Source organism: Ictidomys tridecemlineatus, chromosome 4, assembly GCF_052094955.1.
Source record: "Ictidomys tridecemlineatus isolate mIctTri1 chromosome 4, mIctTri1.hap1, whole genome shotgun sequence".
NCBI classification, from domain to species: Eukaryota; Metazoa; Chordata; class Mammalia; order Rodentia; family Sciuridae; genus Ictidomys; species Ictidomys tridecemlineatus.
The window spans coordinates 189,035,184-189,179,362 of record NC_135480.1 but is presented as its reverse complement, the minus strand read 5'-3'; the positions used below and the strand labels follow the sequence as shown (position 1 = coordinate 189,179,362).

At 39.6% G+C, this 144,179-nt stretch overlaps 1 protein-coding gene and 2 long non-coding RNA genes across 4 annotated transcripts; 1 reads left to right on the top strand and 2 right to left on the bottom strand.

Annotated features, from left to right (window-relative positions):
* Positions 1-50,339: 50,339 nt before the first annotated feature.
* Positions 50,340-56,459, bottom strand: LOC144377331 (uncharacterized). Its single transcript, XR_013438226.1, has 2 exons — positions 52,267-56,459; positions 50,340-50,729 (listed from the first exon to the last, which is right to left on the bottom strand). It is a non-coding gene; the product is annotated as an uncharacterized LOC144377331 (long non-coding RNA).
* A 16,491-nt stretch (positions 56,460-72,950) lies between these two features.
* Ugcg (UDP-glucose ceramide glucosyltransferase) lies at positions 72,951-110,982 on the bottom strand. Of its 2 annotated transcripts, none has more exons than XM_078047954.1 (9): positions 110,951-110,982; positions 90,530-90,671; positions 83,334-83,436; positions 82,189-82,290; positions 80,573-80,685; positions 77,869-78,047; positions 76,838-76,924; positions 75,953-76,142; positions 72,951-75,480 (listed from the first exon to the last, which is right to left on the bottom strand). In XM_078047954.1, exons 1-9 carry the CDS (start codon positions 110,965-110,967, stop codon positions 75,310-75,312), a joined length of 1,104 nt encoding a protein of 367 aa, XP_077904080.1. In that variant the 5' UTR covers positions 110,968-110,982; the 3' UTR covers positions 72,951-75,309. The 2 variants fall into 2 exon arrangements, with proteins under 2 accessions (XP_077904080.1, XP_005329766.1); XM_005329709.4 differs by lacking the exon at positions 110,951-110,982 and adding an exon at positions 110,035-110,596.
* A 106-nt stretch (positions 110,983-111,088) lies between these two features.
* Positions 111,089-134,280, top strand: LOC144377330 (uncharacterized). Its single transcript, XR_013438225.1, has 2 exons — positions 111,089-111,398; positions 133,231-134,280. It is a non-coding gene; the product is annotated as an uncharacterized LOC144377330 (long non-coding RNA).
* The last annotated feature ends 9,899 nt before the right edge of the window (positions 134,281-144,179 follow it).

Here is a 144,179-nt window from a genome sequence, read left to right as displayed (position 1 = left end):
CACTGTACCACTGAACCACAACCTCAACCCATGTCATTTGTTAAATAAGAAAGCATAGAGTTTTGCCTTAATATAATTAAGAGAATTTTTCACAGTATTTAAAATGAATTTATATCATACTTATTTATAAGATGTGGGCCTAACATAAAGCTATTTTAATATTAAAATTGTTGGGCTGGGGATGTGGCTCAAGCGGTAGCGCGCTCGCCTGGCTGCGTGCGGCCTGGGTTCGATCCTCAGCACCACATACCAACAAAGATGTTGTGTCCGCCGAGAACTAAAAATAAATAAATAATTTTTTTTTTTTTAAAAAAAGATTCTCTCTCTAAAAAAAATTAAAATTGTTTTTCTATTATACACCATTCAAAAAAATATGACTTTTTATTCCTAAGAAATGAGAAAAATATGAGTAATGCATTAAATACATTTTATAACTAAGTACCTATGAATGTAAAGCTATATATATGTATATGACTACATATATGGGTCTAAAAAAGATACTTTCTACTGAAAGTCACTTTTGAATATATAGTTTGTTTGAAAAAGAGAAGAGAAAGGGATAGAAAAATTCTTAGTTTATGTCACAAAACTACTGTCCCACACAGATCTGCTGCTTCTGTTCCACCAACTTCAGGAGGTTGAACCATATGGGCAAGCAGGCAGAATGTTCCAGAGTCAGGAAATCGTAACTATCCTTTGCACATCTTGAGACCAAACAGTAGTCTGATGTACAGGCCAGGCTGTCAGTGGTGGCGTGGAAACTGTCAACATCTCTCACCACGCTCTCGTCACTCCCAGATTAACTTTATTTCCCCAGCCTCTGGGTCCTACACTTTGGGGGTTGACTTCTTGCTTCCATTTGCCTAATTAGGTAGCCGGCCACTCCTAAGAGCAGTCACCATGCAGGTGGCTAGTCTATCCCTTCACCCACATTTCTTTTTTAAAATTTTATTTCTAATTGACAAATTAAAAAAATATATATATGTATATTTATAGGTTACAATAATATATATAAATATGTATAAATATATATTTGTAGGACACAATGTGATATTTTGATATATGTATACATTAAAGAATGATCAAATCAGCTAATTAACGTATCTGTCTTCCAATATACTTATCATTTCATTGTGATGAGAACATTTAAAATCCACTTTTTTAAGTTTGAAATATGTATCACTATTGTCACCGAGCTGTGCAGTAGATCACTAGAACTTATTCCTCCTGACACTTTGTATCCCCTTCCCTTTCCCTATCAACCTCAAACCCCAATCCCACTGTTCTAACAGCCTCTGTAACCCACAGATCTGTCAGGTGTTTGGTGCGAAAGAGGAAACAGGTGCCATTTTGATCTAGATTCTGCGGGATAGAGAACATTCATTTCACTTCCTCTCTCTCTCTCTCTCTCTCTCTCTCTCTCTCTCTCTCTCTCTTTAAACTGGGATTGAACTTGGGTGGGCTTTACCACTGAGCTATATTTCCAGTCCATTTTAATTTTTTAATTTTGAGACAGGGTCTTGCTAAGTGGCTTAGGACCTTGCTAAATTGCCAAGGCTGGCCTCTAACTTGTGATTCTCTTGCCTCAGCCTCCCAAGTTGCTGGTATTGCAGGTGTGCAACACTGTACTCAGCCTCCTCTGATTTCTTGAGAGAGCCTTCTCATGCCACTATTACCAATCATGCCTCGACTTTTGCATGGCAGGTCATAAGATTTCTCTATGGGTTCAGTGACCCTTAAGACGTTAATTTTCCAATCAGAAATATGAAAAGGTTACTCAAGCTCCTAAGGTCTTAGAAATATGCTTCTTTCAAAAGTGAGCAGTGCTGTTTACAACCTTGCTAGAAGGTTCATCTCTTCTAATCACAACCTCACTGCATGTATCGTGTTTGTCTGTTGGTGACAAATCATGAATGTGTCAATTTTACAGTTGTTGAGGGTATAGTAAAGAGGAAATAGGTAGGCTAGTTAATATATATATATATATATATATATATATATATATATATATATATATATTATATTTGTGTGTGTGTGTGTGTGTGTGTGTGTTTAAAGATGGGTCTCTGTGTTGCCATGTTGCCAGGCTGGCCTCAAATCACTGGGCTCAAATGATCCTTCTGCTCAGCTTCCTGAGTAGCTGGGATTACAGGTGTGTGCCACTGTGCTTGGTTTATACTTAATATCTAATAGACATTTGAATTGTAAAACAGGCCACATATCTGGTATACAAAAAATTAGTGACAGTTATAAAATCTAAAGCCATGAACATAGTCAAAGAGTTTTGGAGGTGTTGAAGTTTCAAAATCTTTTAATAACAGAATCATTTAAGTTATGCCCCTGCCTCTCAAAAAAAGAGACAATATTGAAAGTAGGACGCTCAAAGGTGTCACAGTGATGGGTTTTTGAAAACAATATTTTTCACACCAAGACTCCTTTCAGGAGCGCTGTTTTGTGGTTGGAAGGTGTCCCTTAAGAGTGCCTGAGCTGGAAACTTGGTTTGCAGTGTGGTAAAGTGGGAGAAGGTGAAACCTTTTGGAGGTGGGGCCTAGTAATTAGGATAATGAGGGCACAACCCTCAGAATGGATTAATGCTGGTCTCTTAAAGTGAATTAGCTCTTACTAGAGCAGGTTGTCATAAAAGTAGGCCACCCAATATATTTGGCATCTTCTGTGCACTGCTATTTCACTTCCTGTGACACAGCCAAGGAGGACCTTACCAGAGGCTCAAATAGACAAGGCTGCCCAATTTTGGATTTTCAGACTCCAAAATTGTGAGCTAAATAAATCTTGTTTTCTTTATCAAGTACCCAGCCTCTAGTATTTTGTTATAGCCACAGAAAATAGGCAATAGGTGATAGCTACCTTATAAACACTAGAAATTAACAATAAAAATTAAACTACCCCAAAGACACAGAGGAAACATTAATACAAGCATAAAATTAATTGTATATAATTTGAAAGCCTGTTTTAAAATGCTTCCAAATTCCAAATTGATCCATTATACAGATGTTCAGTTTAAGCTTAACATTAAAAAGTATACGAAATACTCTGCCTATTTGTCAATTCATGTCAACATTAATTTATAATGTAGCATTTACCACAACAGTACCAAGAGGTTAAAGGAACCAACTTCCTATCAAAATCGAGGCAAGTGGTTTGAGAGCTAGTGAAACAATTTATCGCAGAACTTATTTACCAGAAAGAAACTGTTTTCTCATTCTACCATACCCATACTTCCTCATAGTCCTAAGGAAAATATGACAAATCCACCTTCTTCTAATTAAAGAGTATTTAACACATTTAGCAATTAAGAGTATTTCTTTCTTTGTTTTCTTGTCATCCTCCCACCATAGCTTTTGAAAGGTGTAGTTGACGAATCAAATTATGTATATTTATGGTGTACAACTTTTGATATGTGTATACTTATGTTTTGATACATGTACAGTGTAAATAAAATAATAAAATAAATCTAACTAAAATATCCATCACTTTAAATATTTCTTTTTTGTGTGTGATGAGAATGGGCAAAGTTTACTCTCACAGAAGTTTTCAAGTGCTCAATATATTATTATATATGCCGTAAAATGAACCTCAGAACTTAGTCAATTTGTCTAGCTGAAACTTTGTTCCTTTTGGCCAACATTCCCTTTCTTGTCCTCTACTTTGTTTTAGCAGAATAAATCAGTTTCGCCAAACTAAGATTCAAGCTTTTTCTAAGTTCAACTTGATTTTCTAGAACTACAAGATACATGTTGCCATTCAATGACAACTGTCCAATTTCCCAAGTTTGAAATATGAAATATACAGAGGACACGGTTTCTAAAATGTATGTGATCATTTTAAGTCTACGAAGAAAGTGCCCGTCAGGAATTACATTCAAGAGGGCAAGTTTAGGAATATATGTTACTTAGATATTGCTATTTAGAAGACTAAACAACTCTTGTACAACTCTCATGGTACAAAAAAAAAAAAAAAAAAAGAAGGAAGAAAATCAATCTCTTAAAGAAAATCCATCTTTTTGTCAATTTATCTTTAGTAACTTGAATCTATCTTTAGTAACTTTAATGTCTTTACTGTTCAATACAATGAAGCAAAACTTTTGATGTACATTTCTTTCTGCTTCTTATGAACTTCTTTTCAGTCTATATTTGAGGCAGGTAAAATTTATAATAGGTTTCCATATTTCAAGAGAAGAAGACACTTGAAACCATCTATGAAAGGTACCAAGACTCTGCATTGTCCTCATCCTTCCTCTGTGCTAGAACCGTCCTGAGTTCATTCTACTTATAGAGGGACAGCTATGTTAGCAGTAGGACAGTTCCCTGAGCACTTTCAAAGTGCTCCCTTGGCACGTGGATGAAACTAAGTCCTGGAACCTCCTTCCATGTTGGAAGGAGACAAGGATGAATACTTACAGCCCACATAGCCTCTGGCATTGGAGATAAGGCTTTAGGGAGGAGGTATGTGTTCCTTGATAGCACATATTTTTCTTCTCAGTACCTTTATTTTTTTCTTCCTTCCTTCCTTCTTTTTTTTTTCTTTTTATACCAGGAATTGAACCCAGAGCCTAATACATCCTGGGCAAGTGCTCTATCTCTGAACTATATCCTCAGCCCTTCTCTGTGCTTTTAAGGGCAGTGAAAGATAAGATTGACAACGTGGATGAACCCAGAGGACACGATGCTAAGTGAAGGAAGCCAGACACAGAAAGACAAATGCTGCATTATCTCACTTACACGTAGAATCTTAAAAAGTCAGCATCAAAAACAGAGTAGAATGGTGCTTTCCAGGGGTGATAATGGAAGGTATAAATAAGGAGATGTTGGTCAAGCAGTATACGCTTTTCGTTATAAGATGAGTAAATTCTGGATCTCTCATGTACAGTATGGTGATGATAACTAATAATTCAAATTTGCTAGGAGTAGATCTTAAGTATTTTTATTGCATACCCCAAATGGTAAGTGTATGAAGTGATGGATGTTAACTAGTTTGATTGTGGTAATCACTTTATAATATATGCACATATCAAAACATGTTGAATATATATAATTTTTGTCAGTTATACCTCAATAAAGCTGGGTGGAAAAAATACTAAGATCAATTCATGTTAGAGCAAGCAAAGTTGCTATAATAGCCCCCACATTGCATGCTCTATTTGAAAGAGAAAAAATGGGCTGAGGGTGGGGCTCAGTGGTAGAGGATTGGTCTACTTGTGCTAAGGGCCTGGGTTGGATCCCCAGAATTGGGGAAAAAAATTGCTGAAGGAGAAACAACATCCAGGTATCCTGGCATAGCAAGCACTGCTCAAATCCATTCAGTTTTTGACTGTGTGCCAGAGTATTTAGTAGTAGCATTTAAAATAAATGGAGCCAGGTGAGGTGGCACACACCTGTAATCCCAGTGGCTCTGGAGGCTGGGAGGATTTGGAGTTCAAAGTCAACCTTGGCAAAAAGCGAGGCATTAAGCAACTCAGTGAGACCCTATCTCTAAATAAAATACAAAATAGGACTGGGGATGTGGCTCAGTGGTCCAGAGCCTCTGAGTTCAATACCTGGTACCCCAACATAGATATATAGAGATAAATAAATATAACGAATGAGATCTTATCTTTATCTATCTTTCTGATAACCATGATACATATACAATGTAAAATAATTAAATCCAACTAAAATATCCATCGCTTCAAATATTTCTATTTTTTTATGATGAGATAGGAATGAGATAGGAATTTTCTGTGAGCTAGACAATTTTTGCCATTCATATCATAATGGAAACGAACTTTGTTTTGGTTTCCATTTTGGTTAAAAATGTTTTTTTTAAAACTCATCTAATTTATCAGTGCAACATCTTGCACCCAAGAGCTTAATTGTGAAAGCCGAATCTTAATTTCAACACCAGCAGCTGATATGTGTCATTATCTGATAACCGTAAATTTGTTACATTTATTGATGCGTTACTGATTTCAGATCACCACTCGTAAAATGCATTTGTCCTTGTAAACCTTGATAGTCGTCATTATAAATTTGTTACCAGGATTTTGTTACTGGAGCTGCCTTCTGATGATTGGCTTATGATAGTGGCCACTCAGTGCCCTGCTGTCCTTGGTCTTTGGGACAAATGATATTTTGCATGGAAAATAGTCGGCTTCTCTTGTAATTTTTTCTTTTTTTTTTTTTTTTTTTTTTTTTTTTTTTTTTTTTTTTTTTTTTTTTTTTAGAATTTTAACATTTATTTATTTTTTCTTAATTCTCGGCGGACACAACATCATTGTTGGTATGTGGTGCTGCTGGGGATCGAACCCGGGCCGCACGCATGCTAGGCGAGCGCGCTACCGCTTGAGCCACATCCCCAGCCCTCTTGTAATTTTTTCAATTACTCATTCAGAAGTAGTTAGTTTTCCCAGAGAAATATATGATTTCAAGCACAAAATGTAGCATGACAGAAGCACAGTGGTGACAGCTTGAGGTAGGTGGCTCTCTTCTGGGTCACAGTCCTCAAGTGCCTTGAGCCCTCTTGACCGGCACATGTTCCCTACTCATCCTGCTCCCACCTGGCTCAGCAGGTGAGGCCACATCATTTCTGGCTTCTGCTGGGTCTCCAACTAACCCGGGGGGACCCTCCAGATGGAGAATTCTTCACCTGAAGCACATAGCATCCGGCACAGAGCCTGTTGTCCCTGACAAGCCTGAGTCCAGACCAAATTATTTTTAAAAATCAAAATACATACTGTCTAAAGAGATCTAACCAAACACCTCTATAAGAAATTAAAAAAACAGAAGGGAGAACAAAAACAAAAAAGTTCCATTGTAAATGGAAATTAAACAGGGAAGGCAATATTACACTTACAGAGCCACAATTTCAATGGGAGATTTAACACACCGCTATCAGTTCATGGCAAAATAAACTATAAAAAGTAAAAGGAAGATTCTTTTATTTGATATCTAGTGAGCATGTACTATGGACAGGAATGTTCCAGACACTAGAGGTACACTTATATAGAGAACAGGTACTTACATACAGGTGCATCTATATACAGAACAGATTAAAAGGCATCAAACAAAGAAATACAAAAGGTGATGAATTTTTAAGAGTAATAATTAGCACAGGATTAGTACATATGGAGTGCCAAGGGCATGGCAGGACTAAATAACTTAGTCTTGGAGTCTAAAAAAGTTTACTTAGAGTAGATTTTAAACTGACACCTAAAGGCTGAGGTTGAGGAGGAGATAACTAGATAAAGATGGGGTAGAAGAGGGGTGAGAATGTGTAAATGCCTGGAGAGGAAAGATAAGATAGTGTGAATTCAAGAAATGAAAAATTTTCCATGGGCCTAAAGTGTCGAGCAAAAAGTTGTGGGGTGAGAGATGAGGATAGATGAGTGGAGAGAGGGTCATAAAAGGACTTGTGAATGTTGTTATGATCTTCCTAAGTGTAATAGGGAGCCCTGTAAAAGTTTCAAAAATAAGGAGAAACATAAAGTTTTAAAGGGATAGCTCTTTTAAAGGGATCGCTCTTTCAATTACATAGAGAATGGAGGAGACCTTGAAAGTACCATGGCAACCTGTCAGGAGGCTTAGACAGAAGTCCAGGAGAGAAAAAAACTGTGACTTATAGGCAATGACAGTGGTGAAGGAGAGAAGTAACTACACTTGGGCGTTATCTATAAGGTAGAATGGATAAGACTTGGTAATGAATTGTGTGGGTGAAGGTGGCGGATGGTATTTCCACAGATGGTCACAATGTTTTCCATCTATATCTAGAGAACGGAGGCTTTTTCCACCTCCCACCTCTGCATGGGCCCCAAGACTACTCTGAATAATAGAATATGGAAGAAGCCACACTGGGCCAATTCCAGTAGTAGTACGCAACTGGCCTGGAGTCTTCCACTTTCTCTCTCAGAACCCTGCCTCCATTTAAGAAACGTGACTACCCTGAGAAGGTTAAGCCATGTGGAGAGACCCTGGAAGATGGGAAGCCATGTGAAGGTAAAGAGATCAAGGAGAACAGAGTGTCAGACGTGTGACTGAAAAAGACATCTTGAAAGTGGATCCTCTGACCTCAGATGCATAGCTGATGCCACACAGAGACAAGCTGCCTAGCCGGATCCTTCATGAGTTCTTGATCCACAAAACCAGGAGCAAAATAGGTGGTGGCTTATATACATTTTGGAATAATTTGTGAGGTAGTGATAAGCAGAACAGTGACTGGGAGAGAGACATGTAAGAGTACCGCCATGTTAGCTTTCTGTTACTATAATAAGGGGAAAATGTTTGTTCTATCTTCCAGTGTGGGTGGTTCCTATCCATGATCAATTGGCCCATTGTTCTTAGGCCATTTAAAATGTAAGACTGAAAATGATATGCTTATCAGGAGCCGACAGATGTGGTAGAGCAAAACCCCTCACCTCATGGCTGGGGAAGTGAAAGAGAAAGAGAGAAAGAGGAAGAGACAAGGGTCCCATAACTATCCTTGAAGGCATTCCCCAAAGACCTAAAGACCTCCCACCAGGCCCCACCCAAGCCTTTAACACATGGGCCTTTGGGGCATATTTAAGATTAAAATGACAGAAGTCAGGGTTATGGTTTCTATGGCAGTGCCTTTTTCTGGAATAGAAGATGGTTGAAAAGATGAGAAGTTCAGTTGAGTTTAATTCATCCATGAAAAACCTTTGTGTAGTTTCTAGTAGGCATCTAGGTGGATGGTCTAGTAGGCAGAGGAAAATCAGATCAAGATGGAATCCCAAGAGAAGCAACATTTAGGGGACCTCTCCCCTAAAGGAAGAACTTGTTAAGAAGGCCATGAAGGAGAAGCCAGACCCCACAAGAGTGCAGAGATTCAGAAACCGAGGGCAGAAAAGAATCTCAAGAAAGAGAAGAGAGTGAAGAACGTCCAGGGCTGCTGAGAGATCCAGTCTTTCATGGTCCCCTGTGTACCCCCTGGATTAGCAACTGCAAGGGAAACTTGAGGGAGGGACGGGAGGGAGAAGGCAAAGTCTAGACTGACAAGAACTTGGAAGGAGGAGAGAACACAAACAAGGGAGAGTGGACAACATTCAACATGGGTCTGACTATAGCAAAGCAGGAAAAATGTGGCTGTATCTTAATCCTCTTTAAGATAGACCAAGGGTGACGGAGTGTTGCTTTTTCTTAGGATGAGGAAGACAAACATTTTTTTTCTTAAAAAAAAAAAAAATTACCAGGATAGTCTTTTCTGTTACAGATGTTCAACTGTCTTCTGGCTTCTTCCATTGCTGTAGGAGGTACTAGTGTCCCCGAGTCTGGGCCTTCCATGGTGGCAGTCATTTTACCTCTTCCTCAGTCTCCCATACAGGATCCCCACCTTTCTCCTTTCTCTAATGGCAGTTTCATCTCCTCTACTGATTTTACATTAAAAAAAAAAAAAAGGTATTGCCAACATCTGAATCTTTGGTGGTTTCTTCTACAATTCTCTTTGCTGTTGTTGGTTTAGACCTCCTTAAAAAAAACATTTGGGTTTACTATTATTTTAGTGGGTTTTTTTTTTTTTGGCTTTTTTTTTATTTAAGGAAGAGAGGTACTTATATGCGTGCCATCTGCCTTGTTTAGTTGGATTCCCTTGTCCAAGAAATATTCATAGCACCACTTATTTGCAGAAAGAAAATGATCATATACTCCCCAGAGCAAAGTCTTCTAGGCCAAATTATCTGACAGTGATGGGAAAGGAGAGGTGAAAATAGGAGTGTGAGATATGCTGGGTTTTGCCACTTGGGCTTAACAGGCCCAGCTGTGGGTTGAAATAAGGTGCTGTGGTTTGGGTCTGAACCAGGGTTTCCTTTTCCTTATAGTCATTTGGTACTGGCAGCTGTGAAATGGCAACTATCAAATGTGAGGGACAGTTGGTGGCAACAAGAAAGCAGGCCTAAGCCAGGCGTCCTTCCTCCATAGCCCTTCATCTTCCTGAACTGGAGTGCCTGGTGAAAATACTCATAACAGCACTGTTTATAATAGCCAAAGAGGACACAATCCAAATATCCATCAATGGGTGATATAAAAAAGTATTCCACATAATGGAATACTACTAGAAAACTGAAAAAATATTTGGTTTTATAGCATGGCATGGGGAGACGGTGGAGGTTCAGGAAGGGGGCATGGGTGAGAAAGGTGAGCACACAATGGGAAAGCTCAGGGGTGCATTTTATCTCTACCATTCCCCTGTCTCTGATGAAAATAAACCAAATAGGTACAGATGGTCCTGGGCACATGCAAATATCCTCAACATCATTACTCATTAAAGAAATGCAAATCAAAATCACAATCAGAGACCACTTCATTCCCACTGGGATGGTGATAATAAATGTGACAGATAAGAACAAGTGTTAGACTGTAAAGAAATTAGGACTCTCGGGGAGCAGTGTAGCACACCTATACTCCCTGCAGCTTGGGAAGCTGAGGTAAGAAAACTGCAAGTTCCAGGCCAGCCTAAGCAATTTGGTTGAACCCTGTCTTAAAATAAAAAAGGACTTGGGGATTTGACTCAATGGTAAAGTACTTCTGGATTCAATCCTCAGTACCCCTCCCCCCCCAAAAAAAAGGGGGAAAAAAACCCCTCATCTGTTGCTGGTAGGAATGGTGCAGCCACTTTAGAACATACTTTTTCAGTTTCTCAAAATGTTTAATATATAATTACCATATAGCCCAGTTCCCCTGCAAAAAGTACACATCCTAATTCCCAGATCCCATGAATATTTTTTCTTACATGGAATAGGGGATATCACAGATATGATTAATTTAAGATTTTTGAGACAAGGAGATTATTCTAGATCACTGTAATCTCATGGATCCTTATATACAAACTGAGGTGGAAGCAGAGATAAGGCAGCAGAAGCCAAGGCTGGGAATGATGTGGCCATGAACTAAGGAATGTTGGCAGATGGACAAGACAAGGAATGTACTCTCCCATGAAGTCTCATGAAAGGACAGAGTTCTGCTAATGCCTTGATTTTAATCTGTAAGACCCATTTTGACTTTTGATCTCCAAAACCAAGATGATTTCACATTATTTTCAGCCATTAAGTTTGTGATAATTTGTTGTAGCAGCAACAGGAAACTCATACCCACAATTCCATTCCAAGGTGACTACACAGGAAAAATAAAACCACATATCTATACAAAAAAAATGCATATGAAAATACTCTTAGCAGCCTTATTCACAACAGTCAAAGAAGACACAGTCCAATTGTTCATCAGTTGGTGATATAAAAAAAAAAAAGCTTTATAGACTTACAATGGAACACTACTTGACAATAGAAACATAAAGTAGAACTGGTGGTTGCCAGGGGCTGGGAGAAAGAGAGATGGGAAGTTATTTAATTGATAATGTCTCCATTTTATAAGATAAAGATGGTCCTGGTAATGGATGGCAATAAAGATTGCCCAACATTGTGAATGTATTTAATATTGTGTGGATTTCACTTCAATTGAAAAATAAAATGAAGTCCTGATATAAATGCTACAACCTGGACAAACCTCAAAAATATGCTCATGAAAGAAACCAGACACAAAAAGCAACACATGCTATAAGATGGCATTTGTATGAAATGCCCAGAGAATGCAAATCTTAGATTGGTGGTTACTTAGGGCTGGAGGGAAAGAGAATGAGAGACTGTATGTACACCAGGTTTCATTTTGGGGTGTTGCGTGTGTTTTAAAATTAGGTTATGATCACTGCACAACTCTGTAAATATATTAAAATCATGAATCTTAAATAGATGAATTTTATGGTATATACATTAAACTCAAGCTGTTAACTACAGTTTTTTTTAAAGCGTTAGGGTAGTATTCTTCTGATCCTTAAGGATGTGCACATTTCCACTCATAATTTTCTGAGAGATCTAAAGGACATTGTCTTGACCTTTGTCTCATAGCAACCTCATAGAGTTCTCTCAGCACAAACTCCAGCCAGTCTGGCATTCTTAGATCCTTGGAGAGAGGAGAGAAGTGGTTCATTTATGCTTGTTGAAGAGGTAGAGTTTCAAAGAAGACTGACCTAAGAACATAAAGGAGAAAAATAAAAGCATAAATAGAATTTGGGGTAGAGGGAGATGCCTGTTGTTGTTTAGGCAAGAGATGAGCAATATCTACCCTTTATTTACAGTAAAGAGTTAAATGTCTAACTTTGGGAACAAGTTTGTAAAAAAAAAATATTTTGAAGCAAATAACAGTAGTAGAGTTCATCTTTGGGCAAAATTTTTAAAAAGTCAAGAAAACCGGGATGATATTTTTGTGTGTACTCATGCACATGTATGCTGACTTATACTGGTCAAAAAGAAAGTAAACAATGTCTAACCTTGAACCCAAAACAATATGTATTTGATCAAAGTCTCTCTTTGATGTGCAATGAATATCTTCCAGAGAGGGATAGAAATTGGGGAATTTGCTAGAAGTCTCAAGAGATGGGAGGTTATTGTTTTACAGCCTTCACACTTCAAAGGTGACCTGAGGTTTGAAAATCATAAATCTTAAGTTTGAGATGTGAGACAATTGTTTGTAGAGGAAGTAAACTCTCTGACATTTCCTAACACTTAGTTTGAATCAAGTGGTTCTGTCTTAAAATGGTTTGCTTGAGGAATTCATTTCCTTTTATATTATTCTAGAAGAGATTTAACCCAAGTCAGCTATGGACACTAAAGGCTTGATGGGAAACTATTGGCCCTTCTTTTATTGGTTTTTCTATGCTTTTCTGTGGGGGGTGGGCATTAGGGAGGAAGAGCTGTGCATGAGACGGGTTGTACACTGGTAAGTGGTGAATGAATTCTTGTGAGCCCTGATAGCCAGCGGACAGGAAGCACAAGCAGTCCCCTTGCCAAGCCTTTGTAGCTGTGACAGCCCGTGGCCAAATGCTGGGTAGTAGCAAAGGCCATTGCTTTTCTCTCAGACTGTCTCACTGCTGCAATGAGGTTTTTCTCTCTGACATAGAGCCACATGAGTTAATCTGGCCCCCTGTACTATATACCCATCTGTCACAAGCCCTCCATGGGCTGTGTGTGGACTGTGTTGCACATAGCAACCTCGTGAAGGGATAAGTCTGGCATTGGGAACTCCCTGGGGCACCCCCACAGGGATTGACCACCTGATGCAGGTGAACTTCCCCCTCAAGCTCTGCCAAAGATCCCGCACAGCACCTGAGATGGGTGTGACCTGTCAAGATGTCAATCAACCTACTGACTGCAAGACATCAGGAAGCAAGAGTCCACCCTTGAAACCTTATCCCTGCTTTTGATGTACCCCCTTAAATAAACCACTGTAGCCATCTTCCTTTTGTCTAGTTCCAGAACCCATGTGGACTAGATCAGGGGCTCTGCTTTTGTAAATATATTTCTGACTATCTGTGTTTTGTTATTCACTAATTAGTTTAGACTTTGTTTTAGGGTAGCTTACATCCTCCTGGGCAGGAATAAGGACCCCCGCAATGAGATGCTGGCTGTGGCCCCTGTTATTCATGCTCAACAGGCCTGCCCATGTGGAGGTCTGGGATTAGCCACCAGGGGTGGGTTCCATATTCTGAGCCAGAGAAAAGCTCACAGCTGGAGGATGACTTCTGCAACAAGTATCTGACGTGGAGAGGGCTGCTGCTGGGAACTGGCTGGCCTCGTCCTGTAGGAGTAGATGGCTAACATGCTGTCTTCCCCTTGGACCCTCCTTGCTCTGGCTGAAGACATCCACTCTTCACAAATTCTTGGGGTTCTAACTCGTGACCCTAGTAAGTCCTAGGTGACAACGTGGGGCAATGTGGCGAGGAGTATGGGATCAGAGGGGATGCTGAAGAAGGATATGGAGGGAATGAGGAGTCACAAAGAACCTATGGGGGGTGGAGGTGTCACAGCACAGCCTATCTTTCCCTTTTCTTGTGGTGCAATCCCTCCACTATGCCCAGCACCACCAAGGACACAATTACTCTTTGGATGGTGAGGGACCCTTTCTTGGTAGGCGTGCTCCTGGTTCACAGCCCCATTTTAAAGGTATTAATACAGATTTCTTGAATCTTTTCATCCAAACTTTCCTTGCTGGGCTTTACTTCCGGTTTGCAGGGGCTCCAGTTCTCTAGCCTGGTTCCATATGGTGACTTACAGGTCCTCCCAGGGAGTATGTGCACCCAGCCCCTCCTAGTCCATCTCTCTAGTCTACCCTCGGTCTCCTCGTAACCAACCAACTCAACCTTTACCTCCCTGTTCTGTCATGAGAAAGTGAGTTATTCTCCCTGAATCTGGCCTCCTATTTCTCTTAGGATCAAATCCTAACTATATGAATAGCCAAGATATTTAAATAATTAATATCTAACATTTATTGAACTCTGTTGAGTACTGCTTTAGGCCCTCTATAAGGAGTGATTCATTTCACCCTAACAACATGAACACACCATATTTCACTGATTCTAAAACATAAGCTACTTTTCACATTTTAAACATCTCTAAACCTAATACATCTTAGGAATATGGCAGTTAGTTCAAAGGACAGCCTTTTTTTCCCTCAGCAGTACATAAATAATGCTGTATTTTACATTGACAGAGCCTCAGATTAGATGAAATATGGTACTGGAAATAATCCAAATAGCTCAATGTGTTACCTTTGGGAATCCCAGTATGGGAACCACTAAATTAAGAGAATCTCTAATGTTTTGTTATAGGCTTCTTTATGTTTTAAGATAATATCAACAGGAATAAACATTCACTCTAGTACTCTGTCCCCACCCTATTCTTCCCGTGGAGAACACTGGGCTTTCCCTCTGGAGAGGGACAAACTCTCTGGCAACCCTCACTTTGCTATCAATAGCTACTGGGGGACTGGCAGTTAACTTCACAGATTGTGTAGCAGAAAGAGAGGGGGGATCCTGGAGAAAGATTTGTTTACTCATTTCATGAGCCCTTCTGGCAATCTTTGAAAGGCTCTGTTCCACAAAATCTTGTCAGTAATTGTAAATTAAATCCTTTCTAATATAATAGAGATGCAAATTAAAGATTTGGTTTCCTCAGAAAAATCCTTTTAGCTGTGGACCTTCATTGTTGGAATGTAAGTTTGCACCTACCTGGGGCTGGGATTTATAGATATTGGCTGTATTCTTCCACAATTCCTGCAATGGGGATAGTGGGTAGAATGAGGTTTTCAGGGCTCCAGGTATAGAGCTAGCAAAAGTGGAAAGAAAGCCAAGAATGCAGGAGAATTGTCACAGGCCCCAGCCTCAGATAACAGGGACCTCATGTAGCTCAGACTGGGGCCAAGTCTTGGTAGAGGAAGATGACGAATCTGACATTGCCCCTCACGTAATACTGTAATCCTTGACTGGTGTTGGGCACCTCTTCAGGTTACTGAGCTCTGTGGTGGTTCCTTCAAGTTGTTGGTCTAGGGTGGCAGCTGAGTGTGAGCCTTACTTCTCCCTTCACAGAGTGGCCTTAGTAGCCCAGGAAAATGAAACTGATGAGTTCTTTGTAAAATATATCCCTGAGTTCTTTCTAGTACATAATTCAAGGTCATGGTATTCATTCTCTTGGCCAAAGAGCTGTGACCTCATGACAAGGAGCTGACTATTCTTCCCCTAGCCTGACCCACAGCTTGTGACAGTGACCATCTTATGCTGGTTGAGGCCACGTACTATGCAGCTTAATGCTCAGGAAACTAAGGAGTCTTGAGCAGTATCTTGCCCAATCAGTAGAAGTACTGTCCTTCTTTCATCTTATCTGCTAAGTGTGAAATGAGGATGGGGTCCACACCACCCACCTGGAGGCTTAATGCACATTTGCCCCAGAATTTCTCTAGGAGAATTGGGGGGTTTTAGTGGGGTAGGTAGTTACTGTCTTTTGCTTTGAACCAGATTTCTGGGCTCAGAGTCAGGCTGTATTCTTAGCTAGCTGTATAATCTTGGGCAATCTTGCTTAATCTCTGTGCCTATTTCTTTATCTGTATAATCTTGCTTAATCTCTGTGCCTATTTCCTTATCTGTAAAGTTATGATGAGAATAATTCCCACCTTTATAGATTTACTCAAAATTGCTAGAATAAGTAGAATATATAAAACTATAAAAATAAATTTAATAATGTCCTCAGTTGCAGTTATATCATGGCCACCAGAGGGTGCTGTTAGCCTTAGGGGTAGATGGTACCATTGGCAGAGGGCCAGTATCTTGGGACCGAGGGACCCAGCACTGAAAAGGTCTCTTCTCTTCCCCTCAATGGAGCAAGGAGTAATTTGTAATTGGTAGAGAATAATTGCCCAAATCCCTGGAAAAGAGCAATATGAAGCCCAGCCACAGAAAGACCCAGCAAGCCAGAGCTGTCATGTCAAGCATGGACAGAAGCTTGGCACAAGGACACCTGCCTGGCCTTGACTTTAGAGAGAATAGCATGCATTTATCTCAGGCTGTGCTCTTAGCAGCCAGCCAGAGAATGGGAGTTAGCAGGAAGAACCTGGGGCTTCAGTGTGAGAAGAGAGAACCATGATTTGAATCCTGCTTGGGGGAGCTTGGGAAGCCAAGATGAGCCTAAACATCAAGCTCATGGGGTTGAGCCAAGAATTGGAAGTGGATGCCAGCAGTCTGGAGGCGAGAGCAGAGGCAGTATGGGAGCAATTAGGTGTAGGAGGGATGTCTGAAAAAAATGTAGGAAGTAGTATTTTATAAGAAGACAGTACCCAAGGACCTGTATAGAAAGAGAGCTCTTAAGGCCACCAAGTTGCTCTCCCCTGCTCTCCGTCCTCCACATGTGTGACCATTGTGAATATTGGCAGCTTAGTGGGCCCACATCAATTATCTCTCTCTGGGGAAAGTGGCTCCATAGGCTGAGGAGGCCTGAGTAATGTGCCTGTCCTCTTCCATGTCATCCTCTGTACCATTTGCAGGAGGCTGTCTGATTCTCTGAGATGTTTCTGTGACTTTGACAGCCGGTGACTCGCATGTCAGTGGATTCCATTAATGTATGTCTCCTCTTTCTTCATGCTTCTTTCTCCATGGCTTTTACCTACAAAAAGAGGGGAGGACAACCCTCTTTCTGAAATGTTCAGCATCCCGGCTAGACATTAAAGGCTTCAGTCAGCATGGTAATGGTAATTTATCCAGAAAACAATAGGGGTTTTGCTCTGTCTTATTTATTTTCCTCTCCCATCCCTACCCCCAAAAGGTAGTGAGGATTTTAGACTTCTTTGGCCTCTGCTTTGAGTTTGTATTTGTGTGGTAGGGCCCAAAGTGGAGGATGCAGTAGAAAATTTCCCCCAGAACTTGGAAACATAAGCCCATCATAGGGAGCTGGGTCCTTGAGGAGAGAGATTTTTGAGCATGTCTGGGAAATATATTTGGTACTCTGTGTGGAGAAAATGGCCTCAGGCAGCTGCTCTATGGCCTATAATTCTCTCTCCCTCCCTCCTCCTCCCTTCCTCCTTCCTCCTCTCTCCCTCCCTTCCTCCCTCCCTCCCTCCCTTCCACCCTTCCTTCCTTCTTTCCTTCTTTTCTCTTTCTCTCTTTCTCTCTTTCTGTTTTTTTCTCTCTCTTTCTCCCCCACATCTCTCTGAGAGACAACCCTGAGCCTCTGGGGTGACAACAGGTAAGAGACAAGAAGATTAACCTCTTGAACTATCGTGGCTCCTGCCTGGCCTGCTTGTGCCCTGAGGTCTCAGGACTTCTGCAGAATCCTTGTGTGTGTGCAAGAATGTGTAAGACGATGTTGAAACAACAAGACATCTGAATTATAAACAAGATTGACTATTCCCCCCACCAAGTGCCCAAAGTGATCTTTTTGGAGAAATAAACAAATGGGGCCTGTCTCACCTCTAATACAGTGCAGTAAAACTCGCATCATTTGCACTGGTTTCTCAAAATCCCCTACATACAGGAGGGAACTTTGAGGTCTGACTTGCAAGGCTCTAGAAGTTTCCCACTGCCCCTAAAGGCTCCCCTATCACCTTACCTGTGTCTCATACTTTTTTATCATTAGCAAGATTCTTGTACTTGAGGTACCTTAGCAAGTGGAAACTTTAACCCCCACTACTTGACTGGTACGGCAGCGGGCTCCTGGGCCAGGAGCAGCCCTAATTGGGCAAATTTGATCTGTGTGGTTTCTACTCTGTGTTTGGTAAAATGGCTCCGCCAGGGGCCAGTTCTCCCAAATACTAATTACTCCTTGGCTCAGGTGTCCCTCCAGCGCACCGTGTGGTGGCACACATACCCCCTTCGGGGGGCCTCTGTTTCCCCTGCTGCCCCAAGGTCTTCTGGTTTGATGGAAGCTGCTTCTGACCTTTGTTGATCCACAGCAGCAAAAGAGGGTGCAAACACAGGGGATCAAAGTGTCCTTCAACCCGCCCTCACCCCCCATTTAGGAGGGTTAGGGAACTCTCAGATTTTCTCTTTTCAATTTCTTGGATAGGATACCCCTTTTTCAGGAAGTGGAATTGTGGAATTCCATCAGTCTTTTCTCAATCCAAACTGCAGGCCAAAAATCTCTGCCTCCATCCCAACTCTTGCCCTTCTCTCGTCCTCCACATTCAGTCCATGGGTAAGGTGGGCCAGTTCTGTCTTCGTAAGGCATCTCAAGCCACATTGGACATATTTTACTTCTGTAAACAGTAAAAACAAATCCATGTTTATAAGAGAGTGCACGGGCCGGGGCAGTTTGTCAGCAGTTTTCCTGTGAAGGACGGCTGAAGAACAGAGGAAGTGGAGGTTAAAGGTTTGACTGGGTGGGAATAAGATCTTCAGGTCTCAGATTTTTGAAGAGGGTGACAAAAACTGAGTTTTAAAAGGCACTGTGTTTTCGGCTCATACTCTGCCAGAAGAAAAAAGCTTCTGAGAATTGGTATGTGTAGTCTGAGTGCATAAGCACAACCCAGTTTTAGATCAAAGGTTTGGTGCAGTTAGATCAGCGGTTATACAGGCCCATGAGCTGCACGGCGGAGTCCGCCAGGTGGTACTCATCTCAGCTGGCCTGGGGGTTTTCTGGGGGCAGAGTGGCTCAGGTAGTGCAAACTGAGGCCGCCCTGGGTCAGGAAAGTGGTGGATGTTCTTTGATCTGTAGCTCAGTGGTTGGTCTTTTTCAGGGTGGGGACACTTTTTAGTCAAGGCCCAGGAGAAGGCTTTTCCAGAGTAAAAAGTGGGGGTGGTGGGGGGCAGGGGAGACACAGGGTGAAGACAAGAATTCACTGTCTCTACCAGATCATGAGCCCCAGGGAGCTGGTTAGAGGCTGGCTCTCTTGAGGAGTTTGCCAAAAGGATTTTCTTTCTGATCTGAAAACTCAGATGCATGTGTGTGTGTGTGTGTGTGTGTTTTCTGTTTTTTTGGAAGAGCTGAGGATTGAACCCAGGGCCTCACATATGCTAGGCAAGTGCTTAACTACTTGCCTCTTATTTTTATTTCTATTTTGAGCCAGGGTCTTGCTAAGTTGCCCAGGCTGGCCTTGAACTTGGGATCCTCCTGCCTTAGCCTCCTGAGTAGCTGGAGTCCAGGTGTGCACTGCTGCATTCAGCTATGCCTTAGTGTTATAAGTGCCAGATGCCAGATTCTCATTGAAATCAACTTATTCCCTGCCAGCCTAGAACTGAGGGGACCAGAGAGCTGCCCTCCTAGAGAGGGCTTGCTCGTGGTTAGGCCCCAAGGAAATCCTTGTATAGACCCCTGGCCTTCCTCAGGCCCTGAGTTTTATGAGAAGATGTGGAAATGGCAATAGGAGTGGGGGGCTTTGGAGTTTCATTTTCTGCATTCAAATCTCAGCTCTACTACTTATTGGTTGGGGGACCTTGGGCAACTCACCTTTCTAAGCCTGCTTTTTCATTTGAAAGATGAAAGAAACATATTGCATACTTTATTATGAGCAGCAAATGAGTTAGTAAAGATACTAAAACGCCTGGTCAAACAAAGTAAACGCACAGAGTGTTTTAGTTATACTATCATCTCCACAAGGTGGTAGGTAAAGCAGAGCACCCATGTGTGTTGGGCTGGCACAACCCTGGGTCCTGAATAACAAGTGAGAGGGAAGAATCCCACCATGACGCATCAGTGCACACAACAGTGAAGTACATTCCCTGTACCCTCATCCCAAGTAGGACACCATTATGGTGGTAGCAATTGTGACCATTAGAGGGGTCAGGACTAAAGAAGGAGCAGCATCCTCATAGCCCAACATTGCTCAGATTCTGCTCCTGTTTCAGCCTTCAGGGCTCCCCAGATTCTCTCCCCACCAGTAACAGGGAAGCATAGATTCCCAAAAGGATCATGGTAAACATCAACCTCAGGAAGTTGACAGAGGCTGCCTAGAATTAGCTTTTGCTCAAAGCCAATCACAGGGTAGGAGGAAAGAGAAGAAGTAGCAATTTTCTCTCTGACACTTGGGGCTAGGCCCCCACTACCTAAAGGGGCTTTAGGGTTCATCTTTGTGGAACAGATGGGCTGGGGTTGGGAGGGGAAAAGATACAGGCTGTACATCTGGGCTCACAGAGCTGTGACACCTCAGAAAGGAAGGAAGCATTTGTTTGGGGCTTAGCCTCCTGAACTGCCCACTTTGCAAAGAAAATAAGCAAGAAGAGAAACCCAACAGAGAAGTAGAGGAGGAAGGTCACATTGATGGTTGGTGATGCTGTTGGTTTTCTACCACCAGGGAGAATAACCAGCTGCATTTATTGTGCATTGGCCTTTTGATAACCTTAGAGCAGGCCCCATCTCTTCACTTGCTCACAAATGTGGCAAGAGCCTGTCAAAGATCAGTTCCTAGTTAGAAGTAGAACTTGGGAGCACGCCTCTCACCAGAGCTGTCTCCAGGAGGAGAATTCCAGCAGGCGCTCTCCTGCTCAGCCCTCTCTGTCTCAGGACAGAGAGCAAGTGGTGGCTTTCCAGCTGGTACCAATGTCCCTACTCTCCCGATGCTGTGGGCATCTTTGTCCTCCTTACTTCTCCAACACCACCAGCTCTGGGCTGAGATGACTCTTCCCACGCAGAGCCTGACCATGGTGGAGAGGGATGTCTTGCCACTTCCTCCTCAGAAGGCCAGCGGGCAGGCTCGCTTCCCTTCAGTGACTTTATTGCTACTCAAGAAAGAGAAACAGGATCACGACACTAGCACATCTAGTGCTAGTTTAACAGGGCTGCAAATGAGTGAGCCAGGCATTAGGAAGAGGTTAGGAGGCAGATGCAGGGGAGGTGACCATTAGAGGGTCAGGACTAAAGAAAGGTAAGGGAGCTGGTTATGTGCCAGGAAGTCAAGGGTTAGTGATGGGTACAGCAATGACACCAGTGTGTCGTGAGTGTCATTGTGTCTGTGCCAGACAGCAAGCTGAGCACGTTACATACACAGTCTTCTAGTAAGTAAAGGGCAGTCAGGACAGTTGTTCTTAAGCAAACCTCCCTATTCTAAATCCTAGCCAAAATTTTAGGCCAAGCTCAGCCAGTCTGCCCCCCTTTTCAGGCTCTCTTTAGCATCTACATCCTGCATTGGATAAGAGGAGATGAAAGCAGTTTTACAGCCCCTCCCCCAACCCTTCCACCAAGCAGACAATTTGCATCTCTGAGCAACTCACCTGCTTTACTTAACCTTTGTGCATTCCAGGAATGATCCTTGCTGGGCATCATATTTTAAAGGGACTTGGTTTCAAGAGCCTCAGAGCCAGGCTGGCAGTGTGAAGGAGCATGGGTGAAGAAAGCTCACCTAGTCGGAGCTAGAGGGTGCTTGTCCTTGCACACATGAAACCCGATTGCCAGATCTTCTGTTCTTTTTTTTTTTTTTTTTTGAAGGAAATCAGAAATCTATATTAGAATATGAAATCTCAAAATCTTTTAATGTTAACAATAAACATAAAAATCAAAACAAGCACTTTCTTTTAGGGACTTCAATTATGCACCTCAAATGAAACACATCCAGCTTCCCATCTGCCACTGTGTCTTTGCAACATCTCACCAAGATCAAAGTCGAATTCAGAGTCCTTGGCATACCTTTCTGATACAGGTTAAATGCTTCCAACTGAGATGGGAACACCCTGAGCATCATGTGACCACCACTCTTCGCAAACCACTAAAGCCATGGCACCATCTCATTCATCTCTGGACTGAGGGCTAAGAAAAGAGAGGGAATGGGAGTATGCTACAGATATCTCATTTATTCCTCATGGCTATGCAGAGTACGCATTTTCCCTCTTTTGCAGAAGGGAAACCCTGTCTAAAGTCATCCAGAGTGAGAACCCACTGGAAGGGGATTGTACTCTTTCTGTGTATCCTGCGGAACTGACTAGAGGGATATCTGAGTCCACGGCTTTCTGAGGGGAGGACGACAGCCAGCATCTCAATAAGGGGTTCTTGTTTCTGTGCAGGAGAATCCAAACCACCCTATAACTTATAATCTCAGATAATTAATAAATAACAAAACCAGATACTCAGAAATATATTTATATAATATGAAGTCCCTGATAGATCTAGTCTATGGGTTCTGGAACTAGACAAAAGAAAAATGGCTCTGGTGGTTTATTTAAGGGGATACCTCAAAGGCAGGGACAAGGTTTTAAGGGCAAAGTCTTGCTTCCTGATGTCTTGAAGTCAGCAGGTTGATTGACATCTTTGCAGGTCATACCCATCTTCCCATGCCGTGGGCATCTTTGTCCTCCTTACTTCTCCAACACCACCAGCTCTGGGCTGAGATAACTCTTCCCACGCAGAGCCTGACCATGGTGGAGAGGGATGCACCTAGAGTTGCATAGGACCCATTGACCAGAACTGTTCATTTCATCCCATTTATAACCACACACCTGGGATACTGTATAAAAAAAAGAACAAAATATTGTACACACTTCAGCATGGATGAAACTCAGAAGCATTATGCTAAGTAGAAAAAGTCAGACTTGTGGAATGATTCCCTTGATATTAAATGTCCAAAAATAAGTGAATCTGTAGAGATAAAGTAGATTAGTGGATGCCTGGGGTTGAGGGTAAGGTGGGGACTGACTGTAAATGAGTATGAGGGACCTTCCTGGGGTGATGGGATTGATTTTGAAACTGGATTGTGGTGTTGGCTGCACAACTGGGTGAAATTTCTAAAGTCCATTTCATTGTGTGCTTAAAATGAATGAAATGTATGGGATCTAAACTTGTTTAAACACATGCACACATACAGTTCTTGGGGCCTGAGGAAAGCCAGAAACATAGCACCTTTTTTATACAAAGCCAAAGAAGAAATTAGCCAGAGCACAGGTCGGATCTGCTTTCTAGAAGTACAATTTTCTCATGAAACTTGATAGGACAGTTGCGAAGTTCTCATCCACAGAGTTACACAGCGATGTGAGGCGAAGAAGTGGGAAGGCATGTGGTTTGGTTCCACTCTGTGTCTACAGGTGGGACAGCGGGAAGGAAGCTGACCCAAGCTCAGACTGATATGGGGACAGCTTCTCCAGGAGTGGATCTTACCGGAACCCCTCCCTGGGCCCTTGGGTCCACTGCTGCCTTTGGTGGTGCTTTTTATAGAGGAAAGGGTTGAGATGTTACTGTGGTCAGAACAATGGCTCAGTGAGGCAGGCAGAGGTGACTTGGGGAATACAAGAGTAAAATCTGTCCTTGGAAGAGAGAGATAAGGAAGTCAAGTACCTACAGTCAGATGCCTGCGAAGTGACCTCACAGCTGTGCGAGGCTGAGCCTTCCTTCAGGCTTGGATGATAGTAGAAAGCAGCGGTCATGGAGATCATCCCTGAACAACACAACTCTGCCTCCTGATTTAGTTAAGAGCGCTCGGAGAAAATTCACCTGGTTTCATGGCCTCGCTCCACCATTTTACCATTTCCTCAGAAAAGCTTTACTGAGCATCTGTGTGGGGCCAGGACACACAAGTAAAGACAAAGGTCCCTGACCTAATGGGACTTGCATCCTCTGCAGAGGGGAAGACCGTCAATAAACAAATAATCAAAAAAGCAAAAAGGGGCTGGGATTGTGGCTCAGCGGTGGAGCGCTCGCCTAGCATAGGCAGAACCCGGGTTCCATCCTCAGCACCGCATAAAAATAAAAAAAAAAAAAAAAAAAAAAAAAGGAAAATGTATTAGAGGGGGATAGATGAATCCTATTGGGGAGGAGAGCTAAGAGGCAGCAGGAATGCAGGGGTGGGAGCAATTTCTTTAGATGACGCTCAGCATTTGAACCCAGGGAAGGAGGTGAGAGTGAGCCAGGTGGCTATCTGAGGGACAGCAGTCCAAGGAGAAATAAGCGAGGGGGAATTTTGCCCAGTGTGTTCAAGGGACAAGGAGGAGGCCAGAGTGGCTAGAGCTGAGCAAGCCAGGGGAGAGTGTGTGGGGGCCAAGAGGTGCCCTTGGTTTATATTCTGAGAGAAATGGACAGCACTGAGGGATTAGCTTAGGGGAGACGTGCACTGGTCTAAGTTGAGAACTCCAGATTGCTCTTTCAGAAGGACTGCTGAGGGCAACAGTAGAAGCTGGGAGACTGGTTAGCAGGCCACTGAAGTAATTCAAGTGAGAGTTGATGAGACTGGGACCTGAGTGGCGGCGGGTGGTGAAGAGAAATAGTTTCTAGATGGCTCGTCTCCAATTAACTTACTAGGAAGTCAAGTGACCTTGATCATGTCTCCTAATCTCTCTAAACCTTAGTTTGGTTGTCTGTAAAACAGTGGTAATAGAACCTATCGGAGAGGATTACAGGGAGAATGAAATGAGATCATGCAAATAAAGCCCTTCGCATGAGCTCTGATAGACGGGAGCTTACTTTATCCCTTCAACTAATATTTTTTGAGCATGTATTATGTGCCAATCACTGAAGAGGGATTAGCAAATACATAAGCAAATAAAACAATTGCATAGTGGTCAGATAAAACTGTGATAGGACAGAGAGTAATTGTAAGAAGATCCGTCTTAAGTCAGAGAAGGAAGAGTTTTTCTGGAAGGATGACATTAGAATAGAAGCCTAGTTGTGAGAGGGAGCCAAGGAGGTAAGGATCTGGAAGGAATGTTCCAGACTGAAAGAATAGCAAGTGTAAATGTCCCAAAACGAGAAGGAGTTTTACTCAGAGCTAGGATTGTGGTGAGTTTGAAGGAGGCATTCACAAGTTGAGCAAGTACAGGGCTAGATCCTGACTTTATTGAAAGTACTGATATTTTGTTCACTGTGAACTTTTTTGGCATTGATTTTGAGTCTTTGAAAAAAGTTTTTGAACATGTTTACTGAGTTTTTTTGGGGCATCTCTTAGGGTTTGCCCCTCCAGGGACTGCCTCACTTACCACGCCCCAGTCCCATCCTGTGGGAGGAAAAGCTGAACCAAATGGTTGCCAGCGACGTTGATGTTCTAGAGAGTTCGGGATACTCCTGTAGAAGGGTAAGCATTTGGTTCTGTGACTCCAAAATTTGAGTATGAGTTGGGTTATTGTAAAAGTAATCTAATGCTAAATCTCTCTCCATTTTTCCTTCCCCCGGCTCCCGTTTTTAAATCAAGAACCCAGATTATATTCAGAGGTATTTGTCATGACATAGACCTGCTGAGATTCCAAGTCCACCTGCTTAGTCACCCCTTCCTCCCTTTTCTGATGTTGTGTGTGTTGAGGGCACACACCAGAGTTCCCTCCAAATTATTCCTGGTAGGGGGAAAACTCTGGGGCCCTCAACTCTGATGTCCCTTCTAGTCAGTCCTTCCCAGGTCCCACTCTGTTCTAATGTCACCCTTCTTCCTCATCCCCCAGGCAATCTCCCAATTCTACAGAGTTCTTTGAACAATAAGAAAATGTGTGTGTGGGGCTGGGTGGCCTCGCATGCAGGAGGTCTTGGGTTCCATGCCCAGCACAGCAAACAAATAAACAAAAAATATGTGTAAACTATAAAGCCCTAACAGAGTCTTATCTGTTGGCTTTGGCAAAGCCTCAGGCCTCTGACACCATTGGAAAAAAAGCCACTATAGTCAGTCTACCCCCTGGGAAGGACCAGCCTGGGAGGTTCACAAGGTTTGGGGGCCCACAGGTAACTTTTGCTTTTTCAGGGTTATAGAGCCTGAAAATCTAGACCACATCCTATTTTGTCATTTGCCACTTGCTTCACTGTTTTTCCTTTTTAGGGAATGGAGAAAACCAGTTTTCTTCCTTGTTAATTTGCAGGAACTTTCAGGACTCCTAGCAGCCTTCATGCAAATAGGTCCCTGGGGCTTGGGAGGATAACTTCCTCCTTCCTTTCTCTTGCAACAGATATATTTTTGAGTACCTGTGTACCTGCCACTGCACTGAGGACACAGGATGTGTAAACAGACCTGGCCCCTCTTGGACTGAGCTCATAATCCGGTAGGCCGACACATGAAGCAATCCCAATAGGGCTGCTGTGATGGGGGAAAACAGGGTGCTACACAGGTGGCAGGGGAGAAAATCTTGAGCCTCTTGTCCCTTTAAAATATGGAACTGAGATCAGAGAAGGAAAGGATGGTGTCCTTGGGTACATGGTCCATGAGCTCTGTCCTGATTTCCAGACCCACATTTTTTCTTCTCTTTGTACTTTCTAATAAGGATCTCACTTTGGGGCCCAGAAGATCTCTATGTGGGAGGGGACTCTAGGTGTGTGACATAAAAGCAGAGGGAGTGATGGGAAGAGCTTAGCAGATGACAGTCTGACAGAGGAGTGCACGTGGCTGAAACCAAAGTCAAGTGCAGCTTCTGCCTCTCCCGCAGAGCTGGCTGAGGCTGGCCTGGGCTCACTCTTAGTCCAGTGTCCCTGAGATTTCCAGGGGTTCCTGGACCTGGATGAGACTTCTTACTTTTTCTTCTTGTGCTTCCTGTGCCAACTCTACTTTGATGTGTAAGGCTCGGTCTGCACAGTATTTGATTTCTTAGCAGTGGCTCCAATTCCACGTGGAGACCAAAGTCTGCAATGGACACTGTGGGAAAGGAGATTGTCCATGTGAGCAGACAGATACCTCCTTAAACTTCTCAATCAGAGCCCTTGCATTTTCCACTTGCCCTTGCCCCCGTAGAGTAGCTTTTACACATTTCTAGAAACACACAAAATGTTTTGTACATGTCTATAATAATATATTTTGTAAAAGGGGTCCGGCGGAGCGTCGGAGGGAGAGACCACACAAGAGACCGGCTCCATGCAATTGGCAAAAGGGGATATTTATTGGGGATCCATTCCAGCGCGCTGGGGCTCCGTGCTCACTCAAGAAGGGAGAGCAGCCCAGAGCCCAGAGCAGAGGTCAAGCAGAGCTTAAGTACACTTTCTGGAGAGGGCGGGGGCTTTGCATACATCAGAACAAATCATCATGAGACGCGGGAAAATTGAACAACAACTCTGAGTCAGGATTAGTACATTCATTGGCAGGAACAGTCTGGGCAGGGGTGATTGGTCATTTCTAAGCGGGGTACACATTTAAACTAATTGGTTTTGGAGCCTAGATACTTATGTGCCAAGCTACCTAGAGCCCTTAGCTATTAAACAACCAGGGAATCAATGGAAATATTTACTGGGCAGTTCCAGCATTGTCCTAACATCTACAGAGATTACAGTTTCTGGGGGGTAGCAGAGGAATTTTAACAATACCTGGTCTTTACTTTTTAGCCCAGGTCTTGCCATTTAGAAGCTTTACAATGCCCAGTCTTTTACACTTTAACTCAGACTTTTGCAACTTAGAATCAGCTTAGAAATTTTTTTTTTTTTAAAGAGAGAGTGAGAGAGGAGAGAGAGAGAGAGAGAGAATTTTTTTTTTAATATTTATTATTTTTTAGTTCTCGGCGGACACAACATCTTTGTTGGTATGTGGTGCTGAGGATCGAACCCGGGCCGCACGCATGCCAGGCGAGCGTGCTACCGCTTGAGCCACATCCCCAGCCCCCCAGCTTAGAAATTTTACCTTTACAATTTCTGTAAGCCTATCACAGGGACTTCCCCAAGCAGCCACTGTGGATACATCAATGAATAACTCTGGAAACTGCTCCCCTGCTCAGCCTTATCTTTAGTGGCCTAATCTGAAGTCACTTGCCTCTCCTACAGGATTTCAGCATAAACTCAGGAAGTTAGGTCTAGAAAGAGGCACTAACTGGAAAAGGATGAAGGGGTTTCTTCTCCCTCAGCCAGAAAATGGAGATGCTTGCCAAGATTGGAACAGGGGCCAAAAGTGTTTTCTCCAGAGGCAAGTTGACTTCAAGTTTCCCAGAACCTTTCTGACCTGGAATAATCCGTTCCTTTCCTTATATTGTTGGCTCCTAGGTAAAGCTGAGTGCAGGTAACTGGCCAATTGGAAGTAAAGAAGAAAGAGCTGGAAACACAAGCAGAACTTTTTGACCCGAAAAAGACTTGGTTTTCTTGTAGTGTCAGGCTCTATAGGGTGGGTTAGTGATTCCTTGGCACTATTCTTAACTGGCTCAGACTTGCATTTCCAGGGGTACACCAGTCTGACATGCACACAGGATCCCTTGCTCTTAAGGGCCTTACAGATAGACATGCAGGTCAGGGTTCAGCCAGGCTCTACAGAATCTTCTCTCACTTCCACCAAAGAAATGTGAAAATACCATTCTTGTGTGACAGCTCAGGCAATGATATTCATTAGGGAAAATCTAAATGCAAGATTTATGTTAACTAGTCTGCTCATGGGAAGAATGTGGGATTCCTAAGCCTCTTAAACAACTTGTATGAAGAGTTGTTTCATTCCACCCCTAGGAAATCAACATTAAATATATCAGTTTGGTAAAACAATATCTCATAAAGCAGTAGCTATTGAGGCTGACTGCACGTTAGAATCATCTAAGGGGGCTTGGAGATGTTAATATCTGGGCCCCAATCTAGAGACTGACTTAATTACTCAGGATGCAAGGGAACAATAGTAAAAACTCCCCCCGTGAGTCTGAGCCCTGTGCAGCAAGGGCTGAGAACACTGTCCTAAGGGGACACCTGATTCCCATGCTAGGTGGCTACCCTAACTCGGAAAAGAGGAAAGCCAAAGCAACATATTAGAGGCACCAAATTAAACCAGCTCACATCTACTGCAGGGAGGTGGAGAAGTAAGCCTGACCTGCGACGCCAGCCATATGCTTCGTGTCTGTAGAAGAAATGGAGACGTTTTGTTGATCTCAGCTTTGATTGTTCCCCAATAGCCAACCATTTCCCCCAAAATGGCTACAATATACCTTATTCTTTCCCCACTGTTTCTACAGTTTCAACATCTATAACTATTCCAATATAATTAGGACTTTTCTGAGGACCCTATTCTAGTTCATTATTTGACCTATTTCTGCATCAGTGTCACATGGTTTTAATTATGTTTCAGGGAACAGTTCCGATGAGAAGCCACAGCATCTTTTTTTTTTTTTTTCCTGGTTCTTGCAATCATGCCAGAGAGATTTCAGACACGTTGCTCAGAATGGCAGGCATGAGTTTATTGAAGGGATGGGAAAAGGGACAAGAGGACACCATCAAGGAAGAGAGGAAAGCCACACACCCCTCCTGCCTTCCAATTTTATTGGTGGGGGAAGGGGGTTCCCAGGGAAGTTTCCAGAGAGTCCTGACAAAGTCCACCTTTTGACTGATGGCATAGAAACTGCACAGCCACCTGGGCCTCAGAGAGAGGATGGTATGGTGCGCATAGAGTTGGGGTTTTTAAGGAAATGGAGTCCCCTGCTTTGGGCTCAAATTACTCCCCTCCTTAATTTTTTTTTTATCCTTTGAATAGCCCTCAGCAATCTTTCTTTGTGAAGGTCTGGATGATGTTTTGGTTGCTACGGTGATTGGGGGTTGTGGCATGTTTTGGTGAGCATTCCTGGTAGGGTGTGACATGTTTTTGAAACAGTAGCTTTTCCCTAAAAGGATGTGATTAGAGCCAGGGGAGGTTTGGACATGCCAACCCCCAATTCCAGGTGCTTGCCTGTCAGATCAGGCTCCCTGTGATTTTTCAGTTGACCTTAGTTGTCCTTTCTCTGCTCATCCATTCATGGCTGATGAGCTACCTAACAATTACATTAAGGTCTCTCCTAATATTTGCAAACAGTTTCCCCTAGTTGTAAAAAGTAACAACACTGCAATATTCCCTAGAAATAACCTTTAACAAATACAGTTTATTTAAAAAAAAAAAAAAAGTGCAGTTACCCTGTATCAACCACTCTCCATGAAGCAACTCAGTTCCACAGGAATTAGGCACTATTATCATCCCCATTTTACAAAAGAGGAAGCTGAGGTACAGAGTGACTTAGTATCTTGCCCAGGGTTACCCAGTTTATAAATGGTGGAGCAGGAGTTAACACATGTGATGTGGCTCTAAAGCACATTTGGTTTTTGGTACCAGAGATTAAAACCAGGGTCACTTCAAAACCACTGAGCTACATCCCCAGTCCTGTTTATTTTTTATTTTGAAACAGAGACTCATTACATAGTTGCTTAGGCTGGTCTTGAACTTGCAATCCTCCTGCTTCAGCCTCCTGAATTGCTGGGATTACAGGCGTGTGCCACCGTGCCTGGTTCCAAAGCACTCTTCTCAGGCTGCCTATGCCTCCCAATTATTCTGTCTTTCTCAGTTTGTCGGTTTGTCTCTATGTATAAATATATAAATATATTTATATATATACACACAGATATACACATTATATAATGATGCATACACATGTATGTATAGACATATATTATTTGTATAATGTATATTACATTTTTAAAGGAGACCTTTGGAGCTCACTCCCCACACACACCTAATAAAGTCTTTAGTCATTTTCACAAGGAGAATATAGAGCTACTCTTATCTCATTATGAGAAACGAGTTAGGGAACACACATTGGGGCTCGTGGAGTGAAGCGAACTAGATGCAAGTATCTGCTCCACCATTTCTTAGCTGCGTGGCCTTGGGAAAATTACTTAACCCTCCCTGTGTCTGATACCTCAATTTAAAAAATATAAATGATAATGACAATATTACCTCTCTTACATTCTAATACTTAGTAAACACTTTTCTATTTGCTTGTTATTGGCACATTTTTGTAAGCTTAATAACCTCAAGCAAAGCACTTTATCTGTGCCTTGGTTTCCCCTTCTGTAAAATGAGGGTGATAGTGGTCCCAGGCTCATAGGGTTGTTTTGAAGATAAAACAAGTTGATATGTAGAAGAAAGCTTAGGACAGGCAAGTGCTTCACTGTTGGTTGGTTCTTACTAAATATTAGTTCTAAGACTTATGAGAGAAGGATCTTGGATTTTTTTTTAAAAAAAAGGTAAGTATTCCATGTTTCATTTAATTAGAGCCTCACTCTTATTGAGTCAAGTGTCCTAGAATTTCATACAAAATTTTAAAATCTTTTTAAGTTTTAAGCTAACTTTGACTCTTCTAATCAGAAGAATAGTTTTCCTTCATTCTTGCTAATTTTTGTGCATTTGTATTCTCCCTGTCTCTCTCAACTGGACTTCCTAGTTTTTGAGAATCACTGCTGTAATGTCACTTTCTTCAGATATGTTTAGAAAAAATATGTTGAAAAGTTCTGATTTAAATTCAATCTCATATTTATTATATCTTCTATTCTGGTACTTAATTTTTAAAGTCTGTGTGATCTAACAGTTTCTGAGAAGGAAATGTTAAAATTTCTTCCAAAAATTTCCTGAAATTAAGGTGTTTCTCCACCTTAGTTTTGGCTCTTGTTAGCTGATGTGTTTCTCCCTGTCACCATCTTGTCAGTATCTTTATACACTTTTAAGTTACCTATGTCTTTTCCCCAAATAAGACAAGTGTTTAGCGTGATCTCATCCCTCTGGTCTAGCCTTCTCTCCCACTGTGTTGGAATGGCCTAGTTTTAGGTATGTGTTGTTATGGGCATACCCTTTTTTTTGCTTTTAAACTTTCTTTCATTGCTTATTTAGGCAGCAGTATACCTAAAGTTATTTACTTTCCTTATTTCTCTAATGAGATTGTGTCTTCTTTATAACATCTATCATCCTTTCCAGAGTGTTTGTGGGTTTTTTTAATATTTATTTTTTTGGTTATAGTTGGACACAATACCTTTATTTATTTATTTTTATGTGGTGCTGAGGATCGAACCCAGGGCCTCACATGTGCTAGGTAAGCGCTCTACCACTGAACCACAACCCCAGTCCTAGAGTGTTGTGTTTCTAATTCCTCTTCTGTATTTCTGGGGACATTTATGTTACCTAATTTGACTATTTTGTGAGTCCTTTAATTTTACTTTCTCAGATATTGGCTCCTCAGAGTGGTTTTTATTTATTTATTTATTTGTTTATCTTAATTTTGGGGGAGACTGGGGATTGAACTCAGGGGCACTCAACCTCTGAGCCACATTCCCAGCCCCATTTTGAATTTTATTTAGACAGGGTCTCACTGAGTTGCTTAGCACCTTGCCATTGCTGAGCTGGCTTTGAACTCGTGATCCTCCTGCCTCAGCCTCCTGAGCTGCTGGAATTACTTGCGTGTGCCACTAGGCTCAGTTGGGATCTTTATTTTATAGTGCTTTTGTTCCTCAGATGTCCCATTGTTATTTCTTGTGAACTCATACTTCTCGTGTCTGTTAGCTACCTGAGTTGGCCCTGTGTCCTGACTACGGGAATGAGAGCCCAATTTTGTAGTCTTTTTCTCTGGACAAGTGGGCAGGGGGAGGCTCTGCCAGGATGAATCACTCCATATCAGCTGTTTCCCCAATAGACCAAGGCAACCCCACTCCTTAGGGAATCTCTCAAGCAATTTATCCAGGCACTGATTTTTTGCTGGCACTGTGTCCTCGGGTTGTAATTTCTCAGCTACAGGTCAGGGGAGAAGCAAGGTAAACACCAGGAGGCAATCCACCACCTGTCAATTTCAGAAGATGCCAGGAATGGAGAGCAGAAGAGCCCTCCCCAATTGACCTTCCATGACCACTACCATCATCTTGCCACTCATCCAGGAAGACAGTGTTGGGGAGAGGAAATGGCAGTGTCACCTAGCACTGTAATGGGAGGCAAAATAGTGTGGAGACAGGAACTGTGATTCTGGAGCCAGACTGCCCACGTTTAAGCCTAGCTCAGCTTTTATGAGCTCTGTGACCTTAGGCATTTGACTTATCTTCACCTTGCCTCAGTTTGCTCATCTGTAAAATGGGACAGTAATTCCTACTTTGTAGGGTTGTTCAAAGGATTGAATGAGCTCATATAGAGATACAAGACTTAGAAGAATATCTGGCAAATAGTAAACACTTGGTAAGTGGTTATTATGACCACTATTATTATTTTTATTATGATGATGCTCCCAAGGCCCATTTTCTTCTCTCACCAAATCCCAAGCACTTTTTGCTCTGCTTTCCCACAGTTTTACATTAGGCTCTCGAGTTCACTGACCTCTCGCTCACACTTCTCTTGCACATTCACGAGAGAGAACCTGCAACTCTTGGTAAATGAGCTCATTACCTTGATCTGAATCTGAATCTCTTTTTCCTAAGTGTCTGCTAACCTCTTCTTTTGAAACAATGAGGATATAATACGCTTATTCAGCCTCCCCACACACTGAGCCTTTAGTTGGCTGTTCAGGTTCCTGTTTATCGTCATAAAATAATGTTATTATGTAATGTAACTTTTTCCAATAAAAATACTTGATTTTTAAATTCTGTTAAGTCAACTTTATTAAAGTATCATTTAGATACAAGGAAATGCACCATTTGAAGTGAATAAATGGCTTTTGACCAAGGTGTATACTACTGTAAGCATCCCCACAGTCAAAATAGAGAACATTTTCCTCATTCCAAGTGATTCCTTTCTGCCCTTCCAGCACTGCCAGCTCAAAGCAACCACTAATCTGCTTTAATATGTTAGATTTGCCTTCTAGAGATTCATATAAGTGGAATCTTACAGTATGGAGTCTTTTGTGTCTGGCTTTAGCTCAGCAGACATTTTTCGGATTCATTCATGTTATTGGGTGTTAGGTCATATTATAAGTGTAAACTTTATAACCAACTACCAAACTATTTACCAGAATGACTGTAGCTTTTCACATTCCTAATAGCAACGTAAGAGAGTTCCAGTATTCTACATTCGTTCCAAAAATTGGTATTGTCTATCTTTTGTGTGTGTGTGTGTGTGCGGGTACCAGGGATTGAACTCAGGGGCACTTGACCACCAAGCCACATTCCCAGCCCTATTTTGTATTTTATTTAGAGACAGGGTCTCACTGAGTTGCTTTGTACCTAGCTCTTGCTGAGGCTGGCTTTGAACTTGCGATCCTCCTGCCTCAGTCTCCAAGCCACTGGGATTACACGTATGCACCACTGTGCCTGGCTTGCCTATCTTTTTTATTTTAGCCATTCTAATGGGCATGTGATGGTATATTATTGTATTTTTAGTTCTCATTTACCCAGTGACTCATGATGTTGCACATCTTTTCATGTGTTCAATGTTCATTCATATATCTCTTTTTTATAAGTTGGTCATCAAAACTTTTTGAATATTTAAAAAAATTGAATGCTTGTCTCATTGTTATTGAGCTATAAGAATTCTTTATGTGTTCTTGCTATAAGTGCTTAGGCAAATGTACACATTTCCTCCCAGACTGTTGCTTTCTTATCAGTATATTTTATAGAGCAGAAGTTTTAAATTTTGATGAAGTTCCAATTTATCTTTTTTTTGATGATTTATGGTTTTAAGTCTTATATAAGAAATTTTTGTCTAAGCCAAGCATGCAAAAAATTTCTCCATTTTCTTTTAGCAGACTTGTAGTTTTTATTTTTCCATTGAAGTCTACGATTCATTTTTTTGGTTAATTTTTGGGTATAGGTTCAGGTAAAAGTCGATGTATAGATTTAGGATGAGGCAAAGAATTTCAACAATGTAGTTTATTGAAAGAATGATCTTTTCCTTATTTGAATTAACATGTCACCTTTATTAAAAAAAATCAATTGGCCAAGTAGGGCTCAGTGGCACATGATTATAATCCCAGAGGCCCGGGAAGCTGAAGCAGGAAGATGGCAAGTTGGAGACCAGCCTTAGCAAGTTAGCAAGACCCTGTCTCAAAATAAAAAATAAAAAGGGGTCTGGGGTTGTGGCTCAGTGGTAGAACAATCACCTAGCATGTGTGAGGCACTGGGTTTGATCCTCAGCACCAAATAAATAAATAAATACATTGTGTCCATCTACAACTAAAAAAAAAATAATAATAATAATTAAAAAAATAAAAAGGACTGAGGATGTGACTCAGTAGTAAAGCACCCCTGAGTTTAATCTCCAGTACAACAATAACAACAAAATCAATAGGTCATATATGGAATGTTCTACTTCTGGACTCTTCCCTGTGTTCTGTTAGTTTATTTTTTTATCATTAAAAAAAAATCACCTGAGCATTTGATATCTCCTTCAGAAGTTTTTTAAAATCCTATAGTTGTAAGCAATATCAAATCAACAAGGCAATTTGGGGGCTTTTCCTTCTGACTGGGGAAAGCAGTGGGGTGAGTCTCCAACTTCTGTTACATTCCAGTTTGGGTAAAAGGCAGCCATGTTGGTGGAAGTCTGTTTAGGGAGATGCTCATGGGTATTTTGTTGTTGTTGTTGTTGATTGGCATGTATTTCACCCCTGCCTCCTCCCCACTTGTCCCACACAATGCTTCTGCTCTGCAGCTGCCTTAAAGACCTATTTAGAGTCAAAGCAGTGTCAAATCAATGAGGGAAGCTACTTGTTGTTGATGTCTTATGGGAGAAATTATCCCAAAGGTGGTAACCCACAACTCCCCCCATCTCTATATTGGATAGTACTATTGGGACTTTCAGAATTTTGTTCCTTACCAAGAACAATAATGCTTACCAACTTGCGTGCTGTACTTTGACTCTTAGCACCAGTTTAGAGTTTGGTACAAATTGAATTGCATCTGGTCAGTATTCTCAATATGTAAAAGACTGGGCCTTCTCTGTTTTGGATATTTTTGTTTATTTTAATGGATATGGACAGGGAGGGACCTTGAAAATGGACATGTAAACTACCCTCTTTCCCAGAAATTTTCATCTAATATATTTTTAACTTCAATTATTTGTTGATTTTCTCATACATTCTATTTTCAATGTAACCTTAGGTCAGTTAAAATTATCAATTGAGTGGCTTTTTAAAAAAAAAATGGTAAGATTTCTTTAATCTCATATTCTGTGGGAAGAACAGTTTCCTTTCCATTATGTATGTAGATTCCTGGGAAGTTTCTGCAAGCTTCTGGTCAATTCTGGCCCCAAGTTTAAGTTTCACTTCTCTAAATCCTCTTGGTTTCACTTACATTTCACTTCCCGAAGCTGTTCTCTCTCTCCCATGGCTCAGCTTCTGTTTTGTGATTCTTCCTTCTGAAACTGTCTCCAAAAACTTCAAAAACTTCACACAGGCATTTTGGGGTAATTATCAGCTTTCCTCTGGGTTTGAGATGCTGCAGGTGGAGTGGGGGTTACATAGTCAATTTTCTGGGCCTCCATCTCTCCCGGCTTCCAGTTTCCTTTCCTCTTAGAATTCCCCACCCAGATCAATTCCCCTTTTCTACCAGGAAAATGATGGAAGACTATTAGTATCATATTAATAAACACAGGAAATTTACCGTGTGCGGGGCCCTTGAATGTACGTTAGACATACTGACCATTTCATCTTCACTACAATGCTGAGAAGAAGCTGTCGTAATTAGCCACCTTTTACAGATAAAAACTTAATCATATCTAATTTGCTCTGCTTTTAAAAAGACCATTGAAAGAACTGGTAGACTTTGAAATTATGGGTATCCCTCCCCCCTCCCCCTAGTTTCTGGGAGGTGAATTGGGCAACATGGAGATTTATTTTGTCAAAGATGTGGAAAATGTCTGTTCCTTTGCAAATAAACACACAGATATAATCAGTGACATTTTAGATAACTGAAAGTTGTCAGCTGAGATCACCCTGCTAGTATAATTTAAAGTTCCCATTCTATAACTTGTAGAAATCAATGACCTTCCCCAAACTTTGCAAATGTCATGACAAATTACCTTTTCATGGTTTCCATTTTGCATATCCTCTGAATAAATTAAATTATGGGCTATTATACAACACCTGGGCCTAGACATGGAGTACAGCTGTTGGTCTTGATTCTCCCCAACTGCACCCCCCCCCACCCTCCCACACACATGGTCTTCATCTGAGGAGATGATACTGAACACTTGGAGAAATTGAGGAGTTTCTGTCCCCTAATGCTAACAACTCTCTTTGAATATTAGATTCCATTTTTTATTTTATTTTATTTTTGTACCAGGCATTGAACCCAGGGATGCTTAACCACCAAGCCACATCCCCAACCCTTTTTTATATTTTATTAGAGACAGGGTCTTGCTGAATTGCTCAGGGACTCACTAAGTTGCTGAGTCTGGATTTAAACTCATGATCCTCCTGCCTCAGCCTCCCAAGTCACTGGGATTATAGGCATGTGACACTGCACCTGGCTAGATTCTCTCTTAAAAGTCCTTTTAGTTCTTCCAGCATTGGGAATTTTACTGTTACTGGCCTCTACCTTTTCTCTCTTCCTAATTCTCTTCTATCTTGTTTCTGTCTCTTCCTCTTAGGAGTCTAAAATAATTCCTTTTGTTCTCTAAATGATTAAACTCCCTTCTTTACTCCATGCTTTATGACCAGGCTTTATAATTTGAGAATCAAATTTTTCGAGAATGAAATTTTATGCCTAGAGAAACAATAACAATATTTTTTTTCAACAAAGAGTGCTCCCTCTCAGAGATAAAGTTTGGGACCACCTGCTGAGACAATTTTTAAGCATCTACAGAAGACTTTCTCCTTGTTACATAAAAAATGAAGGTTTGATAACTTCAGAAAATTTACAACTCAAGAGTCACAGGTTGAGTTCATTGGCCCTGCTTGCTTTTGTGTAAGACATGAGAGAGGTCCATGTCTTACACAAACTAAAGGAGAGAGGTTGGGGCATATCTGTTGTGCTTTGATCAGGCAGAATTAGGGCTAGACCTTGTACATGGGAATCTTGAGTAGCAAGAGAAGGAAAGGGGAGAGTTTATATAACTTATGCAACTTTTGATTTACCAATAGTCTAAAAACTAACATTTTTATATATGATGCATGATGGCATAATGTAGTATGCTTGTAAATACATTAGTATTCTGAAAACAGATCTAGAAGAGAAAGGTCTTCAATGAGACTGAAAAGGCTCATTGTCCATACACTGTTCAATATGCTATATAAGTGAGATAAAATTGAATAATTTAACAAATAACATTGGAAAAGTGGGATAGCCATTTTTTTAAAAAGTGACATCACTTGGCATTTACTAGAAGAATATATAGCTGAATATTTTTGTAAATCTGAAAGTAGGAAAGTCTTTTCTAATCATGGCATAAAAAACACTAAAATAGATTTGACTGCCACATCAAAGTAATACCCAGAGGGCCTTAAGGAGCCAGCAACTAACAGGGAGGATGGGTGTCACCCAGAAATGGAACAGTCTAAAAGCTGAGAGCATATTCACAGGCCCAGATGTGTCCTGATACGGTAGCCCCAAAGGGAGGGGACGTTCAGAGGAAAAGGGTAGAGACAAACATAAACAACTGAAAATACACACGCTCACGCCCCTTTGCGCGCGCGCCCGCGCACACACACACACACACACACACACACACACACACACACACAGCCTTATAAACCACTGAGGCACTGGACACAGGGCTTCTGGGCCCATTTTTAACTACTAGGGACAGAACACCAACAGAACCTAGAGACACAAAGAATCCCTCAGTCCTTCACACTGTTCAGAGTTGAGACCTGGAGAAAAATCCTGAAAAAATGCAGGGATACCTTGTGCTGTCACAGAAAAGAGAGATCATGTGACCTCTGTGAAAAAAGAGATAATCCATATAGCAAGGTTAGGGTTGTGGCTCAGTGGCAGAGCGCTTGCCTAGCACGTGTTCAATTCTCAGCACCACATATAAATAAACAAAGGTCCCTTGACAACTAAATATATCTATATAAAAGATACAGCAATAAATTAATAGAATGAGGCTGAACAAGGAAGTTGAAAGAGCGAAGGAAAGAAAGTGAGGACAAAAATCTCCTCCTAGAACTAATACATATAACAGAAACACTGACCCAGTAGCCAACCTATGTGTGATATGAAGAATAAACTTCAGGAAAATCACATAGATTTCAGATGATCACTCAGAAAAGCCAAAGCAATTAGAAGAAGGAAGAGAAGCTGGGAAGAGCCAGCGTACTTTTTTGACAGACAATTGTTGCTTTTCAATCTAGTAACTCTTCCCAACCCGTTTCTTGCCTGCTTAAGTTTACTGTATAGGACGCACAGGCGAAAGACTCTCTCTCTCTCTGCCTCTTTGGGAGGGCACACACCTTTGACTTGAAAGCATGCTGAAACTGCTCTGAGAAAATCAAGCTGCAGAGATGTACAAGAGAAAAAGGTTTGTGTGTGTGTGTGTGTGTGTGTGTGTGTGTGTGTGAGAGAGAGAGAGAGAGAGAGAGAGAGAGAGAGAGAGAGAGAGAGAGAGAGAGAGAGGAGCTAAATCACCACTCCCCATTCACATGTTGAAATCCTATTCCCCCAATACCTTAGGATGTGACTGCATTGGGAGTTAGGGCCTTTAAAGAGGTAATTAAGGCTGAGGTCATTCAATGTGAGCCCTAATCCATCACTGGAATTCTCACAAGAGGAAATTAGGACACAAACACACAGAGACCAAAAAAATCACACAAAGATGCAGAAACAACAGGAATGTACAAGCCAAGCAGATAGTTCTTAGAAGAAACCAAACCTGCTGGCACTTGAACTCTGACTTCCAGCCTTCAGAACGGTGAGGAAATAAATCCTGCCATTTAAGCCCCTCGGTCTGGGGTTCTTTGTTACGGCAAAGAACACAAACTAATATAGTATGTGCTTGCGGTAAAATACAACTGGAAGAAACTATCGAACTCTAACTTAGCTTATTTTTGAAGGAACGGCTACATAAGAGTCTAAAATTTCTAAATTATATAGTTTTGTTTGAAAATGTATAAACATCCTCAGAGAACAAATAGGTATGTTAACAGGGAATGCAGGGTGGGAGACAAGTTGGGAAACTCCTCTCTTAATAAAAATACGGAATTTTAAAATATGAAATAGAATAAAAGAAAAAACCCAAAATGCACTGATCTCTCTCTATGTGTGGTCACCAATTTGACCCTGAGCTGTCAATAATGCAACTTATAAGAGCACGGTGTTTGTTGCGCAAGTGAGATAACAGCCGGGATCACGTGTTAAAAGGTACCTGGCTCATGTTGGCATAAGAACCCTCCTCCAGGTGCTCTCACACAGGTGACATTTCAAACATCCTTATAACTCAAGCTATGATTGGTCCATAGTGACTGGTTTTATATCAGCTCTCAGCATCACAGCAAGTGCAAGCAAAGGCCATGACCTGAGTCTAGGACCAAATCATTCTCTCCAATTTGTCATCTGTCTGGCTGCACTTGGTAACATACCTATTTGTTCTCCAAGGATGTTTACATGTGTGACCCCAGTCTCCACAGACAGAGGATGGAGAAAGGTGGGGCTTCGAGAGCAGAGTCCCTGTTCCCTTCCCCCCCACCACCTCTGGCTTTGAAGGGGATGGCACTGAGAACTAGCTCTGGAAAATCCCAATATCTTCCCAGTCTGGGGGCAAGAATTGGGGGTGGGGATCATTTATTGCAAAGGGGAGGAAAAAAAAAATCTAGGCAACTTTTCCCCATGTGTACCAAGCAGTTACTAAACGTGAGTCATTCTATTAAGTGCTTTTCATTTATTATTTCATGTGAGCAGAATATCAGCCCTGAGTGGTATAGTCTGTTGTGGCAACCATATTTACAAAAAGGGCAGCTGAATCTGAAAGAGGTTGAAAAACTGATCAAGTCTCGCCGTGGACAGAGGTGGAGCCAGGATTTGGAGCCATGAATCCTGACTTCGGGGCTGATGTTCTTCTAACCACGGGGCCTGGGATCAGGAGGCCCCACATCAGTGCTAGTGCAGCCGCTTGCTGGATGATGGCTTTTGACAAGGCCCTCCCCTTCTCTGAGCCTCATTTTCCTCCTTAGTCGAGGGGTAAGCCTCACCTAGGCACTCTTCTAGCTGGGCAGTGCCAGGCTTGGCCCCATGTCATCATTTTGGCTGATGGCCTGGGTGGGGGACTTCACTACAGATGGAGCCTTGGCTCCAGCACAAGATTTGGCTTAACTTCCAGAAGGCTCTTACCCCTGGATGATAGACGTTGTCCCTGAAAAAGATCTGCAGAGAAGAGTATGTCTCCTTCATAGGCGAGCTATGCTGCAAGATCTTGGGGCAGCTTTTAGGATCCTCCCTACCTCCTTTACCATTCTTGGTCCTACTCCTGCCTCTACTTTTGACTCCTCTGCCATGCCATCAGCACTGTCCTGCCCCTCAGTGGTGACAGGTGATGACAATAGACGGACAACGGCATTTCCAGACCACGAGCTCTGTCCCAGGCCTACCTGAAATTCCAGGCATTAGGACTAGGAAATCTGTGATGGGCAGATCCCTATTCAGGAACCACTTACCAATACTACCACCCATCCAGATCCTGACCCCATTTCACAACCTAGTTAATTGTACCAATCCATGCTTTTTCTGTTTCTTTCTAAATAGTGCTCTAGGGCAGGCCGTTTTTTTGGACAGAGGGTTTGTGATTGGTTTTCCTCAACATCACTCCTGCTAAAATCTCTCTTCATTGCTTACCCAGATCTACTAGAAAAGGGTGATAGAATTAAGGGGGCTATGATTGAAATTTCTTTGTATCCAGAAATCTATGTATAGCATTTTAGGACAAGAGAAGTCCCAGAGATGAAACAAGAATAGTGGAGTATATTCATTTTGTGCCTTCCAAGGTCTGGCTCCACCTACATTTCTATCTTATCCATGGCTGAGGCACCCTAGACGTAAGAGCAGTAAGTCCTGTCCTAAGGGCAGTGACAAACCTCAGAGGCCACTTTAAACACCACCATAGTGTTCAGATGAGAAACAGAGACTAGGAGAAGGGAAGGGACCTATGAATCACTCACAGAGGAAGAGTTACAATCTAGGCTCCTGAATGTCTGAATGTCATTCTTAGGTCATTTACGCTGCAGCTCTTTGAGGGCTACTTCCTCCTGATTATCATCTTTCTCCAGTTGCATGGCTTGGAGAAGCCCAGTACTTGGGAAGCCGGGTAAGATTTTGTTTCCAGCCTTAGTTTTCTCCCGGTTATGCATAGGTAGGACCTTTCAGAACCTAAAGTGTATTTTCTTCACTCGTCCCTTTTAATTTGGAAATTTTGTTTAAAAATTGTTTTGAGAAAGAGATCGGAGTTTAGATGACAACCAATACAATTTGGTTTAATATCTGAACACAAAACATTTCTTTTTTCTTTCTTTGGTTAGCAGCCATTATACATTTAAAACTCTGCACTCACCTGGGTTTTCCAAGATTTTCTTTGGCTATGGATAAAAGACCAAACCCTGTTTGCTGACTTTACAGCCTTCCAAGGTCTGGCTCCACCTACATTTCTATCTTATCTATTTCCCCCCACCCCCCACTGAATGCCATTCTTCTCTGCAGATACACTGGCCTTATCACACCTCTCAACTTTTTGATCACATGAAATCTCCTCTGCCTGGGATGCCACCCACCCGCTTCATGTCTTTACACCGTTCATGCGTTTCAAGGTCTAGTTTAAAAGTTCTTCCTCCTTGGGACATTCCTCAAACTGGGAGTGATCCCTCACCTAAATCTGGGTTTCATTGCACCTTATCAATTCCTTTCCTGCCACTTCCTAACTCACCGCATAGTTATCTTGTATTCTCCCAACTGGACTGTGAACTACAAGGCAGGATGCCTGTCACATGAGGAAGCTGGGATACCTCACAGCACCAGAACATACTGATGAGTAATGAACAGAGGGTACCTGAGTTCAGAAAACAGAGCCATCAAGGGAACATTTATGGTGGTGTGGAAATCAATTCCTTTAGCCTAGAGACTCTATGGAAGAAAGAAAAGGAAAGGAAAATTTAAAAAAAGAAGAAAGAACAAATACAATGGTTATGGGAAAGATTTGCAGGTTGCCCACCTAACTGGAGGGAAGGGAAGGGCAAGAAAACAGCAATAAATAAATTCTTCTTCATCTACTGAAATTTTCATTCATATAAGGCTGGAATATGTGGCAAAGTTTTGCTTTGCTTTGTTTTGCTGATGGATTCATGGTGATGGGCAGAGGTAGCAGCAGTTAAGAGAAGCAATGGATCGGTTGTGGTGGCACCAGCCTATAATCCCAGCAACTCAGGAGGCTGAAGCAAGAAGATTGCAGGTTTGAGGTCAGCCTCAGCAACTTATCAAGGTCCTAAGCAACTTAGCAAGACCCTGTCTCAACATAAAAATTTAAAAAGGGCTGGGATGGGAAGTTATACTCCATACGTATATGATAAATCAAAACACATTTTACTGTCATGTATAACTAAAAAGAACAAAATTTTAAAAAGGGCCCAGGGATGTAGCTCAGTGGTAAAGTGCCTCTGGGTTCAGTTTCAGTACCACAGAGAGAGTGAGGGAGAAGGAAAGAGAGAAGCAGTGATGAAGAAGCAACACTGATTGACAAGAGAAAAGCTTGAGGTATTAATGAAGCATTTTCCTCAGAAGAAGTAGGGAAGCAGCAATGCACTTTTTACTGTGATAAAGTGAGTTGTTCTCTGGAAGAAATGGCATTGATTTTTGAGTTAGAAAACATGGTGGATGTTAAGATTGGAATGAGGTGGACCTCTGTTTTCAAGAGTTAGGATACTGAGATTGTAGAGAAAGGTGGTTCCAGGTGGAATGGTTGGCTAAATTTGGCAATCTCTCCAGATGTAGCATTCTTAATGCTATGAAGACACTTTGGAAAGAGGCTGTGTGTGCACCCATCACTGAAAGATAGAGCTGGGGAACTGGAGAGGTCCCTCATGAATGTGACTGCAGTGAGAGTAACATTATCTCTAGGTGAGTATCACTTTCTCCCACAGCATGTTTAGACAGCAAAAGCACTTTCTGCAGTGGTCAAGGTCCTCTGAAGTTCCAGAACACCTTATTTTGGTGAAAGTGGTATCTGAGTCTCCATTACACATCCAGAACTGTGAACATATTAAGTACTGGGCTTTCCAACCTCTAAAGTGAAAGATTGCAAGGGAGAAGGAGGTTTGGGATGGGCTAGTGCATGAATTTTATGTAGTAACAAAATCACCATAAACATGATGGTTTAAAAATACAAATTTATTAGCAAGTCACAATGGTATCATGCTTGCAATCTCAATTACTTGAAAGACCGAAGCAGGAGGATCACAAGCTCAAAGCCAGCCCATGCAATGGAGCAAGACCCTTGTCACAAAAAAAAAAAAAAAAAAAAGAAGAAGACTGGGGATGTAGCTTGGTGGTAGGATGACCTGGGTTCGAGCCTCAGTACCACAAAAAGAAAAACACCCTCACAAATCTTTTATCTTACATTTCCAGAGGTCAGAAATCAGAAATGGGTCTCACTAGACTAAAATCTCGGTGTCAGCACTACCGTTTTCCTGCTGGAGGCTCCAGAGGAGAATCCATTGTCTGGTTTTTTCCAGCTTCTAGGGGACCTTTGTACTCCTTATCTGTGGGACTCTTTCTATATCTTCAAAGCTCAAAGTATCGCATCTTTCGATATTTTGTGTACCTCTCTTCCTCATTTAAAGGAGCCTTGGGATTAAATTGGGCTCACTGGGACAGTCCTTTATCTTAAAATCTGCTAGTAGCAAGTTTAATTTCATGTGAACCTTAGCTCTTCCTTGCCATATAACAACAGATTCACATGGACCATACCATTTCCCTCCAGACACTGGAACATGGACATTTTTGGAGGAAGGCATTATTCTTCCTTTCACTGTTGGGGAAAAAATAATTTTGTTCCCTGGAAGTGTGGAGAAAAGACATTTATCTTTATTTTCTTTCTATCTCCCTCATTAAGTAGAAAGATATTTAGATCCAAAAGAGAAAAATCATACTAGATGGAATCAAAGCTGAAGATGAATGAAGAGTCACAATAAATTCTAGGCTCCAGTGTTGGATTAAAATTTGCCCCAAGGTACTGAGAGAATTTAGGAATGAAATTTCCAAATTGCTCATGGAGAACTTATAGGTTTTATGGAGAATAATAAAAGTGTTAGAAGATTAGAGTGAGGCAAACATTGGTCAGTGTCTTAAAGAAGTTAGCTCTCATAAACTAAAGGTGAATGAGTTTATTGTTGTTTCTGGAAATAATTCTGAATGAAACATGAAAATAATGGTTTCTGAGCACCCCAAAGAGCCCTTTACAACTACAAAACAACATGGGCTTACTGAGAATAAATCATACCAGACACATGGTGTTCCATCCTTTCACATGGTTCATCCATGGTGGGTCTAGAGGGGAGGTAGATGCTGCATTACCAGACTAAGAACCCCATGAAGATTTGCTGAGGCAGAGACAATTATCAGTGTGTGCTGGAGTTGGCTTATGCTGGTTCACTAAAGTTGATCATGCACATGAATCTTTTACCAATTCCATGTTCAATGACACCATACTGGTAGTTGGAAATCTGCCATATTGGAAGTAGTTATTTCCCAGAAGTCAGCAAGCATGACAAACCAGGGCTTTTCTTCCTGGGTATGTGGTTGTTAAACATTTACCACCACAGCCCTGCCTGCTCTACAAGTATCTAGTATGGTGCCAAGACCCAGCAGGTGCTCAATAAATGTTTGCTGAAGAAATAATAACTTGAACAAGAAACTAAACAAAGTCTTCCATAATAAAATTGCAGTTACAATAAAGACAGCTGGATACTAGTGCAATAAAAAAAATTAAAAGAAAAAATGCAAACAAGAATGAAAAGAAATAAGGAAAAAAGAAAAAATGATTCAATGTCAAGATGAAGGGAACTTTCTAAGAGGTGAAGAAAGAGCTCTTTTTTGGCCCAATGAGTCTTGTGTAATCTTTATCATTCTAAGAGAATGTTGTATGATACAAAGAAGTTTTCACCCTCCTGAATGATAAACAGAATCTAGCAAGATGAAATCTCACAGGGGTAAATATAAAGTCCTGCTCTTAAGTGAGAACTAAAACTTAACAACAAAAATTGTGCAAGGTCAGGATGGAGTAGGGACAGGCAGGATGAGGTGTGAAAAGTGAATCTCACTACTCAAGCTGGTCAGATGATGGCAGAGCATGGTGCTCAGAACCAGCTACGTAACTGAGTGTTCAAACGGTGACTAGAGTGATGGGAGATGCCAAACTCATCCAGCGAGGTGTTGGAGGAATTCAGGAGTGTTGTCATTGGAGAAGGAAAGAGTCCAGAGGATATGAGGTTGACAACAGATATTTAAATAACAGGGCCATCATCCTGTAGAATTTTAGGGTTGCACCATTTTATGTCAGAGTCTGGGTTGAGAGCAACCCTGGAGCTGAGCAGGATATAGTCTGCAAAATCAGCAGGATTAGTCCTACTTGAGCACAGCATTGCTGTTTCACATAGCGGAAGCCCCTGAGAGCTATATTTCAGCCCCATATCAGGAAGAATTTATAACTCCTAAGGAGAATTCCCTTGCCTTAGATGGATTCAAAGCAGAAGATGGATGGTCACACACCTTGGGTGTGGGATGGGGGATTCTGGCAACAGAAAAGCAGGAGGGTTTTGTTGGATAACTTAAAAATCCTTCCAACTCTGACGTTCACTAATCTCTGTTGTGGACTATCATTGATGGGCTTTTACTTGTGCTAGGTATTCTGTTAGGTGCTTTATATACCTGAATTAATTACCTGCTTTATATACCTGTTGTAATTTAATCTTCTGAAGAAACCTACAAAGTGAATATTATTTTACAGATATAGAAATGAAGAGCCAGAGATTAATTCTTGGTCCATATTGAGAAGTTCAGCCAGGATTTAGACCTGGGAATATGTGACTCCTTGATTTTTTCTGAACCATTGTGGATGGGAGAACTTGATTCTTCCTGGACCATTAGGGATCCTCAACTACCTTAGGACTTTGGATTAGCAGTGTGACCAGTGTCAATACCAGTACTACAGCCAGGGAGACTTTGGAAGGAGTTTACTGCAAAGAACATAAAACACCGGCTTTGGTCACAATTGACTGGTCAGTGGAGGCCCTATCTTGGAAGTTAGACTTTTGACAGAGCTGAAAACTCTGAGGCTGAAGCCCTCCTCCTCCAGCCCTAGGATACATAATGGTGGAACCAGATTCTTACTGTGCACCTTCCACTGGGTAGTGATCACAAATTCACAATGCCCTGAAGACAATGAAGATGCTCACAGAATCCCTGCTTCAGATTAAAGGATGTGAGCCAGGAGTCTCTTTATCTTGCCTCCCCACCTATTCCACTGAGACTCAGGTGTTGACGGTGACTCTGGGTTCACCATCAGCCCCAGGATTGCTCATATGGGGCCAGTGGCAGACTGGAGCCAGTTTCTGGGAGCAGCCAAGTGGCCGATGTCCTAGGAAGCATAATCTTTGACTCATCCATCCTTTATGCAACTAATGAGCACTGCAGAGCTTGGGTGTTCACAGTGTGTCACCACGCACAGAGCCACACCTCTCTGTTGCTGGAATAGCTTGCCTGGCTGGCTCCTGAAACATTGGAGGATGTTCTTTGAGTTAGAAGAACCAGTGCCTTAACTTATTACCTAACGTGCTGCATCAAGACTGCTATTTCCTGCCTGCCTGTAATGTCATTCTTGAGTGTGAGAATTTGCTATGGGCTGATATTGTGTCTTGGGCAATTACTTTGAATTTCTCTGGAAACACCCTTGTTGACAATGGCTCATACTCGCACCTAGGATTACAGTCTGCTTATTATCAGAGGGAAAACACCTGTCCTCCCAGTGACCACAGCTACAATTACAGGCAGGATTCCTATCTCGCTCCCTTCCAGCCTCTCAATGGCTCACTTTATTTTCTGAATAAATCTGTCTGAATGGTCTCCCTTGATCCAGGCACCCGAGTCCCAAGCATTATTCTATTCCATCATCCCACTAGCACGATTCTTCCCAGGTCAGTATAATTGTTACAGACCTTGGCACCACAGATTAGTAATAAAGCACAGGATGGCTGGGCCAACAAATCAGCAAGTGCTGTGATCTTTCCATCCAGTTTTCATGCCCCTCCCCCTGAAATGAGCTGGGGTGATGTGTGGCCAGAACGGTGAGAAGGAAATTGGTCACAGGCACCATGTCTTTGTCTTTATTTTTTATAGATGATTCTGAAGTTGCCTTTGCAATTCACCATTCTCAGAACTAAATGAAGATGCGGAAATGAAATGTTGAAAAGGACTAAAGGAGGACTATTGTACACAATGGCTAAAGACCACTGAGGGAGTTGGGTGGGGTGGTGCAGGCCTGTAATCCCGGCAACTCAGGAGGCTGAGGCAGGAGCATCACAAGTTCGAGGCCAGCCTCAGAAACTTAGCAAGACTCTGTCTCAAATAAAAGGAACTGAGGATGTGGCTCAGTGGTAAAGTGTCCCTGGGTTCAATCCCCACTACCACCAAAAAAATAAATGCAAAATAAAAAAGGCTGTGGATGTAGCTTAGTGATAAATCTCCCTAGTACCAAAACAAACTGATAAATAAAAACTCACAATACTTTCTCATCTCTGGCTCTTCAGAGGATACCACTGGGGACCCTAAAGCAGAGAGGTAAATTAAATTGGGTCTAATTCTCCTTAGGCAGCCTTCACATCCCTGTTTCACATGGGCTACCTACCTCTTTCTATAGGGCTGCGTGACTAACTCTCTTTCTGCACATGTGGAAGGTCCAGTGTCTAAGGACGAGTGTGGGAGTAGCTTAGTAAGGCTGGCCTTCCAAACTGCCAACCCAAGGCTCTTGGCTTGCACTCTGCTGGGACCCTTGACCTCTAGTGGCTGTGTTCATATAAGTTATGATGACAACAAGGAGTTTCGTGGCTAGAGGAGTCCCTGCATGCTTGAGATGAGAACTGAAGATAACTTTTCCATTTGCACAACACTCTGGTATTTGGGGTGCAATGGCATTCAATGCCTCTATGGCAAGTGTAACTTGAGCTACTGCTTTTTAATCACCTCTTGCCCAACATCTCATATTACACAGCCACGATCCTCTTGTCCTCTGTTGTTTGTCAGAAAAGCAGAATAGCTTTTTGGTGAATAGTTTTGAGTTATTCAGCTTCAATCCACAAGGGTGTCATGGGGTGCTATCCAGAGTATTCAATAGGAAAAAATCAGAAGAAGGTTTGATGGGAGAGTTGCCATCTACCTACTCATTCTCCATCCACACAGATTTGTTGGCTTCAACCTGAGTCATCTCATATCTCAGGCTGCAGAGAATTCCAAAGAATGCCACTTCCTCATCAGGGCCATTCTTAATGGACACTCCCTAAAAAACATTAAAAGTAAAGCTTGCTGCATCTGTGAATATACTCACAGAAGAAATGCCTAGAGTGGACATGCCGGGTCAAAAGGCATGTGTATTTGTAATTTTCAAACAGAGGTTGTGAATTTATATATCCACCAGCAGTGTATGAGAGCGCCTGTTCTCCCATACCTTTGTAAATAAAGTGGCTTTTAAACTTTACAATTTTATGGGTGACAAAAAAATAAAAGAAAAGAAAATTTACAATTAACTTAGAAAAAAAATCCATCCTTTTATCACTGGAAACTCTTTGGAGGAGGCGACTTGGATTCCATAAATGCTTTCTTACCTTTACTCATACCACTTAGGATCCTGAAGAGAGAAGGGGACAGGAAGGAGGACAGGGAAAGGAGGAGAAGAGAGAGTAGCAGACGCAAAAAAAGAAAAAAAAAAAGGGATGAAGCGGTGAGGATGTGGGGTGGCCGTGGGTTGGACCAATGAGATCCTGGCTAGAGGATGGAGCTCCTGGCTACTCAGGTGTATTCCTGCCCCTCCCCCGTGAGCTTAGCTGCCCACAACCAGGATGTCCATTTCCACCCAGGTGCTTTACTTTCTGTGGCAAGGAATTCTGCTGTAGGCATTTGATTGCTCATGCCATTCTCAGACCTCAGGACAGTACTAGATATGGATGCACCTACTCCCCCGAAGCCCCTGCTAGAAATGTCAGGAAAAAGAGGTTAAGGGTCAACAGTGAGGTTTCTGAAGCTGCAACACTGATGACTTGGATGCAAGAAATGACCACAGCAAATTCTGTGCTGATCAAAAATACCCCAGGGCCAAGTGCAGCGGTGCACACCTGTCATCCCAGCAATTTGGGAGGCTGAGGCAGGAGGATCAAGAGTTTAAAGTCAGCCTCAGCAATTTTGCAAGGCCCTAAGTCTACCACGCGGCCTGTGCAGTGGTTTCATTAATGAGGTTCTAGGCATAAAGTTAGTTGGAAGAGATCGAAATAAAAACACAGACTCAATTACCTTATTTCTATTGCTAGGTCCGAGACAGCTCCCCTCTGGTTCCCTCCTCCAACCGCCCAGCAGGGCAGCAGGGATTACTCAGGGCTAGCAGGAGAGAGAGAGCGAGCACGCCGGGGACCAGCCTTTTATTGGGGAACAAGAGATTCAGGGGAGAATTCCATCCAATGAAGGTTGAGGGGGGGCTGCACTCCAAGGTCAGGGTCAGTGATTGGGTCCCCGGGGTCAGTGGTCAGGCACACCCCCACACGGATGGGCTCTCTCATCAGGAAAGGGCCAGGAAAACTTCGACTTTTGCCAAAGTGCCTCAGGCCCTTAACGGGAGGCACCCGATCAATGAGGCGGCGGTTCATTCTCTGGAGTTCCTGGATTCTTGATTGGAAGACTCGCCATCCTATAGTTACAATACAAAAGAGAATTAACAGCAAAGAGAATAATCCAATAATATACCAAGCAGAGTGTTTAAGAATATTTCCAGGGTTGAATCCATTTAACTCCTTCAATATTTGGTTAGCCAAAGAAGAAGGATCTGAAAAATCAGCTCTATTATTTTGAATGTCTTGGATATGGTGATGAAGTTCCAAAATATCCAAGCTATTATTACTACTTTGCCAAATACCTAATAAATGGTTTTTAACCTTCTCCCAATCCCAGAGAGAAGCATTGTACTTGGCAGCTGTAACACACACATATTTATAATTAGCATGGCATTTAAGCCTTTCTTTAAATTTTAAGGCTGAAAGTTCATTACCTATGTCTATAACAGTTGCCTCTAAGGCGTTTAATTTAGTCTCAATCCTTTCATCAATATTTACTTGATTACGCAGAGCCTTGGAAGTATTTTGAGCTAAATTATTAAGAAATTTTGCATGCTGAATATTCTGAGACAACATCAGAGACGCAGAGACAGTTGAGGCAATAAATGAGACCAGTGCTAACACACCAACAATTATGACTCCAATAGCACGTTTAGGTCTTGTTAGCTGAGCATGAATTTGCTGCAAGACTTGTAAACCAGCATCAGCATACCATGGCTCTGAAATATTAGCAGGTAATAAAACAAAAGAGGGCTGATGAAGTATCAGCACTCCTTTTCTTCCATTATACCTAGTAATACAATTGGTTAGGTTGCATTTATTACAAGTAATAACATATCTGTCACCTATCCATTTAACTTTTACATTTCCAATAATTAAAACATAAGGAGATTGGACACAAGCTCTTAAGCCATAGCAAGATCCTTCTTTACAGTTCTTGCCGACAAATTTTGGTAAAGGTTTATCTGTAAAATGTAAATACTCTGAGGCAGCAATTAAACGCCAAATATCTTTTTGAATACCTCCTTCACTATAAGTCAAAATATTACTAACAAATCCTGCAGGTGTCATAGCAGAATTTCTTCGTAATTGTCTCCTATCAATTTTTGGAGACCAGTCTAAAATATACCCACTATCTTTAGACACCTTATGTTGTACTGGAAAGGGATTTACACAGTCCATCCATTTAGGAAAGGTACCGATCTCAATTATAGAACTATTTGGACAGTGGGGTATCTGTGGAGGTTTTGCAGAAATGACTGGCTTGTTATGGGAAAATCCCATCTTAATTACTGATCTAGTATTAGGTTTTAAGTCCCCATAATTAGAATTATTTGTCAGTCTAGGTTTACCAATTGCTGTCTTTTCTTCGAATGATACTTTCAGACAGCCAGCATGTTTATCATGTGACCAACACAAAGGTAATTGGGCACTGTAGCCAGAATAATTAAATCTAGTCACATGATTGGGAGTAATATGAGTATCTGTAATTCCTCCCATCATAAATGAGTCATTAGTAAATACTGGAATAGATTCTCCAGTCCACACAGCTGGGTGCACCAGGGGTGGATCTGGGAAATATGTCCAATAAGTGTCTTCTTGATTCCCTTTTACCTGACAGCCCAGTAGGGCAATTACTGTCGCTACCATCAAGACTGGGGTCCTGTTCTTTCCTAGGCGTCGAAGTATTTGGGAAGCCTGGGTTGTTAGCTTCTTCACGTCTTTCCACGAAATCAGTTTTTCGACTGGTTCAATCTGGTCTTTCTTCATCTTTTTCCGAAATCTCCTCCTTCTGGGTAGTGGCTCCTCTGGGTCGATCCTCAGTCGCTTGAATCTGGGTTCTATCTCCTCCATGTCTGGTAGCACGTCCAGGCACCCAAATAGGACGGAAAGAGCCTTCTGGGAAGATACAAGCATGGCCTTTTCCCCACATTATTACCGGGTCTGGTCTCTTCCACTGACCAGTCTGTAAATCTTTCCACAGAACTCTGCCTAAGGGGCTTGTTACTGAGGGAGACATCTGTCTCTCAGCAGCAGTGTGACCTTCTGAGTCACAGTTTAAAAAATTTAAAACAAACAAGGCATGATTAAGGCTATTTTGGGGAGTGACAATCCTATTCCCCCCTTTTAATTTTTGTAATTGAAGCTTAATAGATAAATGAGCTCGTTCCACAATGGCTTGACCTTGGGGGTTATAAGGAATTCCTGTTTTATGATTAATTTTAAACTCTTGGCAAAATTGTTGAAAAGAAGAGCTTACGTAAGCTGGAGCATTATCTGTTTTAATCTGCATAGGGCACCCTAAAACGGAAAAGGCTCCTAAGCAATGAGAAATTACATGTTAAGCATTTTCCTTAGTACGTGCTGTGGCAAAAATAAATCTAGAATAAGTGTCCACTATGATATGTACATAACATTGCTTACCAAATTGAGGAATATGAGTTACATCCATCTGCCATATCTGATTTGGTTTTAATCCACGGGGATTTACCCCTGATGGCAGAGATGGAATGTGAATAACACACTTAGGGCATTGGCTTACAATCTGACGAGCTTGTTCTCTGGTAATACTAAATTTTTTACGTAAGCTAGAAGCATTTTGATGATGTAAGGAATGGGAAGCTAGTGCACAGTCATATGAAGACATCTGTTGACAAAAAGCTACTAACTTATCAATTTTGTCATTACCTGAAACTAGAGGTCCAGGAAGATTAGTATGGGCTCGAATGTGTCCTATGAAACATGGGTACTTTCACATTAGCACTGTCTTTTGTAAATTATGAAATAATTCAAATAACTCCTGTGATGAAGTAAATCCAATCATTGAGGTTTCAATATTTTTGGTAACTCCGACTGCATATAAGCTGTCAGAATAAATATTAATAGGCTCATTTGAAAAGTAATATAAGGCACAGATCAGAGCTTGAAGCTCTGCTCTTTGGGCAGAAGTATAAGAAGTTTGTATCACCTCTGTGTGAACACGACTGAAAAATCCTGCCTTACCGGAGTTTGAACCATCTGTGAACACCGATAAAGCTCCCTCTATTGGATGAGCTCGTACAATTTTTGGGAAAATGAGTGATGTTAATGATGCAAATTGTACAATCTTATCACGAGGATAATGGCTATCTATCTGTCCAGGGAAATCAGCAAAAGCTATCTGCCATGAATTAGAACTTTGAAAAAGCCAGTTAGTCTGTTGAACAGAAAATGGAATAATTATGATATCAGGCTCAGATCCAATTAATTGCAAAATCCTAGTTCTACCTTTAATTACTAATTTGAGCTATAGAATCATGAAAAGGAATTAATGTTTTTTGAGGAGAGTGGGATAAATAAATCCACTCAATAACTCCTAATCTTTGCCATATGGCTCCTGATGGGGTATGCTCAGTTGGAAATATTAATAAATACACTATTTCTTTAGGATCTATTCTAGTAAGCTGTGCATTTTTAATTGCAACTTCAACTTTTCTTAAGGCTGCCTTAGCTTCTAAAGTTAGCTGATGTGGAGAGGTTGGAGAAGGATTTCCTTGTAATATCTGAAATAAAGGACTTAACTCAGAAGTAGTTAGTTTTAAGGATGGCCTTAGCCAATTAATATCTCCCAATAGTTTTTGAAAGTCATTAAGGGTACGTAACTCCTTAACTCTTATCTGAAGATTTTGAGGACGGATTGTATGTCCTTGAATTATCTGACCTAAATATTGAAAAGGAGACACCTTTTGAATTTTTTGAGGAGCTATACATAAACCCATTGCTGTAAGCAAAGTCTCTAACTGAGTAAAAATTTCTGAAAGTACCTCTGGATTAGCATGAGCCAATACTATATCATCCATAAAATGAATAATAGATGCATCAGGAAAGCTATTTCTTATGGGATCTATCGCCTGGTCAACATATTTTTGACACAGTGTAGGACTATTACGCATTCCCTGAGGAAGTACCTTCCAGCAATATCTTTTAACAGGTTCCTTAAAATTAATTGCTGGGACAGTGAAAGCAAACCTTTCACAATCTTCAGGATGCAACCTTATAGAGAAAAAGCAGTCTTTTAAATCTATTACCATCAAGCTATAATCTAAAGGAATGGCTGTGGGGGAGGGAAGTCCTGGCTGTAATGATCCCATAGGCTGAATTGCATGATTTATTGCCCTTAAATCCTGTAGTAATCTCCAATTTCCTGACTTTTTCCTAATAACAAAAATAGGTGTGTTCCAAGGACTAAGTGTTGGTTCAATATGACCAGCCTGAAATTGTTCCTCAACTAATCTATGAATTATTTTAAGCTTTTCCCCTGAGATGGGCCACTGAGAAATCCATATAGACTCCTCTGTGAGCCATTTTATTTTTTCAGCTGTCTTAGGGATCGGGGAAGTACTCAGGGCCCCTAGTAAAAATTTTGATTTGGAGCATTTACTAATCTTTGTCGTGGAGACTGGCTTGTAAACAGATACTCTTCCTGAAAGGTCTCCCTATCATCTCCAGGAAAATACCTCTGATTAACTTCCTCAATTGACCTTATAGAATTTGGAGTAACTAATAATAATCCCATTTTGGCTAAAATATCTCTTCCCCATAGGTTAGCTGGTAAAGACTCTAACACATAAGGCTTAAATACTCCACTGTTCCCATCGGAATCTTCCCAACGGAGATAGTTGGCACTTTGAGCAGGGTGTGAAATCCGTCCTATTCCCTCTAGGTTAGCTGGCGCTACATGCAAAGGCCAGTTTCTAGGCCAAAACCGACTAGACAATACCGAAATGTAAGCTCCTGTGTCAATTATTCCTAGAAGATTTTTATTATTAATTCTAAGTTTTAATAAAGGGCGTTCTTGTCTTACTAACTGTGACCAGTATACTCTGTCCGGCTGTTTAGAAACTGAATCTACCAGCAGGTGCCTTTCTGAGACACAAGGCAATAATATTAATTGGGCAAAAGTATCCTTTGGGGTGAGTCTTAGGGGATAATTGGCTTTTACAGTAACATATAACTGTCTTTTAAATCCTGAATCTATCACACCAGGTATCACCTCAATGGCTCCCTTCAAATTATTTCGTCCCAAAATTAAACCTACAGTATTATCAGGAAGCGGCCTGAAAATCCCAGTAGGAATTTGTTCTGGCCCCGTTTCAGGATTTAACTCAACTGTCTTTGAAGGTCCTAAGAAAACTGTCTGTGATCTCTGTCCCTGTCCCGATAAAAATCGAGGACTGTCCCGGTCCTGGTCGGCGCCAGTGACGTCACACTCTGCGACCTCCCTTGGAATTCCCCATATTGTTGCTCAGCTCCCGCTAGGAGGAAATGATGGCCACGAGAAGGCGGGCTCATCTGCGCCATCTGAATCCACCGCGTGGAGCCTCGAGTTTAAGTTCACATTTCTAACCTTTGGTTTGGCCCTTAGTGCTTTTGTTTTTAAACGGCTTAAGGGAAAGGGAATTAACTTAGCCTCCGGCTGATTCTCCATTTGAATAGACCTAACAGCTCATTGAATGCCTTTTAAAAGGTCCTCAGGGGGCCTCAAACTCTGGCCCATATATTCAAAAAGACAAACTTCTAGAGCTTTCCATGTTTTCTGTATATTTTCAATGCCTCCAGGTAGTTCATTAGAAATACAAACTCTCTGTAACTTCCTTCCTAATTTCTCCCAAGTAAGTAAATTTGGAGATTCCTGTTCGCAAAACCAAGGACAATATTCACCTACAATCTAAAAATTGTAATAACTGAGTTTTCTTTATCTGTTTCCCTTTCTGATTAATTATACTGTCTAAAATAGTCAGGTACATTTCCTTATCCGTAGAAGTTGAATTTCCCATTTTAATTAATTTAATGTCTCTTTCCTTCAATATCTCCAGGTACTTTTGTGACCCAAACGTCACCTCTTCCTTTATCTTTATTCTTTTCCTTATCTTTATATCTTTTTTCCTTATCTTTATAGCGCGCTCCCACTCAATCTAACTAATCTAGAATGCCCCACGTTGGGCGCCAAATCTACCACGCGGCCTGCGCAGTGGTTTCATTAATGAGGTTCTAGGCATAAAGTTAGTTAGAAGAGATCGGAATAAAAACACAGACTCAATTACCTTATTTCTATTGCTAGGTCCGAGACAGCTCCCCTCTGGTTCCCTCCTCCAACCGCCCAGCAGGGCAGCAGGGATTACTCAGGGCTAGCAGGAGAGAGAGAGAGAGCACGCCGGGGACCAGCCTTTTATTGGGGAACAAGAGATTCAGGGGAGAATTCCATCCAATGAAGGTTGAGGGGGGGCTGCACTCCAAGGTCAGGGTCAGTGATTGGGTCCCCGGGGTCAGTGGGTCAGGCACACCCCCACACGGATGGGCTCTCTCATCAGGAAAGGGTCGGGAAAACTTCGACTTTTGCCAAAGTGCCTCAGGCCCTTAATGGGAGGCACCCGATCATGTGTGAGAATGGCTTCCCACACCTAAGGAACTTAGTGAGACCCTGTCTCAAAATTTTTAAAATAAATGAAAAGGGCTGGAGATGTGGCTCAGACTGTGTTGGGAATTAAACCCAGGGGTGCTCAATCACTGAGCCACAACCCCAGTATTTTTTTTTTATTTTGAGATTTATATGGTCGTATATAGCACAGTTGCTGGGAATGAAGGTCTATTAGCATCTTTTATTTTAAGGTAACAAATGAACTGATTCAGATTACCCTGAATGTTGGTGATTTACGAAACTGCATTTTGTAATGAAGCGTAATATGTTGGCCATGCAGACAGGTCCAGGGCAAACCTGTTACAACTCAATACTGGCCTCTCCAAACACAGTTTGGAAATCAGAAGATAGAATAGAATTCCGTGTAGGTCCTTCAACTTCCCTGGGCAGCAGCCTGAGCTGATTGCTGCTCTAGAGCTTCACCATCGTTTCAGTCTCGCTCCTCCATCTTTCCTACTGGGCATGTCTTTCCCCATGAGAGGCTCTCTGCTCTCCAGCTGATCTCACCCTCCTGATTAATTCATACCCGCAGGTCTGTGTCTTTCAGCTTTTGCCCCTCTTATCACTTGTTCAATGCCCAATATCCCATCCCAAATCATCAGTGACCTGAGTGGTCTTTATAGCTCTGACATTAAATGTGGTGGTACTGTCAGTCCCCAAATACTACATCTGCTCTTCCAGACTCTAGTCTTCCCTCTAATATGACTGCCATGTTGACCTACTACTCTTCCAGGGAAGACGGCAAAGATCATTGTTTCTCATATAGGATATCAGAGGATATTTACAGGTGGATAAGGTCTCTTTCACCATCAGAATGGATTACATGTTAGATCTGCTGGTGGTCCCTAGACTCAGTGGGTGTTGCAGTGTGGGAGGCATAGTGTTGAGGGAAGACACCTGCCCCATTCCTCATACTCTCATGGAGAAGTGGAAGAAGGATGGGCGGGCTTGTTCCAACCCCTTTATCCTTCACATGGATTTCCCAAGAGAGAAAGAGTGACTAACTAGAGAGGATGAGAATATTCTTTTTTGGAGCATCCTCCTCTCAGCAAATTCAGGTTCTCTGCTTTCCCATGCAATGTACTTACTAGAACATGTTCTGACCCTTAGTAGGGAAGGACTACAATTTTTTTTTTAAAGAGAGAGTGATAGAGGGAGAGAGAGAGAGAGAGAGAGAGAGAGAGAGAATTTTTAATATTTATTTTTTAGTTATCGGCAGACACAACATCTTTGTTGGTATGTGGTGCTGAGGATCGAACTCGGGCTGCACGCATGCCAGGCGAGCGCGCTACCGCTTGAGCCACATCCCCAGCCCCAGGACTACAATTTTGGTGATCAGCAGTAGGAAATCTAAGCCAGTCATGGCATGGTTGCCTTTATCAGCCAGAAAGGTAAGTGTTTTGATCTTGAGCTGTATAACTCATGAATATATCTCAGAGTTGCTTTGGCAGTTGGTCTAGGAAGAAAGAACATGGATAATTAGCATCACCTCATTTTCCAATACCTGCCATCCCTGGGCCTGGATGCTTAAGGAAACTTTGAGTATAGAATAGAGTGATTTGATCTGAGGGTCCAGAAGCAAATTGAGAAAAGAAGGACGACATCCTGCAGGGATATTGGCCTCCTGTGAAGGAGTACCAGGCCCCAACACTATCCAGAAAGATTCTCCATTCCTCTTTCTCCTTTGGGGATGCCAATAATTTTTGTTGCCACTAGTTTTTCTGGGGTTGGACTAAAAGACTTATCAAATTCAAACCTATCCAGATGTCAGCATCGTCATATTTTGTGTCACTGGATGGAAATATTCCTTGTTTGGCTTCTAAGACCTCTAAACTACCAGAGCTCACAGTTACGGAAACAAGAATCAAAAGTGATCTAATGGTTCCTTAGATGTGGTATTGAGAAATGCTAAACCACTTCTAACCTATATATCTGGGCTGAAGAAGAATCAGTACTTCTGGTTCAGAGCACATACTTCAGCACATACTTTCAAGGTTTTGTCTCCTAGTCCTTTTCATAACTAAGTCTTCAATCAACAATTCCACCGTCTTTAAGTCCGGTGAGTTCGGCATGCATGGTGAGGCAGCTGGGTGCCATCAACGTCAGCTCATTTTCTTCTTAAGTTGTAAATTGAGCTTCTTGATCAGAACCTGTGGAGTGTGTGGCAGCTGGAAAAAGCAGAGAGGGCAGAGGAGACGAATTAAAAATCAGAAAAAGCATCTCTTCTAGGGAGGACTACCTTCTATAATGGAAGGAGTCCAATGTGAATAATCTGCCACCAGGTAGCTGTCTGGTCCCCTGCATCATGGCATCCCTGCAGAGGCTTTGGTTTGGTTATCCTGCTGGGAAGTGCATATTCAAGATCACAGCAATGGTCACATCAGCCTTTGCAAGCAGAAATGTGAGCTCTTGAGTTGTACAAAACCTTTTCTCCTCCCTGCTATGGGGGCCTTGGGTGAGCTCTCCTTCCTGCTATGGGGGCCTGCATGTAAGGGACTCCACATGAGACCATAGGCATATGTCAGTGAAGAAGTGGTAGTGTGAAAGAGTAGGCACACTGGGACTCTGAGTGGCCTGCTCATATAACTTGCTAGGAACTCCAGGACCTTTAGATGTCAATCATGCTTAACTTCATGGCTTGGAAGGCAGATAAAATCTAGTTCATCATGGACAGTCTGTATTGCATGGGTTATTAATGTCCATGGACAGGATTCCATCTTCTATCCACCAAAGGCAATTGCTTCTCAAGAACAGTTACTTGCCAAAGAATACCCGTCTTTTCTCTAAAACCTCAGGGTCTTAGTTGTGACTCTCCTATTAAGGGCTGCCATAGCAGCTCTTTAGCATCTTATAATTGCACAGATCCATCTAACACCACTAGATCTTCAAGGCTCCTGAGTGTCAACTGTTAAAATCAGATTTGGGTTCTTCTCTCCATCCTGCAAGCCTTTGAGATGACAGCAAAATGATCAAAACACCAACCATGCTTTAATGTAGCATACATTGCCTCAAAGCCTGAAGAGGTTTACCGAACACTATGTTTCTTAGTGCTACACAATGCAAGGTACACACTAATGCTAGTAGATGTTGCAAGTACACATACTTCTTCCTTTGAAGGTAATAATCAGTCCCTGGACTTTATGAGGGACTTATCCTTTATTGTATAGGTAGCCCCTACATGTTCATGGGATGCTTCTCTTACTTCGGGGACATGTGTGTCTTTCTCAAGGCATCCAAAACACTAGCTCCATCCTGGCCTCCAAATCCTATTAGCTTGATATCAGCAATATAATGGGCCAGCATGATGTCAAGAGAGAAAGATAAGCGTGGCCTAAAATGTGGCACAATGGCAGGGGTGATGAAATTTCCAGGCAAGTCAATGTCCAGCCCTGCCTGCCAAGGGAAAACAAAGGACAGGTGATGTTTCTTGTTATTTGAATAGACCACACAGCTACCAAAACCAGGTGTTGGAAACTGTGCCTTGTTCCCTTATTAAAATGGCACATCTGGAGCAGCAGATAAAATTTGAGCCACTACCTAATTATGTTCCCATGAGTCCTCTAGATTTCTTTGCGATCTATCTCCCAAGGTGTTGTAAGAGGCACCACATCCCCGCTGCTTTCGGCTGTCTTGTGGTTGCACATGCATTTCTGAGGCTTTTTCAGGAACATGGTGGCATTGCTATGGGCTTGCTCTCATGGCAAAGAGGGAGGTTATGAAACTGCTGTCCAGTACCATAGCTACACTACATGTGGCTATTGGGCATTTGCAATTTGTTTAATCAATATGGACATGTTCTGTAAAATTATACACTTCTGTTTGAAGACAGTACAAAAATAAGCCATTGCTAAGTTTTGTATTGATTATATGTTGAAATGATCCTATTTGGGATATGTTGTATAAAAAAAGAATGTATTTTAAAATTAGTTTCACCTGTTTATTTTTTTAAATGTGGCTACAGAGGTTGGGGTTGTGGCTCTTCGGTAGAGCGCTTGCCTTGTGTGTGTGAGGCACTGGGTTCGATCCTCAGCACCATATTAAAATAAATAAATAAACAAAGGTATTTTTAAAAAGAGATAATACATTTTTAAAAAGTGGCTACAGAAATTTAAAGTTGGCCATGTGGCCCACATTATACTTCTATTGCTTTTAAGGCCAATTTTTTTTTTCTTGCTACAATAGCCCGCATGATAAGCATTAGGAGGTCAATTTGAAAATTAAATGAATTGCTGAATTTATCTATTCCAACTATCTATTCAACCAACTATCCAGCCAGTCACAAGATGAGTTCAAGTCTCACCAGGCCTGGTGTGGAGCTGATCAGTCAGAGTATTAGCAACCTGATCATCATAAGGCTGGCACTGACTGGCAGTCCATAGCGGCTTTCTGACCCCTTTTTATTTTAAAACCAAAGGTTTGGATATTTTCTTTCCCTAACTATACATTGACACTGATAAAGAGTTGTTTCTTTTGGAGAAGATGAGGAGAAAGAGACAAGTATACACCTGTCATGATATCGAAGTCTTTTTCATTTGAAGGGCTTAAAGCCTCCGAAATGAATGAGACCTGGGAATTGAGTGAGGAGGCAGGAGTCTATTGTACTGACTCGAGTAAGGACTCTTTTTTTTTTTTTTTTTTAACAGACTTAGAGTTTTGGGTTCCATAAATTAAATAAAACTTGGGGTGGGATGCCCATCTTGTTCAATTTTAGATCTTCTGATTAGTTAAATAGATACCACCAAAGAATCAAACTATTCCTATGACCACGTCAGCACCTTTGCCAGTTGTGCCAGTTACAGATACCATGCCTCTGGATGGTTCCCTGCTCATGCATGGGTGTGGGTCTTCTTGCCTGTGTGCCTGACTCCCCATTCCATTCCCTATTGGAATCCGGGAGACCACTTCAGCACAGTTTCTCCTGTTTGCATCCTTGGCCTTCAGGGGCTTATGAAGACTCTGGAACTCCTGGAACCAATGTATTTCTCAAAGCTTTCTAAAAACTTAACTTGCTTTTCTTGCCATTATAGTCCTCATGAAAGGGTCTAGAAGTCAATTTGGAAATTATTCAAATTGCTGAATATATTCCAGTTATACAATGAACCACGGATGAGTTTGGCTATCATAGGACCCAGTGAGGTTGATTATGTTGTTTTGTTTATTGTATATTGTTAGTCTTTATTGGGGAGGAGGGGCATGAATCTTATATGATAAATCCCACTCTAAAATCTCTTCCTAAGGCATTGTATTGAATCCTGTTAATTCTACCCAGGAATTTCTGGCCTGTTAGCCTCCTTTGGTGTGGTCCTTCTTTGAGCCACAGTTGTTAGTCAGCAAACTGAGAAAAAACAATTAGAATCACTTCCAGCTGCTGGAGTTGGCATTTCATCTGAAATCTCTGAAAAGAACACTGTATTGAAAAATTCAGCTTTATTTATGTCCTTCTTTCCTTGGCCAAGTTCTCATTCTCACACATGTTCTCCAGGGTTTTGCTGATAAGAATGAGCAAAAAACTTAATGCTCTTTTGACATTTTCGTTGTCTTCTTGGTTCTGGATCTTGGAGGTCATGATGGGAAATAATTCTGGTTTTAAGACCAGAGGCAATCAGAGATGGTAAGAAGAGAGGGTATGAAAAGAATCACCTTCCTCTTTCAAGGTAACTAACTCCATCTAGCAAGATCACTCTGGGCTCTCTGACAAAAGAGGAGGAGATGCTGCATTTGTTGGCCAGAGAAGTGCAGTGGGATTTGGGGTATTCTGAGTCACATAAAAAGCATCAATTCTTTTGGATGTACTTCTTTCTGATTCATGCCATAACTTTTGTCATAGGACTAACGAGGCTGTGAATTCAACTAAAGTTTTAATTCAACATGCTACAGAATCAAACTTTGAGTATCAGGGAAAAGTGGGGAAGCCAAGTTGGGCATCAAGTCCAAGGGGTATGTAGGAGACTAGAACAGGAAGTAAAGCCAGTAGGGTCCTATGCAGGAAGTGGTTGGAGAGTGACCTCCTGGGAGGTAAAGTGAAGGCAGGGAGTTAAATAAGTGGGCTGTGGTCCTGATGTGGAGTTCAGATCCTCATAAGGCTGGTATAGGATTGATACAGAAAAAGGAAGAATTCCCACTGTAGATAGTGAGGATTTTGTAAAAAGTACATTCCCCTTGACCAGTGCAAAAGGAAAAAAAAAAAAAAAGTTTATAGCCACCCCTAGGTCAGAGGGGTGGGATAAACAGCATTCCTTACTAGGATTAGAGCAACAACTTTCCTGTGAGTCTCTCTGCCTGCAGGCTCCTTGTCTCTAATTCACCCTCCACAGAACAGCCAGATGAATCTCACGCACAACAGGTTCAATCACTCCCTACTGCTAAATGCCTAAACGGGCCCTTTAAGACATTTTATGCCCCAGCCCTGCCATTCTCTCCATGCTCCACCCTGGCTCACCTCCATTCCCTAACACCTTAGCCTCCAAGTTGAGAGCTTTTCAGTGGCTGAACGTACTGGACTGTAACAATGGCCAAGAATGGCCTTATTGAAAAATGCAGTCCTCCAAAGATCTTAAACAGGAAAGAACATGGTCATCAGCTTTCTGCTGGTCCTTTGTATAATTACTAAGGGAGAAGGTCTGATTTTCATTCAACTGAACATTTTGATGAGTTTTGGAAAAGCATAGGGGCTAAATTTGCAATCTGTGGTTAATTTGTCCTGTGTAAAGAGAAAGAGAAGAATATAGATGATGATGATGATGATGATGATGATGATGATGATGATGATGATGATAAAAATAATAATGAAGTTAGAGGAGAGAAAGAGGGAGAAACTATTACTAGTAAGAAGTCCTTGATGTACAAACAGGTAGGAGTCTCAGAACAGCCATTTCTGAGGAGTCCTAAGCCGTTTGCAGTGTGCTGTTGACAGGCACTGCACCCCTTCCTCTCAATTCATAAACCTTAACAAAGCATGAAACCACTTCCACTCCCCCAGGGTCTTCCCACTCCAACTCCCAGGTGTTGAGATAACTTAGAATCTTAGGTGAGGCTCTTAGAAATTCCCCGAGAGTCAGTCTCATCCAATTCAAAAATTCTTCCTGTCCCAAGTCAGGCTGGCAACTGTTTAGATCAGGATTATCATAAGATTTGTTAACCTCCATTGTTTTCTTGTACTTTCTCTTCCCCTGGGGCTGCTTATATTTGGGGTTATTTTCTTGAGTATTTTTTTCCCATGATTAGAGATGCATTTTTTAAATTTGTTCTTTTTAGAGATACATGACAGTTGAGTGTATTTTACACATGTGTAGTGTAAATTTCCATTCTTCTGGTTGTATGTGATATGCAGTTACACTGGTCGTGTATTCATATATTGAACATAGGAAACTGTGTCTTATTCGTTCTACTATCTTTCCTATTCTCATCTCCCCTCTCTTCCCTTCATTCTCCTTTGTCTATTCCAATGAACTTCTATTCGTCCCTCTCATGCCCTGATTGTGTGTTGGCATCTGCATATCAGAGTGAACATTTAGCCTCTGGGTTTTGGACACTGGCTTATTTCACTTCCCATAACAGTCTCCAGTTCCATTTGTTTACCTGCAAATGCCATAATTTCGTTCTTCTTTATGGCTGAGTAATAGTCCATTATATATATATATATATATATATATATATCACATTTTCTTTATCCATTCATCTGTTGAAGGGCACCTAGGTTGGTTCCATAGCTTAGCTATTGTGAGTTGAGCTGCTATAAACATTGATGTGGCTGCAAGGGACACCTCATATTTAAATTATAATAGCATTGCTGGTCCAACTCCCATTCCTTTGTCAACAACTTGTTCTTTCTACCTGATGGATGGTAAATTTATCCTTGGAGCTAAGAAATTTCACAGCACACTGAGAGTGTATCTTTTCATTAAACTCACCCGGAAGTAGGGCAGTCATTTAGATCTAAGGCAGCAAGTCTTTCTTTAGTTTTTCCTATCTTGTGCTGTTTCTGGAAATCCTATTATTAGACTATAAATCTCCACCTGATGTGTTCTCTCTGTCTTGTAAGGGTGATTTCTCTTAATACTCACTACATTTGCTACCATTTTGTTTGATTTTGCTTAGGAGGGTTATTGGGATCCCACCAAACACTAATTTGGTTCTCAGAAGCATTGATGGGTTTTCCTTAATTTCTACATTGAATTCTAAATTTAGAAACCATACTTTTTCACTCCATTATTTCATTTTTTATGCTCTAATTGTATGTCCTAAAAAGTCCTCATTATGTTTTTCCCCCTCATTATGTCCAAATTGAAATTTACTTCATTTCTCCTATTAATTCTGTCTCTAGGTTAGCCACAACTTTTTGGTCATGCAATTTAGCCTCTTCCCAGAAAATTACATGCTCCCTTTGTGATCTTTGTTTTGCCTCATGATTTGTCAAGCCAGCTGTTGGAATCCCTCAAGCAGTGGTGGACTGCCTGACATTGAAATATGGACCAGTAATAACTGGGATTTTCCGTTGAGCAATTTGGAGTTGGGTCTTTATTTTCAAATGCAAGAAAGCTAAACCTTTTTCCCACCCCCGCCCTGGTACGTTGACATCAGTGGAAATGGTCAAAGTCTCACAGAGATGGTCACAGCAAGAAGCAAGGCAGACAGATTTGTATCCTTATCCCTAGATGCTAATGAGCTCCTAGCTGTCTGGCTCTTCATTTGGTGGCTGGGTTATTGTAGCTGTCTAGTCCTGTGCTGGCTCTATCTGTGTAGTCCTAGTGACTATATGGGACCAGCATTCCCCAAGGCTGGGCAAGTACAGGAGTCAGTAGGACTCTGAATGATAGAAAGTGCTTCCTATTTTCATTTGGCAACTTTGGTTCATTTTCCTTAGAACAATGGTAGTCTTGAGACAACACACAAAAACAAAGCCAAAATTTTTAAGTTCCTGTTACCCTAGTGACAAAGTTCAAAATGCCAGTCTCTGAGAAAATAAGGTTTTTTTTGAAAATAAAATCTTCTGTTATCTTTTCAATGAGTTTTCCTCTGCTTCTACTTTCCCTATCTGGCACAGAGTGCTTGATGGCCAACTAACATCCACCATTCCATGTGGCCTGATTTGCAGATTCACATAGGAATCACTTGCACATAGGAATCACTTGCAGATTCCTATGTGTTGTGGGAACCTCTGGTGATGACATTTCTCCTGGGTCACTTTACCTAGAGATCAACAAAATGATGCCCTAGGATCTGAGCCTTAACCCTCCAGACCCTAAGCCTGACTTGTATAAAATGCATCATCCTGTTGATCTACCTTTTCTGAGTTGTTCCTCAAAGAGTGGCTGGAAGTGCCTGTGTCTAAGTCTCAGGGAAGCTTATAAAGATACAGTCCTTGGCTTCGCCACATGGGGAATAGGGCACTGCTCTTGGGATATAAAATGACTCTTATTCATACTACATTTTGACAGCCATCAAAGCTGCAAAGCCAGGTGGGCCTTTTGATGGCTGGCCAGTTCTAGAAAAGATTCAGCACCCTGGGCTCACTACTCTCAGTGCTCAGAGTTGGAGAACACCTGAAATCTGTCTTTGAATTTTCTAGAACCAGTTACCCATTAAGAGAGTAACAACTCAGGGCACACACCTGTAATTCCAGCTACCCAGGAGGCTGAGGGAGGAGGATCAAAAGTTCAAGGCCAGCCTCAGCAACTTACTGAGGTCCTAAGCAACTTAGTGAGACACTGTCTCAAAAACTAAAAAAGGCTGGGGGTGTGGCTCAGTGGTTAAGGATCTGTGGGTTCAATCACTGGAACCAAAACAAAACAAAAAAATTAATAATAATAAAACACAAGAGTAACAGCTAGAAATATCATAGCCAGATAAAATCTCTTCAATGTTCTGCATGTGTCTTACTCCAGGCAGTAAGTACATGCCATGCTTTGCCGGGAACACCTTAGCTTTCAGATTTTGTGGACTATTTTTGTAAAAATACAGGTCTGTGCAATGATGTCTTTCAGGTTCATCCACTGGTTCAAACACTCAGGACATATTATGCTGGCTACAGTAGCATACTCATCTGCTACTGTAATAATCTAACATTATTAGATTATTTTCTCTGAAAATAATCAAGGGCTGAGGGTCAGTTCTTCTAGAAAAGATCATGTAACCCTCTGCTTCAGACCATGAATGGTTCTTTCCCTCAAGTCTTGGAGGAAGAAAAGCTTCTGTGTCTACTGGGTCATTGGGCTTTTGTTCTCACTTAGTGACCAGGACTTAGTACTTGAGATCCATATCATAACACCACAATTTTTTTTTCTAGAAAGTATGATTTTTCAGTGCATTATCTCCTAATCTTCATATCAACCCTGAGAAATTGATAACATTGGCATCCACTGAGGCACAAAGTGGGTACAAAAGCAGATGGTGATGTTGGAAAATGAAACCCAAGACGGCTGCACAGTCTGTACTCCTTGCTACGACGACGTGATTAGCTGGCTGTATAAAACTGGTGATAGCAGTGTGCTTATCTTTATTTGTTCACTAATTTGTTCAATGAAAAGGACTTTGTGTCAGGTGGGTGCTTGGTACGTGCAAAGCCAAGTAAGTTACTGATCCTTCCTGCCCTTGACATTCCCCATCTAAGAAGAACACCATTAAAATCATTCCTGTGTTAAGCAGAAGTGAAGGGTGAGGCTGTGGAGGCACCGACACTGGGGTAACCAACCTGAGGCTAGTGTCTGAGTGGATCCCGCAGAGAAGAGTGGGAGTTAGTCAGAGGAAATGTGGGGCCCAGTGGAAGAAGCAACACACACAAAGGTCCAAAACAGGAAAGGCCAGATGTCGGAAATGGCAGGAAGTTCATTATAAAGGGAGTTTATACGAGTGGATGAGAGAAAGTGGCAGGAGTCTAGGCTGGAAGTTGGCTGGGACTTAACCTACAATAGCCTTGATGCCATGAGAAAGGGTTGGGATTCATCCTGAAGGAATGGAGGGGTTTTAAGAGGAGGTGCAAGGGGGCCTGGTTTTCTAGATAGTTCCTAGACATGGGAGAGATGGCCTTGCCTTCGACTCCGCTCTCAAACCACAGAGGCCCAAGTTCAATCAGCACAGAGGCTGCAAACCTCCCGACTGACAGTATATATAATCAGAAGAAGAAAATGTTTAGAAATAATTATGATTCTGCTATATGCATCTCTAGGGTACAAATGACTAAAACTGACTTTTGAAAATATGAACTGATCATCACCAATCAAATAAACTGAAAGTGTTATGTAAGTGCCAAGCCCCCCCCCCACCCCCCAAATTTTACAGATAAATTCTTTCAAACTTTCAAGGAACAGAGTTCCTAATGTCAGGTCGGAACAAAGCACCAAGCAACCCACAAATAAAAGAAACATCAATCAGGGGCCACGGAAACACCTGTCAATCAGCGGGATCCCCTGGCCAATCCTGGAGTTCAGCCAGCTCCCCTAACCAACTCCAGTGGGACAAGGGACTCCAAAAATCCCTTTTCTTGTCCCAAGCCCTTCCCTTCCTGCCCCATAAAATTCCAGTCTGGCCAAGCCCCCACGAGGTTTCTCCTCAGACCCTCCTCCTGTCCACTCTGTCAGTTCCGCCCGGGAGTGAGTCTCAAAGCCTCTTTAAAATCTTCCTCCTTTGGTCGCCACCCTTGCCTGACCTTACACCTAATTTTTTAGATTTTTAGAGCATAGGAAAAAAAAATAATTTTTTTAACTTCAATTAGGAAAACAGATGAAAACAGAATTCAGAAATGTACTGAAGGCCAAATGTGCTTTATTTCAGACAACAAATACATACAGACTCTGAAAATACTGTTACTTAAAAACTAAAAATGGTTTTCTTTGGAAAACAGGGAGGGAAATCACATTTGGGAAGGCTGATCTTTTATTTGGAAAACATATGTGGGCTGTTGAGTTGCACAAATGCTGATCAGTTATTTCCATATCTACCCCATCCTGCCTCGAGGACACCCCTAAATACAAAGTGTTTCCAAGAGGGAAGGGTTCTGTTTGGTCACATGCATTGTTTTATATGGTTAAAATGAAAAGAGATATGGAATAAATAATAAGAAATTAGATTCTCACTTAAATAAGATTAATAAATGGAAGAAATTCCAGGGGCTAATGATTACACATGTAAAAATATTAAATCTTACCCTCATCAAACAAAAAATTAATCAGGGTACACCCCCCAAAATCCAAGTTACTCAGGAGGCTGAGGCAGGAAAATCCGAAATTTAGGGCCAGGTCTGGCAATTCAGTGAGACACCATCTCAAAATAAAAGGGCTGGGAATGTAGCTCAGTGGAAGGTACTGGGTTTAATATCCAGTATGGGGCATCAGGGCAGAGTGAGGAAGAAAAGAAAAAGAAAAATTCATATATTTAAATAATGAGGTCAGAAAAGAAGCCAAAATCAGAGGTTAAACTATAGATCAACATAGAAACAAAGCAGGAAATAAAACAAGCAACATAAGCAAAAATCAGAGACTAAAAACAAAATGAAAATGTGCACTGTGGCCAGGGCAAGGAATTCCCTTTCTTAAAAAAAAAAAAAAAAAAAAAACTCAAAAATTCTTTTTTTAGCTTACCATTACTGGGACCTTGTATGAGAAATGCATCATTGTTGCAGTTTCCAAATATATGTGCTCCTAACTTTCATTTCTTCTTCACAAGCTCCTAACCCAACAGTCCCATCCCTGCTTTCCCTCTCTATAGTAGAGGAGCAGCCATTCTTAAAAGATATCTTTGGCACAAGGGGTAAATGGGCTTTCTCAGGGGCATGAACAATTTCTGGCTCTGAAAGTTCCACTCTTTTCTCACTCATGGAATAAAATGTTATTGTCAATCAAAAATCATTCGTAAAGAAGCTATGTTAGGGAAGAAAAAAAGAGAGAGAGACGTGTCACAGTAGATTGGGTAGAAAGAGGTGACGGGAGGGGAGGGGAGGGGAGGGGGGATAGGAAGGGCAGCACAGTACAATAGACACTAGTATGGCCCTATGTATAAACATGGCTGTATAACCAATGTGATCCTGCAATCTATACACGTGGAAAAATAAAATTACGTACCCCATTTGAATCAAATGTGTGCTATGTCAAGATCATTGTAAGGTTTTGAGCAACTAATAAAAAATTTTTTAAAAAAAGAAGCTATGTTAGCCCCATGCGAATATTTCACGTATCACAAGACAACTCATAATGAACTGAGCAGGGAGTAGGCCGGCTCCAGAACTCACCAGCTGGTCCTAATTGTCTGTGACCCTTCTCTTGAGCATTTCCTACTTGAAATTTCTCTTTCCAAGGTACCCCCTTGGCTCTCCTTTTAATATTTCTTACTTTTTTGGAGGTAGAATGCAACTAACTGGCTCTGTGCTTTATTTCATTTAATCAGTAGGTGCTTTAATAGGCACCATTCTACATGCAATAAACTCAGGCTCAGAGAGACTAAGACAGCTGCCTGAAGTCCCACAGCTACCAAAATTCTAGTCTAACCCAAGGTTTGGCAGCCAGGCTTTCTGGATGTTTTTCTCCCACTGCACCTCTACACAGGTCCCCAAAACTCTGTCCTTGGCTCTCATCAGTTGACTCTCTGGATGATCATGTTCACTATTTTCAGGCATCAGCTCTGTGGAATGACTTTTAACCCCACTCCTTTCCCTTGCTGCAGAGCTGCACCAGTTAGCTGGGCTTCTCCAACATCCCCATGGGCCCGATGTTGTCAGTCATGAGGGGAGATGACAGAATTCCCAGGACTGGGGACAAAGGCCGAAGCACAAAGATCACATAATTGCAATGGGAGGTGTTTAGGCAGCAGAGAAGGTTGGAGAGAAGACTCAATCCTGTAGGAAAAAAAATGACCTCCCCACACTGATTAAATCAGATATTAGATATAGTTCATTGCTATCAGCACAGGTGTCCTGATGACTAACGGCCTAAAGAGCATAACCATGTAAAACTACCCCAGGGGCACTCAGTCTCTGCCAATCTCTCCCAGAACTGGCAAGGGACCCTGTGAAGGTTAAGTACATTTTGGTTCTATTAAAAATATTTCTATTTGTCTTTAGAAAGTGCTGAAAGTGATTTTAAACTCTCCTGCAGAAACCAGTATTTGTAAAGCAAATTCTTCAATTAAACACATATCCTTGCAGTTAGTTCCACAGGCGTAGTTGCTCACCTTTTTGTAATGTTTGTTTTCTTTCCACCACCATGAAATTGGTACAGGCAATGATAACTTGAAGTAACAAATCAAGCACTATATCCTGATAAACTTCAGAAGGAAAAGCCTGAACCACTTTCATTCACATGAATGTACTCGTGTGGTATGCACTTATCTTTTCTATTGATAATGTATGTAAAGCATTTTACCTTAAACGGCTTTCTAGTAATTTACATTCTTGTTTTGCAGGTTTGAATCTGGTTCTCTAGAAGGATTTTTAAGTTAGAATACAAGCTGGGCATGGTGCCTCATGCCTATAATCCCAGCAGCTCAGGAAGCTGAGGTAGGAGGGTTGCAAGTTCAAGGCCAGCCTCAGCAATTGAGAGAGGCCTTGTTTCAAAATTTTAAAAAAATAAAATAAAATAAAAAGGGACTGGGGTGTGGCTCAGTGGTAAAGTGCCCCTGGGTTAAATCCCTGAAACAAACAAACAAACAACAAAAAAAAAGGAGTTAGAATACAGATGGTTATTAAATTTTAAGATTTAGATAATTTTTAAACCTGTTATAGGCCGAGCTTGAAATGACCCAGTGGAGGAACATAGAGTACTATGGCCTGATTATCTTATATACAGGGGCTACTCCCAGTTCTGCAGGTTACTCTCAGTGGACACCTGGGCTGCTTCACTCTAGAGTAAGGGTGAGGGAATTTCAAGATTTGTCTAGCTATAATCAACCTTTCTTTATTTCTTAAACTTTAGAGGTACACAAACTGGGAGGAATGAGCTTGTTTTCTGGGTCAAGGTGCTGGAGTGGAGTCTAGCAGTTTGCAGCCAGATCCCTTTTAGATTCTTTATCTGTTGTGCCTGAATACCAGACTGGGTGGCAGTAAGTTTACTGACTGTTCTGTCAGGATGCTGGTGGACTCAGTGTTTGGTAAGGGCCAAACAAAAGCCCCACCCTGAATTACCTTCACACTGGGCATTAGATTTCAACAGGATTTTGGAGGGAGGTATAACATTGTCTATTCTTTCTCTTCATATTTGAGATATGATTTCCAGCGAAGGGTATTGTTTCTCACGGGCTAGTGGTAAAACAGGCGTGGGAATGCCACCAGCTCCAGAAAAGCCTGCCCTGGACTTTGGGTGCAGCTTAGTTGATTTCCCAGTTAGGTCTCAAGCAGCAACATTATCCCAGTCCTCTTGGATTTATCGTTCCTAGTCACAGGAGTGGTAAGATCTAAGAGGCTGAGTTGAAGTTATAAGCCCAGGGGAGAGGGGCCAAAGGGACCACTGGGTTTTTCTTATCAAGTGCCAGTGACTCTTATTTAAAAAAAAAAAAAATTTATTTTGTTTACTTTTATGTGGTGCAAGTGCTTTGCTACTGAGCCACAACCACAGCCCTAGTGATTCTTATGGTAGGACCAGAAGTTCAGGCCCCTCCCAGAATAACTATCTGTACAGGCAGGGCCCAGGCATCTACAGTTTCTAAGAAGTTCTCCAGGTGATTCTAACATACAACCAATGTAGAAAAGTCCTACTTTAAGTTACAGGACTGCTTACAGCACAAATAAAAGAAAGATTTCAAAATCAATACTTGACAGAATCCTTCTAGTAATTCTGATGTGAATGGTGGACCATGTTGGATTACTTATAAAAATATAAAAGGAAAGAGTAAGCAAAAAAAGTACACTTGAGAATGATTTGATTGTATTCAAATTTTTATTTTTTGAACAAAAAACTTAAGACAACGATTTTAAATAATAAAATATGTATATTCTAGACACTTATTGGTTTTTTAAAGACAGTTATTAAATTTGGACTCCTACAGTTCTGTTGTGATGCTTTCTCCAACATTTGTATTATTTTTTTTACCATTTTATCTGCACTCCAAAATTGCTAAACAAAGAATCAACTCTGCTAACGTGGAGTATTCCACTGCCACACGGAATACATTTATAGAACAGTCATTTTTATATTTACAAGACACAAGAAGTCTGTCCAGCCATTTTGGTTTTGTTGTTACTTTGCCCATACTGAGATCAGCAAAAAAGCTACGTAAAAGCAAGATTTCACTTCAGCAGTGCAAAGGATGGCATCAACCAAACTTCATAAAACACATCAACAAATGACAAACATGGTCAAGCAAAGCTCATCTACGAGTGATTGAAAAAATAAAGTAGTGGGTCACAACTAGACTGGTTTTCCCTGTGCAACTTTCCTTAGGGAACAAAATTACTCATTTCACATAAAGAAAGGAAAATGCATCCAAGCCTTTGTTCGCAAAGAAAATGCCCTTCAAACAAACTCATCATAAGGCAAAAAAAAAAAAAAAAAAAGGCAGTTTGGCCCAGAGAAAAATTTCAATAAAATGTGTATGTAGAATATACACATTTATAGATATATTGCAATTTAATGTGTATAGTTATTAGACAATTAAATGAGTTGGCTCAGTAAAGTGAAGTTTCTATAAATATGTAGTTATTGCTAATATGCTACCTTTTATGCTTTGACACGGAACCTGTAGTAACTTAGAATTCGAAGCTGCCACATTGCCAGTGTTAGCCCTGCAGTAGGCATCATATAGACAACATGCCACCCAATCCTGAAGAAAAGCAGACCACCACTACCAAAATAATAATAATAAAAATAAAGGCTTATGCACTGTCCCTTATATTTTTAAACAAAAACAAGTCCAGTTCACCACAAGTTAAGAACAACCTGACAAGCAAGTTTAGCTGCATGACTGGGAGAAGAGTGAAGTACAGCATGCATTCACAACTAGCACTGATCTAGTCTATTTTGTCATACAAACTGGAATACAAAAATCCAATTTAAATAAGACTAGACTATCATAGTAAAAAAAAAAAAAAACACACAGTAGACTTAGTTTGATACTGATTGAGTTTAAGAGTAAAACTCATCCTGTCCCCTCTTAATTAATACTCTACTGCAATTTATTTATTGATGGCTAGAATATTTACTTACTTAAAAAAGATATTAAATACCTGTATCATGAAATTACATTCTTATTAACAATAAGACATACTGTGTAAGAAAATAGCTCATGTGTGAAATGTATCTGAAATGCATTTTTCCTGACAACTATCAAAACATCCACTCATACTAAAACAAAATCACCCCAACCCCCCCCCCCTGAAAAAAAAGTTAAGGAAAGATGGGGTGGGCCCAGCAAGGAGCAGGGAAGGAAAGATTCAGCTATACTAATTACAGCACAGTGATTAACAATGGTTCAAGACAGAACCAACAAGAGTTGGTCAAAAAGATGCCTTCAATACATGGCTACAATTAAAAACCAAACTCAGCCCCCTTTTGGTTCATTGCAGTGAGACCAAAAAAAAAAAAAAAAAAAAAAAAAAACCTCTCACAGATTCCATATAAATACTAGACTCCAGCTCTTTTATTATAATTATTTTTAAAAGTTTTCCCATTTGTTTCTGTAAGGCCTAGCTACCTTATTACAATTTATATTTGCTCTGCAACAACTACAAGAGGTAGGCATAAAGCATGAAAAAGTTTCTCAGTTAGTACCTCACCATGGGTGGTTCACTGCATGACACCATTCACTTAAAATGTGAAAGCTCATGGCCTTTCTAAACCCTCAACAAGGCTGCCATCTGCTCATCCATGAGCTGAGAGAGAGGACTCAAATAAGAAACTTTCTCTACTGAAGGATACTGTCATAGTGTCTGTTGCAGAGCATTCATATACATATATGTGTGTGTATATATATATATTTATATATATTTATTTGTTTAAAAAAATAAACAACAAAAAACAAACCAAGGTTCCTAGAACCAATTCTCTTGATTCTCTACTTCCACAAAATAAAGAGTACCATTTGGCCAAGACTACAGATGTGTTTTTTTTTTTCTTTTTTTCTTTTTCACAGATGCAAGTGCCATGCAAAATAAATTAAAGAACAGATACCAAAACATACATGTGATAAAACTACTGAAGGTAGATCTTTAAAAGCATTTATATAAACATAATTTATAATACTTCTCTTTTTTTCTTTTATATACAGTCACAAAGCCATAGTTATACATCTAGGATTTCCTCTGCTGTACCTCCACAGCGCAACCTATAGCGACCAGTTCTCCAGCTTATAGTAGGGTCCCATAATGCCGACAAAAATATGTATATTGTCATGGATTCTCGGATGAACCAAGCAACTGCATAATCAAGTTTTGAAAAACACAGTGTGCCACCCTAGGAATTAGAAAAGAAAAACCAATACATAAACTAATTTCCTCATTGTCAGACTAAAGACACAGTTTAAAAATGAAATTTCTAAGTATATGACATAAAATCAAATCTGTTTCATTAGGTAATTTAACTGCCATGCAATACCACTTAAGAAAATGCTGATTATCAGTAAAAGCAGCATTAAAATAACTACTACCCCACTATATGCTTAGTTTCAATATTTACTGATTTCCTTATCATGATTTTTTTTTCTGGAACTTAATAAAAGTAATTGTATAACCAACGGAAAGTTGCAAATCAAGTTAAATTTTGCGTCAAAACATTCCACTAGGGAAAGTAATGTTTAAACCTGTTATTAACCTTCACGGAGAAGCTGAAGAATGGCACTTAGATAGATTTCCTTCAACCTTTTCTAGATTGAAATAGTTTTAGTTCTACCAAATGAATTGTAACTTTTTCATGCCTGTCCACATACCTGGACACCCCTGAGTTGAATGTAGTCAAATATAAACCATGCCAGGCAATGACACATGAAAAATACCATAATGTCCCATCTGAATACATGGTGGGCAGCCCATCCGATAATTAAACTGGCAACAAAGCATTCTGAAATTGGCTCACAAATAATTGTAGCAGGAAGCATGTTAATTCGCAATTTGGTCCACCTAAAAAAATAAAAAGGATTTTCTCTAAGACAACAGGCTAGTGACAAAAACTAGCCAATTATATTTCCCAAAATAATCAACTTTTCACCCTGTCATATAAAAGCTTTCTTCTTTAAAAAGTTTTGTGTGAGGGGAGGGTATTTGGTTTTGTTGTTGTTGTTTGTATTTATGAATCTCTCTTTATTTAGTATATCAAAGAGAAAACTATAACTTCATTTGCATGGCCTACACTTTGATGAATACAGATTATAAAGTTTAATCAAAGTACTGAAAGTTAGACAACAGAAATCAGCATATAAAAAAAATTCAAAGTTTCAACATCTTTTTTTAATATTTCAGTGTTATACTGGGCATGGTGGTGCATGCCTGTAATCCTAGCAGCTCGGAAGGCTGAGGCAGGAGGACTGCAAGTTCAAAGCCGGCCTCAGCAACTTAGTGATGCACTAAGCATCAAGTAGAGCTCACAGAGAACCACTCTAAATAAAATATAAAAAAGGGCTGAGGACGTGTAATCGCCAATACCACCCTCCCCCACACACACAGATACCAAAATTCAGTGTTACACAGTAAAAAAATTATATTTAGATTCAATTTATTTTAATAAAGAACCTAAGCCTATTTTCTGGAAGCAAACAAAAATCTCTCACTTTCTGCCTTTCTTTTAATAAAGTATAATAAGACAACAGTTGATTTACCTGATCATTCTGGATTGAAACTGAGAAATTGAATATGAACCAGAGTTTTGCATTGCAACTTGAGTGGACATTGCAAATCTCCAACCTCTGAAAATGAAGATAATTATAAAATGAACCAGGATGATGAACACATGCAAGCTTGACTGGGTATGCATTCATTAATCACCATAAGAGTGAGCAACTGCTGGCATTCACGGCGAGCCCAGCCCTCGGGATTAGCACACTACTCACGGATGTACGTCGGCCCAAGAGAGCACCATCTACAAACTAGAAGAAACTATAGCCCCCTTATTTCACAGTTTAAGATAACATAAAGGGCAGTCATTTGGAAAGCACTTAATGGAGAAGGCTCTGTATTTGATAGTTTAGTCCCTGACCACTACTTCCTGCCTTCCCCCAAAAGGCATGTCTGTATTCAAGAAGAAATATAAACAAAATGTGGCATTATATATCTCATGGGAGACATTAGGAGACTTTGAACCACATGAACACCATTGTGAGAGAATTCTTAAAAAACACTTCAATTTTTAAAACCGCATTTTAAATAAACTATCATGCAAAGCAGTGATGTCCTTTAAACAAACAAGCCTTTTGTGATACAGAAATGCTAAGTCAATCATATGAACCATTAGAGGCTTCTTAGCAAATCATCAAACAATCTGCTAAGAAATTTCAAATGCTGAACTGATACTTTAAGCCTAATGGCTTATGATTACACTGATAGCTTAAATTCTTTTAAAAGAAATTTAATTGAAATTCCTATCTATACTAGTGAAAATGCACAATCACAGAGAAGCTTCCTGTTCACCACTTCAACTGTACTAATTTGAATATAGAGAAATCAGAACATGTATTTGGCTTCATTAGTACATATCTATGAATAACTAATATAGATGCTTTGCCAAAATTGTTAACATATCTTGTACTCAATGACAAGAGATAAAATAGCTCTAATCCATGATTTGAACAGAAACAGTAAACCAACAAAAGTTAGGTACTAAAAGTAGTACAGCTTAATTTAGCTTTCTTACCGGTCAGCTATTGCTTTGGCCATAAAGTAATCTTCAGCAATGTACTGAGCAAAAGCTATAAGTCCTCCTGCTTGATCTAACACATCCTTTCTCATTAAACAAGACATGCCTGTCACACATTTGAAACCAGTTACATTGGCAGAGATATAGGACCTTGGATGTGAAGTTCCAAAATACACCTGTCCAGAAAAACACAAATATATATGATTAGAACTTCACATTAAAAATATGGTGTTCATAAACTTTTTTTCCTAATGATTTTCTCTGATTAAGTGAATATCCTATTATTCTTAAACTACCTGAATACAAAGAAGGATATGAGTATTTACATTTAGTAGACGATAAGTATTTTATTTGGTTGATTAGTTTTGTTACCACTATTACAAAGAAATCTTTACTTCTAGAGGGAAAAGCATATCTTAAATACTGCCTTCTAAAACTGACACTCAAAAAATTATCCAAATAAAACTTAATCTGGATATTAAATCAAACAGGTACAATGTTATTAACTGGCATATAAGTATTAATAGTTAATGTATCATGTTTTTAGGATGTTTAAAAAAACCTACACGTCTTCTTGTTTTATTTGATCAATGTATCTATATATATGTTTCCATGCACACATGTACAGGTATGTGTGGGTATATACATACAGAATTCTACATATACACACATCATCTATAGTTGCATGCATACAGGTACAGGTGCATGTGTGTATATACATGCAAGTCTCCTGGTGCCAGGGTATGGTCAGTCCAAAAGTAGGTAACACCAGTATATACAAGTCTGCATGTATATACACGCATTATCTACAGTTTTATCAACCTTCAGGACAGTCCTACTTCTTTTTTTTTTTTTTTTTGAGAGAGAGAGAGAGAGAGAGAAATTTTTAATATTTATTTTATTTTTTTTTAGTTTTCAGCGGACACAACATCGTTGTTTGTATGTGGTGCTGAGGATTGAACCTGGGCCGCACGCATGCCAGGCGAGCGCGCTACCGCTTGAGCCACATCCCCAGCCCAGTCCTACTTCTTAATTCCTTTTCTGGCAACCTTTCATTGCTAGCTACTTTCTGTCCTGAATCAATGAGATTCTTCCCAATTTCTACAATTTTGCTTTTCACTGTACTTTTCACAAATAAGGTGGATACTAACATTCTGTCTTCTACATCTTACTGCCCGTTCTCTACATAGGCTTTCTTGGTACACACTCTAAGCCCAGAGCATACTGAAGCCATGGTGTAAGACTGAATCAAACCTAACTTCTGAGATCAGAGGCATACATCTTAATCCTTTAAGCAGTGAGGTTTTAGGGCTAAGTGGAACTTGGGACTGGGTTGAAGATTTCTTTTAGAGTCCAGAAGGACTTCTCTGCCATAGTTAGAATGAGTGAAGATCAGTCAGAGTGACTTTTATGGATTAAACCTACATAGAGAGTAGATGTGTTCTGGGAAATGTTTATCACTGACATATATATCAACTTGGATATTTCTTAAATGAAAGTACAATATGGCATAAAAGAATATACAGTATTTTAATTTAACACAGCTATACACAGAGTTTCTCTTACTAACCAAAAAAGCTCAGGAATTTAAAACTAACAACCTCTTGCAGTAGGAGAAACATTCATAGGCAATATTAAGAAAAAGATCATGGCTCAAGTTGCCAAAGGTCAAATGCAAGTTCTGACAATGTACCTTTACCCCTTCAGATCTGCAGCTATCATAACACTGCAATTCAAAGTCTATAAATGCAGATATATTTAAAGACTGAAGCCATGTATCCTTCTGTATAACATGAAGATAAGTTTTTCTTCCTAAATGTTTATTGGTAGAGGAATTTACATATGATAGACTATGATACTGGTAATAAAATTACCTTTATAAAAGATAATTAAGTTATTCAGATGGAAAAGGCCTATAAAGTGACAAAATGAAAATTACTTTTAGAATACTATCAACTTTGTTGTTTAAAAGGCACATAGAAAAAAATTAGAATTCAAAGTACTAAAATGTTAAAATGAAAACAAACTTTAATTTTGAAAAATATCTCCTCTAATTAGTTGAGTGATAAACTGTTGTTATTGTTTGTTTACTACTTCAACTTTTCTATAGTTTATAGTTGCCTACACACAAGTTAATATTTCTTTTGTAAGTTGAAAAAAAGGGCCTGGGAATTTAGCTCAGTGGTAGAGTACTTGCCTAGCACACAAGGCCCTGGGTGTGATCTCCCGCACCAAATGCAAACAAAAAGTTGAAGCAAAATAGGGGAAATCAAATGGATTGTATAAGGACTTGTATCTTTTTTGTGTATACGAAATACTTCATGATATGTAAAAAAGGATTTTTCAGTTTGAATCTTTGAAAGAAGGTCCTTTTATGTAAATCAATAGTCTAGAACAACTTGTGGAACTAGGTGAGGATCATAAGAAGAATATACTGTGTTCAGCTGGCAGAAGGGACACAGGGCATTTCCCGGGCACAGCTCCTGGTGCCAGGGTATGGTTAGTCCAACAGGAAGCAACCCTAAGGGCCAGAGATGTCCTCACTAAAGAAACAGCTACTCTCACCTTGAGGATTCTAGTTCTCAGCAGGTTCCCAAGTAGATGAAACTTCAGGTAGCCAATTCCAACTCTCAGAACAATCTCAAGCTTCTAGGAGATTAGTGATCTGATAACCAATATTATTTATAACCACCATACTTACCTGTTCTAACGTGGCGGCAAAGCCCTGTCTGTCAGCTACATAAGGCAGCCCATGAACCAAGCCTACTTTTTCTGTCATTTGATTAACCATGTCAGTTAGTGTGTCTGGAATTACTAAAATCAAAAAATAAATAAATAAATAAAGATGAGGAGAAGGGAGAGAAAAAGTTACTTTTTAGTAAAATGCTCATTAACGTAAAATAACTCTTATGAATTGTTATTAAAATAAAACTTAAACATTTGGATTTAATAAGATTAATCAATCACTTTTCTAAGAGCAGGACACAAAATTCTGAAAAGGCATACTTTATCATAATTTCCTCTATACATATTCAGTCCAGTATATATCTAATACATATCACACTCTAGGAATACTTTGCAAATGTTCCCCCACTCCAAAAGGAATCAGGGCAATGTGTTCTATGGAAAAGATTCAAGAGTAGTTCTTGTCTTTACTCTCCAACCCATAAGAAGTGGGACCTCACCCTTTCTCAGTGTTACTTGTACTTGATCTCTTAGAACTGCTAATGGGAATGGAGTAAGAGTATATTTAACCAAGATTTGTACTTTGAAAGGCATAACAAAAATATGAGTTAATAACATAAGATGGCAAATGTGAAGAATGAGTGGAAGAAGTTGAAAGAATGAACATAAGGACTCGACCAGGTGTTGACAGGTTTGTAATGATCCTGAAATTTGTAGGAGTATCGCATGTGTTAATTTTCAAATTTGCATTTAAGCTAATAGAAAATGTAAGTCTTTGCCCTATTTTCAAATAGCAAACATCTAATTTTTCATGACCTTAAATGTTTCCTTCTAATGTTTTAGAACTAAACCTACTATATATAAAACAAAATTGTGCTTGGACCTTAAACAAGAGGTCAGTGTTCTCTACCAGGAGCAATTCTTCACCACAGGGGATTCTTGACAATGTCTGGAGACATTTTGGGTTCTTCCAGCTGAGAAGTGGGTTCAGGGAGCATTTAGTGGGTTCAGGCCAGGTATGCTGATAAAACATCCCATAGGACAGACCCCACAACAAAAAATTACTAGGCCTAAAATGTCAATAGTGTTGAGGTTGAGAAACATAAGGTAATTAGAATATGGCAAAATATTGTAGTAACTAATGTAAGTATGAGTGTTTAAAAGTGCAAATTATAATTTCAGTATATAAAAGGCTTCTTGCTAAAATCATCTAAGAACACATGGACAAACCCTAATAAATGTATTCTAGTACAACATGCACTTAGTGGATTTCTGTCCCTTTGTGTGAGATAGCGTATTATGCAAACCACGACAGACTGAAGCAGAAGATATGCCTCACACAAACAAGTGAGAACTACACACGAGATAGTTCGTTGATTGTATAATGAACTGTAACCACTTTTTTTAATGTTTGTAATTTTCTCTTCAAAATGAAAACACTTTAATGTGTATAATATTCTGGGTTAGGATAAGAAAAAAATCAAAATCTTGGTAAGTATAATAACTGAACATTCTATCATGAGATAATGATGAAATAAATTATTAGGCAAACAAAAAGGACTGATCAATTTAGTTTTGGATTTTTTTAATCATTAAATGAATAGTTTTATAAAATAAATAAGAAAACCTCACCTCTTATTCCACTATCACAAATCCATATAAGATCATACTTTGCAACTTCATATCCTGGCATTAAATTATTAATTTTAGGATTAATGCCAACCTTTTTGCCACCTAAGAATGTAAAGGTACAACAGTAAAAAAAATTTATAATACTGAAAATATTTTTATTATAAAGAAAGATGGTAGAGAGAAGTTAAAAGTATTTTCATATTTAATAATTTAAGCAAACATACTTCTACATTTTTTACATTTTCTATTACTCATAATATCTAAAAGAAATGTTTCATTTTCAAAAGGAAAATTATATCACTTAGCTTTGAAGACTCACTGTTTTAGTTTAGTTCTTAAATTATTACATTAATAATATGAATCAATATTTAGTAGAAACTGTACAACATGATAACTATGGTTATAATAACAAAGTGTTGAATATTGGCAAATTACCAGGAGTAGATTTCTCACCACAAATAAACAAGAATGTGAAGTAGTTCATAGGCTGATTAGTTTGATCTAGCCATTCCCCAAAGTATACATACTTCAAAACATCATATTATACACCATAAATGCATATAAATTTCTGTCAATTTAAAAAAGTGATAATAAGAAACAAAAGCTTTAAGACTCATTTTGAAGCTATTAAAACAGCATAGAGAAACTGACCATTAGGATGAAACAGTGAAATAGAATGGAATCAGATCTATGTTTAAAAATAAAAAAAAATTTAATGGTAAATATACTTCTACTAGCCTCAAGAATAAGCCTATAGACTTTTGCAAAAATATTCATTTTGCAATATAATAAAAATGATTTGTTTTGCTTACTTCCAATTACAGTCAATGATACCCAGAAAGGGTTACACAATGAAAATATTGCCAAAAGAACATTCAAGTGTCTGGTGAGTAAAATGTCTTTTTTTTTTTTTTTTTTGGTATGTTTTGTAAATCACAGGTTTTGGAGAAAAAAACCAAAATCCTTTGTTTTGATAACTTTTCTCAAAGGAATGTAAACATGTTTCACTCCTCAAAACACATGCTTAGAGCAAATATGCTAATAACATCACTGGGTGGCAAATACATAATCTATAGTTTAATGCAGAAAAGACTAAGAATATTAACAAAACAAAATGGTTGGTGTAGAATTAATTTGTTGCTTACCTATAAATAATCTAGCATCAACATTTGGATATTTTCCAAGTAGCTTCTTACATACGTCAATGGCTGGATCATCATGATCTTGTACACAAAGGAGTACTTCATACTAGTCAAAGAAGATGTTTTATATAAATTAACCTCTTCAAAAATAAGCAGTTATTGATAGCATTTACAAATGATCAAAAGCATAAGAAAAACAATCATATATACAAAGTTTACAAGTTAATAGAGTATTTGCAAACACTGATGGTAACGAGTGTTGCTTAAATGGAGGGAAGATCATCCAAGACAGGGACCTATTTGCAAGCTGAAGGAATAGGGCAGAGGCTGGCAGTGCCCAAGGTTGAGGTCTTGCCCATTCCCAGACAGGCAGGCTCTAGTGGGTAAACTGGCTTTTCCAGGGCCTCCGTCACTGAAGGCTAAATGCTCACAGGGCACCAGCAAAATAAAAAGCAACATTGAAAGGAAGCAATATAAATACATCCTCTATCCTCTGGAAGCTTTGTCTTGAAACTCAATATTATTTCATAAAGGTGCTATAAATTACAAGTAAAAGCCCATTATGATACACTTAAAGGACAAAAATGAGATGAGATCTTTTTTATTATATAATTTTTTTGAAATAAAATAGTTTTATTTAATTGAACACTTACTATCATGAAAAATCATGCTTTGCCAGCTTTATAACTATGAAAATACTCAGGATTTCATTTTGCTCAGTGCTACGTTTAGTCAGAAAGTCGTTTCTTCACACTTGAATGGCTGTGTCAAAATTACCCTAGGACATTTATTTTAAAAAAGAGGATTGGGTCCTATTCTTAGACTTCTGAATCAGAAGCTCTGGGGGGTGATTCTGATGTGTAGCCAGGTTCATAACATCTTGAGCTGAAATTCTCAGTTACCAGTTAGTAAACTACTAAATGTTAAAAGTGCTTGCTCTCACATATAAAGATGTTTATTTTGTGGGATATATATTCTAAGTATAATATTACCATAAGTGGTGATAAATTCATGCTGACTCAACGACAAATTTCCTACCAGATTCGCTTTCTAAAACTGGTTGAACATTTTTAAGCACAGAAAGGAAGCTAATTATGTCCGTGAAAAAAATTACAAAGCTGTGTGTTCTAAAAAAACAAAAAGAGCTACGGACATAACATTTTAAGTGTCTAATACACAGGAACTAACTTGGATTAGACATATAGGAAGGACTATATTATTTAAGTCTATTGATAAGCATACACAAGTAAAAAGTGGAAATGAAATGTTCACAGTACTGTTGAGCATAATAATTAATCACCACTTGCTAAATACACCTTATTTCACCAAAGGTTGGCAATAAAGAAATTTGCAGGGCTCAGGATGTGGCTTAGCCTGAGTGCTTCCCTATAAGCACAATGTCATGGGTTCAATCTTCAGCACTGTGGGGCTTAAGCCCAGAAAGACCAGGACTAAGGTCAGTGAAGAAGGTTTAGCTAATATATATATATATATATATATTTTTTTTTTTAAGGGATGTACAGCTGAACTGTATCTAGATGCAAGGTTTAAAGTTTTAAATTTTTATTGATGACACCTCTTAGGCTTAATTCCAAAATATAAACAAATACCTTCCGATTAGCCAGAGTGCAAATGAAACTCAATATCACATTATCCAAAAAAATGTGCAGACTCTTAAGACACATAGCTTTTGTATATATATTTCTGATATTTAAAATGACACCAAATTGGAGGAAGCATTCCAAGTGTTTTCTAAAGTATCAAATTTTAATGAGGACACTCTTTGCTTTTCAGCTATGATAACCACCCCTTTGTCTTCAGTTTATTTGATTTGCAAGAAATCTCTGTATTAAAATAGTTAAATCATTCTAACTACACTGTAACTGACACAAGATATTAAATTGGTGAGAGGCTTTTTAGCTCATACAAAAATAACTTTCAAGTATTTTTACACGCTCTAAAGGATTAGGTATAAATATATATGTTAAAAAACAGTGTCTATTAAAAAACACTTTTAAGGTGTTTCAAGAAAACATTTACTTTATACATTTGCAAGGGATCTAAGAAAGTAAATTCTACTTTAAATAGATACTGTTTGAATACATGAACTCTAGACTTAAAACTCTAAACGAGGCATAAGGTTATTTTCCATTAAGTCTTTAGTAAGATTGCTATGCAAATAGCCAAACAAAGTAATTCCCCCCCACCCAATTTTCTTTAAAAACAGTGAAATGACTAAAAAGCTGAGAACAAGATAGGCATAAAAAAAATCCACAAGCAAGAACATCCAGTCTTTTAATGTTTAAGAACTGAATATATAAAATTGTAATAATGATGACTTTTTGCATTTATGAATATATTAAGCTGCATAAGTAACAGATTTAAATGTACAAATATTTTTAAAATCCCATTGATTCAGTCTTGTAGACATTAGAAAAGTAAACGTTTTACTGTAATAAACAGGATAAAATATCTCTTTAAAATAGAAGTTTTGTGTTTTTTTGTTTGTTTTTTTCTAGTGCTGGGGATTAAATCCAGGACCTTGTGCAGGTTAACCATATGTTCCACCACTGAACTACACCTTCGGTCCTAAAAAATGTTTTCATGCATCGATCATGAATTATCAAGTAGAAATATATTGAAATAGCTTAAGTTATTATTTACAAATAACTACTTCTCACATCATATTTACAATTTTGTAGTATTTGGGTTACAATAGAACATGGATCCTATGACAGAAGGTACTTTAACCCCAAATGCCTAGAACATTTACTGGCACAGAGTCAGTGGTGAATAGATTTGTTAAAACATTTGTCTGGGGTAACTTCTAAACAAAAGAAAGATGCCAGAAAGAAGATGTTTTATAAGAAAACTGCTCCAAATTTAAAGTTTTGACAGGTAAGGTTGAATATTTGTTATCTGGTCTCAAAAAACAGATTGTTGATACAGTTTTTCAAATTCATTCGATAAATTCTTCATCTTTCAGACTTCATTTTACTACATGTATTAACAACACTTGTACTTGAGCTTTCAACTGATCCTATTTTTAAGTCTTTTTTCTTAAATATTTTTTAGTTATACATGGACACAATATCTTTATTTTGTTTATTTATTTTTATGTGGTGCTGAGGATCGAACCCAGGGTCTCTCATGTGGGAGGCGAGTGCTCTACCATTAAGACATAACCCCAGCCTGTTTTAAAGTCTTTTAATTCTTTATTAGATGACTACTGCATTAGAAAAATATTCCTCATAAGGATAACTGTACCACCGACAATGAGGAATCTAAAACACAGCTCTGAACTTGTAACATTTTAAACCTATTCTACATTTGCAAAAGAGAGAGAAGAAAAAAAGTCCAATTACCATAGCTATATTGTTAAAAACTGACCATTAATTTTAAAAGTGTTTACATGGCTGAAGTGAAGCTAGCAAGCCACTTTAGATGCATAATGCTGAATCCTTCTGCTACTGCTGGATCTCCCCCAAACCTCTCCTATGCTGATGCCAAATGAGCATTCAATTTTGCAGAAAATGAATTGTATCATTTTTTTTTCATTTTTGTGTCTTCTCCTAAAGAATATGCATCAACATGAAGGTGGATTTATAAGACATTTCAAGCACAGAAATCTTTCAGGGCAATTAGTATAATCTTACCAAATTGAAACCTAGAAATTCAGAACAAATACCACTAATAAATATTCTTGTAAATGCCCAAAATTAAATAAAAAATTAAACCTTCAACATATGTTCTACCCTTTTTCCCCAAAATGGCCCATGAGGTTCCAAATCAAATAGCAGAGGAAAAACTTATGTCCAGAAGGAAGATATTTCCATACTTTTGTAAAATGACCTTCACACTCAACAAAAAGCAAACACTAACGTGTGCTGGGCCTGGCCGTCATGTGACTGTTTATTTTGTGATTACTTGCCTCCGGTGACACAAACATTGCATCTGTTCACACTCAGAATTGTGATTTCAGTGGTCTAATTTATTACTGCAAATGTTTCACTACATACAGAACAAGTAAAACGCGTGACTAAGCACAGTAGTACCTAATTCACACGCACTTTGCACTTTTCCTCTGGTTTCCAAATATTCTATTTACACAGCTTTTATAATTATAAAATAAACTTGTTTGCCTTAGAATAGGAATAATCTTCTGCATATGCTGGTTCTCATTTCATAAAGAGCACTAAAATAGTTTTCTCTTCAACTAACTCAAATACCTCAATGATATACTGCAAATGGTAAAAGACCTAAGTGAAACTAGAGCTTGAAATAATCCTGAATTATAACATTTTTTAAAAATTTCATTCAGAAGAAATCAATTACAGATTCACCCCAAGTGTTCATAATTAATGGAACATATGTTCCCAGGGTTATTTTTAAGAACACATTCTATAACTAAAGGCTGCACAAACTTCTTCAACTATTTAAATCCCATGACTTATCACCTCAGAAAGGCTGCAACATAAAAATTAAATAACCAAGGCTTAAAAGTGATTGAAGCAAAGCAGTCAAATCAATGTTGGTTGAGGCAGCATTTCATGTATAGATCAGAGGTGACTTTGCACAAAACATAATCTTGTTTTTAAGCCTGGAATTGAAAGGTTATTAGAATTCTAGAATTCAAACTCCTTTATTTACACTTGAACATGGTCTTAGTTATTAAGTGACCTGCAGAGAGACAACTACAGTAATTTAACAAACTTAGTATTTATTCTGGGCATTTTATGATTCAGTGAATTGTACCTTGGTTTGCTAATCTGTCAAATAATATTATCATTTGCTTACAGGACTGTATCATATGTAATGGTTGGGAAAGAGCTTTTGGCCATGTGAAGGCAAGGTAGTACTATAATTTGGTCAAAACCTTTTTCAAAAACGAATAATTTCTAGGAAGTAAAGCAAGAAAAGAATGAAAACACTATGTCACAACATATCCCACTATTATGTGTAATTATGCATCAATTAAACAATTGCAATGCATGGAAAAAAAAGAGTGACTGAATGTGGAGGAGGGTGGGATGATTGAATGGGGAAAGGATAAGATGATGGTTAAGAAAGTAAAATATGAGATCACATTCCACATCAATAAAGGTATATGATTTGTAATTCTAAGCTTTGCCCTAATACTTATTCATAATGAATGAAAATATTTCATTCATAAAAATAGATTTTCCTTTGCATTTACTTATATAATGTGGGTCTTGAAAACTTCCATTTTTCTTCTTGTAAAAGTTACTTTATTATTCATTTAATCTTATTTCTATCACTTTCCAAATTGTGATTTATAATTAACCTTATTTCTACCATTTTCCAATTTGCATCACTAGTTAGAGGGGGAAAAATATAATTATCTTATTTTTTGAAAATGACATTTATTTGACTATATAATATATACATATAATTCAAATCTCTAAATTTTTAAAATATAAACACATAATAGGCCAGAAGAAAATTTTGCTTTAATTATTTCTCAATACATAAATCTAAAACTCACAAAGTGATAATATAAAAATAACACTAAAAAACCTGAATGATACTCATGTCCCCATACTTACTAAGAACTATATTAAGGCTACCATAGCTGTGTCTTTGCTATTCTTTTCATTGGTGCTGCACCAAGAAAAATAAGGACTAAAAGAAAGAGCACAAACACTGATCCCCCTGAGAAGTGTGGTATGTTCATCATCACCTGATAGTGCAGATTATAGAGTACTAAAGAAACAGCAGGGAAGAGCCTCCAAGTAGCAAAAATAACTAAAAAAAAAAAAAAAAAAATATTTGAGGAAATGGTAAAAAAATCGAGGCAAGTGAGTACTGACAAAGGGAAAATTAAGCTGTACTGAAAATCAAGCATGTAGAAATTTACAGACACTTTGTTCTTACAAGTAATCTACACCCTTTGAAAAGCAGTGTCTCAAATAGGCTATTAAATGATTATGTTTTTATTTGTTCTTTTTAGTTATACATGACAGTAGAATATATTTTGACATATCACACACACATGGAGTATAACTTCCCATTCTTGTGGTTTACATTATTTGGAGTTACAATGGTCATTATTCACATAAGAACATAGGAAAGTTTTGTCCCATTCATTCTACTGTCTTTCCTGTTCCCATCCCCCTTCTCTTCCCTTCATTTCCCTTTTCTAATTCCATGAACTTCTATTCTTCCTCCACTTATTGTATGTTAACATCTGTATATGAAAGAGAACATTCCGCCTTTGGTATTTTGCGATTGGTTTATTTCACTTAGCTCAAATAGGCAATTTATAAACCTTCAGTAAAGCTAAATATGAAAATTCAACATGTATTAAGTTTTCCTAAAAAACTCAAAGTGAATACTAAAAGGAATCTATAAAAATAATACAGATCTATCTTAAGAAAACTGGAAGTTCTCCAATGAAGGGACACACTGAGTTGTAGATGCAGAGTATATAGGTAAGTGGTATGAGCAATACAATTATGCATTAAAAATTAGAATAAAGAAATTAAAAATTAGGTAAGATGAGACCTCTGCTTGCCACTAATCATATCCCCTTCTAGGCTAAAAGCCAGTTTCTCAAGGGGATTCATGTTAGTCCTAGCTGTCTTCATTCCATTTCAGACCACTACACCCTGTTTCTCACTCAAATCCTCCTCTTCCTTCTGTTTTCATATGAATCTCATGGAACAAGAATTTCTGGGGGGGCAGAGGTGGGAGGTACCAGTGATTTAAACCAAGGGGCACTCGGCCACTGAGCCACATCCCCAGTCCTATTTTGTATTTTATTTAGAGACAGGGTCTCACTGAGTTGCTTAGCGCCTTGCCATTGCTGAGGCTGGCTTTGAACTTGAGATCCTCCTGTCTCAACCTCCCAAGCAGGGGATAACAGGTGTCCGCCACCATGCCCAGCTGGAACAAGATTTTTACACTCATACCACCAGCACCTGACCATGTCATAAGTTCCAGGAGGCTCACTACTTTAGATGGACATACAGGTGCTTAAGACAAGGAATTTACACCCCTTGGTCATCCCTACCGCTGTCCTATGACAACTACTACTGAAGCTTAAATGTTATGAGTCCAACATCACGGTGAATTTTCAAATCTTTCACTGTATGCAGTGTGAAAATTCCTAAGTATTTACGAGAGAAGAATAAACACATGGTCCAGCCCATTTCTAGTGAGTACAGTGTTGTACTTACTTTGGGATAATCCAATTCAAAGAATGTTTCCAAGTTGTTGATGAGGTTAGGATCTACCCCTTTCAGTGGTTTCAGAAGAGAGACACCTGGAAGCTTGCTATATGGCTGTTTATCTGTCGCCTTCTTATTGAGGTGTAATCGGCTGTAAAGCAAATAACACATAATTTATTTCTAGAGAATATATTAGTGTCAAATCAAAATAAACCTCATAGCAAACTATCAAAAAATTACTAAATCCTAAAATGAGATTTTTAAAAGCTGACATCTTTCCAAAAAAGAAGACCTGAAAATGAAGAAAGTAGAACCAATTAAGCTTTTGGTTTAGGAAAAACAGAACTAAGCAGAACAAATGTTCCAATGAAGAACTCAGACGACTCTCTGTTTATTGTTGTGTTCTCGGTGCTTAAGAATTATGCTGGGCATAAAGGAATGACATGGTGAAGAAATGAGTGACAGTGATAGCCCACATGTTATTGCTCTTCCTCTTGGACTGCCATCAAGGTGGGCAGAGAACTATAGGTAAAATAAATAGCAGGTAAAATAAAATTCATTATCTATGCCAGAAAAATATGAAACAAAACAAGAAAGTTTTGAGAAAATTATAAACAGTCCAGATAATATATAATTGAAAGGAACATCAAACATCTTAAGGGGAAGAAGAAAATGGGAAAATGACTTTTGATACTAATAAGCTCAGAATGGCAGGAGTAGAATAAGGGAAGTTGAAAATAGGAGAAAAATTCTCAATGAGAAAAATGTCTGTTAACAACACTGGAAGATATGCCAGTGTCAACTTGGCCAAGGTTCTCACTAGTGGTGCTTTAGCACAAGGCCCTTGCTGAAAAAATTCCCTGCCAATCAGTGTTCCACTGTACCTCAGGCTGTTGAAACAAAAGATGCCACATGAGACAGAGTGGTGAGGTTTCTAAAGCAGAACACTAAAGACTTCCTCTCTGCTTCTCATAAGTACATTGCAAGTACTTCTCAAAAGGAAGTCTCCAAGTGTTAACAGTAACTAGATGCTAGAACAATCATGGGTCCCCTGCAAGATATTCTCAGACACATTTTCCCACATTTTACTGTGTCTAAAATTAATGGCATCTTATAATTGCTGCCAACCAGATGGCAGTCCTGACAGAATTGTGAAAAACAATAATAAGACCTTTGAGAAGATTAGTAAAACAAAACAACCCCCCCCATACACACACCTAGTGTCAATGCATCTTTTAATCAAAGAATTACACTATGACCCTATGAATGACTTGGAAGCCCAGCAGGACGAGCAGCCAGCTGCAAGCTCACTCCCAGCTATTTAAGGCGAGGATGTGCTAGGACAAACACCTCATGTTTCAGAAATGGCCACGGAAACATCTTTACAGGAAGAAAACAGGCTACATACAATGGAACCATTTTTAATTGGTAAGAAATGCATAGAACACGGTGGTGTTAATTTCTGATCCACAACATCAAACACCAGAAAATACGGAACATCCTTTACAGCAGTGCTATTCAGAGTGTGCTCTGGTCCACCAGTTGCCTTTTGCTGGTCTGCAATGAGAAGAAACTAACAGAAAGCTTAAGAAACTTACAACAATTTATTTTCACTGTAGTTTGGCAAACTTATCAGTTCACGGCAGTCTGGAAAATATAAGAATGAATCTTTTGCCACAGACAGTGTGGAAACCACTCATCTCCAGAGTGCACCTAGAGGGCCACACAGAGGCAAAACTAGGATCTACGGAGCTGGAATACCAAAGAAATCACCCTTTGCCCATTTCCAATAAAACAGCAGGCCAGCTGTCTGGAAAAACCTACCCAATACAGGAATTTGGATGGCTGAGGGGTAAAAAGTTCGTATCACACATTTTGATTGATTAAATCAGTAACATGTTCATACGGTTGCAATCACTAAAAATATTAAATGTTCTCCTGAAAGAAGTCTCCCAGTCACCCTTACCCCATCTGCCCCATTCTAATCATTACTTCCCCTGGGATTATTAGTTTCTTACTCATCCTTCCAGAGATTTAAAAAATGTGTATAGAAGCCAAAACATCCAAACTGTGTGTATGTATGCATGTATGTATGAACAAAATATAATTTTCTCCCCTCCCTTTAAATTCAAACATGTTAAAAATAAAGCATGTTTTAAAATGCATGATTGAACTGTTAGGAAAATATTTAAAAGGCCTCCTATGTCAGAAACAAGAACTTTTCAGTGAGTATGTGCCGAGACCAATGCTCACCTCCAGGCCATCTGCTGGTCCTGGGTGACCTAGAGATGGAGACAAGCCTGACATAAGAATGACAGGCAATCTGTTCTGAAAGCCTGGTATAAATCTAGCATCCCTGAAAGGCAAGGCAGAAAAAGCCTGGCCCTAAGAGGAAGCCGGGGATGCTGCTTATCTTAGATTCAGTCCTAAGTGTTATAAAATAAAAGGAAAAGTCTTTTTGGAAAACACCCCATCATGTGGGTTTGGGGCCCAGAATGCAAAGTATCTGTGTTGCCTGAACAAAACTCAAGAGAAGGAATGAGAAACCATCAACTAGGACCACGAAGCTATGAAAAGAACCACGCAATACCTAAAAAGGAAAGTTGTCTCGTTGACATTAGGAATTCAATGGACAGGTTAAGACAGAAGTTCACATACACCCAGTGTAAGAGAGAACTAGCAACTAGATCTGTAGCAATCACCCAAAATACATCACAGAGAGACTAAGAGGCAAACACACAGAGAATCATGAAAGAGTTTAGGAGTGGACAACAGAACTCTTGAAATCTCATTAGTTTTTATCCATTTTCCCCATTACGTGACCATTAAATAATAAGAAACTGTCTCAAAACACTTACATTAAGTGCTGACCAATTTATAGTGAAACCCAGCCCACTGATAATTCTATTGCATTTGGCAGACATTAAATTAAGAACAGAACAGCAACAAGGGCCATTTAAACTACTCAGCAGTCTTACGGTTTTCAATTTGTGAAAATGTTGAGTGAATCCTATTTTCCTCTTCTTCTTCCTCATCTTAAAATATTTTACTTCAAATATTAACATAGATGCACCTGCTATCCTTTTAAGAGCTTTTCATATTGAGAATGCAGTATTTTATCATAAACTCATTCTGACTCTCCAAATAGCAGTGAAAGCTTGTGGGCAAAGAGAACTGATAAGTAGTATATCTGAAATTTCTACTCAAAAATAGTTATAGGTCAGACTATATGGCAGAACCCTCAAGATTCTCATCTGCAATCGCTCTTTAGTAGGATTTTCTTTCCATAGCCCAAGGGGTGAGCTTGTCATGTACCCCGCCTAGGATATAAGATTCTACTTTGCAGAACACTGTTTTGACTTATGAAATAAACTGACAGAGGCCTATAATACAAATTACATAAAATGTTTACCAAAATAATGAAAGAATACCCATTGAATCACAAAGCATGTGATTTTGATTAAATCACAAAACTTGCATGGTGTTTGGCATATAGTGATGCTCCACGTTATTTAGAGTTCACTTAGTGAAAAATTTATTTTGAGCCCGTTCAACATTATCCTATAGACTGGAGATACAATGAAGAACAGGCAAATTATCTACAGTCAGCAAGTTGTGGTTTAATGAGGGGAGTTGCACAAATTCTTATAAAATTCTTCTGGATGACAAGAAAGCTATGGTCTGGAGCAAGGATGTAGTAACTCTGCCTGCCACACACAGAAACGAGACCATGGCCATGATCAGTGTGTTGTAAATCAACCTACAGCTGTATGTTTCAAATTGTGATCAGCAGCCCATTTATACTTTTCTCAAAAGTGGTCTGGGGTGGAGTCCTCCAAGTGGGCCATTTTTGATTGACTGATTGATTGATTGTTTTGTACTGGGGATTGAACCTAGGGGGGCTTTACCACAGAGCTACATTCCCAGGTTCCCCACCACCACCACCTTTTTAATTTTTTTTTTTTTTTTTTAATCTTGAGACAGTCTTGCTAAGTTGCGGAGGCTGGCCTCAAACTTGTGATGCTCCTGTCTCAGCCTCCTGAGTTGCTTAGGTTACAGGCATGCACCACTGTGCCTGGCTCGCTTGAGCCAGTTTCATGAGTGTTTCTGACAAAGTACTGCAAAGTTTACTGGTTTTGAACCAGTTTTTATTTCAGTATCTCAGATCAGGACTTCCGCATTAGGTACAGTATGAACTTGAGCCTAAGGCTCCTACACGTTGACAGAGTTTTTCCTGGTTACCCGTTTCCACTCTCAGGCTAGCACAGATGACTTGCTTTCTGCTAGGATTGTGGGCACACACTGCTCTCTTGACCTTTTTATTAAGGGGTACTTTCTTATTGAAGTACAACACAGGTAAATTTACAGTCTGAAGAATTTCCCAAGGTTAAACTCCCTGTAACCTGAACCCATATCATGAAAAGAAAGTCTCACCAAAACCCCCAAAGTTCATGCATGTCCACCTCTATGGACTCCCTCCTCTCCAAGGTAATTGCTATCCTGACCAACAGCAGATTAATATTGCCTGATCAAATCTTATATAAATGGAATCCCTTTAGATATACTCTTTGTGTCTGGCTTCTTTTGCCTAACAGCATCTCTGTGAGATTTATCCACATTATTACATTCAGCTAAAATTTATTCATGCTCAATACAATGTAGTATCCCTTGTACTGATATGCCTAACTTTATCTACTTTTGGTTAGTGGACAGTTGGGCTGTTTACAGTTTGGAGCTATTAAAACAGTATGCAGACTTGTGTGCTTACACAAGTACTGCACAAATATTAAAAAACAAGGCCCCCTTCTTCCAGACTTCAACTTTTGGACAAGATGATAGATTAGAGACTAGATTACTCTTCCACTTGAAGCAACAAAAAACAGAAAAAAATCAGGTAAAATATAGGGAAGGATGGCTTTGAGATACTGGACATTAGATAGAAGAGCACATTCTGGAGACTGGAAAAAAAAAAAAAGTGTGTGGGAGGATGAGCTCTACAACTTACCCTGTTTACTGCTTCAGGCCATTTCCAGGCCACGGTGTAGGAAAGGGGAACCCAGGCAGAGTCCAGCGGACTCTACCACTCAGAGGGGATGGTATGAGTCCAGAAAAACATTCAGCACCCAACACAAAGTGAAATCCGAAACACGTGGCATCTAATAAAAAAATTGCCAGATATACAAGGAACTAGGAAAATACAACCAATGATGAGGAGAGAAATCAATAAATAGAAGCCAACGCAGAAATGTCACCGAGCAGGTGACATGAGCAGGTACGGCAGACAAACTGCTCAGCATTCCTTTTTTGTTTGTGAATCGTGATGGAGATTTTCCTTTCTTATTTTCAGGGCTGCGCGTGAACGCGCATGCTCATTCTCAATCGAGCACGCATGTTATATGACCACAACATCATCTCCATGTGTTTAGAATAGGATTGGTGGTTGTCTCATTTAAAAGTAATTTCTGCCCAAGTCTCTGTACATACATGGTACACGCTATCATTAAAGTATGTTTAGGCTGGGTGTGGTGGTGCATGCCTGCAATCCCAGCAGCTGGGGAGGCTGAAGCAGAAGGAGTTCAAAGCCAGCCTCAGCAAAGGCCAAGGTCCTAAGCAACTCAGTGAGACCCTGTCTCTAAATAAAATACTAAATAGGGTTGGGGATGTGGCTCAGTGGTCAAGTGCCCCTGAGTTCAATTACAGTACCAAAAAAAAAAAAAAGTATATTTACACGCCCTGGAAGGAGAGAGAGGGAAGCATCTCTTTAGGACTGTCACACTCCAAGTGTGGTGCACTGACCAGCAGCCTTGGTATCTCCTGGAGCTTGTGAAAATATCTGTCTCAGCTCCCCTACCCCTCAGAACTACTGAAAGAAGATTTTAACAAGATCTCCAGGTGATTCGTGGGCACATTCAAGCTTGGGAAGAAATACTTTAAAATTCCTTTGTACTATAGCCTCTTCCTCCACTTCACAGACAATGCTGAAAAGGAGCCCAGCCTCTTGGCAAGAAAAAAACATGAAAGACTAAAAGGAAGATAACAGGACTATTTTTGTATTCATAGAAGAAAAAAAAAGTGCAAGTATGAGAGAAGGCAGGGGGCAATATTCTAAAGGTCCCCCTGCAAAAAAAAAAAAAAAAAAGACAAGTACAGAAGCCAAAAAAGCAGCAGAGGGAAGAGCAGGAAATAAAAAGTCAAGGGAAAAATGAAACTTCAGAATTCATGGGGTCTGGCCAGTGTTCAATGAGGGGTGGAGGAGGTGATGAGGACGTGCACAGATGACTCTCAGGTTTGGGTTTGGGTAACTAGTGCCATTCATAAAATCTGGCCACAATCACAGATGGAAGAAAGCAATGAACATTATTTTGAACACAATAAAGTTACTCTTAAGACATGAAGTGGTATTCTCTTTCTCAGGGGGCTAGTAGTTGGCCACTGTAAGGTCAGTGCCCACAGGAAGTGAACACACAATTTAATGAACCAGCCTGAGCGTAAGGTATGCATTTTCCTAAACATCCCAAGTGATTCTAACACAGGATGACACTGCACAAGAGAAAAACCACAGTAAACTATAAATTCTCCAGGCCCCAGCAAAACAATGTTAGAGAGTACACTCTTAGTATTTCTTTAGGTTGTTGAATAGATTACAATAAACAGATCCAGAGCTCAAAAGGTAAGACTGGTCTAGAGACAAAAATATGGGAGTCATCCATATACTATCTACAGGTGGTCAGGAATGAATAAAATATCATGCTAATCGAAATAAGCCATCCCAAAAAACCAAAGGCCAGAATGTTTTCTCTGATATTCAGATGCTAATTCACAATAAGGGAACAAGGGGCTAGGGAAGAACAGAGTTACTTTGGATTAGGTAGAGAGAGAAGTGAAGGGAGGGGAGGGGTATGGGGATAGAAAAAGTAGTAGAATGAATCAGACATTATAACCCTATGTACATCTATGACTACATGTCGGTGTGATTCTACATCACATACAACCAGAAAAATGAGAAATTATACTCCATTTATGTATGATGTGTCAAAGTGCATTCCACTGTCATGTATAACTAATTAGAACAAATTTTTTTAAAGGAAGTAGAAAAATTACATGAAAAAAGATGAATATAGCTTATATTATCAAACTAGCAATGTATGAAGCGGATCAAGAGTGAGTGGTGATCAGAGGTAGAAAGACAGCCAGGATGAAGGTAAAGTAACAGAAAGATTTATGTGGGTGGCTGTTTTCTTCTTCAAGGGATTAAGAAAGAACAACATTAAAAGTTGCCAAAAGGTCAAGACAAGAACTGAAATGTCCACTAGATTTAGTATGTACTTGATGCCCTCTGAGCACTTTTGGCAGGGATGGAGTAGTTGATGGAGCCTCGGGGTACACGGGCTACAAAGGAAATGAATGGGAAGTGGGACATGATGATTATAGTGAATAAGATTAGTTCCCTGAAACCCTGCAGGGAGGGAAAGGGCCAAAGAGTGACTAGATGAAGCACAAAGATTTGTTTGGTTTTGTAAGAATGCCTGAGGACACAGGCTAAGAGGAAAGAGCTAGTTAAAGAGAAAGAAAAGAAAAAAAAAATTTAATGGCATGATAGGATCCACAGTGTGAAGTAGGAATTAAGATAAATCTGCCAAGAATGTGGTAGAATGGTGAAGATTTAGAAGAGGTAATGGATGACAGAGCTAAATAAAGAAACAAAGTACTGCCAGATAGCACTGTAGGCTTGGCTGAGATCTGAGACCATGAATGTGTAGTAGTACTAATCCACATGGCGTGTGATTACCCTCTGCAGGATTTGAGAGTTGAGAAGCTATAAATTATTGGATGGATTCAGGATAGCAGGGCAGACTGATATAAGGCCAGGCAAGGTGAGGCGAGGCAAAGCGTAGGATAATAAAGTGATGAACTGCAGGTTCGGGCTACAGGGAGAACTAAATGAAGCCAAGAGGTAGCACATGCAGGAAACAACTGTGGATCAACAGTCTAGGGCAGCTGTTCTCGGTCCAGGCTGTACATCAAAATCACCTGGGGAAGTTGATTTTTAAATCCTGATGCTGAGACCAATTAAATCAGAATCTCTTGGGGTGGGGTCCAGGTGGCAGTACTTTTTAAGCCATTCATGTCATTCCAAAGTGTCATCTGGGTGGAGAACCACAGACCCAGGAAGACTAGGTTACTACTGTAAGAACAGAGGAGGGCCCAGGTGGAAACTTAAAGACTAGCAATTATGGGATGGGCTAAAAATGTGAAGAGTAGGAGAGGTGAATGAGCAGGGGCCTTCTACACCATAATCTGTTTCCAATGCCACAGACTAAGACAGCAAGTGGAGAAATCCTCATTTAGATACCCTATCCCTATGGATTACTTCCGGGGTTATTTTGAAGTCACCTCTGGCAGTATATAGCATAGTGATTTAAGAGCCTGGGCTGGTGGCAGACTGCCTAGGTTTCTATCCCAGCTTACTAGCTGTGCCCTTGGGTAAGTTACTTCTTTAAGTGTTTTTTAAAGTGTGTATAATAGGCCATAGGCCAGGTAAGGTGGTGCACAACTGTACTCCCAGTGGCTTCGGAGGCTGAGGCAGGAGGATGGAGAGTTTAAAGCCAGCCTCAGCAAAAGAGAGATGCTAAGCAACTCAGTGAGACCCTGTCTCTAAATAAAATACAAAATAGAGCTGGGGATGCAGCTCACTGGTTGAGTGCCCCTCAGTTCAATCCCTGGTACCAAAAATAAAAAATAAAATAAATAAAAGTGTACATAATAGTACCTATCTTACAGGGAAGCTGTGAGAAAGACATGAGATTAAAGCCACAAAGAAAAATATACCTATTACTATCCATAACTTTAAAATAAGACCTATGCTATAATTTCAAAGACTTTTCCACCAAAATATAATTTCTCTGAAGTATCATAGTTTTGATTAGGGATTTAGAGACATCAAATATTGCTGAGATATATGCCAAATTGGAAAGACTAGAAATTCATATTTCCAAAAGATTCATATATATTTATATTAAGCCATTATGATGATTTTTTTGTTTTCATTTTTTTATTTCTTTCCAAGTATAATCCTTGAATGCTTTTTTTAAAAAACATAAAATAAACTTGTATGTACTAAGAAAGATTAAAAGGGGAGAAAAAAATTATCCAAAGCCCCCAATTATGGTTAAAACAAAATTAAGTCAAAACATGGCATAAAACACACCTAATGTACAGTTTAAATCATGCCCACTATTTAGGTTAACATTGTATGTAAAGCTAAAGTCACACCATATATTTAGGAAATTTAAAGTGCCATAGACATCCAGAAGCATAAAACCATGCAAGTTTAAGAGTAAGGAACACTGAATATCACAAATTATTTTCCAACAAAAATGGCCTGTTACTGTTTTGCTCATTTGTTTTTTAGCCATGCTCTCCTCTTAAACCATGAGATGGGTTCTTAGCTGGGCAGAGATGCTGCATAGTCCTGGCTTCTCTTAATGCTCCTATCCTCAGAGGCTGACTCAAGACACTGGGTAACAAGAACCCCTGTCCCTTGGCTAGTACAGGCAGAAGGTGGCACCCTCAGAGCTAAGACCAGCAAGGCAGAACTGTTTCCACTCTGCAGCAGATACAAGGCAGAAAGCAACTGCTAGTTATTATGTAACTTCAAGCTACTGCCTTTTAGTATGAAGATGTTGAAAAAATTCCAGAAGATACTGTAGCGATTATGTTTGTTCTATTGACCATTATATTCCAATGGCCAGCACAGCCCCCAGAGAAGCTACCCACCAGCTTTCCCACCCCACTCAGGGTGGGAGGGAAAGCCCCTTCCCCTAGTCTCTAACACCTAGAAAGCGCTCCATGGCAAGGCAAGCTCTCAGGCATTTGGACCACAAGTGTTAAAATCATTTGTGATTTTTAACAACATTCTTAGTTCTCTTGAACTATAATCTGCCCTCCTAACACATATATCCATTTAATTTTCAGAAATTTGATTTTATTACACTTTCAGAAATGCAGTGGGTATACAAAGGGCATAGCCTTCCTATACAAATCATCAATGACTTGATTCCATTTTTCATGAAGAGTAAAGTGATCCTGATATAGTTAGGAAATTCTGGGGAGTTAGAAAGCATAGTAAAATTCCAATAGATGTATCGTTTTCCCTAGGAATTGTTTTTAAATTAAATTTTAAATCGGGAGCTAGATTCACCATCTTAAAAAAAAAAAAAAAAAAAGGCATTCATGTGTTTTAAAGACATTAACACCCCCAAGGACAGGGACAGGGAAGTGCTCAGGACTGGAACTGCCAACATTGGTGACAGAGGAGGAGTGGAGGCACCAGAGTGGTGCTTCCTCAAAGTAACTTAGTTCAGCCTAAAGTCCAAAGGTGGTGAGCCGTGAGTCAGAGGCAAAAGAGGTCCTGCTTTTTTCCATTGTGAGCTAGAAGGACATCTATCTATTCAGAGAAGACTTCAAAGAACTTCAAGTGACAGCAAGAAATATTCAGGGGTTCTGCCAGCATTATATCTGCCTTAGCTTAATGATCCTAACTGCCTCGGATATGATGGGATGGCCTTATGTTAGCTTAGTTGAGTCTCCAACTCCACCTCCCCCCCCCCTTTTTTTTTCATGGAGAAAGGTAATTTTATTCTTTCAAGAGAAGATACCAACAGAGGTTGAGAATAGGAGCACCTAGCCCTGTCCCCTGTCCAAAGCAGGAATCTGAGATAAGGTCATACCAGAACAGTTTGGGGAAAGCCAATGGGCTTGCTCCCTGTGGCAGTGGGGAGGGGAAGGCAGGCCCAGGAGTGGGACTTTGTTCTGTCAGTACTAGGAGCAGCCCACACCTAGACTTGGTGACAGGACAGAGTGTAACCCTTCTGTTGCCACCTGAGCAATCTGAAGAAGGGCTGGCAGAAGGCTCCTTATAGGTCCCCTAAGTATGACTCTCAAATCAGACCTCTCCACCCATCTGCCCCACTCCTGCAAACACGAGAACAGGCAGGTGCCCAGCTTTGTTTTTATTTCCTGGCATCCAAGTCTCTAAAATTGTTACTTTTTCATCATGTTAGCTGATTGTTTAGTCTTTTCATCTTTTTACTCTCGTCAACCACGATGATTTTTCAGTTAATGCTTTGTACCATTTTTAACTGGTTTCTTTTACAGTTTTCTATTCTAATTTAGTTTCAGCAAGAGGGAAGCCTGAAAGGAGGGGAAGCCCTTGGAAAGAGAAGACAAAGTTGAAGGAAGGCAGTGGTGGGCGGTGCTCTTTCCCCTTCAGGTGGCTGGCAGCAGGCTCTGCAGCAACCTTCTATAGATCTTCTCCACCAGATGTGAGGCACAAGACTTGCATTTAACAATTCCAAGAAAGAATATGGATTCCACAAGGACAAAGGTCACCTTGCTTAACAGATCCAGACTGCTATTTTATAGTTCTGCTATAGAATTCAGTTAAAACAATTTATCTAAACCCAGGAATTTATCTCCTCTGCTCCACGCCACCACGTTGGTTAATATTTCACACAAAATTAGGTTGATTCTGATATCGGCAGGCCCATACTATACACAGTCCATGTCAGCAGTTCCCAGTGATTAAAGACTAAAGGCCTTTGTTGTTGTTGCTGTTATGATTTTGTTCTGGAAGGTGGTGGTTATGTGATTCTGGTTGGTATGTATCATGACTAATATTATTGACATAGTACTTATCATTTTAAAATGGCATTGCAACAAAATGGGCTTCAATAGCAGCACAAAGCATACCTTCCAGTGTAACCTTGACTCTCCGGACAAGATTCCCCAGAGAAAGAAAAATAACTGACAATGAGTTAGCTGTACAGGAAAACACAACTATTTCCACTGGACAATAAACACCAATATTACAAAATATAAAGGAGTCCACCACCATAGAAATCAAAGAGAAGATCCTTATTAAGTTCTCAAACAGGATCAAAAGACCCAATTCAATAACCCTTTAGTGACAACAGAATTAGCTCCAGTGTATAGAAAACATGTAGAACACAGCATTTTGCTGATTCCTTAGTAGATGTGCACTCACTACAAAGCACTTCAAAACACAGCACCCACAAACACACCACAGGCCCAAAGTCACCTTTGCATCAAAAGGAAACTAATGAGACTTGTCTCTATACTCTTCTACAAAATCCCCTAAAATTACTCTTTTAAAGTGAACTTAGGGCTGAGGCTGTGGCTCAGTGGTAGAGCACTTGCCTAGCATGTATGAAGCATTGGGTTCGATTCTCAGCACCACATATATAAGTAAATGAATAAAAGTAAAAGTCTATACATCAAAAAAATATATATATATATAAAAGAAAAAGTGAACTTAATGTTTAAATTAAACTATTCATGTATACAATAAAACTCCATGACTGGAAAAAAAAAAAAGCATGTGATCCAAATCAGGATAGCCCTGGGCTATGACTGCCCCAAAGACAGATCTGAGTATCAAGATTATTTATGGGAAAGACAGCCAGTCCATTGGAAAAACCTTTGGAGGAAAATTCAGATTTAACAAAGAATCTGAAGGTAAACAAATTATTGATGTAGCCCTATTCCTATTTTAACTTGTAACTAGTTAGAAATAGTGAGTTCAAGATTTTACTTGTGGGGCTGGGGTTGTGGCCCAGTGGTAGAGCACTTGCCTAGCATGTGTGAGGCCCTGGGTTCGATCCTCAGCACCACATACAAACAAACAAACAAACAAATAAAGGTCCATCAATAACTAAAAAAAAAAAAAATATTTTAAAAAAAGATTTTACTGTTCTAATCAGTTTCATCAAAATCTATGATCACTGAAAGCATCCCAAATTCTATGATGTACCTCAAACCACAATGGCCATCAGAGACTGAATTAATGAATAAATAAAAATCCAGCATTGCTACTGGAGAAACCTCAAAGATCATTCATTTGACAGGTAGTAACTGAGTGCTTAGTAGGCCCTGAATACACAGTAGTAAATAAGACATCATCTCTATCCTCAAAAAACTAATGAGAAAAGAGACATTCATTTACAATTTAGATGAGTAAATCCGAAGTACTATGAAAAGACACAGAGGGAGCATCTAATCCAGTAGGGAGCTACACATAATATGACAAGCCAGGGAGCCAGGCACAGTGGCACATGCCTGTAATCCCAGCAACTCAGTAGGCTGAGGCAGGAGGATCACAAGTTTGAGGACAGCCTCAGCAATTTAGTAAGGCCCTGAGCAAGCTCAGTGAGATCTTATCTCAAAATAATTAACTAATTAATGGTTGGGGGTGTGGCTCAGTGGTAAAGCACCTCTGGGTTCAATTCCCAGTACCAAAAAATGAATTAATTAAAATATAAAATGACTTGAATGAGCAGGAGTTATAGCAAAATGAAAAAAGGAGAATTCTACAGAAAGTCCGTCGCATATTCAGACAAACGCCACCAACTCAAAAAGAAGAAACAGGTAGGTGCAAGGGCATGGTATGCTAAGGAGCTGTACATGTCTTGTTAGGGAGTCTGATTTTTAACCTGAAGGCACTGGGGAGTCATAGTAAGTCTTCAAGCATATGAACCAAGATCAGTGTTCCAGAAGGATAAACTAGAAAGAGAGCAAGGATGTAGGTAAAGATACCAGTGAGCAGAAATAGTTTCCATAATCTAGGGTAGATAGAAAGGTGTATGGGGGACTGGGGATGTGGCTCAAGCAGTAGCGCGCTCGCCTGGCATGTGTGTGGCCCGGGTTCGATCCTCAGCACCACATACAAAGGAGGATGTTGTGTCTGCCGAAAACTAAAAATAAATATTAAAAAAATTCTCTCTCTCTCTCTCTCCCTCTCTCTCTTTAAAAAAAAAAAAAGGTGTATGGAACTAATTATGTAGCAAAAGGGAGGGAGAAATGAATCAATAGAATTATCACTGAATATTGAAACTAAATTATAATTTTCATTCTACTCCTTAAAGGTAACATACGATTGTTTCTAGGCTCAGGTTAAAGAGGCTCAACTGCTGAAATGTTTAATTCATTTATCATGAAGTGGTCCTGCCACTTTGACTGATCAACTATTTTTTTTCAGGTACTAGGGATAGAGCACTCCTGGGTTCAGTCCCTAGTACCTATCACTGAGCCAGCCCTTTTTATGTGTTATTTTGAGATAGGATCTAAATTGCCAAGGCTGGCCTCGAATTTGTAATCCTCCTGCCTCAGCCTCCTAAACTGCTGGGATTACAGGCATACGTCACCACACCCAGATCTGATCAACATTTGACCAAAGTCCAAGTGTATCTTCAGGTTTAAACCAGACAAGAAGTTCTCGATTTTTATTTCATCAAGGTTTAGAAGACCAATGTATACGTGAATTATAAGCCCCAAATCGTACCACCTAAATATTCTAAATACTAAAATTTAGATTAAAAACACAACTAGCTTCTGACAGGTAGTTTATTGCAATTGTAATCACAATGAACACATACCCTCCATTCAAAAGTTATGCAAATGGTATACAATGCTCTGCTGGAAACCTTAGAAATGTATTTTTACAAGGCAGAATTCACTTGAAAAAAATCTCCAGGAAAAGGAGCTCTGCTTTACTAGAGGACAGTTAGTACCCGTGGATACAAGAAGTTACTACCACACCAGCCTGGCACCTCTAGTCAATGAACAGGAAACACAGAGTCTAATGCTAAACATTAGAACATTACCAAAGAGGGGGAAAGTGATATTCAGAGGGTCAGAGTTGGGTGGGGAAAAGAAAGGAGAAAAAGAATAAAGGGCAGTAAAAAAAAAAAAAAAAGGAAAGGTGTCCGTCCTGCTTAGACACCCTCATCATCCCGCAAGACGGCTCTGAGGGGCTAAGAGGGAAGAAGACACCTAGTTTCAGACCTACATTTGCTTTCCCCTCAGTCCCCAACTACCAAGCCATGCTTACTCTCACAAAAAGGAAGATCACCAAATAACTCTGCCTGCTGAAGCTCCCGTCATCAACTATTTTTAGGAAATCAAAAATCTTGGGAGTAAGACCCTTCCAACAAGTATCTGCCATCTAAAATGTTAGGAAATGACTCAGCCTCGTTCAGTATTAAACTTGGAAGGAGCAAAGCGGCTGGTGGAGATGATGTCACGTGAAGATGGTTCTAAACACTGGAAATATTGGTTTTCTAGTTTGTAAGTTATCACGGCTTTTAAAATTGCAGGGTTACAGCCTCAGCAGCTTATGGAGACCCTAGTCTAAGGAAGTCTCTGTCTCAAAATAAAAATATAAAAAGGGCTGGGGATGTGGCCCAGTGGTTAAGCATCCCTGGGTTCAATCCTGATTCCAAAATTTTTTTTAAATTGCAGGCTTAAATGAACTGTAAGACATCTGTAAAATCAGAACAAATAACCTCACTAAATAATAGTTGTTTATTGTTCTAATCAACTTCAGCTCGATTTTTTTTAAATGAAGCCCCAATCCTTAGCTCTTTATTTGAAAGAAGATACAAAAAAAAAATCAAGACTAACTTAAGTAGATGCCATTTTACACTGATATAAATGGTGTTTCATATTTCTAATATAACCAGTTATTAAAATGCTTTAATTTTCCTTGAAATCTCTTTACAATATTTATATTACTTAAACATTTTGATTAAGGAGAAGCCATGCTCCTTGATCTGACACCTAGATAGAGAGCCGTAAGTTTTTAAGAATAGGTTCCATTTCTACCAGTGGCGAGCATACATTTTCAGAAATATCAATACCTGCTAACTGGTATGCTGCCTTATTTTAAAAAAGGATTTGAGGGGATATAGAATATGTATTCAGAAAACATATCCTTTAATAAAATATAAACTATCTCGCACAGTATTCTAACCAATATATATATTGTTGCCAAAGTTCTTTAACCTTGTTTGTCAAATGTTGAGATTCAACTGCAATTTTACTAAATACAGTTGGGAGAGGGAGATGAAAAAGTGCTTAGTTATCTGTTTGAAAACGACTCATTAAACTGGGAGGCATCTTTTAATTAAAAAAAAAAAAAAGTATCAAATCAAAAATCCTGAAGGTGGAATCAGACCAGAAAAAAAAAATACTTATCAAAAAAGATGAGACTTAATTTATACACAAATTAATCTGTTGATTATCTACCTTCCATCAGTTATTCAATCATAAAAATATTCACAGGTTTACTGTAATTAACAAGGCCCTCCAAACTGTAACAAACTAATTGCGTTTTCTTTGATTTTCACATGCTTTTCAGGAACCTGTTACTGTCAGTAAAAATGGCAGTTTTGTGGGCTATAGACAATACAAAGCCTGTCTACATAATCTCAACTAAGCTAAAAATTTGCCTAAGAGTAAAAAAACTTAAAAAGTATTTTAAGAAAACATCTGTTGTTTACCATTAAGCCAAAGGAAATAAAAAAATTCCGAGTGGTCTCAAGTTTAAGAACATTTCCAGATGCTCATCTGAAATGGGGTTAATTTTAATTAAAGAGGTATGATATTTATAATTACAAATATATAATGGAGGAAGGCAGAATATCATGGTCCCATGTGGAAATTCAGGCTTTTCCAAATGAAGCTATAAATTTAATTTCAACCAAAACAATAAGAAAAAGATTACTTTAGAGTCTGAAATAAAGACTTTAAAGTTCACCTTTAAGTAAAAATGTGTACCAATTCAAAACGTTTTGCAAAAGAACAAGGAGAGGTTTGCCTCACCAGTTACTAAAATTTCATTAATTAAAAATGAAAACTAGATTAATAAATCTGTGGAATGCCACTGAAAGCCCCTCTAAAATACCCAAGTATAAAGAAGAAAATATAAAGATGGTATTTTCAAAAGAGTGGAATTATCAATAATTTGGGACAAATGATTTTGGGACAAATGAAACTAAAATAACCAGGGCTCTAGAATCTCATAACAAAGCAAAATATCAGGTGCACTAAAGAGTAAAATTAAAAATTTAAGAAAGAAGCAAGGCATGGAGGCACACACTTTAATCCCAGTGTCTTGAGAGGCTGAGGCAGGAGGACTGCAAGTTCAAAACCAATCTCAAGAGACTTAGCAAGACCCTATCTCTAAAATAAAAAAGTACAAAGGGCTAGAATATGGCTTAGGGCTTAGGTGCCTATCCCTGGTACACCCCCCCAAAAAAAAAACTACTTAGGAGCAGGTAGTATATAAATAAATGAAAAATATTTGACAGGACTGGTAATTAATAAAACAACAAAAACAAAGCACAGTGAAAAGCCTAATACTTTGTGAGAGAGAAATGGGCACCATTATACAATGTTACCAGGCCTATGAATAGATACAACATTTTTACAGAACAATTTGTATTACAGTTTAAAAGATACACCACTTCTACTGGGTGTGGTGGTACACTCCTGTAATGCCAGCTACTCAGAAAGCTGAGGACCACAAGTTCCAGGCCAGCCTCCGCAACTTGGTGAGACACTGTCTCAAAATAAAAACTGAAAAAGGTTTGGGGATGTAGCTCAGTGGTAGAATCTTTGCCTAGCATCCACGAAGCCTTGGGTTCAATCCCCAGCACCAAAAACAAAAAACAAAACAGTGTTGTTTAATAAACTGCAAACAACCTAAATGTCATCAATAACAACGAATAAAAATGTTAGACTCCCATAAATCTATTAGAAGTAATGCAGAGATGGGTGCAGCGGAACACTCTGTGAACCCAACTACTTAGGAGGCTGAGACAAGGAGGATCACCAACTTTCAGGCCAGCTTGGGCAACCTGGTGAGACCCTGTTCCAAAATACAAAAATAAAAAAGGGACTGGAGCTGGAACTCAGTGCTAGAGTACCCCTGAGTTCAATCCCCAATACCAAAAAACAAATAATTTTAAAAACTGCAGAGATATTAATTATTGACATAAAAAGAAATGGTCATGACATTTTACATGTCAGCTCCACTTCAACAATGACCTTGGATGTTTTATTTCTAGCACCTTGAACAGTGCTTTGTACTAAACTGACACTCATAACCATTTATTAATTAGATGAATTTGAAAAGGTTTCCCCCTTCTTTTCTTGCTCTGGATGTCTCTCTGACACACAGAGAGATATAACTGGAATGACAGTCACAAAAGATTAACAAGGTAATGTTTGGGTATATGTATTTTTAACTCTCTTCTTTATTCCTCTCCATATTGCCTAAATTCATTATATAGTGAGCATTTTTATTTTTATGACTGGGAAAAGTAACACTTTTTTTTTTTTTTTAAAGAACCCATACATATACTTAAAATGAACACCGGTACATGTTCAGTACCTACAACTCAAAAACTCCAAAAACCAATATCAACAATATGGAAGTGGCATGTTTTCTTTCACTTTCAAAGAAATATCAATGTATACTTTACAAGGAGCATCTTTCTATAGCATCAGGAAGTGCCACACTCTATTAATAAAAAGCAATGTTTTCAAAAAGAAAAGCACACCTTTTTTTTTTTTTCTGTAGTAAAAGGGGGAAAAAAAACTAGAAGAAACAAATTTCTTCAAGTCCTCTGGTCTCCTAAGAGACTCCCTGTTAGGATAAAGTTTAAAAATGTTCTTTATTTTTACTTTTTTCCTCCCAGGCTAAAAGCCAAGTGCATCCACATCAGTAATGTGCGCTACACAATTCTTTCATTTATTTACGCAGGCAAAGTTAATTTTAGAGACACTGAGTGAAATATCAAACTAGCCACAAATCGCATGTCTCCACCTTTTCACCCTATTCTGTTTTATTCGCAGGCTTTATAGCTACCCAGAATAAACTTCTTTGGATTTTTGTCATCGTATCTTCCTTCAAGAATGTAAGCTCCATGAGGACAGGAATTATGTCTTGCTCAGCCAAGAACAGTAAATGGTATCTTGTCGGCCTCAAGAAGTATTTGTTAAATACTGTAGAGATAAGGAGGGCAGGAGAAGGGTACAAATCTAAACAAGACAATAAATCAGGAACTAGAAGAAAAAAAGAAAACCATACTGAAATGTAGACACTAAGAATGACTCAAAGCTATAACAACCGGATCGGAGGTTTAGTGGACATTTTTCAAGGTGGACAGGTGCTTCACACCTATCAGAGCGCACTGAACACTTCCAGGAAGAAGAAAATCCACAGGGAGATCTCCAGGTAGCTGTGAGCAGCTCCCGGAAGAGTGGAATCGATCATCGCCGTAACAGAAATGTGGTCCATGCCGAGAGAAAAAAACAATACACCATACATCTTGGCCCAGATTAAAAAAAAAAAAATCACACGAATCCCAGTACAATCAGTACAAGCAACCTGATAAGTAAGGAACAGCCTTCTTTCCCCCTGGCTTTTCAATAGCCTGCAACCCCTTCACTGGTCACTTTTCCTACCCAAGGACCCTCGCTCCTCACGCCATCCTGTATAAGGGAAGAGGGGATGGAGGGAAGCGTCTGAGAACTAGCTTTCTTCACCCCTCCCAAGCACAGTCCCCTCCAAAACACAAATACCTCCCACTCCCGCCTTTCCCGGAGGCCCAGACCCTAGCCGCGAGCCCCTCCGGCTGCCCCTCACTCACGTGTAGATGATGGCCATGAAATGCATCAACCACAGCACCAAGAAGAGGACGAACCCGAACACGGCCATTCCCTCCAGGGCCAGGTCCAGCAGCGCCATCCCCCGGCCCGCCGGCCCGGCCCGGCCCGCTCCGGCTGCCGCCGCGGACAGCGCTCCGGCCGGAGGAGGACAGGGTGGGCGCCCGGTGCGGGGGCGCGGGAAGCGAGAGGAAGGTGGGGAGAGGAAGGGGCGGAGGGGGGTGGGGACGGAAGGGGCGGGCAGGGCCTGCGCGCCCCCGCCCACGGGCACTCGCCCGCGCACTGTCCTCGGCGCGCTCGCGGCTGCGGGCGCTGCGGTGGCCGGGCTCCGTGATCTGGGTTGCCGCTGCCCGTGGCTCTGATTCGTGTGTCCAGACCTTTGCGGCCGCTGGCCGGACCCTGCGCACCGCCGCCGCCCTGCCTCCCCGCTGCCCTGCTTCCTCGCCGCTGGGCTCCGGGCGGTGCAGCTCTGCTGTCCTGCTCCGCCGCCGCGGCTCCGCGCACTAATCGAAACCAGCGGATCGCGCCCCGACTCCTCGGCGGTGCCCGCCCCGCCCCCGCCCTCCGGAACGGCGCTCCCGCCCCTCGGAGGGGCGGTGCACCCTCTCCTCCCCGCCTACCCCGCCGCTCGCGCGCCCGCAGCGTCGCCGGCGCGAGCGCGCCCCTCGGCGGCTTGTGCTGGACGCGCGCCGGGCTTTCCCCAGGCTGCTCTGTCCAGATGCCGCCCACCTAGCCTCCAAGGCGCCGGGAACGGGCTGCCTTACAGCTGGAGCTGTGCTCGTTCCTTGGCGGCGGCGGTGACTCGGGAACCCGGTGCAGGGATCGGAGGCTGCTCCTCCTCTCTCCGGCTCTGCACTCCCGTGGTTCCCCCAGAAAAAAAGACACGGTTAGCTTCCCGACCTTGTTTCGAAATTCATCTCTCAACGCCGCGTCCGCAGCCTCCCCACCCGGCGTCGCTCCGAGCGGCTAGGCCCTCCTCCAGGCCACGTTCAAGGACCCGAGGGTTTCCCCTGGACTACCCCCCACCACCACCGCGCGTCACCCCCTGCGCTTAATGCTTAGGAATTTTGGTTCCAAACGAACCCAAGAATTAAATCTCCGTGTGCCTCACAGATCTTTAAGCATCTTAGGGACATTATGTAATAAAATTCTCAAATTCAAAATGTTCAGAATTAGGTTGAAATTGAAATCTCCCAGGACTGCACGGTTGCGGACGGTAGCCACAAGAGGTTAAGTGAGCGCTTGAAATGCCGCTGGTTCGAAAGCGGTTGTGCTGTTAGTGTTGACAATACACCGTGCATGTAGATCATCTGGTTAATAGATCTTATATCGATTACACGCTGAAATGGTAAGTTTGGGAAATATTGCGTTAAGTTAGTTTCACTTTTTAAAAAACGTTTTTTAAAAAAACGTGACTAGCTACTAGAAAAAAATTTATTAAAATGTGGATTGCACTGCTTTAGAATGGAAAAAAAGAGTTACTTCAGAAAATAACGTAACTTAGTGTTTATGCTAAGTCCAGGGAGGTGCTAGTAATAAATGTTTCCGTTTATTTCTTTAGCCTAGATGAGTTTATATTGTTTTCGATTGTTCTACATTTAAACCGTGTTTATTATTTCAAGTGATTTCCTTTTAAATAATCCATGACCTCCCTTGAGAGGTTTTAGAATTGAATTCAGTTTCTGAAAAGTAGTTATTTATTTTATTATTACTACTTATTGTAGTTACTAGTGATAGAGATACTGCAATCTTTGATTAAATGATAAACTACAGTTTTTTACAGATTTACTAAAAATAGTAAATCTGTGTTGAGAACCAATGCTGAATGCTCGATGCCCTTTGTTCTTCTAGTGTAAAGAGAGACCAGTGCTTAGAAATTAAATTTTTATTGTTGAGAGCTACTGGTTGATAAAGTTATAGCAGAATAAAACCCTAACATTGAAATAACTACAAATAGGAATTTTAGCCTGTAATCCCAGCGCCTGGAGAGGCGGGAGGAAGGAGGATTGAAATTCAAAGCCAGCCTCAGAAGTTTAGCCAGGCCCTAAGCAATTTAGCAAGACCCTGTCTCTAAAATAAAAGATAAAAAGGACTGGGAATGTGGCTCAGTGGCTAAGCACCCCTGGGTTCAATTCCCGGTTAACCCCCCCCCAATTTAAAATGTCATTATTGTAGTTAATCGTGTCTAAGGCACTTTTTAAAAAAAAAAGTATTTTAACATTTCTGAAATGCGAATGCATCTCACAGTCAATGGCATCTTACAAAAAATAGGATATTTTCCCCCTTTCTAATGTGCATCTTAGTGATATATATAATAATTTTGCATCTTATAATTCATGTCATCTTTGATTTGGTGAACTCCATCAGTTGCTCCGTTTAAACATTTTGTTACATTCTGCATTTTTCCAAAATGTTTTCTGCAGACTTAAAATAGAATTGAACAATAACACAGAAAGTGAAGCCAAAGAAAGTTATAAGTAGACATGCTTAAGAGTTAACCAGAATTGCTGTAATGGAGTGTAATCAGCTAGAGATCAGCTTTATCATACTTGACCCTAGTTAAATTAAGTCTGCCCAAACCTGGTTTTTAAACAACAGCTTTAGAATAATAATCCTAATATTCTCTAGATTATGTACTTTCCAAAGCCTAAATTTCCTCCATGTAGTGTGGCAGCAAACACCCTGATTGCTAATCTCCCGTGGGACAGTTAACTTTTTAAAAATATATTTGTTTGTTTGTTTGTTTAAAGGGGCTTCCATTCCAGAAAAACAATTCTATCAAGTTCAGCACTTCTGACTTTATCCAGTGGTGATTCAGTAACATTTGATATATATTAGATTGATGTATATTATGGAGCAAACAAAACCCAAGTTCAACTCTTAATGACTATAGGTAGTTTATCAAACCTTAATGAGAAAATAATTCAAAATGTCTGGTTCAAACCAAGTAATTGAAGAACATTTTTGGCTTGAACCAAACCCAAACCAAAATAATTTAATTATAACCAATTCTAAATTATAACTGAAATGAAACTGTATTGGTTTAATATCCCAGAAAAGAGCAATGGAGTGGGAGAACACAGGTACATAAGTTATTTCAGAGAAACAAAACAATTTAACCTGCCATTTGATACGTAGTTACATTTTGCCCAAAGTGCCTGTATCATGTTATATTTTTTAAAGGTTATCCCATTTTGGATAATTAGAATTCTTGATTTGGGATGTGTCTAAGAAAAATATCATCTGTGATAAGATTTCTAGAAAAAGCCAATATGAAAAGTTTCTACATACCATATGATTTCAACTATATGACTCTCTGGGGAAAAAAGCAAAAATATGGAGATAGTAAAAAATTAGCAGTTGCCAAGGGGTAGAAGGGAAGGAAGAATAAGCAGAGCACAGAGGGTTTGGGGGTAGTAAAATTATTTTATGTGAGTTTATGATGGTGGATACATGCCATACAGTTGTCAGACCCCCAGAAAGTACACCAAGAGTGAATCCTAATATAAACCATGAACTTTAGGTGATAATGATACATTGATGTACGTTTATCAATTGTAACAAATATAGCACTCCAATAGGCCATGTTGATAGAGGAGGCTATGGGAGAGGGAGGTATATATATGGAAATGCTGTAATTTCTAGTCAGTTTTGCGGAGAGCCTTAAATCTACTCTTAAAAAAATTATTTTAAATCATAGTGGCCCTTGCCTGTAACCCCAGTGGCTCAGGAGGCTGAGGCAGGAGGACTGCAAGTTTAAGGCCAGCCTCAGCTATTTAGCAAGGCTGTAAGCAACTTGATAAAACCCTGTCTCAAAATAAAAAATAAAAAAGGCTGGGGATGTAGCTCAGTGGTAAAGGGCCCCTAGGTTCAATCCCCAGTACAAAACAAAAGGGGGATATTTTTTTTAATTAGTGTACACTTATATACATTATATAAATAATATTTATCATATTTAAATATTTAACTTGAAATTGTGTGTGTGTGTGTATGTGTAAGTGCTGCAAGTGTCTGAATAAACAAGATAAACTAGTTTACCATGAGATCCCAGGGCTTTGCACCTTGTAGACACTCAAATATTTGGTGAATGCTTGAATAAATAAACTAATCTACATTGACAAAAATCAATGGGAAAAAATTTCACCTTGTAAACATTTTAAGTTTTTCTTTGTGAAAAAATAACCATTAACCACCATATTCCCTCCTTTAGCTTACAAAATTAAGTCACAGAGATAGAATAGAAGTAACTGTATAGGAGCTGGGGGCTCTAGGTTCCATCCTCAGCAAAATAAATAAAGTAACTAGGCATCTGTTCACTTAAACTCAGCCTGAAGACCTACAACAAAGCTCCTGCTCTATCTGACAGAGTCAGTAGCAGTGTTCATTTCAATACTGGACATATTTTCCATTTTTGTTATTATTATAAGAAACTTTCATATAAACATTTTAGAAATCACAGTTCAGTTTCTTACATTTAATCTGTTGTTTTAAAAAGGTAGGCGTGTTGTAAAACTTCAGCCCTATAAAAACATTTTAAACCAAGGTGAGAAAAGGTGATCCCCCCAAAGTGAGTAAATTTGAAGTTTCAAAAACAAAATGAGAATCAATTGCAAAGAGAAACAATGATTCTTGTCTTGCATTATTTTCTAGGCATGTTTGGAATCAGTAGAAAAATACCTTATCTATGTATCAGCTCAGGTGATTAACTTACATTGGTTTGTTGTCCATAAAGTAGTATCTTTGTAAAAACCTTCAGATCCAAAGATAAGTTACTACCCTGATCACCCTTCAGATGCTACAAAAGTTCCAGGCAGGTTGTCGTTCAGGGCCTGATCCTGTTGATGAACACTTGGTGCTGTGTGTTTACATTTGTGGGCGTGGTCCTGGGCAGAGCCTGCAGGTCACTGCAGTTCACATCATCCTAGGCTGCTTTCCCAACTCTTATCCAAATGCTCCATTGAAATCTATTTTACCACATACTCATTTTTCTTTTAAAATGTCATATTTGAGGGCTAGGGATATAGTTCATTAGTAGTATTTGTCTAGCCCTGGGTCCAATCCCTAGCACCACCAAAAAAATTTTTTAAATCAGATTTGATTTCATTTTACCCCACAGTTTACTAGGTTGATGCATTTATGTTCTTTCTTAAAGGAATCTAAATTTAAAAGATTTCCAAATATGACCCACATAAATATCAACTACTTTTTTAAAGATCTTTTAAAAAATTCTTTCTTTTTACATAGATGGATAGTTATGCCTCAGTCCAGTTTATTTAGTACAGTTCAGAATGTTAGAATTGTCACCTTGGTTGTGTGTGTGTGTATGTGTGTGTGTGTGCGCGCGCGCATGCTTTGTGGGGGCTGTTATGAAAACAAATAGTAAACTTATTGTGGAGAGAGAAAGAGACAGGGGTGGGAGAGAAATATTTATTAAATATAAGAAAAATTACTATGTGCCAGCAAATTAAAAAATATATTAACAGTCATGAAATGTATAATTAGAAGCTCAAAAGATTAAGTAAACTACCCAGTTGATATATCTGAGAGATGGAGTTTGGACCCAGGTCTGTCAGACTTCGAAGTTAATGCCATATGAGTAAACATGACAGTGTAGAGTTAATTTAAACAATATACAGTAGATATTCATCCTCAAAGTTCCATTTGCAAAATAATGCTGTCTAGCATTTGTTAGTTTGGTAAGCAATGTTATATATAAGTCAGTGTCACTATCTGAGAATTAGGAAACTATATTTTTAAATTTTTTTTCAGCTACGATGCACTGTTAATTTAAACATCTTGTTCTTTCCTTTTATCGCATCATTTACTTCAATTAAAAGGAATTTCATGAAATATATTATCATTTTAAAATAATTCATCTAAGAGAATAAGCAACAAATGGAAGAATTTTTAAAAAAGATTTTTTTCATAAAATAATTTAAGAAAATACCAATAAAGTCTGTTTTTCATTACAATATTTCAAAGAATTACCAATAATATGGTTAAAATGTGAATTTAACTTTTACTAAAGAACAGAGCTGTTGAGATAAACTAGACTTCCTGAGTTTAGAATTTCTACAAAATACCTTCTATTTTAAGAATGTTTTGTTTTAGGATACCATACAGATGCTTCGTTAAGCACATACTCCTTGAAGGGCAGACTGGCTGGGTTTGAATCCCAGCCCTGTGGTAGGCTTCATCTATAATCTCAGCTGCTCAGGAGACAGAGGCAAGAGAGTTCAAGAGTTCAAAGCCAGAATTTTATATATTTATATATATATAGTGAGATCTTATCCCCAAACACTGAAGCTCAGTTTCACTGCTTACTAGTTACATGACAGAGCAAACCACTTAATCTCTCTTACCCCAGTGTTCTTGTCTATAAAATGAGTTGTTAACATATGTAAAAAATAATAAGCCCAGGCTCATGTATATTCTATGAATTTCATTATTATTTCTTAATAAAGAAGATTCACTCATTTGGCCTCATCTCATCTCGATCACTCACTTTTGTTTTCTTGAGTTCTTCCTTTACTATTTCTACCTGTTTTTAAAAGTTGGCTATATGGGCTGGGGTTGTAGCTCAGTGGTAGAGCAGTTGCCTAGCATGTGTGAGGCACTGGGTTGGATTCTCAGCACTCCATATAAATAAATAAAATAAAGGTCTATTGACAACTAGAAAAAAAAATATTGAAAAAAAGTTAGCTATAGTTCTAAGGGTATTTTTTAGCAAATCAGTTTTTCCATGACAGAAACATAGAGTACTTCATAACTCTTGCTTATTACACAGGCAGAACGTCCTATAGATTTCTTCCTTTTGATAATATACCTGATTTGGTCAATCAGAAACAAATGCAATTAGATGACAATTGTATGAAACAGGAGAAACATAATTAAACAGTAAGGAACAAATAAATAGACTTTTATTCCATGGGAAAACTAAATTTCAGGCCTGAAATTATACCACACAACTGAAGTATAAGATTAGAAAGGTATACAAGTACTTTAAAACATGTATATATATATATATATATATATATATATATATATATATATATATATATATATATGTTGTAGATGGACACAATGCCTTTATTTTATGTATTTATTTTTATGTGGTACTGAGGATTGAAATCAGTGCCTCATATGTGCGAGGCAAGCATTCTACCACTGAGCTATGACCCCAGCCCTACAGGACTTTTTGACATACAAGAAACAGTGATATCAAATAGATGCTAAATTTATTTTGGGTAATAAATGCCTTAGGAAATACTAAAAATAAGATATATCAGAATCAACACAACACAAAGTTTTCAGAGTCAAGTTTATACAAACTCTTTTCTAGTCCAGAATTAGCAGAAACCAATTAATAATATTTATATGAATGGTACCAAACAATGAATTTGTGAAGAATGGAGCCTGCTGAGGGCCATTACCAAGTAGGAATGACGCATCGAAATTTCCTTGCCAAGCGTACCCCATGCTGCTTAGAGGACATTTGATGGAACATTGCATGCATGCTTTAATAAGGTGACCTTGCTCAAGGACCAAGGCGGATTCGGGCTTAGAGCTGATCAGGTTTGAGGAAGTAACCGGCTCCTTGAGTTTAAGGCGTTGCCAGTTTAAGATAATGGGTTTTAGGGAAGTTGGAAGTTGAAGATTATTGCTGGGATTAGGGTGTTCCTGCTGCTTGTTCCCATTGAGTTCTCGTGAGATTAAAAGGGGATTTGGAGAGAGCCTCGTGGAGTAGGTGAATTGTGCAGGCAGACGGCAGAACGTGTTTGCCCCTGGACCTGTGTGGAGGCGGTGTGAGAGCGGGGAATAAAGAATTGCTGTTTGAACCTACAAAGCTGTGAGTGCCTCGTGATTCTGGTGCCAAGCCGAGACATTGGCCTTGGCAGGAGCCCTCTCTCAAGTCTCGTAATTTTAGGGTTCAAAAATCATGTCTGAGGGCTGGGAATATATCTCAGTTGGTACAGTGCTTGCCTCACATGCACAAGGCCCTGTGTTCAATTCCCAGCACCGCCAAAAAAAAAAAAAAAAGCCACAAAAAATCATATCTGATTATTTTAAGCCTTGTGGTTATGCATTGTAGTATCATCTCCAACATGAAAAAGCACGCAACAATTCATTTTGCAATTCAAAGAAACAGGAACAATTATCAGGGCCTTGTGGATCATGTAAGTTCATTAAACTCAATTTCTCATCTGAACAATTTGGGATCATTTAGACTTGGGAGCCTTCTTTAATGGTCACTCACTATACAATAAAAAATATTGAGTAAAATTATTTAAACATTCTATTCAGATGATGAAGCAAAATAAATGAATGGACTTCTTATCTAGTTATTTCTTTTCCTTTATTCCTTGACCAAAAAAATATTAAAATGTATTACATTTTAGGCACACAGTGTTCTCATGCTTTGTGTACAAGTTAAAAATGATATAGTCCCTCCCCCCCCCCAAAAAAAAAACCAAAAAAGTTCACAGTCTGCTGTGGAGGATAAATAAAAACATTATTGTAATGCAATGAGTGTTGATATAGAGGTATGGATAAGGAGAATTGTTTTGGCTTTGGGAATGATTGCTTTTCTTTTTTTTTTTAAGAAAGAGTGAGAGACAGTGAGAGAGAGAGAATTTTTAATATTTATTTTTTAGTATTTGGCGGACACAACATCTTTGTATGTGGTGCTGATACCGCTTGAGCCACATCCCCAGCCCGATTGCTTTTATTTTCAAAAGTCTAGAAAGACTTTATGGAGAAGTTCACCTATGTCCCAGAAAAAAAAAAAAAAAAAAAAAAACAAACTTAAGATTTCCAGGCAGAGAGAGTGAAAGCAGGATGTCTCCTGTGGTTACTTTTTGAATCTAAGTAACTTAAACAACTGAAGAATTCAGGGAGCCTGTTGGGAGCCAGGCAGAAAACAGTCTGAATGGACACAATTTGAGAAACAGTTGACCTTGGTTAACTACTAAGTTAATTGATATGTAGCTATAAACCCAGTTAGAGGGAACATGACCATATAAATTATTTATCTAAAACAGGATACTTTTGAGAAAGAAAGGGGCACTATTAACAATTGGGCTAGCAGAACTATTGTAAACTGAGACTGTCCCAGGCAAGCTAGTCATACAGTCACAGTCTATTTAAAGGACACAGGAGTCTCTTGCTCCATTTTCTTGGGTAGTCTTGCCTCCCTCCTTCTCTATATATTAGCTTTGTCTTTCACCTGACTTGCTCATGGTTTAAAATGGCCGCCAACAATTACACGTACTTCACAGTTTTCGCTTCATATTCAGGAAGAGAGAATGTGTTAGTTATTCTCAAGTATCTAATAAAAATCTTAATTTTCTTTTTTACAAATTGCATACCCTTGAATATCATTTGCTAATTAGCTTAGGCTATGGCAAGCAAGTTTAGAATGGTCAAATTAGGATCAACCGAAGCATGGCTGTAATAGATGAGGGATAAATAGCATTAGAGAGGAAACCACCAGGCCCACAACACTGAGTTTATCCAAAACAATGGAGAACTTCTAGGACATCTTAAATACAAAGATCTCAGGTAACCACTTTTGACCTTTGTATTTTGTTTTTAAAACAACAGCTTGCTAGGTGTGGTGGCGCATATCTATAATCCAGTGATTTGGAAGGCTGAGACAGGATTGCAAATTTAAGGCCAGCCTCAGCAATTTAGTGAAGCCCTAAGCAATTTAGCAAGACCCTGTCTCAAAATTAAAAAAAAAAAAAAAAAAAAAAAAAAAGCTGGGGATGTAGCTCAGGCTCAGGTTCAATCCTCAATACCAAAAAGCTAATTAATTAATTAATTAATTAAAAAATAAACCATCTTTATTGAGATAGTTACACAGCATGAAATTCACTCTTTTAAAGTATATAATTCAGTGACTTTTAGTTTATTCAGAGTTCTGCAACCATTACCACCTGTGTTACCCAGCTTTTGTCACTGTGACCAAAATACTTGAAAGCAAACTTAAAATGGGGGAAGTTTATTTGGAGCTCACAGTTTTGGAGACCCCAATCCATGGTTGGTTGATTCCTTTGCTCTGGGCCAGAGAGAGGAAGAACATCATGGAAGAAAGGCATGGTAGAGGAAAGGTGCTCACTGCATGGCAACCAGGAAGGAGAGAGACAGACAGAGACAGAGGAAGGGGCCAGAGACAGAATCCAAGGCCATCTAAGGCCATGCCACTTGGATGGCCAGGCCCCAGCTTCCTCCAACTAGGTCCACTTTCCTAGTAGTCCATTCAGGTACTAATGGATTATTCCAGCAAGTAGATTAATCCACTGGTGTAGTCAGAATATGAATCATTTCCTAAAAGCCCCACCTCTAATGCTTGCTGTATGCTTTCTCTGTGTGAGCTTTTGGAAACATTCTAGTTCCAAACCATAATATCACCTAATTTCAGAACATTTTCAATCCTGCAAAAAGAAACCCCACTCCCCAAAGGAGTCATTTCTCATTCCCACTACACCCAGCCCCTGGAAACCACTAATTTATCTTTATAGAGATTTGCGTATCTTGGAAAATTCATAAAAATGGAATTATATAATAGGTAACTTTGTGACTTTTGTGACATTCTTTCACAGTATAATGTTTTTAAGGTCATTTATTCTGAAACATGTTATCAGTACTTTATTTCTTTTTATAGTCAAATAATATTCCATTGTATGGAAATACCACATTTTGCTGTCCATTCATCAGTTGACTTGAATTTGGATGGTTTCCATTCTTTGGCTATTGCAGATAATGCTATGATGAATGCAGGTTTTGTGTAGACATACATTTTTATTTTTCTTTGTTATATAGCTAGGAGTTCTGGGTTGTATGGTAACTTTATAACCTTTTAAGGAACTGCCAGGCTCTAGTTCTAAAGTGGCTCTACCACTCTACAATACCAGCAGCAGTATATGTCAGTTCTCATTTCTCCCCATCCTCACCAAAGTTTGTTATAGTCATTGTAGTAAGTGTGATGTGGTATCTCACTGTGGTATTGATTTCATTTACTTAGTGGCTGATAACATGGATCATATTTATATGTGTTTATTTGCATTTGTATATTTTTTGGTAAAATGTCTATTAAAATCCCTTGTTGAATTTCCAGGTGCATTTTTATCTTTTCATTATTGAGTTGTAAGAGTTCTTTATGTACTCTAGATACAAGTTCCCTAACAATTATATGGTTTGTAAATACTGTCTCCTATCTGTGGGTTGACTTTTCCCTTTCTTGATTCTGTCATGGGAAGCACAAAGCTTTTTGTATTGATAGTCCAATTTATCTATTGTTTTCTTTTGTCACTTGTGCTTTAGTGTCATATCCAAGAAATCATTGCCTAATTCAAGATCACAAGTTTCACACGTATGTTTTCTTCTAAGAACTTTATAATTTTAGCTGCTATATTTAGGTCTTTGTTTCAGTTTCAGTTGGCTTTTACATACAGTGTTAGATAGGGATCCAACTTCATTCTTTTGCATGTGGATATCTGATTTTTCCCTAGCACTATTCTTTCCCTACTGAATGATCTTGGCACCCTTGTCAAAAATCAGTTGAATATAGATCTAAAAATTTATTTTTGGACTTGAAATTCTACCTCATTGATTTATATATCTATCTTTACACCAGTACCACATGATCTTGATTTTTGTCAACTTGTAATAAGTTGAAATTAGGAAGTAATAGTACTCCAACTTTGTTCTTGTTTTTCAAGATCATTTTGATTCTTCAATGTCTCTCACATTTCAGTATGAATTTTAGGGTCAGCTTGTCAATTTCTGCAAAAATGCTGGGTTTTTTTTTTGTTGTTTATTTGTTTGTTTTGTTTTGTTTTACAGTGGTTGCATTGAATCTGTAGATCAATTTGGTTAGTAGTGTATCTTTTTTTTTTTAAAGAGAGAGTGAGGAGAAGAGAGAGAGAGAGAATTTTTTTTAATATTTATTTTTTAGTTCTCGGCGGACACAACATCTTTGTTGGTATGTGGTGCTGAGGATCGAACCCGGGCCACCCGCATGCCAGGCGAGCGCGCTACTGCTTGAGCCACATCCCCAGCCCAGTAGTGTATCTTAATAATATTAGATTTGACCCATGATTGTAAAGACTTATCTCCAGCTTTGCCATTCTATTAGACAGTTTCCATCACTGACAAAATACCCGAAAAAATCAACTTGGAGGAGGAAAGATTTACTTTGACTCACAGTTTCAGTCAAGGGTCAGCTCTTTCCATTGTTTCTGGGCCTGTGGTGAAGCAGTGTATCATGGTGGAAGGCCATGGTAGATCAAAGCTACTCACCTCTTGACTTCCAAGGAAACAGAGCGGGAGAAAGAGAGCCAGAGAGAAAGGGAGAGGAGGGAGCTAGGGAGAAGAAATACCCTTCCAGGACATGCGCTCAGTGGCCTGCTTTCTCCAGTTAAGCTCCTTCTCCTACTCTTTTCTCCACCTCCCAATGTCATCAGCTACAAAACATCAATGATTGGTCCATTGATGAGGTCAGAGTTTTCATGATCCAACTGCCTCCTAAGAGCCCTACCTCTGAACACTGCTGCACTGGAGACCAAGCCCTTAGCTTGTGCCTTTGGGGGACATTTCATATCCAAGCCATAAAGTGTTTTCATACTGGCTAGAGTTTATTGGAAATTCTGTTTAACTAGGCTCTAGGTGTAGAAAAACAGTGGGTAAAAACGGTTCAAAATAGTTTAAATAAAAATAGTTTAAACAAATCCCACTATTATGTATAACTATAATATACCAATAAAACTTGGAAGTTATCATCAATTAAGTTTAAAATATACTGTTTATTTTTCTTTTTCTCAGCCCATTAGCCTCACTATTTATACTCTAAGGGTAAATAAGCCTTTAGAAAGTTATTCTAAGGGTAAAAAATGATGATGGTAATGATTTGTCCAAAACCATCATGCTAAAGGAAGAGGAATGAATTCTTATATAATCTAGAATGCTTGCATATAGATCAGTTATTTTTACCAAATTTCTTTTATGTGCACATTAGGCATAATTAATAAGCTTGTTAAGCAATTTTCTATTTAGGTTGTCTATTTCCCCAGTTGTGGTCCATAGGGAGGCAATCTTATTCCCCATAACTCAAAGCAGAGCCCCATCATTAGGCCTTGTATTTATTCCTTTATAAATTATTTTATAATGAGGTAGATCAAATAGATTAAAGTGAACTGTGTGATGAACTGTATGACCATTTGACAGGGCAGTGAAAGAGGAGGGGTATTACAAATAATCCATTGAGTTGGCAACTAGAGGTTTTTGGGTGCCTTACTGACATATTAATGAAGCACAGGGGAGTTAAATAATTTACCCAAGTTCAAACAGATAATAAATAGATATGAGGCTTGGATTTTTAAAAATTTGTGAATTGATAACATCATAGCAAAGAGGGTCTTATTTTAACAACTTGAACTCTCTTCTGGGAGAGTTTTAAAATTCACTTTGGCTCTTCAATCCTCATTATTGCTGCTCCAGGCCAAAGGTTCTCAGACTTCAATATGCATGGGGGGAATCTGCTGGGGACCTTAGAAAATATAGATTCCAATTCCATGGGTCTGGGGTGGAGCCTGAGATTCTACATTTTTAATAGACACCCAAGCAATGTCTAAGCTGGTCTATAAATCTTACTCCAAGAATTGAGGATCTAGCCCCCTGTATTATCAACATCTGGATTAACAGTAAGATGTTTCTAAATGGTCTGCCTTCCAGGTGATCAGGAGAATTTTGCAAAATGTTTTTTTTTTTCCTCTTTATTTGGGATTTTTGGTTTTGTTTTACTTTCTCAAAGTTGCTCCCAGTGTCCCCTCATTTCTATTCTTATGTTTCTCTTTCCATACTCCATCATCCAATCTTTCTGTATCTATGGCATGTTGGCATTGTTAAAAGAATGTCTTTTTCTTTTTTCCATGCTGGGGATTGAACATAGGCCCTCACACATGTTAAACAGGTACTCTACCACTGTCATATCCTTAGCTCCTAAAATTTGAACTTTATGTTAATTTGAGATATTTTACTGGCCACTTAGCATACGTGGAATAGTGAGAGTTGATCAATGTCCTAATGTAAGACTGATGAGGAAAGAAAAACTTTCACTAGCATTTACAAACTCCTTGATTTACTCCTTGATCTGTAGCACTAACTAGCCTTTGCTTGTACATACATTTAACAATGAAACTGGATTCTTACCAGAGGACTATAAAATGTATAGGCAAGAAAGAGATAGCAAATAACCTAACATTCTAAAGAAACAAAAAGCTAGTCATTGCAATATGTTCGGCAATTCACAATTGTACAAAGACAGTCTGTTATTAAATCACTAGGCAAAAATGAATGAAAGGTAAATTTGAAAAATTTATGCCTTTCTTTGATTTGCATTTGAATTACTACATGACTAATGTTAATGAAGTTTCTGTTCCAAACTGAATCAAATTATACCCTAGAATTTATTGAACATCCTTTTTTGGCTCCCAGTGTTGGAACACCCAACAGACTGACTAAGCCCATTTGTTTATTTATTACTTCAACAAATATTTATTGAGAATCTGTTATGTCATAGGTACTGTTTTGAGTGATGAGGAAATAGCAGTAATAATACTAAGTTCCTATTCTCAACTCATATTCCAATGGAGCAGGTAGGCAATGAAAAATAAATACCTAGGATAGTGTGAAAGAAAGAATAGAGAGCAAACCTAGGTTCTGTAGTGATAAGTAGGGTTTCTCTGTAGAAATGACTTTTGAGCCAAGACCTGAACAAAGTGAGGGACAGAAGTCTGAGTAGACCCCTCTCAAAAATAGGTAGTAAGTGCAAAATATATTGAATTGCAAAAGAAGTTCATTATATTGGAATATCATTTTACCCACAATTCACTAAATTAGTATGTATGGGTATAGATACACATTCACACACACTAGCACACATATTACCCAAATAGAACATTTTATCCAATGAAATAAAGACAATCATTAGATTGTTTAATCAAAAGACTAAACAAAACCAGAAGTCATAAAATGATGTATTTAAATTATTTTTTGTAGGAATTGAACCCAAGGGCATTCAACCACTAAGCCACATCCCCACATTCCCAGCCTTTTTATTTTTTATTTTGAGACAGGGTCTCACTAAGTTTCTTAGGGTCTGGCTAAGTTGCTGAGGCTGGCTTTGAACCTGTGATCCTCCTGCCTCAGCCTCTCAAGTCACTGAGTTTATAGATTTGTGCCACTGTGACCAGCTTAAATGTATGTTAAAAATTTTATTTTAACTCAAAATATTTTATTTGGATTTGAATTTATTGATTAATCTCATGTTCTCTTTCTTGCATCAACTAGGCATAAAATGCATTTTCTAAGCCCCCCATTTAAAATGAGACTTTAATTTTTGAAACATTATTTATGATTTGTTAAGTAGAATGAAGACCTGAACAATTAAATAGCTTGAAAATAACCTCAAGACCAACTCATTTTTGACTTTTTAGTTTTCCTCCAAAAATTTTTAGTTGCTTCTCTCACAGCTAAAGAAAATTTTTTAAAAAATCACATTTATTAAGTTTTTCCAAAGAATTTTTTAATAAATACTGACCTTTTTGCACTAATTTTGATCAATTTATGTACAATTCATTAAATTACTTAAATATAATAATAACGATTGATACAAAAAGATTTAGAATAAACACAACAGACTTGGAAGCATGAAACTCACCCAGTAGAAGTGGACTTGTGGATGCTGTAGTCATTCATTGTGTGTATTCCAGAGAAAGTGAACAGTGGTGGTTAATCTTATGAGTCAGCTAAGTGGAGGTTTGCTTTAGAAAGCATCTATTTTGAGTAAAGGTATATGTTTGTGTGTGTATGTGTTTGTATATGCAGAGAAACTTTCTGGCTGGATATTCAGGAAATTGCTAACTATGGTTGCCTCTGAGGAGGCTGACCAAAGTCTGACTCAGCAAAGAGAATTACTTCACATTGTATACTCACATACTGTTTGAAATTTTTTTCCATGTGTACATTTATTTTTCATTTAAAATGTTTTTAGAAATTATCTGTATTCTATTACAGATTGCTGCTTTTGTTAGTTAGACATTCTTTCTACTTCTTCCTCTGGTAGGACACCCTGAAACTCTTTCCCCATCCCATTCATTCTGTCATCCCCTGTGGAGAGTGACTGGTGCAGGGAAGAACATATGATATAGGTCAATTATGACTTGGCCAATCAGATTCTTTCCTGTGATTTTTTTCCTAATTAAAGCATCTTTCTGGTGAAGAAGCAAGTCCCCAAATAACATGACTCCCACTATCATAACCAAAACAAAAGTTCAGATAATCTATAAAACATGTCTTCTTGAACCTATCATCACGTAAGCCCAAAAGGAAACTGAATAAATTTAATTCCCATAGTGACAAACTCCTTCAAGGGGAGATGAAACACAAACTCTTCCACCTTTGGCAGATATTAGAGAAAGAGGTTGCTGCCATAAAAACAAATAAGAAGAATTTATCTAAAATGTTAATTCTTAAAGGACGAACGTGAACTAGTATATCATTTTGGAATGGCTAGATATTGGAGGAATTTGTACTCACTGGCAAAACCTATTCTATGACCTCCTTTGATTATTCACAAGAAAGATGAGGACAGAGCAGGATACTTATGAGAGCCCTCTTACGTGTTCCAGGCATGAAGAAGGTAATTAGCTACTATTAGGGAACAGGTACAAAAATCTTACCTAGTTTCCTAGATCTTTCTCTCAAAGGAATAAAAAGTCTTAAGCCATTGGGAAGGGATAGTAATTTGTGGAGAGTGGTGATTTGGACCATAGTCTTTGACTGCCTCAGAGCTGTGGCTGCACTTTTCCCTGGGAACATTCTGTGCAAAGGTGTAGGACAAGATTTCCAAGGAGCTATAGCAGTGCCCTGCCTGAGGAAGATCCATGCAGAGATGCAGAGTGTTTCATGCAAAGGCATGGAACAATAACAGTCTTAACCTTGAGCTCAGACAGCAGCTGCCAGGGATACAGAATTCTGAGCATAGCAAGATAACCACAAGATCTTGCATGTGCTGCAAACTTCAAGCCTGTCTGCTTTACAAAAATTTTCCCACAAATAATCTTTTGATGATAAAACCTATATAATAAATGTGCTGTAATAGCTCTGGGTCACTGTTCCTCCGTCAGAGGTCATAGTCCCACCTGGTCCAGCTTTTTCTTTGTAAATGCTTAGGTGTCTTTCTTAATCTGTATCTCCCCTCACTGGTTTCTAGGGTTTGGCCACACAGGTTGCGGCAGTAATTCTTTTTCTTTAATTTTATTTTTAATTGGAAAATGCTAATTGTATATATTTATGGAGTACAATGTGAGGTTTGATATATGTTTACATTGTGAAATGATTACATCAAGCTGATTAACATATACATCACCTAACATATTTATGTTTTATGGCAAAAACATTTAAAATCTACTTTTCTTAGCAATTTTGAAATATAATTATTTACTATAGTGGCCATTCTGTGAAATAGGTCTCTAAAACTTATTCCTTCTATCTAACTGAAAGTTTGTACCCTTTGATCAACATTAGTTTTTTTCCCATCTACCTACCTCCCCCAGCCTCTGATAACCACCAGGGCCAAGAAAAATACCATTGCCACTGGGAGAGGAGTAGAAGAAAATCATCTTACCAATAAGACAAAGGCAAAGACCTATTGCTGAGGGGGAAGGGATAGAAGCAAAAATTCTTTGCCCTTGAGGAAGGAAGAGAAAACTTCCTATGGGCTTATTATTGTTCATTGAAATGAGGTTGAGGTCTGCTACCCTTAAGAAAGCACAAAAAAATTCCCTCATTCCCAAGACCAACCATAGATACAAGGCAGAGTTTAACTGGCATGGGAACTCAAGGCAGAAATAGGAAGAAGAGACAGGAATGTGAAAGAACTATAACTCTGAGCACAAGAGCTTAGGGCCTGGCTGAAATGGAAGCTGGATCAGAACAACAGAGAATGCTGCTTGCTCCTATGAACCTAGTGTCAAGCAACAAGCAACAGCAATCTACCTCTTAGGGAGGTACAATAGCGTAAAGAGAGACCCTCTCTGGGCATAGGCTGTACCACTTGCATAAGGTTATAGCAACAAACTGCTGGAGGAATATGAAGACTGTGGTTCAGCAAAGATTCTAGAAAAAAACAACAAAATCCAAACTCAGCTCAATTCAAGACTAGGTTGACTCAATTCTCCATAATATTAGCCTGACAGAAGAAGAGCTATACCCACTTTTTGGCATATGTACCATTAACTCATTCCTGGCATATGTACTATTAACTCATTCTTTTCTATGCACAGTGACTAGCATTAAATTAAAAAAAATGCGGATTACATGGAAATCAAGAAATTAAACTATCCATTACCCAGAAGTAAAACACTCAACAAAACCAGACACAGAGATTACATAGATCAGATGAAACTATCATGTAGGGACTTTAAAACAACAGGAATAACTATTCAAGAATCTAGTGAAAAATGGTATACAACATGCATGGACAGATGGTAGATTTCATTAGAGAAATGGAAACACTAAGAAGAAAATGAAGAATTCCTTTAATGGTTCTGAAGCCAGATTTAAAGTTAGGTAGTCAGTGTAGTTAGGTAAATCGGGTCTAATAGCGAGTGAAATCTAAAATGGAGGCCATGCTGGGAATGACTCAGGGAAAACTCAGGACAATTCATGGAATGTTAGTGAAGTCCCAAAAAGGCCCTAGGCCAAAGTCCACCTCAAAGAAGTGTTAATGAACAGCCCCCAACAGATTTGGGGATAGCCCATTCCAGAGAAGTGATAAGCCCATCCCAAAAGTCCTTCCTGCCCTTTTGGCCCACTGGTGTCCCACCCCTCGGGCCCTCCAACCTACATTCCATCACCAAACCTATAAAAAGGGGAGACAACCGCATTTCCACGGATTCCACCTCCTGGGTCCCCTTCTTCCTCCGGGAGAAGTCTTTTCTGCTGTCCTTTAATAAACTTCTAATCTCTACTCTGACCTTGCCTCAGCGTGCTTCTTTGGTGTTATTCTTCAACATCAGGGAAGCAAGGACTCGTCACCAGTCAACAGCGGTAACAGTTCCAGCAGCAGACTGAATACAAATAAGGAAAGAATTGGTTAATAGAAGACATGTCTGCAGAAATTGTCCAAACTGAAACATTGTAGGGGAGGGGGAGAAAAATACAGAAGAGAGTATCTTAGAATTGTAATATCAAAAGCTTAATGTAAGGGCTGGGGATGTGGCTCAAGCGGTAGCGCGCTCGCCTGGCATGCGTGCGGCCGGGGTTCGATCCTCAGCACCACATACCAACAAAGATGTTGTGCCCGCCGAAAACTAAAAAAAAAAAAAAAAAAAAGCTTAATATATGTGTAATTGGAGTACCAGAAGAAGAGAGAACAAGGCAGAAGAAATATTTGAAGAGATAATGGACAATAGTTTTCTGATAACAAGACATAGATCCACAAATCCCAGAAAAACCACAATCAGGCCAATAAAACCCTTTATAAGTCCTGGTAACTTCATAGTCAAACTTCTGAAAATGAATGGGTAAAGAGAAAAATCTTGAAAGTAGCAAGAGGAAACAAACTGCATTCAGAGTGTTAAAGATGAGAATTACAAGAAAAAATTTTAATTAGAAAAAAATTACAGCATATTTATCATTAAAAACTATGAAAGCCAAAAGACAACGAAACATCATGTTTAAAAAGAAAAGTAATAGAAATAGAACAAAACAAAAAAACAAGAGTGTAAGTCTAGAATCCTACATCCAGCCAAAAAATCTTTCAAAAATAAAGGCTAAAGACTTTTTCTCAAGAAAAAGGATGAAAGTGTTACTGCTGTTTACCGGTGATGAGTTCTTGCTTCCCCAATGCTGAAGTATAACACCAGAGAAGCAAGGCAAGGTTAGAGTGGAAAGTAGAAGCTTTATATTAAAGGACAGCAGAAAAGACTTCTCCCGGGAGGAAAAAGGGGACCCAAGAGGTGGAATCCATGGAAGGGGGAGATCTTCCCTCTTTTATAGCTAAGGTCTTCTTTCAGCTTTTCCAGCGTTCCTGTTGCCTGCATTTCTGTCCTTTGTTCTGTTCTCTTGCAGTGATGAAATGTAAGTGGGAAGGCCCAAAAGGTGAGGGACCGATGGGCCTGAGGAATAATCTGGGCAGGAAGGGCCTGGGGCTGCGGCTTTTGATTAGCACCTTTTGCTAAGAGGTTTGCTGAGAGCTGCTTTATTAACATTTCCTTAGGATGGGCTCTGGGCCTTGGGAACATTAACCTTTCAATTTCTCCAAGTGCTGCTCTGCTTTCCTGGGCTCCATTCTCCATTTGTTTACCTAACTACACTAACTACCTATCTTTAACTCTGGCTTCAAAAGGATTTATTGCCAGAAGTTCTATAGATTAAGAAATGTTACAGGAAGTTCACCAGATGGAAAAAATATGATACCAGATGAAAATCTGGACCTACACAAAGAAATGAGTATCAGAAATGGTAACAATTATGATAAATACAATATTTTTTTCTTGTTTTTAATCACTTTTTTTAGAAAAAACAATAAGACCATTAGACCACAACTGCTGTTCATTTTCACTGGAGAGGCTTAAGAGAATAGAATCAATAAAGAGTAAATAAACAGAGATGACAGATGGAGAGGGAGTGTGTATGACAACATTCAATTGCTTTGCTCCAGTGACCCTGAAAAGACAAACGTCATCTCTTTCCCATGATTTTGTTATGGGAGCTCATAAATTCTTTTTCTGCTTGAGCTAGAACAGGTCATATTTCTGTCACTTATTTATTTGTTTATTTTTGATACCAGGGATTGAACCCAAGAGCACTTAACCACTGAGCCACATCCCCTTTACATGTTTTATTTAGACAGGGTCTCGCTGAGTTGCATAGGGGCTTGCTAAATTGCTGAGGCTGGCTTTGAACTTGCAATCCTCCTTCCTCAGCCTCCCAAGTCACTGGCATTTCAGGCATGCACCACTGAGCCTAGCTTTCCTATATATTTGTAGCAAGGTGACTCTGGGTAAGACTGGACGCCAAGATTTTTTAATATTCAATAAAAAAAGGGTTGAAAAGGAACAAAGATAAGTTTTACAAAGACTCAGAGATGACTGATGTTGAAACTATTAGACTACCAGACTTCACCTAAACTGAACACTGACTTCCAAAATATGAACATTTTTTAAAGAGGTAGGGATTACAGACTTTGTGCACTGTGTCTTATTGGTTCCAAAGAACCAGATCATGCCTATGGTTCCCTCCAGGCAATCCACTGACAATTGTCCACTGACATTTATGTTAGGAAAATGGTGTCCTCTTTTCAGTTAAATATAGAAGACATAGGGCTAGGGATATAGCTCAGCGGCAGAGCAATTACCTAGCAAGGCATGAGGCTCTGGGTTCAATCCCTAGTACGTCCACCAAAATAATAATAATAATAAAGATAAGGAAGACTTACATAGTTTTTAACAATGAAATTGGAGGGAAAATGGCCCTTCTTTCTGAGGCTAGAGGGTCAGTTTGGCCTTGATTTTGAGATGTGGGATGACCAGGAATAATTCCAGTGGTCAAATTGCAAATTAACTCTCCAGCCACAGAGGCAGTACTGAACCAAGCTTGAAGTTAGTCTTGTAAGGGAAAAAAAGGCCTCAGGACAGATTTGGGTTTGTAACAATGGTTATAAGTTGTTCTCATTATTGTACAACCTTTTCACAATTCCTGAACCATAGTCCTGTGCCATTAAAAGTCACAGACTCATCTCTGAGCTGTGGTAAATTACACAATTTCCAAAGTGTGTTCTGCACTTTAGAAAAGTGTTCCTTACTTTGAGGGTCTCCTGGTGATACCAGGTGTGATTTCCAAGAAAGTACCCTGTGTCCAGTGGCTCAGCTATTTAATAAGAGTTGTAGCACAGGGTGCAGTGTGGAAAGTTTAGGAGGGGACCACAAGGAAGATCATAATAAGCCTGTTCCTGAGCACTCTGGAGCCTGCTCAGTGATTATGAAGACTAGGCTTCCTTTCAATGGATGCCCCTGAAAGCAGAACTTATAACCGCGATTTGGAGGCAGGTAATCTTATTTGAGAGATGATCCAGGGGAGCAGGTAGAGTGAAACAGAGCAGGCTTACCTGTACAATGGGGTAAAATTTGATTTAAAATAATGTGGGCTATTTTTTTTTCTCTCTCTCTCTCTTTTGCTCAGATCATTCTCCCCACTATCCAAGAGCAGGAAGAGATTTTTACACACACACACACACACACACACACACACACACACACAGAGTTAAATTATTTAGACTTGAGCTTTTGAGGAGTCCTTTATAAATTTATAGCAGAGACAATAATCTTGACAATTACGGTTTTCAACTTCATAAGCTTGATGCTTAAGATAAAAAAAAGTATAAAAAATTGGCCTTAAAAAACAAAGGCAAAGCTCAGGGATTCATGGTAGAATTTTACCATAAAACTTCTATGTCAATGTGGGATCAATAAGGATAAATTTAAGAGCTGTTGGACTGAATAGCAGAGAAGGAAGGGGATGTGACTAGACCTCAGATATTGAGTTCCTGGGAAGTTTCCTAAGAGTACCTGTTGGAGGTACAATGTTGGTGGTGGAGTAAAAGAAGGCTCAGGGCAGGAAACCCCTGATAGGGTTAAGGATATCCCCGAAGAACCCAGAAAATGCAAATCCCATAAGGAAACCAAGAGTCCTGTGTGGGATGTAAGAGGCAGTTGAATGGGAAGATGAGCCTGAGGGTAGTCAGCCCCACCTTGATCCTGCCCTCTCCAATGCATACTGGAGAAACTAGGTAAAAGGTCTTGAGTACTGAAAGGTGTTGCACAAGGAAGTCCTGAGTTAGGTCACTATTCTAAAAAGGGCTTGGAATTAGTGGAAATGGGTGTAGGGTAGATGAATGACCCCCTCCCAGGTCATCCCTCTTTCCCAGGGCAACCCATATCCAATAGCTGATATGGAGATATGAAGACCCAGCCCTCTCACCCCAACTTGGATAATTCTGATGGTTTTCCCAGTTTCAGATAGAAACAAAATGGTAGCTCAGGCCTTTGTTGAGACTATATCACAGTGTAACTTCTTCCTCTTTTCAGTTTACTTTCTTCCCCTTCCCTTCACAGACGAAACACGCAAGAGGACTCTGAGAAATCTCTGCATGCTCATCTCCATCTAAGTCTGCTTCCTGGGGGATCCATTTGGCAATAGTCTTTCAAGCTGCTATGAGTATGAAAGACTTCATAAATCAGCTGAAGGGTTTGGACTTTATTTTGAAGACAATGTGGAGTCATTGAAGGGTTTTAAGAAGGAGGTGGAGGGATCAGTTTGGGGTATTAGATCACCTGGATACAGCATGAAGAGTGGACTCAAAAGGGCCTGATTGGAGGCAGGATCACCACATGTATGGCTACTGAATCACAAGGGAAGAGAGAAGTGGCATGGATTTGTAGCTGTGACAATGGAGATGGAGATAAGCTGACAGATTCTCAAAATATTTAGGAGGTTCAATCAAAAGTACTGTTAGGTGGGTTTGAGGTGGCTAAGGGAACAAAGCATCAGGCAACCCGTGCGTGAAAGTGAAGTGGCACCCCCTTTCTCCACAGAAAAGTCTTAACTGTGCCTCTCCAGAAATCTTCACCCACACTGATTTTAGGACTGTCAGCAAAAGACTCTCTGCAAAAGAGTCCATTGTAGATAAACTTCCTATTTTCGTGTTGCCCTGTTTTAATTGGCCACTGGCCAAGAAGATACCAGCACTCCAAGTACTGGAACCCTTACTAGTTTTTCACAAACATATCCAGTATAATACTTTGAAGAAATGTGCAAACAAGGCCTCTGGCCTTGAGCTGGGGCTTCACAGAGATGTCTATGTTTTTAAGATAAGTTACAATTGGGCTCCATGGTAACAGCTGGCAGGGGGAGGAAAGAAAGGGGAGAAGAAGCTCTCCCCTTCTCAGATATTGTCCTTGAAGGTTAACTTGCCCAGAACAGTGGGGGAAAAAAAAAAGCTGCTTTTATGTGACCTTCTGCAGACTGTGAACTTCTGAGCCCCTCCTCTTACATGCTGGGTATAAAATTTTGAAACTCCCTGGACTTGGGGTTCAGGGGATTGATTACAGCAAAAGCTGTGCCCTCTGAACCTGGCTGCAGCCAAATAAAGCTGTTTTCTGCTATCTTCGGTGCCTTGCCTCTTCTGTCCCTACAACAAAAGAACAACCAATTAGGCGCCGACAGACAAGCAGTGATGGTGCCTCATAACCACCTGTCAATCAGCGAGGTCTCCTGACCAATCCTGGAAGGACATGGATCTCAGCAAGATCCCTCGATGAACTCCAGGAGGACAAGGGACCCTAAAAACCTCTCTTTCCTGTCACAAGCCCTCCCTGCCTGCCCTAAACCAAATAAAATTCCAATCTGGCTGAGCCTGGGCGCCATTCTCCTGGGCCCGCTCTCTTGGACTGGAGGGTTTCACCAGGGAGTGAATCTCAATAAAGCCTCCTTCAGCTGCTTTTAATCTGCCTCCTTTTGGTCACCAGTGCCTGACCTTACAAGTACTAACTGATTATACTTAGGAGTGACAGAGAAGAGTCAGAGATGATGTTCAGGTTTCTGGATTGGGCAACTAGTGATGCCATCATTGACTCCAATCCAAGTCACAGCTCTTAAAAAGGGAAGGAGGATACTTCCTACTTGTACGGTGTCTGAGCCCAATAATTTTCTAGGTCTGATGTGACAACTTTTTCCTACTCATTCCTGATAAGAGGTGTAGCCAGAGTTCCTCCTTCTACTGATCCCTGCAACTAGCAGAGAAAAGTGGGAAAACTGAGTCCTACTATTTAAAGCCTCCAAAACATACACAGCCAAGAAAAGAAAGCTAATTCAACATATGGGGAAATGGAAAAGAAACAATATAGTATAGAAGTTATAAGCATACATTCTGGAGTTAGTCTGTCTGAATCCAAATCTTGGTTTTATCATTATGACTTATGTCAATTTGGGCAGTTTAGTAATTTCTCTCTGCCTTAGTTTCCTCCTTATCTATGAAGTATGGGTAATCCCAAAGGATTGTTACAAATCTTAATTAACACAAGTAAAATTCTTAAAACCATGTCTGCCATATAGTAATCACTTTAATAAATGCTATTATTTCACTACAATGTAAATGCTATGAAGATAGAGATTTGTCCTTTCTCTTTTTCCCTTGATGTTCAGAATAGTGACTAACTAAGGCCGTATAATAAATATTTGCTAGATGAATGAAATTCTTGGGAGGAGAGTACTAGTTGCCTACCTCAATATGTATTCTCCCTTCACTCTTTAGAAACAGAATCCAGATTTTTGTCTGGGCATCTTACCACCTGGACTTGTTTTCCAGCTCTCCTTGAAGCTAATTTTGGTCAGTAAAATGTAAATTTTAAAATTTAAAATCTGAAATTTTTTAAAAAAGTATTTATTTTTTAGTTGGAGTTGGACACAATACCTTTATTTTATTTATTTATTTATTTATTTATTTATATGTGGTGCTGAGGATTGAATCCAGGGCCTCGCAGGTGAACACTCTACCACTGAGCCACAACCCCAGCCCCTAAACTGAAAATTTTTAGTGGAACTTTCATAAAGGCCATTGTAAAGAAAGTTGTCTCATCCCTTAATTATCCTTAATTGCCCTTATGCATTTTTCCTTCTTCTGGCCAAGCTAAGACAGCTAAGAAAAAATGCCTGGAGCTGTGGCTGCCATCTTGAACTGCAAGGTAACTTGAGGATGAAAAACCCAGATGGTGGACAGAGGACATACAGTAGCTTAAGATCCTTATGTTACTAGAGAGCTGCCAGGCCAACCTAGGAAGGCCTGCATCCAGACTTCTTAATGTAAGTAAGGAAAACATTTCTGCATTTTTGAATCACTGTTGTTTTAAGACTCTTGGTTAAATGCCACCAAACTAATCCTGATACATTTTAAAATGATTTTAGACTATAGCATCAAGACCAAAGATTCAATCTCTGGGTCTTAAAAAACTACCTTTAGCTGGGCACAGTGGCACATGCCAATAATCTCAGTGACTCAGGAGGCTGAGGCAGGATTCCAAGTTTGAGGCCAGCCTCTCAATTTAGTAAGAGCCTGTTTAAAAAAAAAATTAAAAGGACTGGGATATAGCTCAGTGGTAGGGCAGCCCTGGGTTAAATCCCTAGTAACACAAGTAGTAAATAATAATAATAATAATAATAATAAAAACCCATTTTTAATAGCACTTTAGTGGGAGAAAGATGGAAGTTCAGAGATGAAATGGACAAGAACAAAAAGACTTCCTATAATAACTAAGAGTTACTCTTTTTATACTATACATTAGAGGGAGAAGATGACTATTGTAGAATAGAATTTGGAAAACCAGACAGAAAAAATATAGTGGTCTATGAAGAAGTAGTTGGAGAAAGTCATTACCCTTCAGGATTGATTACATGACTTGAAAAGGGGGCACACACTTAGTACACAAGAGGAAAGGGGAGCTCTTATACTCAACATATAGGATTTGTTTAAACACCACTTCTAGAAAGGTGGGTATTATTTGCAACATTTAACAAAAAAGGGGGGGAATATAGGTGTTTGATAGGATCTGAACCTGTCTGACTCTGAACCCTCATTCTTCCCCACTACTCCTCATGCTAGACAACCATGTAAACAGGTGCATTCTCAAAGGCTCAAGAGCTGTGTTCCTCACCATTTAGATAAAGATAGTATATTTCTTTCCTCTGCTATAATCTGCCCTTACCTTTTCATTGCCTGACATCTAGGAAAATTTAAAGCCTATTGCTTTAAATCCATTCTTTTTCACAGACCTTGTTTTCAAAACCAGATTTCTATTCACAAGGTGACAGTGACTCCTTAATATTTCCCTCAACTACTCCAACTGGCTCAAGCCTGTTCTTCCAGTGCCAATAAAATATAGCTGACTAAAATTAAGATTATGAGCATCTCATCAGACCAACTAGAGAGAGTGGATGGCCTAAGTTGGCCACACCCAGTTTTTCTTCTTCCCAGAGTTTTTCTCATTGACTAAATATGAATTCAAGCCTGTTCTACCTCCTATACTCCCTTTTCCAGCATGTCATCGCCATCCATCCTGTTGCCTAAGCCAATATCCTCTGAGTCACTCTTAACACTTCCTTCCCCCTCATCCACCATGCACAGGAAGTGCCAAGCCTCCTTTTCCTTAGCTTTTTCTATGCAAAATTCACCCACACCATCAGGCCACCACCATCTCTTACTGAGATGACTACTCCATTTTCTCCTTGCCTTTCATCTATTCTACAATTAGAATAGCCACTATAAAAAGCAAACTTTGCTATTGTCTTCCCCTTTTTATTTTTATTGAGGTAAAATTTATGTATAAGAAAGGGCCCAGATCTAAAATTATGGCTTGATATGTTTTTAAATATGTATATCAGAGCAAGTATAGAACTCCAGAAGTTTTCCTCCCTATGGAATCATACCCTACCCAGGAGGTAACTACTTTTCTGACTTTTGTCATCATAGATTACTTTGCTTACTTCAAAAATTCATGCAAGTAGAATTATATAGCATTCACATAGTACATGGCATGTGTAAGTAACTCAGTATTTCTTATTGCTATGTAATATTTCATTCTATGAATAAATCTCAATTTACTTGCCCTTTTTACTGTTGATGGATATTTGAGTCATTTCTAGGTTTTTAGATTTTATGTTATGAATTTTTTTGTACATATTTTGCTGGATACCAGCTTCCATTTCTGTTGGGCACATAATCTACAGAAGAATAGCTGGGTCATAAGAGCATTAGTAGACCTAGTACGAATCACAATACCTCTACAACCTCTTCAGATCTTGGAGTGTTCAATCTTCTTAGTAGTAACAGTTTCAGTGACTTTTAAAATCTTTCTCTGACACTCTACCTGGATAAATTCCAAATACTACAGCATGATACACAGGGCCCTTCATGGTCTGACTTTTACTTACATGTTCAGTCTTATCTCTAATCATTACCCATCTTGAATTTTAGGCTGTGGTCACACTCAATACTTGTGATCTTTGAGTGTTCTTTGCTTGTTTGATTTTGGGCCTTACCCCTCTTGCTTTTGCAGTTACAGTTCTTTTGAATCTAAGTTCTTCTTTTGGTCTAAGTTCTTCTCATTCACCTAGCCACGTCTTGAAACACGTTCCCAGTCTCCAAGATTCAATTAAATGTTCTGCATGCTTACTCCTTTCTTAATGGTGGGTCACACTATATTGTAATTCCCTGTTACCTTATCAATTTTTCCTGAGGGCAGGTACTTGGATCTTGTTTCTTTTTTGCATCCTCAGTGCTTAGAAGAGTATAGGCACATAAAAGATGCTTAATAACATATTGATTTAATGAACAAACAAATAAATGAAATTACTGTCTCAATAGAGTAAAAGTATTATTGTTTGTAGGAACTAAATTATCAGGACTCTTCAAGATTATTAATTTCTAAATTTGCATTTCTTAGTTTGGGCTTTTGATAAGGAAAAAAAACCAGAAAGGCTTATTCAACCCATAGAATTAGAAAATATTAAATCTTATTTTAGTAAACAAAGCTTAACCAGTTGGAAGGGATGGGGTTTTTCAAAATACACATGCCTCAATTCAGTTCCTGCAATCCTCAAGTGAGGCAGAACATTAAAATAATTTGGGAGCTTAAAAAAAATACCTATGCCCAGAGCTTCACCTCTGAATTTTTAAATTTAAGCTGGAGTAAGTATTTCTGAGGCTTGTTCAAAGTAAAACAATATGGTCTGTGATCAGAAAGTTCTGGGAAGAAAATTGAGTTGTTGGTCACACCCAAAGACATAGAAAAGCCAGTAAAAATTCACCTGGCATGCTATGAAACTATAGAATCTGTTTAGTTCATGCTGAACCCTCATTTCCTATTGGAAAGGTCAGGTGGAAAGAAGAGAATCATTTATGTAAGGGAATATTGCAAACATCTGTTCTTAAATTGGAATGTCTGTTATCAAAATTAAAAACTTGGCTGTCTAACTGAGATCTTGAGCTTGATACAGATTCTGAATTTTTGAATGTGACATATTCTAAATGTGCCAAATAATAACCTTAGATGTGGACCTCAGAGAATTGGGCCCCCAAGTATTTCAAATAACTTTGTTGAAGTTATGGTTGGTAGCAATCTAATCAATTCTTTCTTCCTCCAACTTTTCTTTTGGATACAATTAGAATGGACTTGCAGGATTCTCTCCGCTCTCTTCCGTGCAGCCCACAGGACATCCTAAACAGGATGTATAGCTAATTCTAACCTGGATCTCAGATGTGACCTGCCTGATCCTTGAGAACCAGGCAAAATAGATTCATCTGTCCCCATTCCAAAGGACAATAAGAATCCAGAACCCTTTGTAAGGTTTTTGAACAGCCCACGGGGATCACTCCTCATAGTGTCTTCTGCATCCTGGGCTTCTGCCTCCTCTGTCCCATTTTTCATTATGAGCTGACCAATCTGTACATGCAATTCAGCCCCTTCATTGGCTTCCACACCAACCCCTCATTCACTCGTAGAATTTATTTTAGAATGCAGTTTATGGGGGAGATACTACGTCACAGAATACACCAAACAACACTTAAAATTCATGTTGGATATTCCTGTTTTATTTAAAAGTCTTTTGGGTGTCCCTCCCCATTTGCTCATTCAGGGGATCCCTCTCTCGCCATTCTCCCCATGCAGAACCTGGTCTCATGTCTTCTCCAGGTTCTCTCTTTTCCCTTTTCCATCACAATTAGCTGTTTTATTCTGTTTTACTGTCTTCTCCAGATAAATTCCCCTCATTGACGAAGGTAGCAAGATTGATACCACAAGCCCAGATACCAACTGATACCTATGCCCTCAGTTAATACCTTCTCCATTGAACCATTTGGAGATACTTTCCCTCTCCAAGTTTTTCCCTTAGGAATTCAGGTGCCAGTTGTTAATTTAATATTGCCTTCACCTTATTTTAAGACTTTTCTGGTTTAGAATGGGCCTGAAATAGAGTGACTTTGCTTTGCTCACCCTGATTAAGCTTAGCTACCAAACTGTTTCTCTTCCTCTCTCACACATTCTCCACTATAAACTGTGGAGAAGAGGAAGAAAGGGAAGAAAGAGACTTGAGAGGACGTTAAGGTTCTCAGGGGGAAATTGGTGCTCATAACTTGGGAAAGAAAAATGAACACTACAAACAGGAAGTGTGCTGTTCCTTCTTGCAGCACGTGGCCCCACTTCTTCCTTCTTACTGAGTCTCAAGCAGTATCTGTGGTCCTTAGACCTTTACTTTCATTGAAATTAAATTTTGACATTTTGTTCATCATTTTTGTGTAATTTTTTATAACAGCTTTATTTTGAGATATGATTCACAAACTATAAAGCCCATACTTTTTCAAACGGTACAATTCAGTGGTTTTTAATTTATTTATAAAGTTGTGCAAACATGGCTACTATATAATTTTAGAATATGTTCATCCCCCCCAAGTATTCATTTTTATTAAAAAAACACATTAAATATAATTTATCTTGATTACTAACAGTTTGGATATCTCCTTAAATTATGTGCCTAAGAAAAGTACCCCATTCATTTCACCCTAGTCTTGGTCCTTCTGGGGTCCCCTGGCAGATGAAGTCTGGGGTGTTTTCTGCCTTCAGTGACTTTACTGGGCAAATGGTATTTGGCATAGCAGGTAAAGGTAAAAAAAAAAAAAGTATGTGTTAGAGAAGGAAATAGGACTCATATTCACTTACCTGTTTCTTCTGGGCCATGTATTTAACATATGCTATCATTCAATTTTTATAACTTTATACAGTAGTCAGTATTATAATGTTTTATAGATGGAGAAACCGAAACTCAGGGAAGTTAAGCAAATTTCCTAGGGTCATGAGGTAAGGGATGGAGCCAAAATTTACAGAAATATCTACTTACTTCTAAATTATGTGTTCTTTTCCATTGTTTCACTTTTTGAGCAGGAAGAGGAATAACCTTGGGATCAAAGAAAGCAGAAAGGAAATGACAGATAAATTTAAAAGGTTCAGAGAATGATTATCTCTAAATTCTCTAGCTTAGATCTGAAGGCCATTGTAAAGAGTGAGGGCAAATTGGAGAGGCAAAAAGGACAGAGGAATCCTATTTCTTATTTTTCTATTTTTTCTTAGGCATATTGATTCATAATTTGGGGAGATCAGAGTCTCATCCTAGATCACACACTGATGCATTAAAATGCTTTTTCTATACCACCTGACATTTTTATCCATTATGAATGCATATACCAGAGTGTCTTACTAATGTCATAATGCTCATCTTTCAGTTTTTATTGAAACTCAGGTAGTATATTTATGATCTCCCCCATGCCCCACATTTTAATGTAGTACATCATTGTCTTTGTCTAATTAACCTCACAAAGAATGCTTCTTTAATTCAGGTGCTGTCTTCAGGATTGGACAAACTAAAAAAAGTTAATGAGTGACCAGGTGCAGTGGTGCATGCCTATAATCCCAGCACTTGGGAGGCTGAGGCAGGAGGATTGTGAGTTCAAAGCCAGCCTCAGCAAAAGTGAGGTAATATGCAACTCAGTGAGACCCTGACTCTAAACAAAATACAAAATAGGGCTAGGGAAGTGGCTCAGTGGTCGAGTGCCCAAGTTCAAGCCCAAGTTAACAAGTAACAAAAGGTTACTGTCTTCAATGGTGGCTCAGAGAATCTCAAGGTAGCAAAATCCATGCTGATGACGAGGCTGTTTTATCTTGCCTGGATACCTACCCTTTCTGGTTCTTAGGCTATCTCTTCTAGGAGAGGGCTGGCCCAGAGCAGTATGGTTTTTCAATTAGAGGAGGAAGGAATGACATCCAAATGATGAAAGGAGCATTTTTTTTTTAAGAACTGCCTGGAACCTGAACCATCCTCCCATTCCCACTCTCAATCAGTCTTAGATTCTGTGGTAGTCACTGTTCCTTCCCCTGTTATCCTGGATGGGAACCAGTAGCTAGAACATCTCTGAGGATCTTTTTGGATCCAACACCCTATGGGCCCAGACATTTTCAGGACAGAAGTGAATAAAATTTTAAGTACTGTACAACAAAGCTGAGACTCAGGGATGCTGAGAGGATGATGGCACAAAGCCTCTGGGTGAAAACATCTTGGGGGCCTCCTCTCCACCCACCCAGGGCAGAACTGAGGAAGCATGGTGTTGAAATCTCCCTGCCCACTTGTCTGTTGGGTATGACTAACCCATCGGGAGGGGGCTGAAGGTCCTCTTTCATTAACAATCAGTACAATGGAAATAGAATAAGCAGGTCAGAGAGAGAGAGAGAGAGAGAGAGAGAGAGAGAGAGAGAGAGAGAGAGAGAGAAAAGCACAGTTGTGACATGGTGTTCCTTCTAGGGTCTCATTGTCACCATGAGGTCTGCACTACACACACATTTACCAAACAAAGTTATCATAAACACATTTGTACTGATCTACCTACCACTCACCAATATACTGGGGCCCTATCTGCCACATATATACTTTGTCCTAACATACTTGTGCATGAGTGCATACGAACACATGCACACACACTCTCTCTCACACCTTGTCCAAAGCATATGACCTGCCACATAAAAGTAACTTTTCAAAAACATATCCTATCTATAATTAGGCACAAATGTCTAAAACTACTCCCCCCCCAACACAATTACACTCTGTTCAATTCAATACACACATTACATCTAATCCTCGTTTCTTTACATACCCTGTCACATACACTTGCAGACTTTGTCCCCACCCCTTTGTCCACACTTCACACTTAGATTCCACCAATAGTTTTTCTCTCTCACACAAAACACAAACATGCTCACACCAAGTCCATTCACACAGACATTTCTCTTTTATATTACACTCTTAGATTCCCACACCATACCTACCCCACCCTTATATAAATCCTGACCACATATCCATATACTTGCCCCCCATTCTATCAACACCACACCCCTGGTTTCTTCCACCATCCTTATTCTTACACATGTATATACACATTTACTCAGTGCCCTTTGCGGCCTTCACAGCTGACACAGGACATGCTGAGCCACCACCAATTCCTCATCCTAAACTCATGGACATCACACCTCTTGCCCAAACCTATATACCTCCATGTGTACCACATGCTCTGCTCAAATATGCACAGGAACTTCACCCCATATCACTCTGCCCCTTTCCCTCATGTATTACAAAATTAAAAGAATGGTGAGAGACAGCTGTGATACCAGTGGCTCAGAAGGCTGAGGCGGGAGAATTGCACGTTTAGGCCAGCTTGGGCAATTTAGTCTCACTAAACTTGCAATAAAACTTACAAAAGGGCTGGGAGGTGTGGCTCATGGTAGAGGACCTCTGGGTTCCATCCCCAGTACTACAAAAAAAGAAAAAGAAATGGAGAGATTTATAAAATTTTCAGGATTTTTTTTGGGGGAACGATTATGCTTATCACACTTACAAATTTTTCCTTCATTGAAGGACTACCTTGGGGTTTCCATTAGTAATGATTTTTTTGTGAGTGTGGGGATTGAACCCAGGGCTTTGTGCATGGGATACAAGCACTCTACCAGCTGAGCTATATCCCCAGCCCTGTTAGTAACTATTTTTGAGTAACACTCCAAAATATAACATTTCCCCTACAGGCCCATAGTCAATTACCACGCATTTTCAATTGTTACACCACATTTGTTTTGAAAAAGGCCAAGAGAAACCTGGCTACACACAGAGTACCACATAAATCAAAGATAATCTGAAAAGTTAAGGGCTCTTTACTTCTGTTAACAGAAACCACTTCCTTGACCTTGTGTTCTGTGAGATCTGAAACCAAAGATAACTGGCACATCACGAACATACGCATGAACTATATTATACATCCCAGGTCTCAGGAGAGTAGGACTCAGTAACACACAACCTTTAAGCTGGAAAAAAAGAAATGGCACATGTGAGGAAGTGCATTAGCTTCCTTGACCCAGGCTCACAAATAGTCCAACAATCTCACCATCCCCTGTCTAGGAATTCAGTCTGTGGTAGTAGC

Excerpts from the sequence above, each read along its gene's own strand:
- Ugcg (XM_005329709.4), bottom strand. The coding sequence starts at position 110,132 with ATGGCGCTGCTGGACCTGGCCCTGGAGGGAATGGCCGTGTTCGGGTTC. Across the intron at positions 76,925-77,868 it reads GCCAAAGCAATAGCTGACCG|AGGTTGGAGATTTGCAATGT; the intron begins GTAAGAAAGCTA and ends CTTCATTTTCAG. Across the intron at positions 76,143-76,837 it reads TTTCAATCCAGAATGATCAG|GTGGACCAAATTGCGAATTA; the intron begins GTAAATCAACTG and ends TTATTTTTTTAG.